The sequence below is a fragment of the Patagioenas fasciata genome, chromosome 3 (assembly GCF_037038585.1).
Source record: "Patagioenas fasciata isolate bPatFas1 chromosome 3, bPatFas1.hap1, whole genome shotgun sequence".
NCBI classification, from domain to species: domain Eukaryota; kingdom Metazoa; phylum Chordata; class Aves; order Columbiformes; family Columbidae; genus Patagioenas; species Patagioenas fasciata.
The window spans coordinates 80,275,521-80,419,699 of NC_092522.1; the positions used below are offsets into that span (position 1 = coordinate 80,275,521).

Consider the following 144,179-nt stretch of genomic DNA (forward strand, 5'->3'; position numbering starts at 1 on the left):
ATAAGACAGGACACAGAAACAATAGGCCACTATTATTATTATTACTACTACTACTACTACTACTATAGCTTCTACTAGTATTACTTTGGTACCTATAGCACAAATAATGAGGCTCAGAACTCAAATCTGAACACAACCAAGTTTAAATTTAATTTGGTCATAGAAATATATGGGAACATAATCCATAGTATTATTATGGCCTTATAAATCCCATTGACAACAAAGTAAGGTTGCATTGATTGTATTTAAGATGGATATGTAAATGAAACAATTGATTTCCAGTCCAGATAACAGAAAAAAGTGAAACAGCTTAATGGTACATTTTATTGCCCTCAATACTATTGATAATAAGGCTAAAGATAGATTTTGGTATCCAAAAAGCACCTGGAAAAACAAGGATTCATGTATATATGTAAAAGCCTATCCATCCAATGATAACACAGCTAATATATCCTGAAAAGGTTACTGTAAGTCTCACTGCAGTAGAATTTTACATGGTCAGATGTACTAAAATACAGCTGTAAGAATTACTGTATAGGACAGACACGCAGCTGCGTTAGTACTGGAATTCACAGAGATACACATAGATCCTTCATCATTGTTTTCACTGATATGATGCACAGTTTTCCGTCTGGAGTGGCTTGATCTCATTTCCTCTGTCCCTAAGAGAATCTATCCAGCAATAAGAGCAGTCCAATGGAGAGCAGAGGGAAAGCAGCATGGGCTTGTTTGCTGTGTCTTACATTCTCTGATGGTAACACAGGACGGATTAAGGTAGCTGAAGCACGTCTCTGTGAATTAAGTTGATCTCTACTATAATTCTGAAAAGGTCCTCATCTTCAGCACAGGCAAGTTCCTGCACCGAAGATGCAGTTTCCAACCCCAGCCTGCTGGCATGTCCAGAAGAAGCCAGCTCAGCCCACAAGGAGCATGTGGTTGTTGGGAAAAATGGCTCCAAGCCACACTCCGAAGATGTGCTGACTCCTAACCCTGCAATGCAGTGGAGAAGAAAATCTCTGCTGGTACAGCAGCTTCCAGGAAAGACTCAAATTGCCCTGCTAGGGAAGGGAATCACGGCTAATGGAATTGCAGGGGGAAGCACATTGGAGCGTGCCTGCCGATGTGGAGTGCCCCATAAAAATATCATACTCTTGTTAGATTTTTACTTCATTCCGTGATGAACCATGAGCTACCATGCTATCTGCTCCTTCAGTAGGAGTGGCAGACAAAAAACTCAAACAAACAACAAAAAAATCCCAAAACTTTTTTACCTATTTGTAAATATTTAATGACATTTTTCCTTTCTGAAGATATTTGATTTTTTTTTTTCCAAGTAGTTCTGTATCATGGTTAGGCAGTAACTGAATAGGGCCTGCTAAAGTGAAACTGAACTTAAGTAGAATCTTTTTTTTTTTTTATATAAGGAGACAACAGCATATAGCCGAAATATGCTTTCCCACAAATTGAATTAATTCCTGTATTTTGGAATTCAGTGATGCCCAACAGGTCCAATTTAGGACTGGATGCTAGGGCTCAGCACTGTCCAGAGGGGACTCTTTGTGAAGACCTAACAATCTAACGATAGACAAGATGCAACAAAAGATGAGATCCAAAGTTCACTGAAGATTTCATGCTGCAAATTTCTCTGGGGACTTAAAAGCAGAAATATCAATATCAATTTCTCTCTTTCTTCTATGCTGTAGGTTAACAAGCTTAAAGTTCTGTTTTTAGAATCATAGAATCATTTTGGTTGGAAAAGACCTTTATGATCACCAAGTCCAACCATTAACCTGGCACTGTCAAGTCCACCTCTAAACCATGTCCCTAAGAACCTCATCTATGTACACCTGTGTGAAGAAGGTACAGATGAAAAACAGAGTGAAAGAGCTGAGGGGTCTTATTTTTGCTTAGTACTGCATTGCCTTTCTGACAGCAATCTGCATTCCTCCAAATCCTGAATATAATATAATTTTTATCTCTGAAGAAGGCTTTCCTCATAGCAAAATGAATGCCATGAACTCCACAGTTTTAATTATTTTGATGGTATTGTCTTTTTGAAAAGAAACATGGTCTATCCCTACTCTCCCCTGAGAATGCTCACAGCAATGAACTTCCTGTAAAATCCAGGGACAGTGTTTCTCTCACAGGACTAAAAATTGATTTGATTCCATTCAGTGCGGAAGACCAATTTGACCAACTGCTCTTAGGCAGTTGAACATGACATCTTTAGATATCTGAGTGCAATGGATAGATATATTAGTGACTGCTTATCTCAGCACTGAAGAGAACTCTGCTGACTGCATTCAATGAGCAAATGACTTAAAATCTGCAAGTGGTGAGCTGGGAATCTTAGTCTTTCCTTGGGATGACATTTTTTTCCTTGAGACCAAGGAAGTTAACAAAAGTTAGAAGTATAATTGATGATACATATCATGGTGTAACTAATTTTGGCTAATTTTATTATTTCCAGCTATTTTTATTCACTTAAAGGTTTTCAGTTCAAGACCCAGTCTTACTACAGTGATCTTATGGACACCTTAGAAGGTGTTTCATCCCTGTGTAATACCTATTTCTAAACTAGACAGAATTAATTACCACCTGGAGATGCCTAATTCTCTATCGCAGTCAATAAAGTCGCAGACAGTAGCAATACCACTGGAATTTTCCCAGGACTTACTAACGGCTCATAGGGTTGAGCTAAGTTTTTTTGGATTATAAAGTCTACTATAAAGTAGTCTACTAAAAAGAAAGACCCTTAGCCATTTATGCAGTCCTCAAACCAGCTGGGTGGACTTGGAGTTTAAGTCAACTTCTGAAAGAGACATTGAAATTTGTGATTGCTGGCACTGACCACTGAGATCATATTCTCACTCTACCTGGTTTGCTTTTGGGCCTCCACTGGATTTTCCTTCCTTGATTTTTCATACATTCATTAGCCACAGGAGCTGTTAGATTTCAAGAGATGCTCTTCCTCGTAGACTTCTTCCCACTACAGTGGAAACAATAAGGCTTCAAAGCTGCAAATGCCCATCAACATGTCCTATCTGTTTGGGAACATCTTGGCAAGTAGAATGAATTTATGCAAGAAAATCTGAAATAGGGTCCAAAACTCAGAAGAAAAATCAGCAATCTTTCCTGATGAATCAGGGAAAAGAGTCTTGTTTTTCCTATCCCAATGAAGCCCAAGCTGTTTAGCTGGATAGCAGACCTCATGAGACAGTGAAAGACCCTGTACTTAGGTTGAGGAAGACCTTGTATTTAAGGTTGGGAGACTGTGTAGATATTATTGCTAGGGAAAGGATTCAGGTAGGGGTTATCCTCCTTCCCTTCTTTCCTGCGTAGTTTGTTACAAGATGGAAAGTAACAACCATTGATTCAATCCATTCTGTGCTCCAAGAAGAACTAAGAATAATCTTAAAAGCACTATAAGTTCAAGCAACTCCAGCTGAAGTAGGAGCAAGTCTACCTGCTCTCTAGTAGCATTTCTGCCCCGCTGACTGCAGATCACAGTGCACTCAGTGTTTGACTGTAAAACATTCTCTATTTAAAACAAAATTTAGTAAGGATTTTATATCACTGCTGTAACAATCCTTTAATCTTTGAACACACGTCCCTGAGTATAGTTTGTGTTTAGCACTGGACTGGATGATAAATACATAAGATTTATAACACTTTGCAAATGATTGCATACCCTTAATGCTTTTGTTGTGTTTCAGCCCTTTATTTTGATGCTCTTAAAAGATGCCACAAAATATGTCCTGTGGCAGTGGCATACCCTTAAAATATCACTGCACTCACAGAGCATCTCAAAAGACATTAATTTATTATAGAACGGGCATACATTCTCGAGTTTCCTTGCTTTTCTCCTCCTTACTATGATGTGCAAAGGCAAACAATGGCTGTTGTTCACACATGTTGTTGTTCTGCTATGAGGTGTAACAAGAATCATACACATACAAAAGGAAAGGGACCTCAAGAGGTCATTTAATTCATCTTCTACCTAGTAACATCATTTAGAAGTTGGAGTAATCTCTAGTCTTAGCTCCTGAACAACCTTAGTTCCTCAACATTTGGAATAAAAGAAAAGAACTCTGGATATGCTCATGGATTTCCACTGTTTAATAGCACACTAATACTGTTTGTATCTATTAGCAGCATCAGCAACCTTTAGTGAAGCTGAATATGAAGTATTGTCAACTTGCCTAGAGGAGTAAATCGAGGGGAGAATTGCATTGTACTGGTTTTTTTTTCTACTTCAATAGAACACACCTACTAACTTTTCTGAGGAACACTTAAGTATGGAGACATTCTGTAGTTGCTCCTTTTCCTCTCTTAATATAAATGAAATAAGAAATAAAGACAACTATAGAATGTTTTGGACCAGAAGAGGTAGACTGTGACACAGGATGGATTTCAAAACCATGAGTAATGTTGTGACGCCTCATTTGTATCCTGTTGCTTGTACCATTATCTGCCAGAAGAAATGTGATAAACTCAAGCTGAGCTAACGTTCTTGTTGAAAGGGCTCCTCTTCTCCATAAAGTATTTGCAGCAAAATAAACCACATTTTCACATCTTATTTAATTTTTGTGCTCTCAAAAGCACATATAAGACTCATTTTTCATCTTACACCCAAGCCTCCACATGACAAATATTTTATTAATAATTGTTCTTTGCTTCTCATGTCTTACTCTATTTATTATTGCTATTGTTAAAATGCTGTTTCAATTTTTTTTTATTTTTTTGGTTTTTCAGATTACACCTCCTAAATCTTCATTTTCCTATGATTCTTCTAAAGTGCTAGCAAATCAATCACACTTTTCATCCTTGCTATGTGCTTCCTTCCTCTTCATTTTCAGCACTTCTCAGGTTTAAAGCTCCAAGAGTCTGGCTGGTGAGAACTCACCTTCCCCCGGCCTGGGTTTTCTCTGCCCAACACCGCAGCCTGGCTGCAGTTTCAGGGCAGGGGCTGCAGCGGAGCTGCCCCATCCCGTCCGGGTGTCGTTGCCGGGCGCCATCACCTCTCGTAGCTCTGAGGAGATCTGGCGAGATCACTTAGGAGAGGCTTTATTTATTTTTTTTCTTCAAAAACTGTAACAAGCAGTTGCTTAAATATCTGTACTCCACAAGTTTTGAAAATGTAAGCTCCCCCCTCCATCCTGTTCGTTTTGCCTTGCTAAGACAAAAGTAACCTGAGGTAGCCCCCGCCACCTCCGTCTCCAGAGGAGGAGTTTAGGACCTGCGCGCCGCTCGCGGCCCAGCCTTCCGCGCACGCGCGCAGCCGCCCTGGTCTCTGAGCCTGTGCGGCGGGTCGGGGCCGGAGGAGGCTCCGCACCGGCACCGCCGCCATGGGCTGAGGGCAGCGGCGGCGGCCGAGGAGGTGTCAGCGGCTCCAGGCTGGGCGCCCCGAGGATGGAGAGAGCCATGGAGCAGCTTAACCGGCTGACGAGGTCCCTCCGTCGCGCCCGTACCGTGGAGCTGCCGGACGGTAAGGAGAGAGGCGGCGGGTTCCGCCAGGGCCGCGGCGGCCTCTCCGGCCCGGCGGGAGTGAACTGAGCCGGGGGCCACTGCCTGGCCTCGCCCGGTGGGGCGGCTCGGGAGAATGGCAGCCTGCTCCCTCCCTCCGCTTCCGAGGGGAGTTTTAAAAATTTTTAACGGCGATAACAACAACAACAGCAGCGGTGTCTCGGTGTCCTGCCTGTCCCCGATGCCGGTCCCGGGGTGCCCCTGCTCGCTGCCGTTGCTGCCGCCCCTGGGCCCGGGCGAGCGGGTGATCAGGGGTGCCGGACCCGCTTTTTATCCGATTTTAAATCTTTCGCTGGTGCTTCGTCGATGACACGCTCGTGATGCCAAATATTTGACTTCTTTATTATTATTTTTTTAAGGTGCTCTGTGTCACTGTCACTAGTCACAGCCTAGTTTTTTTGGTTCTAAACTGCTTCTTGTGGGTGCTAACCACCCAATGTCGGGATGGACGTGAAGATACAGCTGCAGACTCTCATAGCAGGTAGTTTAGTGTTCCAGCCAGGTCCAACATTTGGGAAGACCACCTCTGCAAAAGATTTTGGATATGCAAAAGTTTCTGTTCCTGTGAGTCCCGAACTTTCACATGCCATTGTACTTTCTTCAGGGTTTATTTTTGCAGACAAGTCTTTGGCTGTATGTCTGCCAGCTTTCATCTCCGGTGGTGGAGGAAAATGAGTAATATTCTGTTTTTGCTATGTGTTCCCTGTTGGGACTTCCTGGCTGCTGCATGTGGACTTCCCCCTACGCTGAGCTGCTACACCCTTTCCTTGTTGTCACCCGTCAACATTTTTAGTGTCTCCCAGAGCAGTTGCTCATAAATGTCACAAAGTGACAGAGAAGTTTCAGGCAGAGTTTGCTGCTTCTAGTAAGCTCTTAAATGGCAGTAGTGAAAACTGACATAATACTGTTAATGTAAGCTCAGACTTACAGAAATAATGTAGTAGCACCTGTTTGAGTAATTGAAGATAGTAATATGAATAATACTTAGCACAACCTATGACAGTTGGTGCTGCTTCAAATTTACTCCAGGCAAATTAATTCTGAATTTGAGTTCAGCCGTTTTTTTCCTGGTTTTGGCATTATTATCTTCAGAGGTAACTATGTCTGTGGTAGTGCAAGTTCGAGCCCTGTGACCTCCAGAACAAGTACTTCTCTTGCATATGTTCTCTTAAGAATGACTGAAATAAGGGGATAAATGATCTTCAGGCACTGCAGTCTCAGTTTACATTCCAAGAAAACCTCCGTTCAATGGCCATCTAACTTTGGGTACATATTATCTCATTACATGTCTTCTTTCTTGGTCTTGGTGTTCCCTAGGTTCGTGCAGGCCTGTCCAGACTCTTCTTGAGAAGCAGGTTTGGGTTGTAGTGCTCCAAACAGATACTGACAGGATCGACTTAGAAAAATACCACCATTAGTCTAGTATGGCATGCGGTTTAGTGGTTTCTTGTGTGCTGGCCTCTTGAACTATGTTTTTTTTTCTCCCCCCTACACATTTGAATAGCTTTAATTTGAAAGATATATAGTTTATCTCTCTATCCTTAAACTAAGAGTCGTAGTACTCTCTTAGGAAATGAAGATGGATATTTGAACTTCCTTATACTGAAGAAGGCACTTCTTGAAGATTGTGATCTCTGCCAGATTCAAGTCACTATATCTTATGAAATAAAATAATGAGTGTATCTTGTCAGGGCAGGATTCTAGATGATGAATTTTAAGTGATTTTTTTTTTTTTTTTTTAAGCAAGTACCTGAGTCCAGTGCCAGTGAATACCCTGGGCTGACCTTGCCAATAGGAAAAAGTATTTTTTCATCACTCTTCTGAAGTATCTTTTGGCAGGTGTTTTCTGGGCACCTAAAAGCTTGACACAATTTTCTAGTTTCTACTGTTAAGGCTTAGTGCCTGAAAACTAGGTCTTTCAGCCCAAAGCTGTAGGCTCAGGCCCTTTGTCTCTGACTCTACATTTTGCATACTTCTTATGTTTAGATATTCATGACTTGAAATGCAGGCAAGTTAGATAACAAATAAATTCTGTAAATGAATGAAGTATATAATGCTTTTACTCTGCCTCATGTCATGTACTTTTACCTTACGTCAATATGAGTTTGTTTATGAACAGAGATCATATTTACCAAAAATAGGCACAAAAGCTCCTTAGTCCCATACTCTTTTAATTTTTTCTGTACAGATAAACTTGGGGAAAATCTGGATATACTCTGAAATGTAGATTCTGTTAATAGGATAGCAAAGGGTTTAGTATTATAACTATACCGTAAACACCTTTTATGGCCCAGCTACACTCATGTTTAACTATTGTCTTTTTCTAGAATACTATACTTGCAATATAGTTAACTGAAATGCTTAACATTGATTCTAATTAAATTTAAATGTGCTGGTATACTTTAAGGTGTTTTTTTGTGGTTTTTTTTTTTTTTTTTGGGTCTTTTTAGTAAAGCATGATTTGGGAAGGGTGTCATGCTCAGATTTAGTTGGCATTCTCAAGTTCTGATTTTTGTTTCAGTTGTAGGGCTTTATCGTCCTGTCAAGAGATCTGTGGAGCAGAACTCAAGCACAAAGTTTTTTTGCATTTATATATACTAGGAGCCGATCATGGATACATTTTTTAAAAGTGATCAAATCTTTTCCACAATTGATATCTTTATGTAGCATATAAGTTTTACGAGAACAGTCCCATATTTCCATATCCTGGAACCATATACCTGAGTTCTCAGAAAGTGTAGTCCCTACTGTTATAAGCTGCCATCTGTGGAGAATGTACTCCCAACAATGGGCAGCTTGCTTTAAGCTAGAAAATAAAATCATTATACATCAATAATAAAAAATAATCATTATTGTACATTAAAGGCTTTAATCTATAATAATTATTAAAGTTTTGTCAAATTAATCCTTTTAAAATAATATTTTACTCCAGAAAGTCTGTAAGTGACCAAACAGGCATGTCATACCCAGACAGTGTGCTGGTATGTGCAGCAGAAGTACTGACAGAGAGTATGTAGCTGAATGTCACTGTTCCCACCACTGGTTTGGATCTTTGTGTTCTGGCCTTATTTTTCTGACCTTCAAATGTTCAATATGAAACTGATCATAAATTAAAATGGAATTTATTGCATTCAGGTAGTCAAATTTAGAGATGAAAATGAATGGTTATGGAATAAGGTAGTTTAAAGAAGTCACTTTTGGAAACTCATAGGTATCAGGACTCTGGAAGTTACTTTGGAACACAGGACATTTCCTTCTTATTAAAATAAGCTACGTACGTTTGTTTTTTGGTTAATACACATTTCTTAAACACTTTGACTTACCTAACGGAATTGTGAATTTAAATAAATTGATACTCCATTGAAAATTCTGTGATTATTACTTTGTAAAAGAAAAAAGCTACATTGAAATTTCATGTATTGCAATCCTGTTTATCACCTTTTCTGTCTAAGTATGGTGGCTTTTTCTTTATAATCGAACTTTAGTTAAGTATAACTTGTGTAAAAAGAATGCTCAATTGAACAATGGACACTTTAAAAGCTAAATAAGTGTTGCTAGATGAATTTATTTTACATAAAAGATTTCTTTAATGGACTAATTTAATTTCTTCACAGATAATGAAACTGCTGTCTATACACTAATGCCAATGGTTATGGCTGACCAGCATAGGTGAGAGCTGCTTTAAATTATGTGTGTGGGGTGTGTGTGTGTTTTATTTTATTTATTTTTTTTTGTAAGTCCCAAAAACCAGCATGTTTGCTGGAGTTGTAGCTGTTAGAGCACTCTCTGGAGTTCTGCTGCTGAATTGCTGAGATATCTTCAGTAGCTGAAATTAGTCACTGACTCTGCATCCCAGCATATTCTTGCCTTACAAACGTGTTTTATACCATAGACCAGAGCTGGAATTTATTTTGTTCGTGCAGATAGATAAATTTGTCCTAGGATAAGAACAAAAGCATTGTTTTGTAATTGCTTTGTAGCTCTGAGTGTGTAGTTAATGATGATATGATAGAAGCCCTTATTCTCATTAGATGACTTAGGCATGGAATAGGAGTTGGGCAATGAGATTGATACTTCTGGGATTCCTCAGATGAGCAGCTGTTTCTCTCATCCAGTTATCCTCAAAGTGGCTGGGACCTGGGGGCTGTATAGTGCCAGCTGAGTGGTGCTGCCTTCTGCTGAGTTTTGTAGGCAAGCAAGTAGTTACTCTTACTGAAACTGTAACTGTTTATCTAAACAGGATAAACATTTGTTCTGCTACATAATATCTTGCTGAGATTGTGTGCAATGATTTTAAATTATGTGATCAGCTTATTACTGGAGATTGAAATCAGCAGTTCACTTTCAGTTTTGCCTCTTTTTGAAATGTTTTGTATTAATTGACATTTTGTCTTTACTTGTTCATTAGGGCTTGAAGGGTTCTATTCACATTTCTTATGCTATTGGCATATCGTGTGTCCTCCTACTTCATCACAATGATATTACATGCCAGTCTTCCTTCTGAACTTTGCCTATGTTTGGGAAAGCTGCTGGATATCTAGTTAGGGTGTCTGTGTTGAGATAAGAAAGAAAAAGGGGATTTATAGTTTTTTCAAACCGAACTTGTTTTCTATATTTGTAAATAAGTGATTTGCCATCTGGTCTAATTCTTACTAGTTTATGTTTGAAACAGTTGCCTGGTGTCACAGTTTATTTTTTATGTACAAATAAGAAGTGAAAAAGTACTGTTAATATGCAGTTGCTTGAAAGCTGTTGGATCTCTTGTTTAGAAATTAGTTGGAGGGAAAAGAAATAGTGATCAAGTAAGAAACAGAGTACTTGTGTACAAGTTATGGTATATGCTTAGCTTGGATCTTGTGAGCTGTTTTTTAATTGAAGTTATATTTCTTTTTGAAGGTCTGTCTCAGAACTGCTATCAAATTCAAAATTTGATGTGAATTATGCGTTTGGACGTGTGAAGAGAAGTTTGCTTCATATTGCAGCAAAGTAAGACTTACTTGAGTCCAGTCCAGAAGTTAACAATGAAAGTATTACCACAAATCTAAGGCACCAATGTAAGCTGGAAAACTCTGTAGTATCAGTTAACATTCTGTTTTTACACTTCCTTTTTGTATTTTGTTTGTTGTTTTAGCAGTGTGCCTCTCTTATTGAGAGGACAGGTTTTAGACATGATACTAAATGGCTTTCCAAATTCTAGTGAAGGAAGTCTTGGTTGATACTTCTTTTCCTTTCTGTGAAACCTCGAACTGTGAAGATATGTAGCTGTTATGTGTATACGGTATAGCTGAGTTACTCTTGCCTTTGTAGATTTAGAGAAACCTTGTTGGCAGGTGCTACTTTTTAAAAAAAATGTTCTAAAGCAGTGGGAAGCACTTGGATGTTTGTTGAGAAGCATCTGTTCCCAAGTACTTCAGGTGACCACAACTGAAGGGGATATAAGTTGGCCACTTACTCCTAATAAATTTTTGTATCCTAGGTAAAGGACTCAAGTGCAAATTTCAAATCTGTGACCTAGATTATTTATTATTTTTATAGCTCTCCAATGGGCACAAATCTGTATGGTCAAGAAACAGCCAGACTAACACCACCTCAACAGAAATGAACCAGATAGTTTGAAGTTTAGTTTCATGAGAAGCTGTTTCAAAAACTAATGAATGAATGCTCTATATTTGGGTCTCATTTTAAAGAAGTATGTTACCAAACATTCTGTCTCAGAATTACATGCTGCTTATATGAAATTTACTTAAGAAAGTACTTTAAAAAATGCAAGCAAATTTTTAGTATACATTTTAGAAGTATCTTTGAAAAGCTGTATTTATTGATCATAAAACCCAAGAAATTGTGACACTCTTGGTTTCTGGATTCTCTTTTATCTTGGATAGTTGTTGTGTCATCAAGAGCTCATCAGGATGCTGGTTTTGCAACTTATTTACATCTAGTCTTCAGTTGCTTTGGCTTGTTGTGTAGCAGTTCTGTCATTGGGAAGTAACAATGGGTAAGCTGGTTGTGATGGATACAAAAGTACTATATTTATCCTCCCAATCAGCTCTCTCTCTTGAACAATTCAGGAGTAAGTTAAACATATGCGAAGTTTCGGTGTTCTTGGTGACATTGATTATCCTGAAAAACTGCTATTTTATGAAAAGTAAAAGGGACTTACAGATTCAAAACAAATAGCAAAGAAATAGTTGTATGAGTTTTAGAATTTTTCTTTTATTTAAACTTTTAAACGTAACTTCCATACACTGAAGTGTTAACAAAAAGAAGAGTGGTATTGGAATTTTTATTCTATGGAAAATTCAGTCCTGTGAATAGATAAAAGATCACATAGAAGGCTGGTATCTATTCATTAGTACAAGTTATTAATATGGTCAGACAGTTCTCACTGCATTTAACTGTCTTTCCTTTCACTTTGTGTAACTTGAACCATGAAGGTGTAAAACCAGTTTTGTGTTAAGATTTTCTGCTGATTGTAATCTGTACATAGTATTGCTGTTGTCTTTATGTCAATGTAGATTTGCTTTGTAAATATCTTTGTTACAGTTTTTCCCTTCCTTATTTTGTTCTTAGCTGTGGATCAGTCGAATGCCTTGTTCTATTGTTAAAAAAAGGAGCTAATCCAAACTATCAGGACATTTCAGGATGCACACCTCTCCATTTAGCAGCAAGGAACGGGTAAGAAAAAAGTTTTTAAAACTCTTAAAAAGGTTTTGTACGTAATGCACTTGAGCTGACATATTCTGTGATATTTTTTGCATAGTTCAAAGATAATACTTTGGCTTTTGCTTTTGAAAATAGGAATAGCACACTTACAGGGAACATGGAGGTTGAAACCCATACTTTGAATAAACAGAAAATAATTTTATATAAGTAAGAAGTTATGTCTGAAGTGCCAGTTTCAGTGCCAGTTATTTTAGTGTTTTCTGTTAACCAGGAGCTTAATGGTTCTTACAATAGTGATCAAACAACGACTGCATTCACCTTCTAGTTAGCTGAGTAAAAAGATTTTGAAGAGGACACTAGAGGGTTTGGAAGGGTTCAGAGATTTCAGATAGTGTCTCCAAGAAAATTTTTAGTACAAGGAAAGGAATATAAAGTTTGCCTGCATAATATCAGGGGTGGGGGCAAAACAGGGACCAAGCACCTTTTTAAGATCTTTTAAGATCTTATTTCTTGAACTGTAGTATGTGGAAACACACAGCTGATAATTGTAATGTTATCTTTTTATTTTTAGACCATGTATATGTTGTAGTAACTGAATTATGTTATGGCTGATGCTTCAAATGGAGTGTTTAGTGGCTTTTAGGTATGTGGGAGGAGTATTTGTAGGAGAAGGGGGAGAAAGAAACAGTCAAGTGGTACATGATGAAATGCAGAAATACACACAGGAGACAGCTATGTGGAAAGAAGGCATGAATAGGGTCTGAGAGGTACCAAATAAAAAGAAAATGTAATAATAAAGGTAAAGAATAAATATAAGAATAAGGGTAAAGCACTTATATCATTAGAGAACATTAAAAGACCAAACAAAAAGTGAAGCAGGAAAAACACCCCTACTTTCATTAAGATTTACATACAGTTACAGTGAGTCTCATTAAATAATGATTTAGTGATGTACTGTAAACGTGTTCACTGAAGTGTACAAATGATGATGAACTTCATGGATTTCCATTAGCTGAACTCTGGCTTCTTGTCTTGAGAGTGTAGTTCACACTGAGCTGAGCTGTTGGAGTGGTGGTTAAGTACTTCTACGCTTTCCACAAAAAACATTCAACTACACAACTATGTTTTTAGCCCCATGCTGTCATATGCTACATTTGCACTATATGAGTCTCTGATGCCATTGATGACCACTTTTTCACATGCTCCTTATAAAGTAAAACTACCTGCTATGGTTTGTACAATGGTGAATTAGAGTGAGTGGAGCTCTAAGAAGATACTTGGTATTCATAAATTATTTTCCATGACTAAGCTTTAATGTATTCTTTTGTTTATAGCCAGAAGAAATGTATGAGCAGGCTGCTGGAATACAGTGCAGATGTCAACATTTGTAATAATGAAGGCTTGACTGCAGTAAGTGCTCATGGTGCTCTTAAAATGAATGAAGAATTTGAAGATTATAATCTTGTAAGCTTCTGCTATGTAAACAAAACCACTTTGTCCGGTGCCCTTAAGAATTAGAATATGTAATCAAAGTACCTAAGCACATGATAGCGTTGTTCAAAGCTTCTCTTTGTGAAAATGTTGTCAATGTTACAGTCAGGTTTAAAATAGTATTTATGAAATATTTATATAATTGCTAAAAGAAACATATACATCATTTTGTGCTTAGATTCATTGGTTGGCTGTCAATGGACGAACAGAATTGCTTCATGATCTTGTTCAGCATGTCAATAATGTAGATGTTGAAGATGCAATGGGACAGACAGCCCTTCATGTAGCTTGTCAAAACGGACACAAGACAGTAAGTTTCTAAATTTTATTAACACATTGGATTTGTGAAGAATTGGGTAATGCCTCAGTATTGTTGTGTGTATTTTTTTATAAACTTCAGGCTACTCATGCGCGTGATAATGGTTAGAAGTGTGAAGAACTTGTATTTTTTGTCTGAGTATTGACTGCACACGGTTCCGTAGGAACAACTGATTTATTCTTGTGGAGATGACTGATCTCAGTGTTTATGGGAGTTTGAGTGATTTACTGAATACTTTTCAGCTGTTCTGTAATACTGTTATTGCCTTGTTGATTGCAGGTTTTGATGGAATTTTAAACATTTGAATATGTTCTCGCTTTTTAGAGTGTATTTGATTTGTAATTGTACCAGCTATTACGTGCTTTTGAAATCTGAAATGATTTTAATTTACTGTGGATAAAAAATGAACACAGGGTTGGTCAGTTAGGCATTTAACATTAGAAGTAAACAAGTTCACACAGATGACTCTTCTGTTGATCTGTGTGAATAATTTTTAGGCCTGGCCTTGCATTGGGGCTGACTATTTACTCATAGAGTCTGGATGCTTTACTTGAACTCCATTACAGCCATGTGGAGTAATGATTTTGAATTACACAGATTGTCTCCAGGACTATTTATTGTTCAAAAAAAAAATCATTCTACCCAGATCATTTCTGTTGTCATTTCTGAGAAACTGTTTTCTATAGACTTATCTCCTTTATGTGGCTGGAATATTAGAAAAGTTGTTTGAGAGTCTGCTCGATATTTTAATGTTTTAGAATTTGCTTGCTTATTTCTTCCATTCTAGTGTGTGTTTAAAGCTTCAGCTGCTGATAACACTGTTTATGGCTGTCACTAACTTGAGATTTAGTTCTCTAAAACATTTTGTTTTCCTTTCTAAACAACTTGTAGTTCCAAGGGTCTTTGGGATTAGCTGAAGTTCAATAAAAGGCATTGTTGTTTAAACGGGAAGTTGAAAAGGAAGCCTTATGAGCTCTGACAGCCATGATTTTCCATATAATGTTTAGGAATTTTGGGTTTGAGATTCATTATTGAAATTTAAATCCTAAGTGTAATTAGACATACGTGACACTAAATAGTTGCGAGCCAATAGACTCTTGTGTTGCTCTTTTTCTAATGCTGGTATTTTCTTCTTCTGTTCTAGACGGTGCAGTGTTTGCTAGACAGCGGTGCGGATATAAACAGGCCAAATGTGTCAGGGGCAACTCCGCTCTATTTTGCTTGCAGGTATACATTTTAAACTTTTAAATACTGTGCTAAAAATATATATATTTTTTTTTCTGGTCTCTTCTGCAATAACAATGGCTAGAAAGCACAAAATTTAGGAAGCATTAAAGCTGACTAGTGTTTAATTTCGCCTCATGTTTGAATGTAGTTTGGTGTCTCATCTAAATGCTTATCTTAGTGCTGCAGGCTTATATACCTCTACCTAACACACATGTTAAACACATAACTGTGCGTGCTCTAGTGTGAGTCATAAATCAACGACTGCTGAACTTTTCTTTGAAAAAATGAGATCTACCAACTTAGATTATTTTGAGTAAACTAAAAATTCATCCTTTTTACAAGGCAGGTTTGAGTATTCTTTAATGAACACCATGCTGTTACAGTGTACATGGAATGTGCATATATGTCTTAGAACTACAATGTTGAATTGAAATTATGTCGTTGTTTTGATCAGTTCTGTTTTCTTCACAGTGTAGTTTTATTTCAAAACTAATCACATGTGATAAATGACCTTTTTTCTAATTGGAGCATTTCTCCTATTTGTTGGAATATTTACAATTTTATAATCTCTGTGCTTGGTTACAAGTTAAATAGTTCACCTATGATTAAATATTAATATAAACAAAAGGAGAAATGGATTGACCTGGGGGCCTCCCAGGAGTTACATTGTGGGAGCCCTGGTCTCTGGAGCTGGTGTGTGCTGACTCTTAGCAGTTGAGAAGAAGGGGAGTGAAGAATAAATAGCCATTAGGTAATTGAATGCCTCAGTGCTGGACTTAGGGACTGGTATTAGCATCCACTTTAAAAGAAGTAAGCAACTTGCCTCTGCTTGGATATTTTCCATGAAAAGGGAATGTTTTACAAGTCCAGTAGTGATGTTCATTTAGAAATTAACAACTGGAGCAGCTGACAGGGTAGAGTGAACAGGGTGCACAGCAGAAGTCAATGTCTTGTCAGAGGTGCCAATGGGTGGTGCTACCACCCAGGAGAAAAATTATAGGTCCCTGATGACAGAGGAGAGCAGAATGTGGTAGCAGTGGCTGGTGTTGGATGGAGAAGGGATATCTGTGCTCAAAGTCTGACTCTGAAACCCATGTTTTTTTCAAGATGTTGGGTTGTGCACTTATTCCAGAGAATTACAGTGAAGAAGTGCTATTTTTCTTTTTTTTTTTTCCCACCAGAAAATGCAGGTCATAAATATTTGAGTCTAGGCTAAGATGAATCATATCTGAATGATCATAGTGACTCTGGCTTCATAAATGGGCCATACCTAATTTTGTTATGTGTTTCTGCAGTGGGCTTGAAAGGTAGTAGACTATAAGTGGCACTATCTTCCATTCTGTGTTTCTGCTTAGTTTCATGTTTTCTCCTAGGTTATGTTGGTTTTCTTTATTACTCATAGTAGAGCATAACTGTTGCATTAACTCTTTTTATTTTTTTTTTATTTTATTTTTTTTTTAAATAGCCATGGTCAGAGAGACACTGCACAAATTCTTCTGATGAGAGGAGCCAAATATTTACCAGACAAAAATGGAATTACTCCACTGGATCTCTGTGTGCAGGTATTGAATTAGCAACAGTCTTTTTGATTAGTGTTTATATTTTTAAGGTCTATGAGAAATGGTAGTCCTTTGGTGAAACAGATATGCAAAAATAATGTTTTTGCAATTAAATTGATTCTACAGGCAGGTTCCCAATTTGTACCCTTCGCAAAAGTCTTCAACATCTTTAAAGACTTTGCAAGATTGGAGCTTATGAGAAACAAAAAGTTTGCAGAACTCCGTTTGCCTAGAAAGTTTGGGAATCCATGGTATGATGATAATAGACTCTGTTTAGGTGCTTAGCTCTTAACAAGTAAGAAGTAAAGATATACCGAAAGGTCTGATTTTTTTTAAATTTTTTAAAAATTTTTTTTAATCTCAACTAGTATATTTTCTTTTGAAGAGATATTACAAACAAAGCTTGTATGGTACTGACTCTGTTACTTTTCAGAGGTATTCCAAATACTGTATCTGGAAGAGGAACAAAAGTCATACTGTACAAAACACAGTCTGTCTTGTTTGGTACCAAATATTGTCTGTACTGTCTTTTCTTGATTTCTGAACACTTAGACTTTTTTCTGTAGGATCAAATTAAGGTCAGTGTGTAAATAACACATAATGAATGGAAGCTTTTGAACTTTTGTTAGTAATTAAGAGACTATAAAACTCTGAAGAGGAGATTAAAAAAAAACATCACTGCACTTAGTGGATGTCACATTACCTTGGTGCATGTCATTAGTTTGGCGGGGTAAATCTGAAATGTTCAGATCTTTTGCTGTACAAGCAGTTTATTTTAATCTGAAGTTATTTAATTTCTGAAGACTCCTCATGCAGATAAAATGTGCAGTTGAAGTAGCTATGTGTGTGTAGTAGAGCCTGCTATCTCCAGTACCTATGGGATATTTTTGGAAGGTTTATTTCATAGACTGTCTGTGAAAGGTCTTCCTCAAGTTAGGTTACGTAGAGAGTTTCTTTTTGGGTATGAGAAATCCTAATAAGTCCTCAGCTCCAGTCACTCAGAAGTGCGAGGTCACTATGCTGTCTCACTACTCACTGAACTGTGAAGGTCAGTTAGGTCGTGGGTGTGTTTGTTTTGTTTGTGTGGGTGGTTTTTTTTTTTTTGGTTTCAGAATGATGTACCATTACCATAAACCCACATAAACTCTAGTCAATTTTGAGGATTTCTGCAGCTGTAGACCTGTAAGACAGTATACCTGTGTGCTTGATGATACTATTCTGAGTTTTTATGACTAGTGTTTTGAATGTTTGCTTTAGTCTCTAGTTTTACTGTCCCTAGGGCACCACTTTATACATCAAAATTCTGTCAGCTTTTTTAGGTGTGAGTAGTGACACCTGGTGTTCGGTGTTTTGTAGTGATGATCTTACTGTGTTTGAGATCATCTAGTTTACAAATACATGATCCTGAAGTAAAAAGGGAAAAAAAACCCACAAATATTTTCTTTCCTTTTGCATCAAAGGTTTTATGCTTTGCTTGCAGGTTTGCTTTTCAGAGTATATATATATATATATATATATATATTTTTTTTTTGTTAGAAGGCTGAAATTATAGGTTCATATACTCCTTGCCAACATGGTATTACCTTGATTTTGAAGATCTGACTTTCAAATAACTCTTGTCGATTCTGGGTGGTTTTAAATTTAATACTTAATTTCTTGGCACCAGGAACAATTGAATGAATCTGTTTAATGAATCTGTTATCACTGAAACAAGTTATACACTGTCACACAAAGAGGAGGAACCTCTGAATTTGCAGCATTTAATACATTACATGGTCATCTTTCCAATGCAGAATTTGATCTGTATTCAGTTGTTAGGTACCTGCTTAAAAATGCAACTGTGTTAAGTAAGAATTGATGCCAATAAGCCACAAATTCAAGTTCTGTTCTTTCCAAAAAACATTTTTCTCAGAAGACTGTGAAATTAGTTGATCTAAGGCATAAGTGTCATATTGATTTTTAAAGTTAAATAACACTTTAGTGGGGTTATCCTTTTTCTTCCTTTAACAAATCAGATTTGTACCTTATGAACCTTTAGGAAAACATTTGTTTTAAAGGACTGGATTCTGGTTGTAATTAAGTTGACATGTCATCCATCAGCAATGGGAAGAAAAGCTAAATATTGCACTGGTTTTAATCTCTGGTAAATTGTTAGGTGACATGTTGTTCAAATGTAACTTTAGCTTTCTAAGTAGGAAACTGCTTCAAAAAACAGAAGAAAGGGAGTGGATATACATGAGCTGATGTAATGAAAGACTTTGATTCCATCTTTTCCCAGAAGTTTTGTGATATCTAACTTTGATACACTAATGAATTTCGGTTTATTTTAGGATTGCGTTTCTCCATTCAGCATTAAAAATATTATAATCCTCAGTAGGTTTTAGTGCCTATAACAGTATAAAACCCAATTCTAATGTTTCTTTTGATTAAAGTAGTTTTTGAACTATTGCTTTTTAGGGTGGGTATGGAGAGACTTGTGAAGTCTTAATACAATACCATCCTCGACTTTTCCAGACAATAATTCAAATGACGCAGAATGAAGATCTACGGGAAAACATGGTAAATACAGTATTACTAGCTACTGATCTGTCTATGTTCTGGAGATCTGATTGCTTAATATGAGTGTCCTGATCAGAAGACACCACCAGCAGTTGACTATCGATGCCACAGTAGATGACCACTGTGTACTTTCCCCCCGCCATGGAAAATTTACAGTCTTCATATAGTCTTAAACGCAGTAATTTGGACTTAAATATAGGATCTACATTAATTTAGTGTTCTAATTTTGCATATTTGCCAAAGGAGTCTAGACAGTGTAAGAACTGAAAGAGCAGAGTAGTTGCAAGCTTTAATACGGAGGTGCTGGTAGACCATTCCATGTATGCACTTTGTGTAATGGGGCCTGTTTTCCTTCGTTTAGTGGTTTTCTGCAGATACCCATCCTATGGTGTGGCTCGAGGTTTGATTCATCTAGAATGAACTTGAATATTCAGAGTATGAGCGTTCATCTGGGTGAAGTTGATTATACAATTAAAAAAGCCTCAATTTCATTTGGTTATTGTTGCTGTAGAAGAAACTGTTCTTTTCCTTTTTCGGTGCTGCTTCTATACCTTGTTTATTTTATTATTGGGGGGTAGTGCAATCTAAATCAAAGAAAAAGCAAGGAAAAGAAGTTTTGTTTTGTGGTTGCATAGGGGGAAGGAAGCATGGGATGCTTTTTTTCCTCCTTCCAGATTTTGCTAGCTGTGGGTTATTAATATATTGTTTGCTTGAAAGTAAGTGCAAACAGTTTTACAGGCTGTAATTTTTTTAGAAGAAGAAAAAATAGGTTTAGTAAGATATTGACTTCCACTCCACTGAGCTTGGTTTGCTAGATTTTTGAAATTTTTACTGTTCTCTGTAATCCCATTACTCCCACTACAAGATGGAAGATTTATAAGTCTGCATAGAAATTGTGTTTAAATTTCTGAGACAGGGTTGAGTTTGAGAATTCTCACCTCTCTGTCATCTTACTTTGTAAGAGTGTATATTAGAAGCATGGGGAGATGGTGTAGATGTTTGCAAGTAAAAGAGAAAGTTAAAGGACTAAAACTGTGAAACACAAAACACATTCTACAGAAAGGTAAATGACAAGGCATACTATCATATTGTAAGAGCAAAGACAATAAGAAAAATTAATGTTTTGTTTGTCTGAGTAACGGTGGGTGGTGTGTGCAAAACCAAGATCTGAATGAGAGGGTATGCAAAATATATTAGATAATACATGGGATAGTTATACTTCATTGCCAGAATGAAGGCACATTTTAAGCATGGTTTTTCTATGGCCAAGTCTGACCTGTTCTGTCCAAAGTCCTTGATAGTGAGTATTTCATATTATCTGAAAATGATGACATGGAGAGGCTGGATGTATGTTAGAAGTCAGGACTCCAATTTTAAATGTTCTTGATAAACTGGAAAGATTAATGATGGATTGTAGGGAGAAGGATGTTGCCTTAGACATTTGTAACTAGAGATTCAACTGAACCCTGAGGAAAAATTTTCACATGGTCAAGGACAGTGAAGTATTAGAAGAGATCACTTAGAAGCTGCAGGGCTTCCAGAGGAGAAAACATCTAAAAACCAGATAGGAAAATTGGACAAGCCAGTTTGGATTGCAGATAAAAGTGCTCCTGTCTTGCTTGGAGCAGAGTTTTTGTGGGATTGCTTTTCATTCCACCTTTCTATGGTTCTATGAGAAGGGTTACCAAACTTCCTGAAAGTGAGAGAGAAGGGAGTAAATGAGGATACAGCAGGTATGCATGAAGAGCAATTGCACTGAAGAGTTGATTTATCTGCAAAAAAATGTCTAGGCTACAAAACAGCGTAGAACCAAAGGAACTGAAGACACGGGAGTGTCTTTAAGAGCCAAGTGATGCTATTAGCAAAAAAAAAAAGGCAGTTTTGAGAAGAGAGTAGTCATAATCATTATTGATGAGCAGGGTATGACTTCTTATCCAAGGAAGGACATTCAGTATCTTGAGCAAAAATGAAGGTGGCAAGAGCAGACTCCAGGATCCAGGGTTCATTTACACTGTGTCTTAAACTAACTGAGGAGTGAACTGGGGAGACAGGTAAATTATGAATTATGAAACTCAAAATATGCTCTTAGCTTTCAGAAGTTGAAAGTGTATCCCACTCGTTTTTTCAGATGACAGTAAGTTGTTCTTATGAATTATTAATACATGGTTAAGCATTTGGTCTTCAATAGCATTCTATAATATTACATAAAATGTAGTACACACATTGGCACTAAAATGTATATCTTTTCAGTAATCTTTGCAAATCATAATGAAATGTTAATTGAGGTCAGATTAGATGTTGGACAGTATAGACCTACATTAATATTGCTAGATGCTAATGCTTGGGTGATAATGTTCTAAATTAAATGTTGATCTGACTCTCCATGACACTATGCAATTTCTTTTGTTTTAATGTATCAGTTGCGACAAGTTCTGGAACACTTGTCTCAGCAGAGCGAAAGCCAGTATCTTAAAATCCTAACAAGTCTTGCTGAAGTTGCTACAACAAATGGTCACAAACTGCTTAGGTAAGTATGAGAGAATCATTAATAGGTTGATAAGCTATCTGGTAGTTACTGCTGCTTAATAGTTTTAATAACTGTCTGATGCTGGGCACATGCTGGAGTAGATGGATCTCATCTGATTCTGTATGACTGTGCCTGTTTAGATAGATCACTGTATTCATGAGGACTTCAGGAGAGAAAGTTGGTGTCCGTGTATAGCTGCTGGCACCTAGAAGCTTGAATTGCAGAGAAGTATATTTTTTGTTCAGTTAGTTTGGGTATGTGAGCTCTGGGAAGAGAAGCTTTTTAGCCACCTATCAATCATTCCTTTTTGTTTCATGCTCTCTTTTTTTCTTCCCTTCCACATCTTTCCTTTTCTGCATGCTTTCTTAGTATTTTCGAGGAGAGTTTTGTTACTTCAGGCACTTTTGTCATATTTGCTGGCTCTGATTGCCTTCCATGGCTACTAATGTATGAAACAAAAAAATTAATCTAGCAGTGTGCTGTCTCAGCAGTCCAAGAAGCAGTTACTCAGGGAAACAAATAAAATAGGCTAACATGTTTTCCTAGTATTCTTTCCTAGTTGTTGTAGCGTCTGTTTGAAGCAGTTTGTGCAAAAAGCCTCATCTGTAATCTGCTGGAACACCAATAACTTTTTACTGTTTTCAAAAGCTAGCAAAATTTACTCTGACCTCTATGCTTTACTAGAAGCTAAGAAAATCTTTACTGAAAGAGGTCAAGAGCTTGGAAGCATGAGTGCAAGTTCCTTACTAACATGTTCTGAATGGTTTAAGAGAGGTTTAAGAGTGTTCTGTAGCCAGAGAGGCCTGTCAGCACAGGTTGTAGAGGAATGAGACTTGGAATGCGTCTTTTCAACTGGGGCCGGGGCCTAGGGAATCCATCAGTTAGATGGACATTAAATAATATATTCTTAGTTTTGGTGCTTTATTTTTTCTTCCCCATCAGCCATGTTAAATTTGGATGGAGCTTGTAGATGGCAGGTCAGAACTCCTAAACAATGCTAGGAAATTCGTGACACCATTAATCACAGTCTTGTTCTGATGGGTGTTCGCCTCGATGAATGAGCATAAAAGACTTAAACCCCTCAAACATTTGGGGTTAAAGTGCATAGACGTATTAACGGCATTTTGTTGCTGCAAAGATAACTTTTTGAAGAACTTTAGCTGTTGTTGGGCTTCAGTGTAATCAGCTTAACTTGTAACACGTTCCTTTTGTCTACAGACATCATTAGAGCCAATACGTCTCCCACAAATAAACTGTGAAGAAATATAAAACCGTTCTGCAGGGAAGAGTTACTTGCTTTATGTGAAGACATTATTAGAAGTTGCGATAGCTGCCTGATATGAGACAGTATTTGTTTCTATTTCAGTATCTTCAGAGATAAATTAAACTGATTGTGTGTTCAGATTTGATTTCTTACTATGACTGTTCCTCTGTATTGAGCAATGCTCCCTCAGTATGGCTCTAGAAACAGTATCATGTGCTGTACTGTCTCTGAATTTGAACTGGTATGTACTCCTGTCCTGCTGCATATGAACTGACTAGCAGAGGCCGAAGACAAGTTGGAAGCTTTGTGTCGTATTGGATGAGCAGGCATTCCAGAGGTGCCTGTACTTAGGGTGTCCTGTGCACTCCTACTGGCCCGCTTCTCTTTGGTACCTTGTAATATGTCACAAGGGAAACTGAATTGTTTTCTTTTTCTGTTACAAGATAAGTTTCACAAAAACCGTATCTCTGTTCTCTCCAATTCTGTTCCCTCTCAGAGGCCTCAGTCTTTACTTCAATTATGTATTTCTCAGTTGCTTTATTATTAACATAACAAGGATGAAGGTAGTATTTGATGAATACAGACCTTTGAACTTGGGGCTCTTTCTGCTCTCTCCTCCTTCCAACGAATAGTACGTGAAATGCACTCTGTACGTGAAAATGTCAAATAATGATACTCTTGCATGGCTGAACTAGTATCATCACATAATTTCCTGGGTGCTAACCTGTGGCCTGTTGCTGTTGGGTTTGTTGTTTAGTTCAGAAGTGTCTAAAGTTGCTTTTTGTAATATTTCTAGCAGGTAGCCGGGGTGCCACCAAGGTTCTGCCTGAGGACTTCTGCCTTGAATACCAGGAAGGAACCTGTTTAAATAGCATTATCTCCTTCACCTCTTTCTAAGAAATAATTGTAGTGTGACATGATTTGGTCTTGCTGGTGCAAATTTGGCCTAGCTGAATGTTTACAAACATGCTAGTGAAAGCTTCAGTAAACTATTAAAAGCACTTTAAGGTTTTCCTATGTATGTGGGTCCTCTTCTTGGAGACCAGGAGATTTAAACAGAAATTTCACCAGGGAACACTGCTGCTGAGGGATGATAAACCTCAGTCATAATGGTGTTTTTTTCAATACTTATCTTCTTGAATTAGCTTTTTGGATTCATAGATACTTCTGGTACATAAGCAAAATTCTTACAAATGCTAATTTGTGGCTGTGACCAGTGCTTCTGTTAATATAATTACAGCTTGCTAAACAGGGGATTTTCTTTACCTTGTTATAAACTTAACATTCTTACTGTTGCACTGTCTGCTCTTTGTGTTCCTTTCTTAGCTTGATTTACTGAAAACTATGCTGTTGAAAGTCTAGATTGTGAAAAGAAAGTTGTACTTTGTATATAAGTTTGGTAAAATTCTTAGTGTGTGGCTTTCTAATATTAACACCTCACTGGCAGTCATTAAAATTGCTGAAAACAAATAGGTCTTTTGCTTTTACCCATGTCATAGTGAGAGTGAAGTCATGAAAAAGGTACTGTGATGTTACAACTAGCTGTATTTCACATTTGTGAATTAACAGATTATTAATTGCAATCAGAGGTTTATAGCATCCTCTAAGGTGTCAGTTTTCTGCTGTATACTGATCTTACAGTTAGAAAGCATGCTTTTAAGATGCAAATACTTTAAGGATAGAATTGAATATGTGCTCACTTATATAGTGTTTATAAATGAGTAGAGTTCAGCAGAAGCTTTAATTGCTTTCAGTTTTTGTTATGTGTTCAAGACAGAAGATCTCTCATACTTGGGGTTTAAGAAGGGAAAACCAAGTTGAGTTTGGAGAATGTTCTGCTTCTGCATGAACTCCTGAGTATCTCATATTCTACATTATATTGGTATTGAGTTCAATGTTGGCTGGTTCATTTAAGATGACACAAACCTTTTAATATATTTATTGGATAAATAAGTAACATAGTAGTGCTTTTATGTAATATTTTAGATTATGTTTCTCTTGAGTAGAAATAGTGCCATCTTTACCATCCTCATCCCTTGTCTGATTGAGGGGGATAATGGGAATTTAGGATCATAGTTAGATGAGGATGGGCTGTGGCAGCATATCTAATTTGTCAGTACACATTTACCATTGGATGCTCTCTTTTCTGGTTTGAAAAATACTTTCATCTGGAAAGTCCAGTTGGTTTCATATGTTGAGATCCTTACTGTAGTAAGTTGAATTTCTTACAGCAGTTCATAAGAAGGGTACATGTGCGTAAAAACAAATGAAGTACTTTGCAAGATATAGATTTTGCTGTTCTTATTTTGCTTCTAGTTAAAATTACGAGTACACATTAGTAAAGTTATAGTGCTTACATTTGACTTTTGCAGGTGCAGGAAATGAAAGTTAAAATTCACTAGGGTTTAAAGGCTAGGTTTTTTTTTTCAGCATGTGTGTCAGACCCTACCATTAGACTGCTTACTCCTTAATATATGAAATTGTTTCATCTAGGAAAAGAAACTTAAATATTCCATTTTTTCCCCCAGCTTGTCAAGTAATTATGAAGCTCAAATGAAGAGTCTCTTAAGGATCGTGAGGATATTTTGCCATGTCTTTCGCATTGGCCCATCCTCTCCCAGTAATGGAAATGACATGGGCTACAATGGAAATAAAACTCCAAGAAGTCAGGTGTTCAAGGTCAGAAAAGTATATGATGTTGTTAGGAAGATAGACGTTAAAGAGATGAATTTCACAAAGCATGCATTCATTAATCAGACATCTCATGAACAGGAAGTAAGTTTGGTTGATGTCCCTATCCCTTCTTAAGTTAAGCTTACCTCTTTGGTTCTCCTTCATTATATTTTTTCCACTGGATTCATTTAACCACTGACGTACATCTCATCTTATGATTTCTGTTTTTTTTCATATTTAATACATTGTTTGTTAGATGTTGAAGGTTGAGTTACCCAGCTGATTTTAGTAAACGTTGTTTTTATTTCTATTATTAAGAGTGTAGTAATCTCAAGATGTGGTGATATTAATATAATAGTTTGTATTAATATAATTTCAAAATTATATTTGGAGATGCATTGGGAGTTCTGATCATTCCGTTTTATCCAGCTTCACGAGGTAAATGGAAATAATTGAATTCTTACTGTCCGTTGTTTTCACTGTGACCGTGAAGTTTTTTCCCAAGTTTTTCTTTATTTCATTATTACATGCTTTGAAACATACCAGCTCTTACTACTACCCTCACAGGATTATTGATTTATAGCTGTTTTCAAACACTTGATTTAGGTGCTTGCCACTTAGATGTTTAATTTCTGAAGGCTTTTTTTATACTTGTTGGTTGAAGAAACCCTCTGTAGAAAATCATAGCTTGCCTTTCTGTAAAGCAGTCCTGGTTTCCTGCATGACACTCAATCTGCATTGGGTATATAACTGACATACTGTTCAGAGCATCTAAATAACAAGAACTGAAAGGTCATCTCTTTTTACCCTTTTCTTCCTCCATACATGGCACAATTCATATCACCAAACTTAGATGCTAGTGATTACATGAGAATTTTCCTTAACCTTTGCATTTCTTCCAGGGTGTTGTGAAAATGATATTTTGAAATTACTGCACTTATGTGATGATATGTATTTATCAGGTTACTGGTAATGACTTTTAAGACAGCTATATTGATAAGGTCATGAAAGATGATACTGTAATTCCAGCTATATGCAGTTAAGTAACTCAGTTTTTATTTAAATTTCTTCTCTTAGAAAGAAGGAAAGCATTAGACTATTTAGAAAACAAGCACAAATATTTGTTTTTCTGATAGCAGAATAGTTTTAATAAGGAATTGACTTATATAATGAAAATAGAACTAGTGCTTGAGTATGAAAAATACTGTGTGCAAAAAGTAAGGCGTTGTACACTGTGCAGTGTAGTGATTGTCGTTTAGAGTTGTTCATCAAAATATGTTGAGCTAGACTGGCACATTGTGAGTTGACCAGATTTCCATTTTCAAAAAAACAAAGCCCTACCCAAATGAAGAGAATAATTGTATCAAAGACAGCATTTTCCAACAGTTTTAATGAAAATTGGTTTAAATATACCAGATTAAATAACAAGCAGATGCTAAATGTGCTTAGTACAGGAACTATCTGCAGTGAGATATTCTGTTACTTTTCTGTGTAGGTATTCTGCTACCTTTTTTTCTTCAAAAAGGGGAAAAAAGATTTCAGTTGTGATTTACAAAGGAAATTGTATTTCAGCAAAATCACTTCTCTGCCCAAACTATTTTGTATGCCGAAAAAATTGTTTCTCAATTTAGTATGGAGTTAAGTCTTGTGCAGTAGACTTACATTATACAACTGGCACAGTTATCCCAGGATATATCAGTAATTCTTAATTCCGTAAAAACAACATTTATGTTTTTAATAAATGAGCAAAATATATGCTACTGTTGCACTAACTAAGAAAATTAAAAAAAATCAGGCTTATTTTAATATTATTATTGCTGTTATTTTATTTATTTATTTTGGAAGTATTAAAACTGAGGCAGACCTGCTTTAGTGCCACTGTTCTCTCTATGATTTTTTTTTTTTTAAGGTTGATTTAAATTTCAAACTCAAAAATACAAAACTGCTGATGAAAACTTACTCTTGTTTGGGAATGCGGCACACAGGTCTGGCAATGCTCAGGTAGTGTCCAGTTGTGGTTGGATTAGCCTGTTCTTCCCTGAATTTACAGTAACTGAGTAGTGGGAGATTAGACATTGCACTGACTCCACTGGGTGACTCCTGTTCTCTCTTACTCCAGCCTTCCCTTTCCTTTTTCTCTTTTGTCTTTTTCTTGAAAACCTGGTTGTGATGGTCCCTTTTACCTTTTGTGACGAGGGAAAAAAATCCCACTATATCTCTTGATTATTACAATGGTATGGAGGCTACTCGAAGACCTGGCAGTTGTTATGTCTTCTTTGACACCAGTAATTGCATGTGGGACATGCATGTCAGTGACAAAGAACTCCTTTACTGGTTTTTGCTTTATTTAAGATTTCTTGAATATAGGTTGTGTAACTGTTTAGTACAGAGCATTAAGGAAACCACAGCGATTGCTGCTCCAGAACAGGAGTTAAATCCATATTCAAAAAGTCAACATGGAACTTAAAGATGTACTTCATAACTCCTTTTCAAAAGCTGATGCCAAAACATACTTTAGCCAGTATAAGAAACGAAGAAAAACTTTTGTCTTTTAATGCTGATTGAACATATTTTCAAGAGTTGTCACTGTAATCTAGCTTGGAAATGAGTGAATGTGTGTATGTATCTTAACCTGAGGCTACTGAGGAATGTTAGTGCTTCACAAGGACAGGAATATCACAGGACTATCTTTGCTTTATGGAAGTTCCCTCTATGCAACTTGGTCAATTCAGGCCTATCCAGATGCTCTAAAGTGGAAACACTTGCTAATTAAGGCACATTATTGTACTGATATTGGAAGAAACAAAATAGTCATTGACTTTTGACACCCAATCTTGAAATAAGCTACTACTAGCTCAAATGAGATCCTACCAGTGAGAAACTTTACGAATAGTAATTTTAACCAGGTTTACCTGTATTACTTCTTCATGTATTGCTTTTCCAGTTGCTGTTCAGTATGATCACATTTTAGGGGAACTTGCCGCAAAATCTCCTTGTCTGGTTGAACAAAGTTTGGAAACCCATGGCATTTTCCCCTTATATATTTTATATATACATATATTATGCTATTCTCTTCTAGAATTGAATTGACTTCTCTACAGTGACACAGTCACTTCATGGACTAGTCACATCTGGCTCCCTGTGTCTTAAAAGACTCTGTTACCTGGCAAAATATTTTGCTCCAGTGTTGCAGTTTCAATATGGGTTTGATTTCTAGTGTCTTGCTTTCTAGATGGGTAAAAAGGAAGGCGTTGCAAAACTAAATCCTTGCATTTGAGGGACGAGGGGTGCAGCTGTAAAAGCTTGGTACTTGATCCGACTCAGTTCTATAATTCCAAAGAAACTTTTCTGAAATGAGATAGGAAAACTGAAGGTTGATTGGAGGTCTGTGTTTAATATATCGTTCATGGTAAGAATCGACAGAAGGATGACAACTTGTAGTTTTGAAAAAGTGTTGGTAATGATTTATGTCCGTATTACACTTCAAAAGGTCTGATTATGTATGCTAACATAAAATGTGGACAGTCATGGATATGGAGGTTGTGGCCAATATTTAGAGAAGTACTTTATATCCTGCAGTTAGACTAGAAAAAAAGAATGTGAAATGTTGAAGTTGCTATGCTTGACTACACTTTTGAATGCATTTGTGATCAAAATCTGTGAAAAGCTAGCTTTGGAAAAAACGAATCAGCTGTAAGAGTTCTGAAAGGCATGCTAAGTCTGTGGGAAATAAAAGATAAAACACAAGATATCAGTGGAAAAACGGTGTCTGACAAACTAGGCATTGCAAAGTTTGGGAGAAGAAAACTACGTATTAGTATTTTAGTAAATACCTAGTTTCTTGTAAGTTACATGTTAAGAACACAGATGCGTTTTAATTCTTCCATATATTTAATTAATCATTTTTTCCATTAGAAAGCTATTCTGCATTTTTGTTTTGTGCTGAAGATCTGCCAGGCAGGCCCTGGGAAGAAGCTGGCTTGATCCTGCATGGGAGACATTTTGTAGAAAATGGTACCTCCACTGGAGGTATTGACATCGCCATCTGGAGAAATGTTTGGTCACCAGGAGTACAAGGATTGAATAATGCATGTCATACAACATATTAAGTAAAGCCTACCATTTTTAGAGATCAGACTGGCTTTCCCCAAAATTTCTCTTGGGAAGCATAACAATAAATTCTTAATAATATACTTCAAACCCAGAATTTTTTAATACACAGCTTTTATGAGAAGTAATTTATTGTATATTAAATGCATGCTGTTATTAGGTGTACTGACTACAGGTAGTGTAGACTTCTGGTACAGTGTGCTGTGAATAGCTCTTAATTTTCAAAGGCAAGTTTAGAAGATAACATGATTTTCAATATCTGCTAAGACTTTGAATGTTTTAAATGGTGAAAATTGTTGATGCAACAGTAATATATGGAAAAACTAATGTATTTAGAAGTTAACTCTTACTTCTGGAATGCTATGAAACACTTGAGTCAGAAGTGCTTTCCTGTAGGATACAAACCGCTGTGCGCACTGGACAGGTACCAGTACAGGTTAGACGTGGACCTGCTGGAAAGCAGCATTGCAGAGAAGGACTTGGGGGTTCTGGTTGAGAACAGGTTGACCATGAATCAGCAATGTGCCCTTGTGGCCAAGAAGGCCAATGGTCTCCTGGGGTGCATTAAGAAAAGTGTGTCCCCCTCTATTCTGCCCTGGTGAGACCGTATCTGGAGTGCTGTGTCCAGTTCTGGGCTCCCCAGTTGAAGAAGGACAAGGAATTATTGGAGGGAGTCCAGCCGCAGGCTATGAAGATGATTATGAACCTAGAGCATCTTTCTTGTGAGGAGAGACTGAGAGAGCTGGGTCTGTTCAGCCTGGAGAAGAGAAAGCTGAGAGGCATCTCATAAATGTTTGTAAATTTCTCAAGGGTGGATGTCAAGAGGATGGGACCAGACTCCTTTCAGTGGTGCCCAACAATAGAATGAGGGGCAGCGGGCACAGACTGAAGCACAGGAGGTTCCATCTGAATACAAGGAAAAACTTATTTACTTTGAGGGTGCCAGAGCACTGGAACAGGCTGCCCGAAGAGGTTGTGGAGTCTCTGTCTCTGGAGACATTCGGGGCCCACCTGGACACATTCCTGTGTGATCTGCTCTGGGTGAACCTGCTTTAGCAGGTGGATTGGACTAGATGATCTCCAGAGGTTCCTTCCAACCCCAACCATTCTGTGATTCTGTGGTTCTGTATGCTTGTGAAATGTCCTGTAAGCACCATTAAGGGACAGTCAGCCCTCAAGTTTTTTTTAAATATTCATGAGAAATACACAGGTTTCTCAGCCCTTTCTCTCCTCTGTAGTAGGCCTGCACTTCAGACCAAATGTGTAATGTTGGAATTGTACCAGTTTTCGATTATGTTGCTTTTAAGCTGCTGGTAGTGAATAAAGAGTGACTTCGTTACAATAAAATAAAATGTATGTCTTCAAAAATTGATATGTGATTCTGCTGATACTTTGTTTTGTTTCATAAAGCTAGGTATTAGTGACCCTTATTTTGAGACATCTGGGGTACTATCAAAATGAGCCGTATGAGCTCACACTGTGCATAAAGCACATCTTCCTAGGTATGTGCATGCATCTGAATCTCAGCAGTGTTGTCTGGGTTTTGCTTCATCCACCCAGTAGAAGTTTCTTTGACCAGGGCCTTAAAAAAGAACTGACATTCTTATTCTGGAGATTCAACCTGTGTATTATTTGACTACAGTAGTCAGGCAGTGACATAACAACCATGTGGCCAAACTCTGTTAAATAGTTCAGTGCTTCACTCTTTCTAAATTATTTTATCTTTATTCCATCTGCTGCTTGATTATTTTCCTTATATATGAAATTTTCTCTTTGTGCTCTTTAGATACAAGTACAGAATTTGAGTATTTGTCTCACGACTTCTAAAGGATCATTTAAAGCTTTTAAATATGCGTGATATTTATTTGCCTTAAGAGGATCATCACATCATTAATATTATCTGATGTCAACATGTTCATTTTTTATCTGTTTTTTGCATGTGTTTATTGCAGCCACTGGAACTGCTGTGGCATTCTCTAGATGAATGGCTCGTTCTTATAGCCACAGAGCTGATGAAAAACAAAAGAGACTCTGCCAACATTACTTCTATTTTATTGAAACAAAAAGGACCAGATCACCAGGATGCTACTCCTCTGACTTCCTTTGCCACTGCAGGAACTGAGGGCAGAACAGAACTATCCACTGATGCTGGCGAGTCTAAAACATACGATGTTGCTGGGAAGCAGGAAGCTTGTGCTGATTGCCAGGATGTTATCTCCATGACAGCAAACAGGCTAAGTGCTGTCATTCAAGCCTTTTATATGTGCTGCTCCTGTCAGATGCCTCAGGGGTAAGGAAAGGATCCTGTTCGTTACCTACACTGTTACCATTTTAACATCGTATGTTCTTTCTTGGAAGAATGTTTGTGCTGACCAGATGATATTAGTGAAAGGCAAGGGTATGCTTTTTTAATGCTTTCACTAGTTCAATTATTTGAATGCTTTTTTTCCCCAGCTTTAATGGCACCAAACAGCACAGCGAATTTTTATAGTACTGCTGCCTATGGCCATAGCTGCATTGTGACAGATTTCATATTGAATGTCTAAAGGCTCTTTGTAATCACATGTAATACTTGCTGGTGATGTAACTTTAACCTTTTGAAACTTAGCAGTTATTGCTGTTGGTTCTTAATGTGAAATTATCCCTGAGTTTAATGTGATTATCCAAAAAGAACCATAAGCTCAGAAAAAAAAAAAAAAGTGAATTATCTTTTTTGTATGAAAATGCCAGCTGAGGCAAAACTTCTTCGGCTATACTGCAGAAGTTTATAACAAGGAGAGCTGAATCTCACCATAACACTCACTTGGAATCCTGTCCCTGGCTGTCACAAACATGGTTTAATGTGGGACAGGTGCTACAACTTAGGTCAATGTAATACCATCAGTGTCTGTTTAAAAAAGAAAAAAAGTGTGTCCACTGTACCTGCGGTCTTAGTCTGTCCAAGACTGTTATGGATTATATTTGTGAACTTGCAAGGAAAGGATCCTTTGACCCTCTTGAGGGTTAGGTAAGTATGGTGATATTACAAGCTCACTGAGGAGTCTGGAAGTGAGGTTGCCAGTACATGACAACTCTTGGTTCTTCCCAGCCACTGGAAGGGTTTTTCTTTCTCTACCAAACCTAGTGGAATAAAAGTTTTCGAGTTGATGAATACCATTTATCTGGGGCACACTCCTCTGTGGACACTCTGGAAGATGATCTGGGGATCAGCACATTCCACAAGCACTTCAGTACTTTCGTGTTCCCTTGAAATCTCCATCAAACCTTACTAAGATAAAATGCCAGAAAAGTATTATTTACAGCAGACAGATGAAAGGTAGAAAAGATTATAGAATTATAGAATCGTGGAATGTCCTGAGTTGGAAGGGACCCACAAGGATCATCAAGTCCAACTCCTGTCCGTGCATATGACAACCCCACAGTTCACACCATGTGTCTGAGGGCATTGTCCAGTCTCTTCTTGAATTACTGTCAGGCTTGGGGCCATGACTATGTGATTAAGTAAATTTCCCCCTGCCCCGGCCTTTATCTTTTTATACCAGGATTCAATTGCAGAGGTGACTGTCGCCATGTGTCCAGGTGACTTAGTGATGGGTCTTGCCCAATGAGCCTGTCTGTCCCTCTGCATAATCTACACTTCAGGTTAGGGAGAGGCCCCATGGATGCTACTTAAGTTTAATTGGGATTTGTTATCATTTGTTACTACTCTTCTCTTTAGTGACCAATGATGGAACCTGAGGGGATGACAGGAACATGTGCCAGGGGAGGTTTAGGTTGGACATTAGGAAAAGGTTCTTCACCCAGTGGGTGGTAGAGCACTGGAACAGGCTCCCCAGGCAGGTGTCATGGCCCCAAGCCTGACAGTGTTCAAGAAGAGACTGGACAACACTCTCAGACACATGGTGTGAACTGTGGGGTTGTCATATGCAGGGACAGGAGTTGGACTTGGTGATCCTTGTGGGTCCCTTCCAACTCAGGACATTGTATGATTCTGTGATCATAAAAATTAGGAGACTATGAACTGTTTCAGTGACAACTGAGAGAACTCCCTGGGATACAGGTAAGTAAAGCAGAGCACACCTGAGTTCTGTGTTGCTTTAGGGCTTTTCAGAACTGCGTAGAGAAGTACAGGCATCTGAGACTTACTCTGTTTTACTGAAGTTTTCACGTTAATAGGAGTAAATGGCACAATGGTGTACTTCAGTACTGCTGCCATCTTCAAATAACATTTGAAATTATAACAAATTACATTTTCAGACAAAATAAATTAAAATAGCTTTAATTTTAGATTTGAGTATCTTTATATTTAATGGAGGAGAGTAAAGAAAGCTTGTTGTTTTCTGTTGTTCCTAATATTCATAAAATAAAGGTGGCATTTCATGCCTAAATAGAAAATGAGCTAGTTGACATACGAAATACTGATGTTATTTTCTTTTACTTGCCATGATAGCTTTTCTTTTGCAAATGCTGTTATTGAATTTAGGTGTTCTTTATTAATATACTGAAACACAGTGTTCCAAGTTTTCATCATGAAAACTGACAAGTGTGTTCAAAGTTTTGTTCCTCTTCTCTGTATATTGCATCTTACAAGCTTCTGTGGCAATCTACAGGGATAGAAAGTTCATTTCCTTTCAGGGAGCTCTCTTTTAGTAGTTTAATACTTCCAGACCGTCAGTCAGAGCAGAAGTGTGTTTAAAATGTTTATATTTGGTTTTTGGAAGATCTTATTTTCTTGTAAGGTTATTTCCTTCTGATCGTTTTCCTCACCACAGTTTACAAGGTGCATGGTGGGAGTTTTATTCAATGAACAAAAATATAGAGCAATGTGCATATCATGTACATTGTGCATATAATATCAGTCCTTCCAAATATGTACTTCCGTTGTTGTATTGAAAGCTAGGAGGATTCAACAGAAAAATGTGTATTTTTATTATTTTGAGCTCTTCTTTGTTCATATTGTTTATAACAATGATTAGGTTGCTTGACCACCTTGATTATTGGCATTTTTGCCCTTCTGTTATTTTATTATGAAATCTGAATGCTGCTGAGTATTTAATTTCATGATAGACTAGTTAAAAACATCAGTTTCTATTTGCATAGTATTTTATTAAAAAAATAAAATGTGACAATTTCTGTAATTCAAATTATTTTCAGTTTCATTAACCAAAAGCATGTTATGATTTTCTTTGAACAGGATGACATCACCTCGTTTTATAGAATTTGTCTGTAAACATGATGATGTCCTTAAGTGTTTTGTTAACCGGTAAGCTTCAGGAATTTTTTTTCCCCAAAATAATTCAAACTCATGTATTTTTCTTCTTACTGTGTTGTATTTTTAGGGTATTGTGACATACATACCATATGCATTTCAATGGTCCTGCAGAATTTGAGGGAGTGTATATTAATGATTAAGAGCTCAGGCTTAAATGAGTTCTTCTGTGTATGTAGGTGATTCTTTTGTAAGATCCTGTGGGATTTTATGAACAAAATATTTTTCACAGAGCAACAGGATAATTTTCTTAACAGATTCTTTCTTCATCTTTGTTCACAATAAAGCCTTCCCATTTGAGGCAGATGATTTTCATTCTTCCTCCAATGTATTATACTTAGCGACTTCTTAAAGGAGTCTGAACCATCTTTGTACGCGTAGCCTTTTCCCAGTTCTTCTGGAACTGCCCAGTTTACAACCTCGCTTCTGTCTGGAGAGCTGCATGTAATCCTTCATGTTCAGAGCATGAGGTAGTATAAGTCTTTTGGAAAACATTACAAAATAGAAGAGACTATTGAAGCTTTTCTGCACGACTAATTGCATTTTTCTCTTTATGTAGACTTCTTGTATCATGAAGCATTATTTTTAGATCTCTAACTAATGGGCTTCTAACCTGTTTTTCTTTCAGAAATCCCAAAATAATATTTGATCACTTTCATTTTCTTCTTGAGTGTCCTGAACTAATGTCCAGGTTTATGCACATCATAAAAGCTCAAGTAAGTGTCAGGAGATGCAAAGTTACAACTTCTATGAATATAAAGAGCATGTTCTGTTTAAAAATAATAATATTTAAAAAAAATCCAAGAACAAAGTGTGACCTCCAGTGTTTCTGAATCTGTGATGTTAAAAGATTAAACAGATATTGCAGACAGATTTCTGTACTTCTAAAGTCTTAAATTTTATGTGTAAGTCCATTTGAGGTGACCTATGTTACAAGACTTATAAGTCCAACTTTCAGTTAAACAGACATAACTTTCTATTATTGAATCTATTTGTGCACATCTGATAGATTAAGCTTTACAATGCTGTGCTTTTTCCTTAATTGGCTTACATTTTGAGACAAACCAGAGGATAAATACAGCACTTTTAATTGATTTGGCCATAGCTGATTACAAGGTTTTTGTTTGTTTGTTTTTGTTCTTTGTGTGTTTTTTTTTTTAAATTTGTTTTGTTTGTTTTGTTTTTTAGTAAAATCCTGATGTCTTCCATACCCTAAACTCACTTTTCAGTTTCACTGAAAAGTTATTCTATAATTGTTATTCTAGGGAAGCTACTGTAGTTAAGTGGGAAAATTAGCGAGCAAACCCCTGTATGGAAATCTGCTGCTTTATGTAACACTGTAGTGTTAAGCATCTGCCACATTTTCATCACTGACCATTAAAAAAATTCTGATTGTCTACATGCAGCTCAGAGACAGAACTGTGTATTTGTTTTTTTACAAATGAGGATCATCTTTGGGCGATAAGTTCTCCTGGAACTCCTTCATTTAGCACACACTGTTATACTTTTTCTTTGTTCTCTAATAGAAAGGTTCCTTACATTAAAATATTTTGGTCAAAGAAATAAATTACTGAAAACAAAGGTGAAAGTCTTCTAAGCAACCACTTCCCACCCCCAGAATGTTGTAGAGTGTGTTCCAAAAGCTTTCTTTCTCTTGTTGTAAACAGTACTGTATCTTTATTTTTAGATACACATTGGTTTTGGTAATCTCATTTCATTTTTAGGACATGGTGTAGGTGTATTGTTTAATCATTCTTTGGTTGAAATGTGTGTTTTTGAAATTCATTACCGATGAATAGTGAAGAGACCCTCAGAACTGATACCCTATTTGTTAGATCAAATACAGGTACGTGCTGTGAATCGTGATAGATGAGAGAGGCTGTACTTGTGTCATATCTGTCTCAGAACTGCAAAATGTCAGTCTAAATACGGAGTCAAGCCAGGGCCTTCTCACCTTGAAATTGCTCTGGAAGGTTTCTGGTTCCTTTGGACTGTTTCTTATTGCAAATGATCTTTAGTGCAAATATGAGTAGTTTGTATTGTGCTTCTCCGCTCAGCTGTGGTTGATTATCAGTAGTGTGGAAGAAGCCAGGGACTGACTTCTTGTCTAGATTCCTTCCTCCCCTGTCCTGGAAGGACTTTTGTTGTTTTTTTCTCCTGTGTGATGAGATCCAATAGCTATTTCTGCGTAACTGGTGGTCCAACCTTTCTGCATACCAGACTTCAGCAAACACTCAAGGTCACGTCTAGTTCTTTCCTCTTCCCAAAATAACATATATCCTGTTGAGGTTGCACTGAGTAACTCTCTGCCCATCTCAAAAGTGAGTTGAGAAGTATGCATAACCATTTTCCAGTCATGCTCATGAGAGACAAATTATTCACTTGAATGCATGTATATAATATGGTTTACCTCTTGTTTTGCAGCCATTTAAAGATCGCTGTGAATGGTTCTATGAACATCTGCATGCTGGGCAGCCAGATTCGGACATGGTGCACAGGCCTGTAAATGAAAATGACATCCTTTTGGTTCACAGAGGTATTGTGTTACAAATGGAATTAGTATATCATTGAAATATATTGAATTATAACAAATTAATTGTTGCTTCGTATTTAGATTCTATTTTTAGGAGTAGCTGTGAAGTTGTGTCTAAAGCAAATTGTGCAAAACTAAAGCAAGGGATTGCTGTGAGATTTCATGGAGAAGAAGGCATGGTGAGTAAAACGGCATGGTTTTCCTTTATGGTATTTATATATGAATATTAATTCTCTTTCACAAATATTGTTTTGAACTAAATCCTAATATAAAATAACTTTTATACTTTATTAAAAAATGTGTGGTTATCCAGCGTAACTTTGTGCAGTGAAAGTTCTGTGTACTAATGTGTTTTATTCTTTTGACATCCAGGGACAGGGTGTGGTGCGTGAGTGGTTTGATATCTTATCCAGTGAAATAGTTAACCCAGATTATGCCTTATTTACCCAGTCAGCTGATGGTACGTTTCTGCCATTTTTTTTTCCTAATTTTAGGGTGTTGTCTTTTATAAAAGCATTTTTATAATTCAAGAAAAAAGTAACTGGTTTCAGAATATAAGGTTGTTACTCTTTAAAGGTAATACTGATGGAACTGATCTCATGTACAGACAAGTGATTTTTGTACATTTTTATAAATGATGAAATACAGATGAAATATTTTCTTAATTTGAAGTTTCCTTGATTTTTTGTCTGCTCTTTTATAAGAGGAACGTGAGTTGTTAGTTTTGATGAGTCCATAGTATTTCTGCCTGGTAGTTGAAGGACTTAACGCTTTGAGAGCAGTATAGAAAGTGTTTTCCTTTCTTCTGCATCTGCAAGAGAACTGTGGAGGTATTCCTTTATTTTGTTTTAGAAATCCAGAATTTCAGTCACTTAATTTTGTGGTAAAACCAGATGCTGATCTCCACAGGTCTACCTTGTATTTGACTTTTGGATGCTTCATATAAAGCAAATCTTTATCAGTAAAAGATTTTACATCATCGTCAGTGATAAATGTTTTGCTTTCTACTTACAAAGTCTTGGGAAGTGGCAAGGAATTCAGGCAACAGTAGAGACATAGAAGAGTTCCTGAAAGTTAAAAGGAAACGTTCAGGAATGTCTGTTTGAGGTGGTCTTTTCCAAGGAGACCAAGACTGGACTGTCTTCATCTGGCTGGAACCAGGTGGAGGGAAGTAGATGGATACTGATATTTCTGCTGAGCATGATCGCAAGTTGATAGAATCATGACCCATTATAGTGAGCAAAAAATGCATACAACAATATAGCAAGATGGAGGACCAAATTTAGCAGATCATGATTACCCATATGTTGATGATAATTATTTCAGAGTGGTACCTCGGAGAGTGGCTAAGCGGTTTCATTGTAATGATAATAGGATGTCGTTACATTCTGATACATTTCTTTCTAACATCTTTTTGGTGTAAGCAAAAAACCTCAGTCAATCTTCCAGAACCCCGAAATAAAACTCTTTCAGTGGCCTCAGATGTTAGTGTATTTGATAAATACGAACTTCATTTAAAAAACCCAAACAAGTAAGCCACAAAACATGAAAATATTTTTATTTTATAGGAACTACTTTCCAGCCCAACAGCAACTCTTCTGTAAATCCAGATCATTTGAACTACTTCCGTTTTGCAGGCCAGATCCTGGGGCTAGCTCTGAATCACAGGCATTTGGTGAACATCTACTTCACAAGGTCATTCTACAAACACATTCTTGGTATGTTTTTGATTAAAATCCTGTTTATTAGCCATAACAGTTGTCTGAACAGTAAACCTTTTCCTTTTGTACTTGTGTGTGTGTGTTAAAAATGAAAAGTCTTGGAAATGAATGTCTCGCTCATCTTTTATGTACAACAGCATCACAACATAATACGGTAATAATGACTATTCCAGCTTGATCCTCTCTTAGGAACTGTTATAGCTGCAAAATATAGAAATATATTAGCAAAACTGTGGGAATTTTGTACAGTTAGCAACTTTTAATAAAATAGCTAATCTTTCAATTTATATTTGAATATGAATCTAAAATTAAAAACAAGGAAGGCATCATTAATCTGTCTAAAGCATAATCATATAATTTAGTTGCCTTTATTGTTGCTGACTAGGAATGCCTGAAAGGCTGACTAGTGCAGCCAATTGTTTTTATGGTGTATGCAATTCTTTGCGTCACAGTTGTGAAATTAATCTGTCCTGCCATGTAGTGTCATTCTTGAGAAATGAAAATAATCATTCCCTAGTTAACTCAGGACAGACTTACAAAGTTGATAACGTTTAGAAACTCTGGCAAAAATTTGTTAGACGTTCTTTATTATGCCTGCAGTTCTTCAGTCATGTAATGTTTTAACAAGGTGAACCCATTCTGTTGCGAAACTCCTTGTCTACCCACTCCAACAAATACTGCTTATTTCCTGAAACAGTGTTTGAGAACCAGTGCCTGTTCATCCTGTCTCCTTCCTGAGGAAAGTTAAATTCATACACTTACGGTAGCGTTCAATGGTAGCATTGGTCAGAAGTATTTATAAAAATGTAACTTTTTGATAGAGGAGGACCACTGTTAACTGGTGGTATCTGTGGTCTAGGACTCTTCTTTGAGAACTTTTGTGCCTCTTGATTTTGTTGAACATGCTGCCCCTGTTTTACATTGTCATGAAAAGATTTTCCTTTTGCATGAAGATGTGCTGGAAGGGTAAATTCCCTTTGCGTTCCTGTTACTCCTCTAAGTACATAAATTCCTTTGCAGCTGCATGCACAATTTCCTTGGTGTTTAAGCACTATTCTTTAATATTATTTGAAAGTATAAGATTGCTTGGTTTTGGAAGTTTTACTTTTCCTCCAGAACCACTCCTTACTTTAAGACCTAGCAAGATTTTCAAGGGATTGTTTGCATGTCATTCTGTTTCTGTGTAGTCAATTCCGTCTACCTGCCTATCTTCCTGTCTGTCTTCCTGTGTTGTTTTCTGAGTCCAGGACAAATCAACTCTGAACTTCAGATTTGCTGTTTCTCTTCCTTGCAAGTGTAAGGAAACACTGTTGCAGTTTGGTGCAGCCGCAGTCCTCTTTGTCAAGATCTTGACAACAGGTTGCATTTTACTTTTCTCCCTCAGTACTGCTTTCTGCTGCGGGAGAGTGATTGTGCACTGGACAGGAGGCAATGGATCAGCCGATCTGAAGCAGCACCATGTTGGCAGTGCTTCATTGAGCTTCCCTAATCATTGATCTTTACAGAGGAAAGTAGTTCGAAAGTAGACATATCTTTCTTTGTGTGGCACAATTTAACACTGACTTAAGGGTTGGCCTCTGACATCAAGAAATTCTCCTGTGTGAGCAGAAGAATGACACTCACAGGCTAATCAACATTGATGTATTCACAAATTATAAAAGCATATTTCTCTGCTGTTCAGTGACACCTGAAGAATAGTCAATTTTTGCTCTTGTCACATCTTTTGCAAATGACTACTAATGAATTTGGGTTCTTTTCTAGTTCGAGTTGTGATTATATACTGGATTTGTTGGTTTCTGAAATGACAAGATGACCTATTGTTTACTTTTTTGTTTGTTTTCCTTCTTTTCATTTTGCTAGAGTTACTATTGCAAACCAAACAGTAATGAGTAGTCTCTGTTACCAAGATCTCACCAGTCCCTCTTAGTAAGGTCTTGTCATTCTGTTGAACAGACATCCTGGAACTCTCTAGAGGTTTGTGCACATTCAGCTTCTTTAAGTTCAAAAGGTTCACAGGTTTTATCACTACTTGTTATTTGTCAGAGACAGAGTAGTTACTTTTTTGTCTCAATCACAGTGGTTTATTTAAACCCTTCCAAAACTTTTTCCATCAGCTTTGTGCACCTCCTCTCGTCTTGCTTAAGGAACCCAAGTTGCACAGCAGCAGAATGCTCCTGAGGAGTTTTTGGTTTATTTTTGTTTCAGGTTTAGCTATGGGTTATGCTAACTGTTGTTCTTGCCAGATACCAGTTACCAGGTTACAGACACAGAGACTCCCTTCAGCTACTAATCAGGCCTGAAGTAATGGAGTAAGAAATCCTTTGAAGCCTGAGACCGTTTCCATTCCTTTGGTTTCTCACCTTGCACTGAGATTCTCGTTTTTTGTAGCTTTTCCTGTTGGTGGTGCTGAATCTACCAGTTGCATGGTAAGACTGCCTGTATCTGAGGAACAGTGTGAATCCCTTTCATATGAACTATTCTCTTTAGTCGACAGACATGATGTGGCAGTGCCTTAATTAGAAGCTGAAACCTGTGTGAACAAATGTGGCTACTTTTCTGAGACTTGGGTAGGTGCATCACCTTTTTTCACTGTGTTGAACTGAGATCTTTCTGTGACAGTGTCTGGTACACAAGGAAAGATCACCAAGTTAAGTGATTACCCAGCTAACACACAACTAATCTACTTTGTGAGATGTTAGACGTATAGCTTGCGTGATTTTTTTTGTGTGCTGTGAAATCAAACATTATTCCATAGGTCTTCATGTTTATTAGGGCTGCACTCTATTACAGATGTAGAACTGAGGCAGAAATATAGTCAGAAATTAATAAGGCCTCTTAGTTTTTTTTTAAACTGCCTGTGTGCCTTCTGCTTTAACAGGAGAGGAGAACATAGTTTCTCTAGTGCTTTTGTCCAATTACTTTTTATTTTTTTTAAGGAGCCAATTGCTTTCCTGTTTTGAAATGGAAACTTCTACCTCCAACCCACAAAGGCACATAGCATATAAATTCCTAACTAGCTATCTGCTGTTGGACTTAAGTTCCCTCTTTCACAGTATGATAGAAAATACTTCCTGAAATGGCATGAACAAAAGCAAAAATTAATTTCTGGGTCAGTGTATTTTGAGCTGGAGGCCTTAGATCTTTGAATACTTACTGAACTTGTCTTAGAGCTTACCTATAGCATCTCTTTGAAGTTCTGTATCACACAGAAATACCTGTTTATCACAATTATGCTAAGATAGATTTCTCTTCCTCTTCAAACTACAGGTGCCTTAGGAGTATAGCAAGAGAAAGATAAATAGTATTTCATGGGATTCAAATTCCGTTCTGATAAGTCTGATGGAATTTCTTTCTAACTGCCTGGCTTGAGTCTGTTGCTTGCTGAAATATCTCTCAAGCAAATGAGTGAGCTTAGTGCTTTGGTCTCACAACATGCTGGCTCTGAGTATAGTTTCATTGTAATGCTTGGTTCAGTTCCTTCTGTAAAAGTCTGATTCCTACTCTTCAGTATCCTTTCCCACATATTTTGCTTATATCCCTCAGAGACATCATTATTTCCGCATTTCATATATGAAATGCTCACATGCTTAGTAGTTGGCAAAAGTGAAAGTCGTCTAGAAACTACTAGGCAGTGGTTAGATTATTTTTTTTGAGATATATGACCATGAAAATTCATTAGTAAATCATCTATCCCACTCTTAAACTGGAGCATTGCTTAATTGTATTATAAAAAATATGCCTTAGAGCTTGTTTACACACCATTTCAACACTAGTCAGTCAGCTTTTCCAAGGAAATACTAGAACAGCTTTTGCACTGACATGTTTACACCAGCTGCTAGCCTTTGAGCTCTGTGTAACTAGCTGGGGTGCTGCTTCTGCAGTCCACAGCTTGCTATGACTTCTCCACTTCTCCTCATGGGCATCCTTGTGACATTGCACAATGCGCAGAACACGGGGAAGAAACGAGAGTGCTTCCCAACAACTTGCTTTTTTTCTAAACCTATTACTACTCTCACCCCCTGCCCTTTTTCCCCAGATATTTATCTGACTTGGTAGAGTTCAAGTATCTATTGTGACAGAGCTAAAGTAATTGGAGTTTGTTTTATTTTGTACTGAAGAGGGTCATTTTCTTGTGCAAACTCAAGGTCGCCTTGTTCTGGGCATGTTTGTTCAAATTTGTTTGAGTGCCATGTCTGTGAAGGGGCTGCAAATAGGTAGTTTTTATACTTGGATAAAAATCAGACTTCTAGCAACTCTCCACTTAATGCTTCTAAATGACTTGCAAGTTCAGTTTGGAAATTTGAAGTTCCTATAAGCAATATATTATAAATATATAATAATATAAAGTTCCTATAAATAACTAATAAATAATAATAAATAATTCAATAATTCAAGTTATTATGTGTATCATATTCTGATATATGACCGTATAGTAGGTCTCATAGGAAAGCATGATTAAAAAGAAGAAAACTGAAGAGCAAAAGAATTTTCTAAGTACAGAAAGAAAGGTTATTCTCCTCCCCCAGTTCTAAATGATTTTCTGGGAGAAAAAGATATTACATAGATAAATATGATATTTTGGTTTCTAAATGCTATGTAGAAATCTTTAAGATTTTTTAGGAAACCAATTTAAATTGTGTTCTATAGGATTACATGCTTTTACTGAAATCCATTAGCAAAGTAAAATTGTGCAAATTGTTGTTGCTCAAGTGGTATACCATTTACTTCAATGGGAAGAAAAACGTAAGGAGGAAACTTGATGCTTTAATACTTTTAAAATGAATTAAGTACAGTAGTGTTGTAGTTAGTAATGGTGAATCCCTTTTTGCCTTTTCCTATTACTGCATTATTCTGGTTTCTCTCTAGAGGGCAATCTTCTACCAGATATTAAGTTAAAACCCTTTTTGCTTTATCCTATTTATTTTAGGCGTTCCGTCTCTTTGTTTTTGTTTTCTAGGTATACCTGTAAATTATCAGGATGTAGCATCTATTGATCCAGAGTATGCAAAGAACTTGCAATGGATTTTAGATAATGATATCAGTGATCTGGGTTTAGAGCTGACCTTCTCTGTTGAGACTGATGTGTTTGGGGCAATGGAGGAAGTGCCGTTGAAGCCGGGGGGTGCAAGTATTCTCGTTACACAGGAAAACAAGGTGAGTATACAAGTTTATTCAGAAGTTGATAGTATATGAAAACCAGTTGGACTGACTTTATAAATAAGTAGAAACATAAAAGGTATAGGTGTTTTGAAGGAAATATACAAAATAAAAAAGTTGTCAACACTCTTCCCCCTTTTTCTAGCTTAGCATGTTATAGAAAGAGTAGTATTTAAAATTTCTGTAAGTGTTCAGGTTTGAGGTTCTTCTTTCTGACAGAACTTTTTGGAAGGAAAATAGGATAAACTTTAAAGGAAGGATTTATTTTAACAGTTACAAATATTCCTAAAGTTAAGTCATGGGTGTGTGTATCAGGAAGGTAAAACAATAGTAATTGCTGAAAGTAAAATCGTAGGTATGTTTCAACATGTGCTGCCTGATAGGGCACTTGGTGACCCTGAATTGCTCTACAGTAACATACACATAACTGGCAGAGTAAAAGGCTGAAGGAAGCTTTTTTTCCAGCCATTTGCAAGTCAATGTGTATGGCAATAATCTACCTCTTCAATTTACATTAATACTAACAGTTTGGAAAGTCCCCGAGTTCTCTGCAGCATTAGCTCAAAAATGAATATGGAAAAACACAGCCAGATTTTGAAAATCATCTAGAAATTTAGATAGACATCAGTCTAATTGAATTCTGCAGTTACCCTCAGATAGTTTGGAGTAACTGCAGGAGTGTCCTGGGTAGACCTGCAATTTTTTGTATAATTGACCCTTTTTGTCCTTACTCTGCTTTGTGTTTTGGTTTTCATTTGTGCTGAGCTAACCCACTTTGTGTACGCTGTATTCACTCAGCGCTGCATCATGTAGACAGCTGTTGTATTGGTAAATAGCCACTTGGTGTCAGCATTTGTTCTAACAAAATTTTAGTTTGTCTTGGAGGAATTGGCACTAATTCTTGTATGTTTAATCCTCATTTTCATGAAGGCAGAGTGTCATTCCAATAACAGGAATACATATTATTAGCCTGATTCTACACTGTTGCCTACAATATAGTCATTCATGACAAAATACAGATGGTAAAACAAGTCTAATTGTGATGGCAATGATGATGAATTTCTTTATTACCTATCAGAGAAAAGAAAGATGTTGATTCTTGTTTCTGGGCAGTCCTAGCTTCTCAGTGTATAAAATAGATGTACTTGACACAAATTGTGGTTTCAAAACAGTATTTAAAAACAGTTATCAGTTAACACGAAGTTAGAAATTTGCCCGTGTGAGGATAGCCTCAGTCATTAGTAGCTTACTTTGTTCTGTTAGCTTCTGACTTGGGGCACAGACTAAAATGGGCAATGAAAAGTGTGCAGAGCAGATGGATCCATTCTAGCACATCAGCCTTCCTCAGCTGCAGCATGAGGGGATGACAGTTTGTGTAGCTTTTATGTGAAAGGTGATAAGAAACGAATGACTGTTGTGGTAGCTTTGAAACTGTTAATTGATTTCTGAATTTGAAGATGCAAAATGTGAAGTCAACAAGCATCTGTAGGATGGCACTGTTTCCTTTTCACTGATTTTGGCAGTGGTGAACCAAATTGCTGAAAATTGTAGATCTGTGTTTTAGTGGCATTTGGGGATTTTTCCTAATTTCTTTAGTGTGGTGTGGTTTTGCAGTATGTTTTAGCTTTGCCGTTCTAACAGGTTAAACAGGAAAGTGTCTACTTTATAAAACACCTTTTTTCCTGCAAGAGAGATCTATCTTTTACCTTTACCAGAGGACTAAAAGATCGCCGTTTAAAACTCATTGTATTTGCTGTACCTCTGGGAAAAGAAAATTCAGCTTCTAAAGGAATTTGGTGTGTATGCGCACCAGCAGATTATCTGTTTAAAGGATAGCATTTTTTTAAAAAAATTGAGTGATTCTTTATTCCTTAAAAAACAAACAACACAAACCAAAAAAAAAACCACACCCCAAAACCAAATGAACAAACCCACAAAAAACCCCCTATGCCAAAACTAAAACAAGACCCACAGAAACCACCCAAACAATGCATCTCCCTCTTATTGAAAACCAAAATAAAAGAGAGTAAGTGCCCCATTGAGGAGCGGCAGTAGTATCTCTTTGTAAAAATTCATTTTCTTTGAACAGGGGAATTTAATTTTTTTACATCAACTGTGTAGTAGGTGAATGGTTGTGAGACCGTATGATGCAAATGTTCCAGTCTTCCAGTTGAAGCCTCCATGTAGCTCCAACTGAAGCATCAGCTATAGTAGTGGTTTCAGCTGCCTTTTGTCATGGTAATGGGGTGACTTCAAAGGAAAAAGTCAGGCTTTGCCCAGTGTCTGCCCTATGCATTTCTTTGTTCTTTGCTCTGTATATCTTTGTAGCTTTCTATTACTTTTCAGGAAGAAAATGAAATTAGAGCTCGTAGAAGTTTGGCCATAAGCTATTTTTAAAATGGTGCACGTCTTCACAGTCCAGTGGCTTTCTCTGCCCTCCCAGGACTTGTCTGTGAGCTGTGCTGTTTGGCAGTAAAAAATTACGTATTTTTTTCAAACAGCTTTGGAATGGAGCTGCTCTCTGAATCTGAACATCATAATGAATATTGATCCTTGTCTCACAGTATATGGGTTGTGAAATCAGGGAAGCATGATCTCTGCTTGATTTACCTCAAAGGAAAATAAAAAAACAACGCCTCATCCAAACTAGATTTTCTCATCATATTTGTGATGCTCATCTCATGTGTGTTCAATCAAATGTCCCCTCTTAAAAGAAGGCTTGATTACACCTTTTATTCTAGGAATGCGTATGTAAATATTTCTGTTTTGTAATGTACTCCTAAGGCTTCTGAGAGGGAATAAAATGTAAATGAAGTGAACAGAGGGAAAAACAAATTGACTTTTTTGTTGTTGTTTAGTGGTGTATATTATGAGAGTTGGGTACGCCAGATCTTTCAGTGGGCTGATTGTCAGGATGCTTGGCTGTTCCAGGCTATTTAAGACATTTCTTGTTGCATCTAAAGCACAACAACTGTTTTCTGTCATAATGAAAGTGTTCAATGTAAATATTTTTGAAATGCAGAAAATAAGTTTTTGTCCTATTTTTTCTAGTGGATTAAAAAAAAAAAAAAAAGTTGTGATTTTTTTTTTTTCTATAACCCTGTTTTCTGAATAGCCCAATTTACGTAACAGCAACTAAAGAAATGTAAAAAAAGTATTTCTGATCATTGAAGAGCAGTGTTAACACTGTTTGTAGTCCTGATACTGCTAAAGTTTCTGCTTTCTTCCTATAGCTCCTAAGATGTATTCACAGAGGGTGCTTTTGTCTAGTGCAATTAATCTCCTTTGGCTTCCCCTCTAATTCTTTAGACAAGGGAGGTGTCCTCGGTGCCACTGACAGTAGAAGCAACCTAGGGAGGTTCCTAGATTGAAACTCGATTTTTGGGAACAGCTCTGCAGTTGAAGATATGATTGTATAACGTCCCTCTTCTTCAGAGCACTTTACAAATTAATTGTCTTCTCACTCTAATAAAATGGTGGTAATGCATTTAAAAATACCTTCTAATGCAAAGCAAATGAGAACCCCTCTATACTTCTGTCAATGTCAGGAATTGCCTTTGAAAAATATTCTTCTGTTTTGAAATGTTTCATACTTCATTCTGTTTTTCTGAAAGGGAGGAAAGAAAGAATGCTTGGTTGCTTTTGTGTAGGTTCAGAACCTAAAAATTTAGGTTAATGTTTTTTAAAATTAAAAATCAGGGTGGTATTTTTGTAAGATTATTGTCTTGAAGGAAGGTGATTGTTGGGATTATTAGTTTCGTGTTTTATTAAAAATCATTATTAGGGAGGTGAAGCATTACTTTGAAACTGAATACCTTACATAATCTAGGAATAAATTTTGTTCTCAAGTAGAAGTCTCTTTTCCTGAGTAAAGAAACTTTATTGGACTTGCATAGTTTTGTCAGGGTAAATGAGACATTTTTATACAGCTGTAATGTAGGCAATATCTCATCCTAAAAACCTTCCTTCATTACTTGCCTCCTAGGCTTTTGTCTTTTCAACAAAAGCAAAGTTCTGGTGGATTCCTTTTTTAACTGGCATTTTTTAAAGGTGACAAAGCCCCCAAATCTCTAAAGCAGGCAAACTATGGTATCAGCCATTTACATGGTTATGGTAGAGGTGCTTTTCTGTGGTGTTATTTGTTTTCTTTTCCTTTTTTTTTTTCCTTTTTAAAAACTGAGAATATTTTCAAAACTTTTTAAAGAAAGTTGTAATTGTTATTATGACAACAAAGCTTGCAGGAGTAAGTAAGTTTTGTCAATTTGCTTAATAGAATATTTTATTTACAGACAATACCTTGTTTGTGTGTTCAGACGATCGCAATGGTGGTTGTATTAGATGCAGGCATGGCAAACTAAGTGTTATTCCCTTCTTTCTTTTACTCCAAGTCCCTGTTTTTTGACTGATTTGTCTTAGGATTAAAACACTAATGTTTGGGAATTGTCTTTGGAAGGAAGGAAAGGGGAAGACCAGATGGGGCTCTAAACTCAGAGGGGTTTTGAATAATTTTGGGTTGCATAGGGACTCTTTAATATCTTAGAGTAGATGAGATTTGTAATGTATTGAGGACTGCATGTTTGCATGAGCACTATGTATTTTTGCTATTGCTTATTTTTATGTTGTTTTCGTTGCAGGCTGAGTATGTCCAGCTTGTCACAGAGCTTAGAATGACAAGAGCCATTCAGCCTCAGATAAATGCCTTTTTACAAGGCTTCCATATGTTCATTCCACCATCTTTGATCCAGCTTTTTGATGAATATGAACTGGTAAGCACAAATGCCTATACCTTTTAAAAACACTTTGTTCGGCATACTTAATTAATAGTGTGATGACACAGAAGTAAAGCTCAGTACGAACAAATTAATGATTTTATATCTTTCACTTTGGTTTTGCTTCTTGGGCATCTGTCAGTGAGGATCTCAATATGTGTATTGTTGCTTATCCTACTTGCTTAGAATGATATTTTGGAACGTGATAACTTCGTGTACCGGTGATAAATGCCTTAAACTGTAATTTCAAAATGGGATCAGCATGTTGTGGCCTCTAAGCGTTGTAATGTTTTCCTTCAGGAGTGCAGAAGTTCTTTAAAAGTAAGGAGATGCTGTCTGTTGTCTTTACTTTTTCTGAGTCACAAAATCAAATTCCAGTATGTTTTGTGGTGGTTTGATCTTCTGTAACTGAGACATCTCAAGTTTTGCTTCCAGTCATGCCAAAGCTTAGAGCTTTTTTTCTCTTAGGTTCTTTAGCAATAATTTCTATCTCTGGATACCATGTGCTTAAATTTAAACTGATCGTATGAAGTTACATTAATTCAAGGATCTTCTTTTATTAAAATTTAGTTGTAGGTTCCATAAGGTTGCAGCTAAACAGAAAAAAAAAAACTGCATTTTTTTTTTTTTATTTCTTAAAGCATTGCTTTTTAAAATAGCATAAACACTTGAAATTAGTGGTCACAATCTGTGTACTTCTTCTGAAGGAGCTTTTGCTGTCTGGTATGCCAGAAATTGATGTGAATGATTGGTTAAACAATACAGAATACACCAGTGGCTATGAGAGAGGAGACCAAGTTATACAGGTAAAATTACTTTTATTTTTAATAATGTAGACTGCTGTATTTTAATTAAAAAAAAAAAAGATATTTTGTTGTTGTTGTCATTTTCTCTGTGTGTTTATGGAGGCTTATTTTGGCTGAAATTTGTGGAGGTTTTTTGTACTATGTTCCTATATTAAAATTTCCATCATTTGAGTAAGCAACACAAATATTCCATTTATTGTTTTACCATTTTATTTTCAAGTACTGCAAGTATTTAACAGAAAATACAAACTAACGTATTTTTCATTTAGTGGTTCTGGGACGTTGTGGAAGAGCTAACTCAGGAAGAGAGAATATTGCTGTTACAGTTTGTTACTGGCAGGTGAGAAACTCTTCTGTAGCGTCAAATACATTGTCTGAATACTCTGAAATACATCAAGAGACTTCAGATTACCATACAAGATCACCTAACTAGAAACTGTTTTGCATACTTCAGTGTTCCATATGTTGATCAAAGTAGACAAAGTGTGTATTAATACTTTTGCTGCTTGTATTGCCAGCAAAATGATTGATTGATTCGTTATTATACTTGACTACTTTGCAAGAGGCCTTTGTATAGTTAAGTTGCTGTCCCAGGCAATTTTTAACAAGGCAGTAGTGAATTTAACTGCTCTTTATGTTCTTCTTCCTGCTGCATATTTATGTGGCTCCTGGCTTCTCCAGTAATCAATATAGGCTTTAATATACGAGATAACAGGGTATCACTTCAGTCAGTGTAAACAGAACATCCTTCTCCTAAAGCTGAGTTGAATTTAACATTAGTGCAGTGTGTCAAGATCAAGTGAAGATGTAACCTTATGCAAGACTGTGTTTGCTTTATATAGGATTTCTGTCCTAAATTCTAGTTGTTCTTCAGGGAAAGCCACTTTTATTTTTTTTTTATGATTTTGGGGGCAATGGGGAAAGGTTTTGAGCAAAAAATGCCCCTGTGAACTGGGTAAGTTTCTGAGTTTGTGTACACAGACATTTTGCAAAGTGAATCCATATATATGTGGCAACTGACCTGTGTAATTCATGTATTTTTCTGGCGGCAAGTAGAGATGGCACCATCTTCTAATTTGATACTCCCTTCATAGTCTAGGATTTGTAGAGTAGTTGACCTTTTGTTTTTAAGTTTTGTGGTTAAACAATGGTAAAATACAAATGAAGATTATCAAACCTTGTCTTTTATACCAAGGAATTTCACAGTCATGGGTGTATCGTGAAATGGCAGAGTTCTAAATTCTAATAGTTTCTCTTGATTTGTTATGAATGTCATTATTTTTAGGGATCACAGACAATTTAAGAAGCTGTTTCTGTGCACATCAATCTTTTTGTCCTTGGCAGAAATGATTCCTGGAGTTCTAGCTACACAACTGTTGCATGCCAGCTGCTGGTCTGTCATTTTTAGTGGACTAGTCTGTTTCTAAATCTAGGTGGCAAATAAGGGTCTTTAGAATGTAAGGTCATGTTTCAAATGCTTCTTAAAACATTCCAAATGGTACTCATATGGCATTCACTATTTTGATGGCATTTGGGCTAATCTACTGGATTCTAAGGGATGCTTTCTATCAAGTAAACAATTATGTTGTCCGATGAATACGTGCTTGAGCACTATTCATTTTGCTCACAAATCACTGACTTGTTCTCACCCATTTCTTGTTAGTAGGAAGCAAATTTTTGGTATCTCTTTTAGGAACTCTGGGCTGAAATTTAAAAACAAATTGCTTTGTATTTTTTCTGGATCAGCTAGTAGGAACCCATTGTGTTTTTTCTTCAGTTATTGAAATGCAACAGGTATATTTTTCCATAAAAATTGAACTTGTGAAAGTTACCTCTAATATTGGTATGCAGTTGGCATTTTTGCACACAAATCCCCAGACATTCCTAGTTTCTGGGCATGGAAGATTTAGATGCTGAGTTGTCCGAGTTGTCTAACACCAGTTAGTCTAGTACAGGCCAGTATCTTAAGTAAGTTCATACACTAAATATATACCTGATTTCAAACCGTGATCTCTTTCTGGGATTGCGTTTTCTTAGTGAAGAATTTGTTTCTGTATGTGCTGGTTGGCAGGCTCATTCAAATTTTTCATTGTTATTTCCATTTCCCTTTAATCTCTTCTGCATATTCGCTTACTTCATTTGTGTGTGTGTGTGAAGTGGTACTGTTCTTTCTTTCCAGTCCAAGACTACAAAATTGATTTAGTGAAATTATATTTAGTGAGTTATATTTATGATTATGTTATCAGTGTTTTGCTGACGTCTGTAAATATTTTCAAACTTTGACTTTTGTCTTCTTCCCCCATTCTTCCCTCTTTTTGTCTTCAGTGTAATGAAGTCTTGCTTTGGTAATTTCAGTGGAGATACCATTGCGTTCATCATTAATGCCGATTTTGAGACATCTTTTAACAGTAAAGTAGTTGTCATGAGCAATGTTTGAATAGCAGATTCTGTGTGTTTGGAGGTCTTGGCACATTCAAGAAAAAGCCTGAATATTCTTGTGCCTCATGTTGGGGGGCTGAAAATTAGTTTATGTACCACCTACTTTTTCTCTGCTGACAGCTGTTGGAGGTCATATTGCCAATGCTACAGGCTTTTACTTTTTTCCCTCTCTTGATCTGTTTGGTGTTTGTAATAGTATTTGGCTAAATTATGGTTAATTATCCATTGGCAACTTTTGATCAGGTTTTTAGTTAATGGAGGGAAATGTTGACAGTTTATGATAAATTCTACTTTATTGGTATTTTGCAGGTGTCAGGATTGCTATTTAACTTCTTAGAAGACTGTTGACCATTAAGTTATGTGCTATTTTAAGGGAAATTCAACATATTTGATAAATGTGTTAAATCTATATGACTGCTTTTAAAAAGAAAAAAAAAAAAGAAAACTGTCTTAAAGTATCACTTCTACTATGTTTCCGTTTTAAATAAATGTATGCAAAATCTGTAAGTGGGAGATTAGGTAGAAAAGCTAGGATTCAGATGTAAGCTTAAACATTTTAATAGTGTTGAAGTTTCCAAAGCTGTGAAATTGTATTGTTGCTCTTGCTGAGGGCTATTTGCACATGCAGTAAGAGAGGTAAGATCTTGAGGTATTTGCACATATTTGAAAGGCTCTCTTTACTATGTTGGCAGTGTTTTGCTTGGAAAGAAAACTCATTCTTGGAGGCATAAGTTGGCAGCTGTTACTTTCATACTATATAATTTTGACCTGTTGTATGAAAAACATGATAATAAGTTAAATTGTAAAAACTTCTGTCTAATAGTGGGCTAAATGATAAATTTTCAGCAGTTAGGTCTGTGGTTTATTGCTGATTTGAATGCGGAATTCTCTTGTTTCATCAAAGGAGAAAGACAAGTCACTGCAGGGGAGGCACCACTGTATTAGAAATGTGAGCAAAACCCATGATATAAAAGAGTACCGCTGTAAAATCTTTACAACTGTTCCAAACCGTGGCTGTGAGCACAATTCTGTTTGTATGTCAGAAATAGCGTGCTGCAAATAATCAGTCCTCCCCCCATAGTGATTGCCTTATATACCAGTGCCCAGAACTATATGCCCAGCATTGCTGTTATTAAGCTAGATGATACAGATTTATGTGTTGGATACTATAGCTAGCTCTTAGAAGTATGCTTAAAAAGTATTACTGCGAGCTCTTTCCTAGCTCCTTAATATGTGGCAGTAGCAACCCTTGCTCTCTTGCATTTTTGTGAAGTAGTTTTACTGTGAATGGAAATATTACTTCATTTGTCTTTTCAATTCTTACTCCTGGTTTTTACAGTCAATGCGGTTTTGTGACTATGGAAGTATTGTTTTTAATATAAGTACCTGTAATCCAAAATTCTAACAGCTGTTAGATATTCTATGGAATGCTTATTTTGTTTTAACAGATTCTTTCTTTGCTAGCTACAGAATTACAGAATAGTTCAGGTTGGAAGGGACCTCTGGCAATTGTCTGGTACTGCCGCATACTCAGAGCAGGGTCGACTAGAGCTGGATGCTCGAGATCTTTTCCAGTCAGGTTTTGACTGTCTCCAGTGGCACTGACCCGTCAGCTTCTCTGGGCAACTTGTTCCAGTGTTTGAACACCTCACAGTAAAAAAGGGTTTTTTTCCCTCATGTTTAAATGGAATTTCCTGGATTTCAGTTTGTGCCTGTTGCTTCCTGCCCTATCACTGGGCACCACTGGGTGCTCCATCTTGAGACTTGTGCTCTGTCTTATTTATTCCTCCCTTCAGGTATTGATGTCCATTGATCAGATTCCCCTGAGCCTTCTCTTCTCCAGGCTGAACAGTCCCAGCTCACTCTCCTCTTGTGTTGGGTGCTCCAGGCCCTTCCCATCTTTGTGGCCCTTTGGTCAGCTTGCTGCAGGATGTCCCTGTCCCTCCTGTAGTGGAGAGCTTGGAGCTGCACTCCAGGTGTTCCTCACTGAGTACAGGGAAAGGATCACCTCCCTCAGCCTGCTGGTGACATTATTCCTGGTGTAGCCCAACAGGCTGCTGGATACAAGGGTGCATTACTCATTCACAGTCAACTTCTTTTAGTCCTCATCCTTTCATTATAGTGGTGTGGGTTGATGGGGTTTTTTGTGTGTGTGTGTGAGGGCTGTGCTAACGTTACCTTGTAATGCATACCATCTGAACTTGATGTTATACAAATATCTGAATTTTATTCTGTTTGTTAGTTTAAAATTATAGGAAGGGCCTATGAAGACTCCATGGCTATTGTCCATTTACACCCTGAGTAATCCTTAGATAATATATTGGTAAAAAGAAAAAATAATGAGTAATATGACTAAGTGAGAATGCATTCCTGAAGATGCTAGTGAATTTTTTTTTTTTCCAATGAGTTCTGGTTTTACCACAGGTTGTCACTGGGTGATAATGTGACTGATGTAATGCTTTTATTAGTTACTTGAAATATATGGTCTAAAGCAGTAAATGAAAAGGCATGTCAAGGGCACTGGTCAGTTGTCCCACAGGTAGTAATTGGAGAATAAACTGTTTTATGATGCAGTATTTCTTACTGTGAAGTTACATAACCATTGATGTTTGCCTGCACTTAAGTAATGATCTGTTATAAAAACTGGTTGTACAAGTGGTTCCTCTTTGCAAACAGAATTTTCCTAAATATCATTCAGACAATTTGATGCTTAGTGTAAACAGACAAATGCGTTATTCAATATTGTAATTAAAAACATTTAGACAAAGAGAACTTTGATATAGGTAAGAAAGGGGCAAGCTTGATGAAATTATTAGTAACAAGTCACATGTAGCAATAAGAGATATTTGCAGTGTAAGTATTATATTTTTTGGCTTATAACATTCTTGTAATGGTCTAATTTCTGTGAATTTTCTCAGTTCCAGGGTGCCTCATGGTGGCTTTGCCCACATAATGGGTGGCAGTGGATTGCAAAATTTTACAATTGCTGCTGTGCCATATACTGCAAATCTTTTACCAACATCAAGCACATGGTATGTTAACTAGTCTCATTGAGACACCTTAAAAATTGAGCTTTTCCATGTCAGTCTCAGTCAAAAGTATAGTTATTTTAAACAGTTTAACTAAAAGGCCAAGAAAAGTTGAGACGGTTTGTTGAATTTTCCCTATCCAGCATAGAATTGATGTGGTTTAACCAAGATGATGTTGGATTATGTTTGCTCATTGTTTACTACTTCATTTTGCTTAATTAAAGGCAGTGGGATCGATAAGGGAATATTCAAGTTAAATTGTTGTAATACAGTTTACTGAAGTGAAAAAACCCCTTTATGTCCTGCAATATATTTGAATGCTCGATAGTACTGTAATGCGGCACATGTTTGTTTTCTTTCATAAATGTGACATCTTCAGGGTTTTCAATCAGAAAACTTTACTCTTGGGTTTCTTGCTGAACCGTGATGTGGTTTTCTTCTTTTCTTTTCAGTATCAATATGCTCAAGTTACCTGAATACCCAAGTAAAGAAATCCTCAAGGACAGGCTTCTTGTGGCATTGCACTGTGGAAGCTATGGTTACACAATGGCATAATGAGGTCTGGAAAACTCATCTGACCGCTGATGTGCAATTCCATGTGGCAGAAGTAATTTTGGAAACTGTCAGTAGAAAAGCAGACAAGATGCTGCAGCCCATGGGCAGGGCTGGGCTTCAGAATTCGTGCAGGATCATCAGCCTTTCCTCCATTCAATGTTGTCAAAGTAGCTTTGATACTGTCATGACGAACCTCTCAGTATCCTGTACTTTCATTTTTTAAAAATGACAGATCTGTATGGAAATCAGTTTACATGCTTTTCATTATTACTTCAGTCTGGATCAAAAAGTTTGTCAGAATCTCTTTCCATGGTTTACTTTTTTATTTTTTCAACTATATGTTTGAATGTCATTTGTGTTTTAGTTTACTTTGCACTCAGTTGGCATACTACTAATGGACAGACTTGTACTTTATGCCTTGTTGCATGTGAAAGTGCCATTTATTTTTGCAGAGAACACTATAGAAAGTTCAATTTGGATATTGTACAGTAAGACAGATCTGATGTATTTTCCATTTCTTTGCATAGTAACAGAAACAAAATTTTATAACTTTTTAGTATTTTAATGTATATGGTATGTAAAGATTAGACTGTTATCACTGGAAAAAATAACAGATGAAGTTAATATCTAATTTATATTAGAATTTACACTATATTCTACTAAATATTTAAAGTATTTGTGACTTTATAGTCAACTTGCAGTTTAGAATTTGTAAATATTATTTAAGATCTATATCCACATGTTTGAATGCCTTTATTCTTCCCTTGACATAATGGTATGTTCAGAAGGTATTATTAAATTTTAATATTTTTACCAGAATCTGAATATGACATGTTTGTGTGTCTTTGTGGGTGGTTTATTCTTTTTTTTCCCCAGGATTTTATTCATCTTCCTATAACTTAAATTGTCACGAAGTAGCATTTGAAAAGGCATTGCAAAAGGGTAGGGATGAACGTAAGCAAATGCATAAGGAAGGAACTTGAGCTTATTGAGGCTAATGGGCAAGACAATAATAATTAGAATCTCATGCCAAAATTTATATAAAATTAGAATTTATTACTCAAATAATACATAAAAAGACACAGCAGTGGCTCATCAGCATTTGTTTTTGATGATAAGTAGCTACACGTGTTGGGGTAGGTGATGCATTTGCGTAAGTGCTTTTTTAGGAACTAGCCGGTAGGTCTGCATCATTGTTTTGATTCAGGCCTGGAGTGGGTTTTTGGTTTTGTTTGGGGTATTTTCTAATTAATCTGGTCACCCCTACTTTTCATGCTTTTGCTTTAGAGAATGCAAACTGGATTCTCGCCAGGTGAAACTAAACAGAAAAACATGATCCAGAAGTGTCCGAGATGCTAATGGATGAACATCTGATCATGTTTGCAAGACCTGACTGACCTGAAGACGTGATCTGAAGAGTTAGTAAATGAGTTCAGACATAGGGAACCGCCCAAACACATAACTTTTGAGATTCAGATCCTCAGTACAAACTGTTTGCTACTGATATATTCACGTTTTCCTACGCCAAGTGCTAATACATATGTAACCTGTGTTCACCAGCTGATCTGTCTCGGCTGCTTGGTGCTTTTTTTTTTTATTTTTTCCAGATTATACTTATTTTAATCTAAAGCATACATAACCTCTCCGGAGGGCAAGAGAGAAATTTGTGGACCATCTGATTCAGTGGTGCCACAATAGTTTTTCTTTAAGCGACGCTTTACGCATAGACATATTAGCTTTATTCCCTTTCAGTTCTGTATGTACTCATAAATGTTGGTTTAAATTCTTATGCCGTATTTGTGGCTGCAATTTAAGGAGAAAACTGCTTTTAGTCAGCCAAAAGAGCAGACTCTTCCAGCAGAGCAATCCGGTGAGAGCTGGTTAGACTGATTCAGTCAGTGGAGAGATGCTGCTCGTCTCTGGCACGCTCTAGGAAGCTTAGACTATTTAGACAGGTCAGATGTTTGAAGCTGTGGGGGGGTTTAGTGTTAAATCTCAGTTATCTTGGATCTTTCAGTTAGTGAAAATACTTTGCTTTTCTGCACAGTTGGGTGGTGCTTGGTTCCCTGGCTGTAGAGGTTATTTCTTTGTGTGCCTCTGCAAGGTAGATTGATAGCAGGACAGTGTTTTGAGCAAGACAAGGTATTTGTTGGGTATTTGTGTTTTCTTTATGTAAACTGGAATTTTTATCCAAGGGTTTTACTGTAAATACTGTTGTTTGTTAACTGTGAAATCTCTGTGTTTGGTTTTTTGTTTTGTTTGTGGTTTGTTTTGTTTGTGGTTTTTTTTTGTTTGTTTTGTCTTTTGTTTTGTTTTCTTTTTTCCTTGCACATGTTCTCCTTCATGGTAATATGCAGTGGTTTGCAGGAAATTGAAACCTTGCGTACTCCTGCGTACTGTCCAAAACCTGTTATACCATGATGCTGAGTGGAGGGGGGAAAAAAGAATCAAATTATTTTTCTTTTGCATTTATACTTTTGTATTATGCTGTAGGTGACATAGGTACCAACAAGCTGAATTTCCTCGCAATCAATATTCCTGAAATGCTTGGCAACTGGTTTTGAAATGTAACAGTGCGGAGTTTTAATGTTCTCACTGCTTCCCTATGAGAGATCTCCCTGGTACAGCCTCACGAATGGCTCAGGAGCAGATCAATTCTTTCTCCCCTGTACTGATGTTAGTCATGTCCGATAAGAAGTATCTTGTAGTATTTCTTGTAATATTTGTACCAAATACTCCCTTGATAGGTCAGGATGAAATTTTGTTAAAATACTCCTGTAATAAAAAAGCACGATGAAAAGACAGAAAATGAGAATAGAGCTCTTGATACTGGGCTCTTGATATAAAAGCAACCTTGTTATTGCTTGTTTTGAACAGATTTTTTGCCTGCTGAAATGCTAAGCAATGCTGTCTGCTGCAGTTGACCATGTGAAAACAGCAGGATTTAATTATTGCATTGAAAGAGTGTTTTTGGACACTTGTGCCCCATTAGCAACAGGGTATGAAAAGCCTGTTGAGAAACTATAACTTAATATAGCTTTATAGTTTAGAATGATTAATTAGTTTGTATTTGTTCTCTCCCACTGTGCCAGAACAAGGCAGGGTGAGTGTTCTGTCTCGGAAAGAACAGAACAGATGTCTTGTCAGATCATAGATCAGGAGCGCTCATTAACTTTTATTATCTTTATGAAATGTTAGATAGCAAAGCCTACTTTTTGATGCTTGAAAATGTTGTGCATCTAATGTTGCAAAACCATTAAAACCATAAACTGTGAAATGTAGCTTAATGACTTCTACTGTATGTTCCGTAGTCAATAAGATTGAAAATGAAATGAGAGGGAGAAGGTGGTTAGCCTGAATTTTCCGGAGACTTGGAGACTTCCACATGTACAGCAGGAAAAATACTGGGACCACTTCCGCTTTGGAAGCGTGTGAACTCTTTATTTGGCAGTATAAACCCAAATTTGTAGTTTTAGTTTATTTGGACTGTTTTTAAGTCTAATGAGCTGATGCAGCTTGGTAAGTACAGCTTAGTAGTGCCTCAGAAAAGCCTCACTCTTCCCCTTGCAGACCTGAACAGGGGTGGAAGCTGTTCATGACATCCACCTGGATCTATGGGGTGTAGAGAGAGCGAGGGGGAGAAGATTGTTCAGACTGCTTCTCTAAACATTTTGAATAAATAAAAAAACCCCTTATTTGTCCCCCCATGATACTCAAGCAAGTGATACTCCAGAGGTGTTCCTCCGAGTCTTGACGTGTAGGGGATTTTTTCAGTAGGAGTTCTTATGAGGTTGCACAGGAATTGAGTGTAGGAATTGAACCAAGTGATTGTCATTCCATTTGTACACGTACTGGGTTGATCTTTCACTTTGAAGGGAAGTGGTTTTTTGCAGTTCTGCCCCCTGTACACCAGAGGCCCTTTGATGTTCAGGCAGTGGAAGTCTTTTGCTTTCATTCCTCCCAGTGCCCTCTGCCAGCCAGGTGTTTGTGGCTGAAAAGCAGAATCCAGAGCTCCCTCAACGATCAAGATGTAATTTTTTAAAATTGGTTTAATCTAAAGAATACAGCTGCTGAACACTTCCAACAGGATTAACTACTTTTGTAATGACATTATTTTACTACTTTGTGTGAGTTAATCTTGTTATTATTTAGATACAGTTGCTTAGTTCTGGATTCTTGGTCCGGTAAAGACCCTGGGTTTGGTTATGTTTGGCTGTTATTTAGAGTAACCTTGAATTCCGTGTAGTGTACCATTGCTGATTATGTGTCAGGAAATCCTGACAAAAGGTAAATTTCTCAATTGATACATTTTTCATTTTTCTTCTAAAATTAAAAAAAAAAAACCAAACAAAACCATCATAATCAGAAGTCTCACTAAGAGCACCCAGTCACCTTTTTAACAACCTTGTAAATAACCTTATAATAAAATATTCTGTTAAATAAATGTTTCAAGCAATTTTTAAAACACTAAAGGATGCTGAAAAAGTATTCTAGCATATCCCACTTTCTAACACAACTTTTGTGTTGATAATTTTTAAAAGTCCTGTGAATTCATGAAGGAAATACTCTTTTTTAGGCACCTTTATAATGAAGGAAGACAGCTAGTGAATTAAGGAATGCCTTTTCTTAATAGTGTGGTCCTGTTTCAACACCGCCACAGTCTCCAGAGTGGAGACAATCTTTACCTTAAGTGATTTATAATGTGTAAAAACAAGGATGTTTTCCTGTGATTCTCTTATCCCTTCCTAAGTTGCCATTTTGTGTCTGTATTTTGGCTTTTGGCAAGCGGTTGTCACCTGGGGGCAAAGGCAAAAGAGGAGGAGTGCTTCCTAGCCTGGTCAGGGTGGAAGCTGAGGAGAAAGGTGAGATCAAATACAGTAATGCTGGTGGTTTAAGAAAGGAGTTTCCATGAGATCAGATGTTTGCCAAACTCTGGCAGGCCGCAATGGAAAGCAGGACTTCCAGGTTTGTTTTCTCTCATTTTTTCCCTCATGTTACATACTTTTTATGTGCCTTAAAGAGAAGTTGTTGGTTCATGTTTGAGGTCAGCCTCAAGTGTCTTGATTAATCAATAGAGATGTGAGGAGAAAAAGATGACGGGATGGCTTCTAGAAGAAATCTGAGATAATGCACAAAAATGGCTGTTTGCCTGGGGACCTTCAAAATAGTCAATCCCAACTTCTGATAGAAGGTTGTTTTCTAGAAGCCTCTCTTTCTACAGAAAGTCTGTCTGGAGTGGGTACTTTAGGAAGCCAAATAGCTGCAGTATTAAATTGAACATATTGCTTTATTGACTGCCACTCCGCTATTGCAGGTAGTTAGTAACCAGTTCCCTTTGCAGAAGTCAGGAAACAAAGAAGGCACTATCTCTATGGGACTTTTCCTTGCATGTTAGAAAGAATGCTTGAAGAAAACCAGCTGATTAATTAGCAGACTGATAAATATGAACTGTGGTAAGAGGAAGTAGATGACCCTGTCCTAATTCTTACCAGGCAGGCATAGTGATCTATGTTTGGCAGTTTTTATCTCTGCCACAGTCTTTTGGAAAGTGATGCAGATGTTGAAGAATAGAGATCAAGAAGGTTTTTTCCCAAGACAGCTTTTCAGATTTTTAAGGCTGGTTTCTTTGCAGTTTCCATGCTATATTGCATATAACATATAACAATAAATATTTAAGTAAATATAAAGCAACAATGCATAGGTTTTCCTCTATTAACGCTACGAACTGGATGATTTTTGTATAGATTAAATAAAGTCTGCTTTCAATTTTAGCCTTGTAATTAAGGGTTTTGGATGTATGTTTGTGTTTTCCTTACCTTCATTTTGAAATAGTGGTGGGTTTTCAATCAAGCTGTTGAAGATAGGTGCAAATCAGTAGTTTCTATACACAGCTGTTCTTAGTAAGAATTTTTAGCATGTCCATAGAAGACTATTTTTCCAGGTAAGAAATAAAATTGGTCAACTACTAAACTGATGCTAAGAACCAAAGCTTTAAATCGATGAGATTAAACTTCCTCAGGGATTCTTGAGTTGGAAAATAAGTGCTTTTCGAGTCAGAACATCTGTTTATACCCAGACAGACTATAGATAATCATACAGCTGATAGACTAGAGACTGTGATATATGTTTAATAGACACGCTTGTCAATTCAACATCTTTTCACTCTCTAAGGACAAGAACAGACTTAATGTAATTCCACGGGACTAGCTGTAGCTTAGAGGCAATAGGAAACAAACCATGTAAGGAAACCTAGGATAAGGTGACTGGCTTACTCTTGTACTTAGTTTCATTTGAAAATAGCTCTGTGCAGTTATGTAGATTGAAAGATTTGTAGTTTTGCATATAAAGCAGTATTTCTAGTTGCAACTGTAAAAATCTGCACGTAATCCAAGCTAATAGAATAAATTAATGCAATTTGAATTAAACTAGAATAGGTTTCCTATGCACCTTTTGTTTGGGTTTAAAAAAATGGCATTATTGCATGTCTGTCCATATGTGGTATATAATTTAGTTGGAGTACATTATTTTTAAGATGCTCAGTATGTTTTAAATGTTACAGATGGGCTGAAAAAAACAATGAGAAGGGCTGCAAATATCCATGGAACTATTTCTTCTGAACTCAGTGTCTTCCATCCACTTTGGTCTCCTCATGTAGTTGACTAATGTACACTGCTAAATTTTCTCTTAGAACAGAACCCTTCCAATTTCTCACCCAGATTTTTCTGGGTTATTTGATAGGAATAGTAAATAATATCCCTGAATGCGTGTTAATTTTTTTACTTGAGGAAAAAAAAGTTTCCATGTTAAAAAAACCCAAACAAACAACAACAACAACAAAAACCCAAAACTCACCAAACACTTGCCCCAAAAGAACCATCCTCACTAACAAAGAGGGTCTGGTTGAAGCAGTAAAGGTCGAGGGCTGCCTAGGTTGCAGTGACCACAAGATGGTGGAGTTCAGCATCTCGTGTGGCAGGAACAGAATAGCAAGTAGAATTGCAACCCTGGACTTTGGCAGGGCTAATTTCGGCCTTTTCAAGCAATTGCTGGGGGAAATCCCATGGGCAAGACTGCTTGAAGGAAAAGGGGCCCAAGAGAGCTGGATTGCATTCAGAGATTGCTTCTTCCATGCTCAGGATCAGAGCATCCCCACACGTAGGAAGTCGAGGAAGGGAGCCAGAAGGCCTGCGTGGTTGAATAGGGATCTGTTGGGTATGCTCAAGCAGAAGAGGCGAGTTTACAGGTCATGGAAGCAGGGACTGGCCACTTGGGAGGAATATAAGGCTGCTGTTAGAGGATGCAGGAGGGCAGCTAGGGTAGCCAAGGCCTCCTTAGAATTACAGCTGGCGAGAGGGGTCAAGGACAGCAAGAAGAACTTTTTCAAATACATAGCAGATAAAACTAATACCAGAGGCAATGTAGGCCCACTGATGAATGAGGTGGGTGCCCTGGTGGCAGAAGACACAGAGAAGGCAGAATTGCTGAATGCCTTCTTTGTCTCTGTCTACTCCGCTGGAGGCTGTCCTGGGGAACCCTGTACCCCTGAGACCCCGGATGAAGCCAGGTTAATGGAGGAGTTTGCTTTAGTCGATGAGGACTGGGTTAGGGAACAATTAAATAGTCTGGACGTCCATAAATCCATGGGTCCAGATGGGATGCATCCGCGGGTGCTGAGGGAGCTGGCTGAAGTCATTGCTAGACCGCTATCCATCATTTTTGCCAAGTCTTGGGAAACGGGAGAGGTGCCCGAGGATTGGAGGAAAGCAAATGTCACTCCAGTCTTTAAAAAGGGCAAGAAGGAGGACCCGGGTAATTATAGACCGGTCAGCCTCACCTCTGTCCCTGGGAAAGTAATGGAACAGCTTATCCTTGGTGCCATCTCAAGGCACATCAGGGATAAGAGGGTCATTAGGGGCAGTCAGCATGGCTTTACCAAGGGTAAGTTATGCTTGACCAACCTCATAGCCTTTTATGAGAATGTAACAAGGTGGATGGATGATGGCAGAGCGGTGGATGTGGTCTACCTTGACTTCAGTAAAGCCTTTGACACAGTCCCTCACAGCATCCTCACAGCTAAATTGAGGAGGTGTGGTCTAGACAATAGAGTAGTGAGGTGGGTTGCAAACTGGCTTAAAGAGAGAAGCCAGAGAGTGGTGGTCAATGGTGCGGAGTCCAGTTGGAGGCCAGTATCTAGTGGAGTGCCTCAGGGGTCAGTACTGGGGCCAATATTATTCAATATATTCATTAATGATTTAGACGAGGGAATTGAGTGTACCATCAGCACGTTTGCTGATGACACTAAGCTGGGAGGAGTGGCTGACATGCCAGAAGGCTGTGCTGCCATCCAGCGGGACCTGGACAGGCTGGAGAGTTGGGCGGGGGATAACCTGATGGAATTTAACAAGGGAAAGTGTAGAGTCCTGCATCTGGGCAGGAACAATCCCAAGTTCCAGTATAGGTTGGGGCATGACCTATTAGAGAGCAGTGTAGGGGAAAGGGACCTGGGGGTCCTGGTGGACAACAGGATGACCATGAGCCAGCACTGTTCCCTTGTGGCCAGGAAGGCCAATGGCATCCTTGGGTGTATTACAAGGGGGGTGGTCAGTAGATCGAGAGAGGTCCTCCTTCCCCTCTACTCCGCCCTGGTGAGACCCCATCTGGAATATTGTGTCCAGTTCTGGGCCCCTCAGTTCAAGAAGGACAGGGAACTGCTGGAGAGGGTCCAGCGTAGGGCAACAAAGATGATTAAGGGAGTGGAGCATCTCCCTTATGAAGAAAGGCTGAGGGAGCTGGGGCTCTTTAGTTTGGAGAAGAGGAGACTGAGGGGTGACCTTATTAATGTTTATAAATATATAAAGGGTGAGTGCCACGAGGATGGAGTCAGGCTCTTCTCAGTGGCAAACAATGATAGGACAAGGGGCAATGGGATCAAGCTGGAACACAAGAGGTTCCACTTAAATTTGAGAAAGAACTTCTTCTCAGTGAGGGTAACAGAGCACTGGAACAGGCTACCCAGGGAGGTTGTGGAGTCTCCTTCCCTGGAGACATTCAAAGCCCGCCTGGACACATTCCTGTGCGACCTCACCTAGGCGTTCCTGCTCCAGCAGGGGGATTGGACTAGATGATCTTTTGAGGTCCCTTCCAATCCCAAACATACTGTGATACTGTGATACTGTGAAAACAATGCAACCAAACCAAACCAACCAACCAACAAAACAAAGTCATGTCAATATGATTAGAAACTGATTCATGCCGAAAGGTGTAGAAACTCGGGAGTGCAAACGCTGTGGGGACGTGTGTCCCTGAGCCTGCTGTTTGCAGTTGTATATACTTGCTGCATTAAGTGCTTGTGACATTCTGTGTCAAGAGTTCAACTATTGAGTTTCATACAGAGCCGAGTGATTCATCGGGATGATTAGGATTCTCTTGGGGTAACTTCACGGTACTGATTGCCTCTGACAGATCAGTTTGCTTAGATTAAAAAGCAATTGTTACTGTCTAGTCGTATTTATAACCTCTGGTAAAAGGAAACTGAACCCCAGTACTGTCCAGTATATAAAAACACCTTGGTCTACAAATTATGTGAATCTGGAAAGAAAACCGAATACTTGAAGAGTGATACTAGTTTACATACGTATGGGCAAAGATTTCGCAGGTATCTCCTACACAGCTTGTCTGTGCTAATAAGTTTATTCTGATGTTTTTAGGTGAGTCTATGTATAAGTGTTGTTTTAAATTAACTCTTCTAATTGCTTTTGTTGTGGAAATAAAGTGATGCAGCTATTGATTGGTATTTGGACTCCTGTGGATGTTATGGCAAAATGGCTTTTATGTGTATGTATGTCAGCTAAAGGAAGGGATTATGCTATAAGGAATCTAGATGCCATAATAGATTACACCTGGTGAGCTGATCCAGAAGGAACTACTGTGCTTTACCCCTGAGTTCTGGCACATATTAGTGACACTCTAGCTGCAAGACCTAAGCAAGAGAAAAGAGAAAACAAATGTTTGAAGCACACTTCTGAAAATGAGGTGAGTGGTGTCCTGAGTGTAAATCTGGAATAACAGGAAAGTTTTTAACAACAGACAAATATGTCATTGAGCTGATGAGTCAGAAAAGTGTCTGGGCCTTCTGGACATGTGATCCTTTTTCCCACCCCACCGAGTTTGAAGGTCACAGCCTGTTGCCACAGAGGCTGGGAAGACAGGTTGAGTTCAGCACGTCTAGATGAGGGTTGGTGGAGATGGTGAATGTTCTCTTTCATCATTGATGCTAGCTCAGGGTGGCTCTTCTGCTCGCTCATAATTTTGATAATTTTTTTTTTTCCCCATGTGCCTTAATGTAGCTTTTCTTGGTAGTATTTGCTAAAGCAAGTTAACCTTCTGCTGAAAGGCCACCACTTCAGACTGTGTATGAACAGGGTCTTCCTTCTGTGCAGACAAGATGCTGCCCATTAAGCAGAACAGCATGCATAACTTGGCTAAAATGAGGCTCTAATTTAAGAAAACTCCCAATGTAAACAGAACACGTGGGAATTAATTATAATATCTGTGCTTTTGGTCCTTAGCTTGTTGACATAATTTTCCAAATGTGCCTTATTTATGATGCCTGTATGTCTTGGAGATAGTGTGTGTGTAGTTTTAAAACAAAAATACATTTTAAATGTAAATATTACCTTCCTTCCTGGCAAAGGCCTGTTCTCCTGACTTTGTTGTGAAGAAATTCACACATAAAGGTGGAAAATCCAGTTGGATTAAATTCAAATAGGTGTTGCTTGCTTTATTTAGGTTCAACGTTCTGTGGAAGTGTTTTTGTTTTAGCATAATTAGAATCTCCATCTCCAGTCTTGACTGGATTGTGGCAATTTCAGAATTATCTTTGAAAGACCAGACAAACACACTCTCAGTCTGTTATTCATTACACTTTTTCTGTGTATTTGGTGACAATTTCCTGTGTTTCCACCGATAGTTCTACCAGAGAAACGGACTGAAATAATGGAGAACTTAGAGTAGCTGTGATAACCTTTAATGTAAAGCTATGCTTTCTTTAAGTTGCATTAACAATTTGATTAACAGGGTTCAAGAGGCTAGTGTGTTAGTTACATCTCGTAACTAGATGTACTTGATTTTTGTGTGTGTGTTTGTAAAAGCCTGAAGAAAATGTTTTCCTTCATGTCTTTCACACAAAAACACCTTTGGCCACATCTTGCACTGCTGGACTGTAGGGTTTATCTCTGCTCTTGTGCCTGTCTTGTCTCCAGTATCAAGCTTTTTTGTTACTTAGTCTTGACTGGTTTCATGTGAGTTCACCAGGGGCTTTTGCTGTGTTGTACATCTTTGTGTTTAACAGCCAGCAATGTTCAGCGGACAGGCAGATTAGACAGAGGCTGCTGAGACTCATGTTTGATGTCTGCCTCTGCCACTGACCTCCTTTGTAACCTTAGTAAAATACTTCATGTCTCTCTACGTAGGTCCCTGCTATTATAGTTAGTCTGTACACTTCTGAAGGAAGGAGATACCCTTTGTGTATCTATGCGACGCCACACAGAACAGATGAGTTCAGTAGGGACATCGGGAAGCGTCCAGATGTAGTGTCTGTATTTTTACCCAGGGTTTAATTCTGGTGACTACTCTTTGGAGACAGCCTTTGAGGGGGGACTTGGAAGCCTACTTGCTCTTCCTCTACCTTGCCATCCTGCTGAGCAGCTGGAGCAAACCAGGGCGGATGGCTGTCATGAGCATGTAGTTAGGGCTCTACCTTGAAAGTGCTGTTCAGTGCTCACTAGTCACAAATTTTGAAAATGGTAATAAAGTCAAACAGAAGGATACAAGATCAACCAAACGGTCTCCAAGGTGTGCTTCTGCTTCAGTGTCTTGTCCTCCCCTGTCACCTTGACTATATGCTTTGTAAAGTGTGGGACAACAGTTTCATTCCTATGATCTGTCTGGAAAGCAACCAGGTTCAAGATCTAGTGAACTGGTAGGGATGCTCCACAAGAGTGTGACTCGGGTGCTTTAACTTGACCTAGAGGTGTGAGCTTCTCAAGAGCCTTCATCACTTTGTTGCTGGAGACTTTTATGTCCAGAAACTGATGGCCTCAATGGAGAGGTGCATTTGAAAAAGGTGAGAAATCCCCATGGTTTAAAGCTGATTCCGTAACTTTCAGATAAGTTGCTAGTTGTTGCTTTCCAACTTCTGACAAAGTTGGAAAGTTGCTTTTAAGCAGCAGGGGTTATCTTACGGGAAATCTTACTTTCTCTTCACAGCAGAAGTGAAATTCGTTTTCAGAGGCCTTGATGTCAGCGTTGTGCTCCTCTTGTTTGGGTCTTTTTCTATATCCATTCAACATCACCTGGCAACTTCTGCACCAAGACTAACCACCTAAAGATGAACTCACAGTCCATCTTTTGTCTTTTTTTTCTATATGTACAAGCTCTCAGTAGTACAAGAATTCTGCATTTTTTCCCTGTTATATAGAGACTTTGACTCTAAATCTAAAAAGCGCCAGTCTCTTTGTCCAGGGTGCTATCCTGCAGCTCTATAGAGATGCCGCTTTTAAAAAACGTACCTCATTTTTCTGTGACTGTGGATTATGAGATCTTTAAATTTCATGCCATCCTTCCCTTTAGACAAATCAAACTTCACAGCATCAGGAATGCTTCTGAGCACGTCTTTATGAAGGCAAGGTTAGAAAGCAGTAAACAAGCAAAGAATCTGCAAGGTCTGAAGGTCTTTAATTTTGAAAGTGATATATAGCCAAGTGGTGATATATGCCAAACATCAGCTTCTACTGGCCATAAAAAAAGGAGTGCCAAACATAAATCTATCTAAAATATTTCAATTGCTTTTTCTGCCTTAGGATAACTATCTGCCCTGATGCTGGACCGTAAAGCTGTGCTAGTTCAGTATGTCTGAACCTGCTTAAGTAAGGGAACTTAATTATTTGAGATTTTTATGACATTTGCATTTCCCTGGATGTAATGCAAAGACCAACACCATCAGAACCAAGAAATCATACACTAAAAATATTTCATAATGAAAGATACGATCTATGTCTGTAGGTGGTATAACCTCTCTATCTTTGATTAGAGCACATGAAATTCAGATTATGGTCTCAGAGTACCAGACCTCAAAGCGTACAGGGCTACTTGCAGAACACCCACTTTTGCTGACGCTTGTGTTTTCTCTTTGACTGCAGGAGAGTTGAGATATTGGTGGCACCCAGCTTTATAAGTGACATCACCTCAATGGTCATTAAATTAAATATTTTAAGACATAATTTCTTCAGGGATTTCTAGCTGTTGTGTTTTTTTTTTTTTTGTCATATAAAGTTACATTAGAAGGTAAACATCTGGTTTTGTGTTGTTGCACTCTTCATGCAAAGAATGACTGAGTATCATCAAGCAGTGGGAATGCATTTAAGGGTAATTATCTTGAATTATTTGCTGCTAAGTCTCCCTTGCCAGTGGTAGAATGCTCTGATTTCTATCTTTGCAGGATACCAGGCCTTAAATCTGTCAAAGGCCCAACTAAATATTGGCCATCCTTTACATCAGGCTTGTGTAACTTAGCGGGTAAAGGGAAGTCTCTATTCAGAAATCCTTGCTGAGCTTCCAAAGGTACTTGGCTTTTAACTTTTGGGAAAAGACATCATTTGTATCGACAGCTTGTTTAAGAAAATGGTCTCTGCTTGTAAATTGGTATAAGAAATCACTGGAATGGAAGGATCATACAATATTCCTCTAATGAGTGGAATTATATGATAGTTAGTCTAACCTCTAATGAATTTACTGTTTGTATGTTAGTCCTCTTTTAAGAGACTGCTTTCTATAAGAGGTGTGGGTTTAACCTTTGAATATCTGGCTTTGTCATTTCTTTCCAGTTTTGATTATTGGCCTTTCTTTTTATTGCCAATATTCTATATTTATGTTCTGAGCAGAGACTTATCTAAATATTTACTGAATTCAGGTAATATAAACAAGGACACTTATCTTAAAGGACACTTGAATAAGGACACTTGCCTTTTACTCTCTTTAGATTCTCTTCCTCCATGTAGAAGAGTACCTTGAAATATGAGAGTTAACATCTGCCCTACACTACATATTTTTACAGGTACTCTTGAGGAGTTCTTAAAATCCTGAATTTTAGAGGAACATGTGGTTCTGCTTATGTTGTCCTAAGACCATATTTCCTCTTTATTGCTGGATCTTGGTTATGGTAGGAAAAGGCTGATCAGCAGTCTCCAGGAAAAACATCAGTGTTTTGGGAAAACTTTTCTTCTGCTGCTTATCAGAGGAGTACCTGGTGCAAACTGGGGAAGAAATCTCTGCAGAGATGTGGTGTGCACAGGTTGCTGAATGGGGCAGTATGCACCATCGATTTGCTTTTGAGCTGAGACTGCAAACGCCTCTCAAAAGTGCGCAGTAAAACAGCTTTACTTGAAAGAGGATAAAATTAATGTCATGAGGGAGCAGACTGATGGGCAAACAAAGGGACTATAAAAACTGTTGAGGCCCCTTTCAGTTGCATCAACAAGAACAGGTTCCTTTGATTACTAATCTTTTGCAGAAACTGCAGTCCCATTGCTGCAATGCTGACCTGAGGCTTGCCAGTGTTCGGATGTGTCCCCCCTTTCTCCTCAGCCTCTGGCTGTGTCTGCCGTTTTCTCATTCTCTGTTGCTCTTTCTTTTCTCTCTCTCTTTCCCCATTCTCTCTCTTCTCCCTTATTTTCATACTGGATGGGAGAATGATCCTTCTCTTTGTCAGGAAGGAAGCTGGCTGAAAATGAGCTCTGTTTTGTGGAAACACAGAAGTTATTTTTTTGCTCTGCCTCAAATCTTATTTAGTCCTGCCACGAAAAGTAGCCATTAGTCTGAGTTGCAGTCTTCACCATAGCCTCCTCATCTCACTGCTATTAGTTGTTTTGTGTGTGTATGAACTGCTCTATTTCCAAATACATCATACACATGCCCATATTAGCCTTGGGAAATGTGTATAATAAATTTTACTTTTGGATAAAACTTCCACAACTATTTCATGTTTTCATGATCATCTCTAATTATGAGGATAGATACTTTGAAGGCTGGGACAGATTAGAAAATGCAGCAATGAAGATCACAGTGATGGCAGAGGGAATTCTCCAAGACCACTTTCACAGGAGAAAAAGCAGGAATATTTAAGGCAAGTCAGTCTTGCTATGCTCTTTATTGTATTCAGTCATTACATTGTATTTCTCAGTTGAACTTAAAAGTTAACTCCCCAAAGTAAACGTTTTGTGGTGAGGGTTCCACCTTTCACTTTATGAGCAAAGTCTAATTACTATAGAAAGGGTGTACATTTACAGCTATAGAGGTTGCATCTTTTTTATTTTTAATTGAAATGTAAATTACATCTGAGTGGAATGGAATCCATCTAACTCATCCAAAGCCTGATAAATTAAGATGATTCCTTCCTTTTGTACAATCTGAATTTGGGTTTTTCTGCAAAGCTGATGTGAATTGAGTGGTGGTGCCCAGGCACGTAGCTTTGAATGCTCTACCTAATGCAAATCCAAATATATCAATACATGAGTTCTCCATATTTACTGCCTGCAACCATGCAGGTGCTATCTCTAATCTAAGCCCCTGACCAGAGTTGTTTGTTGTACTTAGTGAGATGGCAATGCTCAGTAGTAGATAAGATTCAAAGAAGTCTGTGAAACAAGTCTATCTAAACATTACTGAGACTGCAGTATTCTTCCTGAAGAGCAAAGGCTGTAAAATTTGTCAGTGCTGCAGTAGATTCTGCTGCTTCTCACCCCTAACCACCCTGCAGCTCCACTGCTGCCCATAAAATTAAGTTGTTTTGTTGCCTGTGGTTATTCATTTTAACTATAACATACTAAATTTAATGCAGAGACATTTACTTACTGTAAATTTGTCTCCAGTGAAACAAAGGGGCACTAACTTTGCAGACTTGTGTAAAGAGTATCTATTTGCATTAAAAATAGTAGAGGTCAGTACTTCTTGAAGAGTAAGTATATACGCTAATAATAAAGAAGTGTTTTACTAGTGCCTGGAGATTATTTGACTATAAAGTTTCATTTTTTTTTTAAGCTAAGTGCTATAAAAAAGTAAATAAAAAGTTAACCATCTATTGCCTCACTTTCATTTAAAATCTTGTATTTAATTTCTTCTATGTAACCATTTTTTAATTATTATTTTGCTTTGACATTGAGGCTTGGAAGAAAGTGGCTGTAATTTATAATTTTTGTTTATTCAAATGTATTGTCTGTGTCATAGGTTTTACACTTCCTATTAGAAGTCTGGAAAATATTTCTTACTACTCTGAAGGAGAACAAAATTCAATTTAGAAATATAATTTCCTACCACTAAGACACTTGATAACATGAGAGAGATTAATGGAGCCTTATGACAGAAACTTGATTTAAAGTAGGAGATTAATGCTGTTTTATCAGCCCATACCATGAGTGAATTAGCTCAAGAAATCTGGTGGAAGTTGCTGAGTTGTCTGTTAGAAAAAGGTATCTGGACATTTATTTCATCATTGCTGAGTACTTGTTATGGGCTTGTCTATCTGACAACAGAGGAGAAAACTTCACACCAGGCTGGCTTGTTTTACAGTAGCATGTTTCTTATTATTCCTTGTTATCCCGCAGGAAGCTGGAATGCTCTGGAGGTCAGCTGCTGGCTCAGGAGGATTATTCCCAGTAAATCAAGCTCAAATTAACAAACAGAATTACACTGAAGTTCTGATTTGATTGATATCGAGGACGAAAAAATGCTGAAGTGGTGTTTTTAATTGGAAACGGTCTGTCCCAATGCCTGTTGTAAATCATATTTTTATCAGCAAAAGAAGCCTCTAATTTCCTTTCTGGAATATAGGAGCGTTTATCTTAGGAGCACATTAAAGTGGTTCAGAAGTTGGGCCTGACAGGCCCATAGATCTACAAATGTACATGGCTAACAGAGGAAACTGGGAGCTAACGCACTGGGGCCGCAGCCGGCTACTGGTCCAGGTTGGCATTCCAGCTCTGCTTCTGATATAAATTACATCAGCATCAAAAGGAAAAGAAAAATATCTGTGGTCATCAATCCGCTTCTCTTGTCATTTGGCAGATGTGCTCTGTATCTGAAGATCCAGCCACCAAATTAACTGGTAGTTCTTAGGATCCTGTGTGCTTTATTCATTGTAAGGAGAAATGGCACCGTGTGCAGGCATAAATATATTGTATGTGTCTGTGTGTATGCACAAGATACGCATGTGTACATACAAATGCTTTTTCCTCCAGTGACTTTCAGTTCTCTTGGGAAAATGTCTGAAGCTGCTGCACTTGTAAGTTTAATTAGTTCAAAATCAAGTCTGCATGATTTTGTAGCTTTTAGAATTGTAGCATCCGGATTTTTATTTCTCAATCTTTCTTTTAAATTTTTTTGCTCTGTTGTCTATATAAACAAATTTACAGAGTCAGCCTTGTAACATGTGTATTGAATGACTGTGAAAATAATACATTTTTACACTAAGCTCATATTTGTTGCCTGCAATACGGTAATATGTAAAGGTACATTGTCAAATGCTGCACTGCAGAGGTATACACAAACAGTGGCATTTGATATGCACTATGTATTCCGTGACAAGTCGTTAAAGAGTACCTTCATCACGTATCTCAAAGAGCATCCTGCTTCTTTAGTACAGATGAGAATTAACAGTAAAGTGCCTGGGAAAGCATGTACATTTTGCTGAGGTGAATAGCTGCATTTCATTAAACTGAAAGAGCATGCCTGCAGTGTGCAGACAGAAGCCTGCATTTGTGGGCAGAAGATTAGCATTTACCTGCAAACAATTTAAAAACTATTTGTGGGATTTGAACAGGACATGGGAGTCACTTTGGGGAAGAAGGAAGGGGAAAGACCTCTCTGCTTCCAGGCCCCTTCGGCTGGAGCGACTGGACCTTGCTCCATGTCCAGAGTGTGGGTGTGAAGTTCTACCTATCATAGTGGGGTACCAGATCAATCTTAAAATCTGAAGCTTAAAGGGTCAGGATAGCAAGCTGTTTTAAAGTGTCTGACTCAGGTAGCAAAAGAAGAAAACAAAAAAAGGATTGCTGAGCATGAACAAATAATCAGAGACTTGAACAAAAAAGGTCAGCTACCCACCAAAACTTTATGTTCGTCTGTTCTTATGTTAGGATTTTTCTGAACATTCTCATACACTTCAATATAGGCTTGAACTACCTTCATCAGTTCAGTTGAAGAAAGCCTCAGACTCTGAAGATTGCTGAATTTATTAATGCAAGGGAAAGGAATTTTTTTTTTTTTTTTCTGGCACCTTAGCAGCTACACTGACTGTGATACTGTTGGGGACACCTCTGACTTCCTCTTTTGTTTGCTGTGTAGGCAGAACCAAGAAAATACATGCTTTATGCTGATGTCAATCATTCAGGTCTATAGGTATGCACTCTGGTGACCTTTTGTATAAGAAGCCATAAGGTATGTTTTCGAGAAACTAGTTATTTTGCTTTATTAAAATATGCTTTCCACAAAGACTTCTAGCAAAGAGCACTGAAGAACTGGAGTGTCCATATTTTTCTTTACAATATGCTTTAGCAGTCAACTGTCACAGTATTTTAAAAACTTGTAACTCAAGTATAATGTTTTTATGTGGCTTCAGCTGCCATTGGAGCTTGGCTTTTTCTGTTCCATTGAATTAAATATACCTTCTGTAAGGTGTACTTTTCCATATCCATGGCTCTTGGGCAGCATAGCCAAAATCTTCCTTGCCTCTAATTTGAATTCTGTTCTCAGTATTGGGAAATACTTATCACTATTGTGGAGGAGTATTAATACTCAAGAATACTCAATTGTATGTCCCTTCTGCCTTCCTATCTGTACTAGAACAGTCCCTTCAGACTGTATTTCACCCTCTCCAGTTTATCTGCTTTTATTTGTTTTGTTTTATTTTCAGACTATGGATGTAAGAGTCATAGCTAGTGTTGACTACTGACCTTATGAAACCCTTATATAGGCCAAAAGAAAGCTTTTAACTTACTATTCCAGTACTGAAGGAGTTTGGTTGTTTATTTTCTGTAAAGGCAGACTTAATCAAGTGTTTGTGCAGGTACATATGCAGCGTGGGAAACAAACAGATGGAATTTGAAGTCCATGTGCAGTTGGAGATCTATGATACAATTTGGATTACAGAAATGTGTTGGGGTAGTTTTTGTGACTGGAGTAGACCTGGATCTAGGAAGACCAACAAGAAGGGCAACAAAAGGAAGACCAGGGAAACTGTGAGGCCATGACAGGGTATGGGACCTAGGGACAAAGGACATGAAAAAGGCTGAGATACTCCATACCTTTTTTTTACTTCATGTTTTACTGGTGAGGGTTGTCCTGATGCCTCCCAGGTCTCTGGGTCTCATGGTAGAGACAGAGTGATAGTTGACTTACAGGAAAGGCAAACTGCTTTAGTGAGCACTTGGAAACCAACAGGCCAAACGTAACACTGTGGAACCACATAAGCTACATTCAAGCGTGCTAAGTGTTGGCTGATGCAATTGTAAGACCTCTCTTGAGGTCTTTTTATCTTGAAAAAATCATGGCAGTTGGGGAAGAGAAAAAAAGGTAAATGTCATGGCCAGTTTCAAGAATAGCAAGGAGGAGCATCCAGGGAACTATCAACCTATCAGCCTAACCTCCGTCTCCAGGAAGATTATGGATCACATCTTCCTGGAAGCCATGTCCAAGCACAGGAAGGTGACTGAGAATAGCCAGCACAGATGTGCCATGGGGAGATTGTGCCTGACCAGATTAACCACTTTCTGTGGTAAGCAGATGAAGGAAGTGCAATGGGTGATATTTGTGTTTTAGTGATGTTTTCTCAGGTGCGCAGGGAAAGAATAAGAAGCAACAGTGACTAGCTGCAACAAGGGAAATTCCAAATAGATATTAGGATTCTTTTCCACTACAAGGGTGGTCAAACAGTGTAACACGCTGCCCAGAGAGGTTGTGATGTCTCTGTTCGTGGAAGCATTTAGAGCTAGACTGGACATGGCCATAAGCAACCTGATCTAGTGGACCTGCTTTGAAAAGGAGGCCAGATCACCTGACATTTTGAGGTTCTTTCTAGACCTAGGGTTTGAGAAAGACAAACATAAGTCTCTGCTTTGCCTAACTGAAGTATGCATTGATCTTCCACTTTTCAAGTGACTGTCATAGCCAATGGGTGGCATCTTCTTAATAAGAAACATTGGAAAGACCTTGCTTTGTCTTAATACTAACAAGTTCTGCAGGAGGGAGAAATGTGAGTTCTTGGGGGTTATCTTTTCCTATGCCCTATTTAACCTAAAAATAATTTACACCAAACAGATAAAACTACATAGAATCATTACATAAGTTATTCTTTGCTAACATATTTTTGCACAATAGTGCAAACCAACATATTTCGGGGAGATATTCTTTTACAGCCTTTCATTTCAGACATCTTTGACACTAACCAGAAAAGCAATTTTCACACACAGACAACAACAAACAAATAAGACCTGCTTTGTGATTAAAGATTCTGTGATTTTGCTATTCATGTTGCAAACTGTGTTAAAGTATCTCTGATAGAAAAATGATCTTCAAGTTTAAATGTAGTAAGAAAACATCACTTTGTTTAAGCCATTCTGCTTTTATTTTCCTCGGAGAATATATTTTCAATAAGAGGTTTAAGTTTGCTGGTCCCTGAAGTCATGTTGACATGTTCCTGTGATCATCTGACAGAACAAATTCTATTTTTCCCCTCAGTCAGCTGCAAATGTATTCAGATGGAGGAAAAAGGTGTGGTGACAGTTGCCACCCTCTTCCCCCCATGTTCTTTCTACCCCAAGCCAAGCTATTCTTCTGGCAAGAGTTGTCTTTTCTAGTGCCAGTCTTTCCCTAAGAGGAGGTCCTTGAGCAGGAGTGAGTGGGTGACTGCCTTGCTGCATCTGACATGGCATCAGGCAGACAGCTGCTATGCCTATAGGTCTGGCAGCCGGGAAAACCATCACTTTGTTACTCCTACTGCTGAAATAGACTTAGTTTCTCAAAGTCTAGAGAGATGTGTCAAGCTCCAAGTTGTTGAAATTTTACTCACTGAATGTTTTGCAGACGATCTCAAGTGTGTTTCTGCAACCTCTCTCCCAGTATCCACCTGACATTTGGAAGGGATGTGCAACATCTCTGGAAGAGAAGGGGAAGAAAACCTTCTCCTGCCTTCCTGGACAACAGAACAGGCTTGCTTGACCAGGAACCAGAGACGCTTGCCCTGCACACTCAGCCAGTTGTCAGAGCTATTGTGCTGATTGCAGTCAAAAACTAAATAGGGGTAAGTGGATGGAAGAACTTCAGGACTATGTAAAGTTATTATGTATTTGCAGGTATTAATTTAAGTAGTTGAGATAGGGATGAGGTTTTTACCCCTTTTACACTCACTTTAATTTAATCTGAAAACCAAATGACAGGTGTCAAGGTCTTTTTGAGTTTGTGATACATCCATGAGGTCAGCAGACAGTTCCCTTGAACAGGGGCTACCTACACAAAGCTGAGTACTTGAGGGCTCAGAAGCTTCTGAAATAGGATACCTCAATATGGAGTTGTTCACTCAAATGGGGATATTCAGCATTGGGAGTGAAGCTTTTAATTTTGAGGGCAAAGTAATTTCCTTAAGGGTCATGAAGCTGCTCTGAACCTTTAGACAAAAAGTTCAAGGATCAAAAATTGCTTCTTCCTATTGTAAAAAAGGTGCTGTAGTTCAGCACAAGTAGAAGGTTTACATGAGTTGTATTTGAACTATTCTTTTTGTCATTTTGTACTTAGATCCCTGAGCCATCTATACGAGTAAGAAAGTTATTGCTAGAGAGATTGGAAACTGGTAGTTGATAAATAGTGCTACATCACTCTGCACAGAACAGTTGATGAATGTTACCATTGTATGTGAAATGTTTCTTTTTTCTTTTTTCTTAAATATTTTTCTTTTTTCCTTTTTTTTTTTTCTCTTTTTTTTTTTTTCTCTTTAATAGCAATGTTTTAAACTACATTGTTGTGCACAGGCGACTGCTAAGTAAACCAGAACTGACATATGATAAATGTAAAGCTGTGGTTACAGCTCCAGAAATCGATGAATTGCGTGTTTCACATGTAGAAGGGCATTCATGCTGTTTCTGCTTGTGGAGTGATAAATGTAATCCAATCTATGAGCAGTAAAACATGTGTGTAACTTGCTAATGCAAGTGCATACCTCCAAGAGGAAAGAAAAGTATGTGAGAAATTATACTGTTCTGCTATGAAACTACCTGTAAAGTACATTTTCCTTGCAAATTTTAGAAATAATTAAAGGAGAACCATGTTAGAGTATAAGTCAATAACCTAGAGCATGTTTCTCTAGTTGTCCTAGTTTTGGCTGGGATAGGGTTATTTTTCTTCCTAGTAGTTGGTATAGTGCTGTGTTTTGGATTTAGTGTGAGAATAATGTTGGTAATACACGGATGTTTCAGTTGTTGCCAAGTAGTCAAGGACTTTTCAGGTTCTCATACTGGCCTGCCAACAAGAAGGCAGGGAGTGCACAAAAGGTAGCGAGGGGACTCAGCTGGGACAGCTGACCCAAACTGACCAAAGGGATATTCCATACCACATGACATCATGCTCAGTATATAAGGTAGGGGAGGAAGAAGGGGGGATGTTCAGAGTTATGATGTTTGTCTTCCCAAGTAACCATTGCATGTGATGGAGCCCGACTTTCTGGGAGATGGCTGAACACCTGCCTGCTCATGGGAAGCAGTGAATGAATCCCTTGTTTTGCTTTGCGTGTGTGTGTGGCTTTTGCTTTAACTATTAAACTGTCTTTATCTCATCCCACTTTTACTCTTCTGATTCTCTCCTCCATCTCACCAATAGGGAGTGAGTCAGGGGCTGGGTGGTGTTTAGTTGCCAGCTGGGGTCAAATGATAATTCTAATAAATGTGGTTCAGTACTTGTGAATGTTGTTACTCCATCTCAGGCACAGGAGCACCCAGCAAAAAGTCACTTTGAGAAACTAAAACGGTAAAGATAATAAGGCCATAAATGAAGGCCATCATTTATGGCACTAAGAATGCAAGAACGGACCTCTAGGAACCAACCCCTACAACTCAGCAAGTTAGAAAGCATGTTTTAAATGATACTTTGTAGCAAGTGGTTAAAATATACTTCAGGGGCTAGAAATGAAGGAGACACAATTTAGTTCTTGCTGGGCACCCCTATTTTGACATTTGCCCAGTGGACCGCCACTCATGACTGGTTTCTGATAAAGAACATAGAGCAGCTTCCTGCCAAAAGCTACTTCATTTTGTTTCTAATTCTCTTCTGGATTAATATTTAATCAGATTTTTTTTTTTTTCTCAGAGCAATTCAGGGAAACTCAGACAGTGTTGCAGTTCACTGAGCTTGTGACAGGATGTTGTAGTGTTTCTGTAAGATTTGATGAGATATTTTTTAATGTTAGGATGCTGTTAAACAAGCCAGCCCTAGCTGTCAGCTCTGCCACATCAAGACCTTATCAGAGGGTTGTTGTCAGTAGGCCAACAGACCATGCTATTATTGAATGGGCATGCAGAAGCTGATAAATTGCTTATGTTGTTCTAACACATGGAGGATTTAATAGCGGAAATGTCTTAAAATGCATAGAAGTGCTCTAGGAAAAGTCTAACCCCTCTGTCCCATGAGAAGGAACTTGAGATGATTGTTTCAGCAATTGTTTTTCTTGCAAGTTAGGATAATGACATAAGATATATCCATCTTATGGATATGTCGTCCAGGCAGAGAGAATGAAGAGGGGGTGTCACTCTCTATGTCAATGACCAGCTGGAGTGTATGGAGCTCTGCCTGAGGATGGATGAGGAGACATCTGATTGCTTATGTGTCAAGATTAAAGGGAGGGTAGGGACAGGTGACATTATAGTAGGGGGTCTCCTACAGGCCACCTGACCAGGAGGACTGAGCAGAAGCAGCCCCACATTCTCCAACCCTGTTTCTCATTGAGGACTTCAACCACCCCAATATCTGTTTGAGGAACAACACAGCAGGGCATAAGCAATCCAGCAGCTTTCTGGAAGGTGTTGATAACTTCCTTCTCCAAGTGACAGAGGAGGCAACGAGGAGAGGTGCTCTTCTCTCACCTACGTGGAGGGTCTGTAGGGGAATGTGAAGCTCAAGGGCAGCCTTGGCTGCAGTGACCATGAAATGGTGGAGTTCAAGATCGTTAGGGCAGTGAGGAGGATGCACAACAAGCTTACTACCCTGGACTTCAGGAGGGCAGACTTTGGCCTCTTCATGGATCTGCTTGGTAGAGTACCATGGGATAAAGCCATGGAAGGAAGAGAGGCCCAGGAAAGCTGGTTAGTATTCCAGGATCACCTCCTCCAAGCTCGGGAGCAATGCATCCCAACAAAGAGGAAGTCAGGTAAAAATGTCAGGAGGTCTTCATGGATGAACAAGGACCTCCTGGACAAACTCAAACACAAAAAGAAAGCCTGCAGAAGGTGGAAGCAAGGACAGGTAGCCTGGGAGCAACACAGAAAAATTGTCTGAGCAGCTAGGGATCAGTTTAGGAAAGCTAAAGCCCTGGTAGAATTAAATCTGGCCAGGGACATCAAGGGCAACAAGGAAAGCTTCTATAGGTACATTTGTGACAAAAGAAAGACTAGGGAAAATGCGAACCCCTTCCAGAAAGAAACAGAATACCTGATTACCTGGGGCTGAGGTACTCAACACCATTTTTGCCTCAGTCTTCACCAGCAAGTGACACTGTTTTGACAAACTGAAAGGCAAATGTAAGACAAAACAGACCATGCAACTGAGTGGAAAAACTGCAGTAGTGTGGTTTGGTGGGTTTTTTTTGTGTGTTTTTTTTGTTTTGTTTTGTTTTTTTAATTTACCTTCTCTTTATTTTGATTTAACACACTCCACCTTAATGCTTTATATAGGAAATATTCCACTGTCCTTTGGCACTGAACATAGTGTACTGCTGATCTCAACAGAATGCAATGCTGCTTTGATGCTCAGCATCAAAGAATACTATGTATGCAAATAAGGTAGAGAAGATTATTGCAAATAATGATACCTTGTACTGTAGAAGTGCTTGAAGTTCCAGATGGAATAGGAGGGTGGGGATCAGAAGAAAGAGCTGCCCAACCGTACTGCTTACTAATGGTGCAAAGCAAAAGCATTATCCGTATAACTCCAAAGGTGTAGGAACTGTCAGGTGATAATTAAATACAGTGTACCTAGCTGGCAGTATATTTGTGAGCTTTTTGAAAGGGAGACAGGATTGGATGCAAATGAACAAGCAGAGGCTCATCTGGTTACTGCTGTGGAATAGAAAATTCAGAAATGAGAGATGCATTTGTGATAAACAAGATTGAAATTCCTTGGGCGAGTGCGTGTGTATTTAACCTCTTAGGAAGAATGTATTTGGTTTTTGTCAGGATAAATTGCTAAAACAAATCATGAGATACAGAAGCGAAGAAATATGAGGAAGATCTCTGGATTACGGTGCAAGTAAATTCACAAACCCTAAAACTCTCTCCAAAAATACTGATTAGAAGAAAACAACACCATACTATTATGTCTCTTAATAGCAGCTGAGAGTTTCCAAATAGATATTCTTATCAATAAATGAACTATAAATACCTCCCAAGATTCTAACAGATTGTTTTAATAGGTGTTTTACTGTGAAGTTGATGCCTTTTATATCTTTTTTTTTTTTTAATTATTATTTTTTAAGTATTTTGTAACAGCATGTAACTTTTCAGTACTTGATATCCAGGCATACTCACAGTAAACATCTTCTCTACACTTGTTGTTTTCACAGATGCTTGGATGCTTTTCTTCCATTTGTGTAAAATCAATCCATGCCCTTGGGATAAAGCTGAAGCTCTGCTCTCAGCACATGTATGCCGCAGGGGACATGGCAAAGGACCTGTTTCTGGGTGTGAAAGTGACACTGCACACTATGCTGGCAGCCCGTTTCTACTGGTTTCACGTCTCAGCCAATTTCACAACAGTCACAGGGTGTATCTGATGCCTTTCTAACCCTGGTGTGCTTTAAAGGCAGTTATCTCAAAAACGCAAACCACAATCCAGGTAAGTGTTGTTCTGACGGCAGTTAGAAATTCTTTTGTTTTTAACAGCTCAAAACTGATCACCTTAAAGAAAAACATATATTAAAATATTTTGGAATTGTAAATCAAAGCAGCTTTCTCTCAATTGTTTTTCAAAATCAAACTGTTTCTAATGATGACAGCAAGGTAAGGAAGAAGTAGCAGCTGATTTCCAGCAGAGAGTTGAGTTTCAGTAATGACATTTCAGAGTTTAAAAGAAAAAAAAAAACAACCTTACACCCCAAACCTATACCAGCTCAGTGAAAGAGGTCAGTAACAGTTCCCCCAAACTAGGAGAACTTTAAACTTTTTTTTTTTCTGTGTAGTTTCTTTTTGGAATGACTGAACAATCTCTCATCCCCTGCACAGACACCTTCCCTCTCTCCCTAAGGCAAGTTGAGGTGAGCACACTGAATAAAAAAAACCACTTGTGTAGTTATTCCTACTTATTCTTCTCTGGTACTAGACCCCTTGCTTGCAGTCTTCTTCCTCTAGCACAGCAGTAACTAGACTTCAAGACCATGAAAACTGGCAGCTCTTTTTAGTTTCTGTCTTTTCACAGATGCTCTGTCTTTTCACAGATGCTCTATCTTGTTTTTGAAAAATGCTGATAAGCTACAGAGAGCTTGAAGCAAAATATGGAGGAGCACTTTATGTGGCATTCCCTTCTGAACACCACTGGATATGCTGTTTGAAAACAGGTATTCAGGTGAAGTGTCCAGGTCTCTGTTTATCCCTCAGTTATATTTTGTATGTTCAGATTGGGGAAAATATTCAGTGAATCTGAAAACTCAGTTTGCAGGATTTCAGAAGAAGAAAACTGTAAGTCTTGTTGAAAGGTCCTGGGTCTAATAACCTCTTGCACTTTACCCAGTAAGACATTATTGATGGAGATTGTTTAAAATCCACCTTCTTCCTCCCTGCATGCCCCAAACTCCACGGTGCTGGAGTCAATGTTCTGCCAAGTAGGGGACAGCTGTACAATTTCTGACAGAAAGAGCACGGTTGCCTTTAGTGGCTGAGTTGAAAGTAAGTGGTGTGGGGTTTTTTTTTGGTCAAAATCCACTAGAGAAGATTTTGCCCTCAAGCATTGGTTTGGTTGGGTTTTACTTTTTTTGCTTATTTTTCAGAGAAGTGAAATGAGGTCTTTCCTGAGTGTGAAATTTGTTCTGCTCTAACTGTGTAAGGATAATGGTAGGGGCACAAAATACCCTCCCCTTGCCCAGGACAAACCCATGAATCACACTATGAAGGTGTCTGATGCTGGTACCAATGACTCCCATGGGGCCAGCTTGTGACTTGTGAGCCACTGGTAACGTGTCACTTCAGGATCCCATCACTAGATGCTGTTTGGCTAAACACTGCTGGGGAGCCCTTGGATACAGCTGGGTATTTTGTTGAGTCCCATGCTGCAATAGACCCCTAGATTCTGAGCAGCTGTTGTCTCCCAGCCTTTCTTGTCACCTGGCCCCTCCTTTTGCCTTGTCTTTCTGACAGAAGAAATCTTTTTATGACTCTTCGTCATAGGAGTCTTTGCACTGCTCACGGGGTCAGTAAGGCTGGTCGTCTAATTTGACAGGGAGGAAAAGAAATAATGTTCATATATGATGCTATCATGATGCAGTTGGTGTCTACATAAAGGGTCATGCTGATGATTTATCAAAAGTCACATCTGCAACTGGCATAATTCTATTTTTATAATAGAGTCTGCTCTGGGACTGTAGAAGAACTCTGAGAAAAGGTTTTAAGAGATGAAAGAGCTGAAAAATTCTCAAATGGTACCTAAGGAATAGGTTTCAGGGGCAGGGAGGGGAGATGGAGGCTCCTTAGTTCATATTTAAGGCTAAATGTTCAGTATATCAGTTTTGCAGCATCACTAAAGTGATATGGACCTGTTTCTCTGACCTCTTTCAAGACACCATTTTGCTTTCTGTATCTGAAATCATTCCTGGCTCACCTTCTGAAGACCTTTCTAGCTCAATCTACAAAGCCTTTTGCAACTCACTGTTCCTCAGTGAAAAGCTATTTGGAAAGGCAATGAATCGTGGAGTGGTCTGATAAATCCTTGGCAGAGGAAAGATGTTCCAGTGCTTGGGAGGCTAGCCTGGGATTTGGATGATCAGGTTGACTTTTTCTTTTTTTTTTTTTCTCTGCAGCAGACTTCCTAAAGAAGCTTGAGCATGTTATTTAACCTCACTTTGCAGCTCCTGGAAGTGTTGTGGGTATGGCCTTTGAGGTGATTGCTGATAATAGCATGGAGGTACCAAAAATTAGAGCCTGCTCTATTGTTTTTTCTTCTAATTTTTGCTAAATACACTGGCAATGTTAGCTGATTTCATATCCTTTTCTGAGATATATTAAAACAGACTAAACTTTTCTGGGACAAGGCCTCATCCTGTTTTGACACCCAGATGATGCAGCTGTAGATTGCCCCAAAGTCTAGAACAGTCCTCTGAACATCTCCCTTACTGCTACATTTGTATTTTCTTCTGTTGTGGTTTAACATGGCAGGCAGCTAAACATCACACACAACTGTTTGCTGACTCAGCACCCCTCAGTGGGAAGGGAGAGACAATCAGGAAAAAAAAAGGTAAGCCTCATGGGTTAAAATAAAGACAGTTATATAGGACAGAAAGGGAAATAAAAATGATGATGATGATAATAATAAAAGAATATATAAAATGAGTGATGCTCAGCCCACCCCTGAGCATCAGTGCCCTCGGCCATCTTCTCCCCAAATATACAATGAGTATGATGCCATATGGTATGGAATATTCTTTCGGCCAGGTTGGGTCAGCTGCCCTGGCTGTGCCCCCTTCCAGCTTCTTGTGCACATGGCATGAGAAGCTGAAAAGTCCTTGACTGCTTAGCAACAACTAAAACATCAGTGTGTTATCAACAATATTCTCATTCTAAAGCAAAACCACAGCACTGTACCAGCTACTAGGCAGAAAATTAACTCTATCCCAGCCCAAACCAGGACAACTTTGTATGGCAAGGTTTCTCCAGGGACACAATTGTATTAATCTTTGCAGAGTGATGGAACAGACAAATTGTTTTATTTGTTAATCCCTGATCACTTCAAAGAGCATTTTAATCTATGGAAATGATCATCATCAATGATGCCTGACAACTGTCTCTCTTCAGTGCTATAGATGTGAATTGCACAATCAGATATTATGCATGACATCTTGAAGAGGTCAGTGGTTGTTGACAGCTTTCTGTGTAGCACATGTAATTACAGAAGTACTTTTTGTCTTCCTGTTGATTCATTACTATCATTTTCTGTGCAATTTCAATGTCTTTTTACTCATTCTGATTTCATTTCATGATACAGAAAGGCATTTGCTATTAGCACAGGTAAGAGGAATTTTCATAGCATTTATCTGCTGAAAGTCACCCTGAGAAAACACACACATACGAAAGCAAATGCACCTTCAGATACCATTTAGCATAGGCAGCCAGGCACTCATGGAGTGAAGAGCAGAACCTGTAGGAGATTCACGTGAACCACAAGAGTGCACAAAACAGGCAAAGTCCTTCCTACCCAGTTCCCAAGCAGGTTCTCCTTCCTTTCTTTGCTTCCTGAGAAGCAAAAATTTCTCTCAAGAGACACTTCTCAGCAGAACTGAGAGCTTTGTAACAGCATCTGACTTCTGAGGCTGTTTATTGATGTCCTGAGGTCTCTGTGTCTTGGCCTGTTCATGCTGGCTTCAGGAAGACTCTGACAGAGAGGTGTCATCTTGCTGATGCTATTCTTCTTGCTCTTCTTTAGCTGATGCATTCTACTGCATTCCTGAAAGACAGTGAAACTTGAGGAGAACTGGCCAGATTATCTGGAGGCAGGCAATCTGCTTGTACAAGCTGTGTTTTGGCATCATGAAGTTGAGATCTTGAGGATCTGTCCATTGAAACAATAAGTTGTTAATGTAGGAAACAAGCTGTGTAGGTTGTGTAGAGATACCTTTTAGCTGAGCTGGTGGAAGGGGTTACTTCCTGCGCTGATCGGAATATGGGGACATTTGTGCAAGATTTTGCTCTTATTCACTTCAGGAAAAAAACATCTGTGGTATTATGTGAGCTAATTCATATGGTTTGGCTTCAAACAACATGGGAGTTCTTGATTAGATTTCTCACCTTGCAGGCTGGCAGGGACAGTAGCCTCCTACAAAGGAGAAGGGTGATCAGCAGATATGATGGTTGCCCTTTTTTTTGGCATAGCTGAGTCTGGAGGATGATAACTATTTGAGACTAACCAGAATTATCTCCGATCTGTGTTTTTTAACACAGTGATACTACTGGAGAACAACTCAGGGCATGAAAAGCAGTGGAGCGTTTCCACTGCTGGACAATGTCTGGGCACATTGAATCATGAACCATTCTTGCCCTGTCTCAGCCTCGCACCCGCCTGTGACCCTGACAGGCAGGCAGCTCTGCATTTGTGTCCTTGCCACATAGCAAAGCCAAAAGAAGGCCCTCAGAGAAGATGACTTTACAACGATGCTTGACAACAGCAAGTCAAACTGGGGCTGATCACAGATTTGATGCTCAATTAGAGACCACCCAACAGGACCAGGTTCACAGCAGAACTACTCAGTGCTTTCTTGGTGATATTAATGGGTTATCCCCTTCTTGTCCTGGGAGATTTCAGCACCAGTATCACCAAAGCTGCAGGTGCTAAGCTCTACATCCCTAACGAGAATTGGTCACCCAAGTAATCTCCCTCCTTATGGACACAGTTGGGCATGCTGGGCTCACTGCTCCACCTTGCTCTTAGTGTTGAAGGCAGAGCACTGAACTGAGGATCCTGGATGTTTTCTTCATTAAGAGAGCAGACTCAAGCTTTCTTGAAAAACCCATTTGCTATTTTTCAAATTAAACCCTTATTAATACATGCTGGAATAACATTTGGTTTAGGTGCTGCAGCTTCATACTGGTGATATATAACTCAGACTGGTTTGCTTTTACCCTTCTGAGCTCCCAACAACCTCCACTCTCCAGGGTGGAAATGAATCAACACATTTATGACTTTAACTGTTGCATGGGGGAACTGTTCATCTGTGAGATTCATCCACCTTTGATCACTGAAGCACAGTAACTCTGAGTATAATTATGAAAGAAAATGAGACTAGAACAGCTATTTTGTAGCTTACCCAAGTTAATTAAATGAAAGGTATAATTAATTGTGTGTCCTTTTCTGTAATTTGGTAAGCTCTTGAAAAGCTGTCTTGCTGAGACCTGATTTTTACCACTTTACTTGTCTGATGAAGATGGCCATTTTTATGAAAGTGCTTGGAGAAATAGATTAGTACCTAATAGCACCAAAACACTTGAAATCTTCTGGTTCAGATGTCAATCTTATTAGCAGTTTGAGCGCAAGTAGCTCAAAAGCTGTTTATTTACAGACTGACAAATAGTAGCTTGCTTTGTTCCTTTTCTCTCCCCTAAAATGAGATACTCTTTACTCAAAATCAGCTCTATTTATTCATATAAATACTAAAGAACACTTTCTATCTTCAGAGTACTATAGACATTCTTTTAAGCATTGACTGCTGTTATTGCTATTCCTTTAAGCTTAAATGGTATTGAATGAAAATAAACTCTTAATGATAATACCCTCCTCACAGGCCTTAATGGTTTTTAAATTGGGTTTTGGCAAATATGAGACTAGGCAAGGATGCAAGCCTGATTTTTATCCAAACACCATTTAAATCAATGAAGTCATCAGGTCGTTTAAATGCATCATACCACAGCACGGCGACTAACATTTAGTGGAATGTTTTCAGAATATTACAAAGCCTATAAAATATGGATTAAATGTACCTGAGAAACAGCCAGTTTCCTGACAAACAGGAGATGGAAACTCTTTTGTTTGTTTGTTTGTTTTAAAATTTACTCTACTGATCTGAATTGCTGCAAGCTGTACAAAATGCCATCTGACTTCCAAGCAGTAACATCCATTAGAACAGGCAGTCCAACAAGTTCCTTCAAAAATTACTTTTCCACATGATTTTTTTTTCTTTGAAGGTTGGTGGATTTTGTTAGATAAATGAGAAAAGCGGTAAAGGACTCCAGTGGCTAACACGCCCTTCTCCTCCATACCAGTGGACGATGGTGTGCACCCTCCTATTCATGAAGCTGTCTAACCCTGAATGATCTGTAAACTGTTGCAACTTGTCAATGAGTGATTTTTATTAATTTTCTGAGTTTTGTCATTTGTAATGACTTTAAATTTATTTTCATCTTTCTCAATATCTTGCAGTTCTAATGAATAAGCTATCTTCTCATGCCTAAGGCTCAAATCAAAGTACGTTTTTAACTACCAGGAGCTGGTATTGTGTGGTCTTTTTTTCTCCTGCAGATGTATGACTCTTGTGTGAAAAGACACATACCTTACCTGTGTGAAGCTGAAGATGTTTTGAATAATCTTAAAAATAAATGAAAACAAAACCAATTAACTCGTTCAAGTCCCACATTGTCCCGTTCCAACAGATGGATGAGGGATGAGTTAACTCTGAATGCGTCATGCGCCCTGACTCAACAGATGATACCATGTGTGAGTTAACTCTAGGTTAATTCTGCGTGGCTATGCAAAGTGAATGATGGACAATCACTCCAGGGGTCCAGTTCAGTTATGAATTTTACTTAAAGTATGTGTTGGAATACTAGTTACAGCGAATAGTGTCTTGGCAAAAGTGTAACAGCAAAAAGTCCTTCTACAAGCAGTGTATTGGCAATCATTAGTAGCTATAATACAAAATTTAACAAGAATCCAACAGCAGAGCTTAAGATGATGTTACTCTTACATGTTCAAAAGGAAAAGAGAGAAAGAGAGTGGTAGAGAGAGAAGGAAAACTGAGGTGTAAGAGAGAGAGAGAGTAATGTATCACCACTCACAGGAGGAAAGACAAAGAAATAGGGATATAGAAAAAATGAGAGAAGGAAAGAGCAAAGTGAAAGGAAGGAAGAAAGAAAAGGGTGAGGGATCCAGCCACGCTTACAGCTCTGCAGCATGGATAACAAGACTTGTATGATGATGTGTGGCCTCCGGTGTCCCATGGCGAGGATGCTGGGGTTTGTAGTTCAGGAGTGCAGCGTCCTCCAGTGTCTGGTCCAGTTCCCACGGTGAGGCTGGTGGGTGGAGAGTCCTCAGGGTGGTGGGTTCCCTGCCAGTGCTGTTTTAGGTGAGCTTTTTTTATAGCCCTCTGAGCAGAGGAAATTCAGGGGGGAAGGGATGATTGCAAAAGATCAACAAGTCTTGACAAGTCCCAGGCCATGTTGAAGGGTCTTAGCTTTTTCCCTTTGCGTACCAAGCTGAGCATATCAGAACATGGGGCTATGTGCCCTCCAGCACCTCCCCCACCTCTGGTATTGGCCAACCGGCCTGGGCTGTGGCTCATAGCTCCTCGTTGATATGTAAATCACAGTTCACCCTATACTGAATGTGTCATCTCCTGTGGCTGGATGAACTAGTTTCACTACAATGTTTTGATGATGATCCTTATCAATATACGACACATGTTCTTTTTATTTAAGTTCTGAATTAATGCAAAAATTCAACACATTGCTGGAGAAACAGTCCTAAGGGTAGGTTGGTGACAGGGTAGGAAGATCTGAGGTGGTCTGGGGAAAAGAAGAATACAGAGTCTTGAGCTCACTACTTTTATAGGTAAACCTTAGATCCACCCTTGCTCCTCTCTTCCACCATGTGCATCAGGCAGTCTTTGATACAGAAAACAGTAGTTTCTCACGGTAACCTGCAAATTCAGAAAATTATGTTTGTGTGGATGGTGAGATTTACTGATCCCCTTTTCCTAAGGGCTCTGAAGGAGCCATATTTTGTGGGAAAACATGAAAATCTCATTCCATAAGAATACAGCTGTCCTCTGCAGGAACCAATAACTAGAGGTGACAAAAGTGTATCGCAGAATCTGAGCAAAAAATAGCTGAGTGTATCACACTTGTGTTTTTGTGGGCTCTCAAACTGTAGTGTGAGAGTCTCTAGGTGCTACCTTTGGATCCTTTATTTTGGAACAGGGAATACACTGTGCAATGGTGTTCCCAGGATGCTTTTCTGGTCTGCCAGCAAAGCCAGGGCTTCTGCTGGACCAAGAGAACGAGGGAGGACTGCCACCCAAAAAGGCTGTAAGTAGTGTAATTCCCCACACGCAGTGTGGGAGAGACTGTTTTGGAAAGATGTCTGCCTTATCTTCCTTTCTCACTCTGTTTTTTCAGACTAAGTTAATTATATTTGCATATACAGTCACTGTTTATTCCTGTGACAAGACCATAGGGAGCGGTGGTTTTGGCTGGAAAGGACGCTATTTTTGTGGGGGAAGGAGGGTATGATAATTGGGCAGAGCTGAGATTTCCTTCTTTCTTGCTCCCTGATGTGATGTTAAATCTTGCAGTTGATTGCCCTTGTGTCCTCTGTAAATTTTCTTGACTGTTTCAAGGCTAACTTTGCTAACTTTGTTTGTGCTTTGTTAATACTCGTAGTTACTGCCATTTTGCAACCTTTCTCTACTTTCGCTTGGGCAATTACATTCCGTCTATCGAAGATTCCCATTGCTGGATCAATAGAAGTAGTTTATTCTTCATTTCCTTCTTAATAGCTATTGTATAGTGCTGCAAAATGGCTGTTGTAGCCAGCTGTAATTCAGCAGTGGATGAGCAATCCTGCAGTCTGAAAAGCATCCAAAGATCTTACGGGATGAAAAGTGATATAATAGTTATTGGTAGCTCTATTGCTCCTTTGACATCCCCTTTAAGTATTGGTTGAGACTTGAAGGGTTATCTGGGCATAAATGTTGCTTCAATCAATTATCTGTGCATTTTCCCTATCCCATCTGATGATCACTTCTGTCACAAACCACTGGTATCCCACAGGGTCCCTTGACTGAACTTCAGTCTACAGAATTTTGTGTCTGCTTTCCTGCTGCTTCCCAGGCATCCAATGCCCCTGTACAGAATGGGGCCCTCGAGGTTAGGATTGTTGTTTTCCTTTCTCCCTCAAACAGCTGGCATGTCATTGCTGTTGTCTCTAGACATTGAGCAAGCTGGGGTCCTACCAGCCTGCTGGCAACATCTGATGTGTAAAGTTAAGTGCCTGATGAAAGAGAAAGTGTTAAAGCAACCTAATAATACATCTGTGGTGATATCAGCTTCTGCCTTTTGTCCCTGAAATAGGAGACATTCTCAGGGTCTTGGGTTGTATGTTGGAGTGTTTTGTAGTTAAGAATGTGTAGGTCAAATAACAGAAAAAAAGTGCTTTTATTGTTGTATGGCATTGTGAAACCAAATGTGTGCTTGATTTTCTATTAGCACGGTGCATTGAGCTGGCACCTATATAGTCTCTGTCTCCTTAAAGGTCTTGGCAGTATGAGAGACAGTAATCACATCCTGAGCAGTGAATGCTGCCTGTACCACTGCAGAAAGCTACTGGGTTTCAACACTGGTGTTTAATACCTGACTTTTAATGGTTGCAATAGCTGTTCATTTTTTGCATATTGACAGAGGCTGGGTGCTGTGATTTCAGTATTTTTTAAACACCATCTCAAAAGAAAAAATTGAGGAGATTTTATTATATTGCACAGCCCCTGGTGCAACCCAGTGTAGTGCTAGTAAACAGAATTGACAGAACAGGTAACTTGCAATGGTGATGTTCCAAAGACAAGCATAAAGGAGTGTGTTGTATTGGTTTATCTTTTGTGAAGAATGTTAAAGAAATTAACCTTTACTTAGGAAACAGGCAAATGTCATATTGAGAGGTAAGGAAAGAGTAGGACCAAAATTTAGAAGCCTGAGGCATGCTCTCCACAGTCACTAGAAAAACCTGAATTTGTCTTGTATGCATTTGTGATAATGAACAAAGAATTCTCCAGTCTTTAAATGAGCTACCACACAGAAACCACATTTATAAAGCAATCTTCTTATTGCATCTGCATCACCATAAATCCTTTTGGCACAGCCTTTTTATAACTCCTGTCTACATATGCATCTCATGTACACTAGTTGCTTTTGAGTATGATAGGGAGGTCTATTGAAAACATTAAATAATAAGTTATGCAAGTTTCTCATTCCCTATCAGCTGAAATGATTAACAGACAAAATTCAAACACAGGTTTAATTCACCTATGAAGTACTTGGGCATTGGAATTACAGTTTTAATCTCCAGCAGCTGAGTTATGACTGGCTGTTACAATATATTCAGGGAGGGAAGACTGGACAGGTAAAATCTCCTTATTTTACGGATTGTGAGGATAACTTATGCAGACAGCTAACAGCCTGTTCCTACTAGGTGGGGAGAATTTATTGGAAGGGCTCAGCATCTTGCTTCTCCTGTCACTGGTGGGTTATTTGCCTGTTCCTCACCCTGCAGAGCTGATCCACTTGGGTTCAGCCTTGAGCTGACTACAAAGTACTGCCTTCTGAAGAAATGGGCTTGTGATGTGAGGAAAGAGTTGTGTCTGTATGTGCTTCTGATCAGGAGGGATGCTTAAATGCGTTAGCTTGTTTTTTTGTTATCATAATCTAAAAGAAACAAACTCTGCTATTGTTTGAGCTGGGGGCTAACGTATGAACTAGTTATAACAGAGAGTTGGCAGAATGTGTGTCAATTTGTGTGAGCATGAAGAGAGCCATGGTCTAATACTTGTGAGGCTTGAACCTGCAAACCTTTCTTCTGAGTACTCAGGAAAGTACTCAGCTGGAACGTAAGCTGGCAACTCAGGATCCTGAGGATGATAAGTATTTGCCCAAACTATTGGATGTTCTCAACTAAATGACCATGAACTGAGTGTGAATTAAGTGTATTGTTAAACTTCGTGAGTGAATAACAAGAATTATTTTTTTTCCTTGGGGCACCTAGAGATACAAAAGCCTTGTGACTTGCTCAGATTCCCACATCAGCTCCTGTGAGTTTTATGGGTAAGAAGGCATCTCACTTAACCTCCACTTCCTCCACTGACTACTTGCTCTCTGACAGACATAAGACAGAGGCTCGCAATATAATCAGCTACCAAGTACTTTCACGTACAAGTTGTTCTCCAGCCCCTCCAGACTCCTGAGGAAAAGGATGGGGGTGGAAAACAGAAAGGGCTTCACACTTTGCAAATACCAACACATCATGAAAGTCATTATGTGTGTTAGCAGTTCAAAATGAGTCAGAGTGAACACCCCTTTGAATAGACTTCTTTTGCCATCTTGGAGAAAAAACCAAACTAAGCCATGTTTGGATTCTGGTCATAAAGAGAACAGAAACTCAAACAGATCAAGAACAGTAAAATAAATCTCATTTGGTAGCATATTAACAATTTTTGGTTTGTTCTTCAATATCTCGCAAGCCACTTGAGATTTTCAGATGGAAGACAATATGGAAAAAAGGTATTAATGCACATTCAGTAGTGTGTAAGATTACACGGTTAAATCTTTGAAAAATACCTTTCCTGAAATGCCTACATTTTACAGCGTCTGCTGGCAGAATGGAAGATGCAGCATCCAGATTCCATGTTGGATCTATGCTATTCTGTGTGGGGTTTGCCTACTAATGTGAAAGTCTGGCCACTCTGTACTTATCTCATATTTACTGAAGATTAATATATAATTACCAGTTGTTTTCCCAATTAAATTTAACTTTAGATTGGGTTGGTGATTTTGATAAGACAAATTACAACCTGTCTGTCAGAAAAATGAACAAGATACTAACCAAGAAATCTAAAGCCAGAAGTAAATAAAATATTTGTACCTAATGGAGGAGCTTGAAAGAAGTGTTCTTCATGGTCTTTTAGAAACATTTTCAAGTTGCAATGATTTATTTCTGCTGCTCACAGAAGCTACATGGATAACTAATATTCTCTGATAAAGGCTCTATCCTATTAAGGAGTGAGCTTTGCAGTAAAAGCAAGGAAGAATATAAAAAGTTGCAAAGACAAGGTAAAGCTATTAGCAAATCTCCATTCCAAAGTTGTTTCCTTCTTGCTGTAAACCATTTCTATCAAGGGAGCAATTTCCTATGTGCTGCCATTAGTGGATAATATTTTCTTTCAAATAATGTGCTGTGGATGGTGACTAACCACAAATGGTAATATTCTCTCTTTTAAAAGCCTTCACAGCACACTTTAATGTTCCGCCATGACGCATTAAAACATAAAGTAGACCATTTCCAATATGAAAACTCATTTGTTTAGAAAAATCTTTCTCCTTCTCTCATTACCTCTCTTAAAACAGCTGAATGAGAGTTGTGGTTCCCATTAAGTTTTAGTTGTCCCGGAGTTCAAAGGTACATTCTACAGTCAGCAAACCTTGGAAGAACATTTTATATGGGGCTTAAAAAAATACAATAAAATCTGATGAAGAAGGCAACAGCATGTGTGCATACGCCACAAGATTTGTTACCACTTACATCTTTGGATTGTGCAGACATGCACACAAGATAAACTGGGCTGGATTAACCAGGTGCAGTAGAACAGTGTTCTGTTATCTGTCCCTGACAAATTACAGACTGCTAGCTGGAATTGCCACTTGCAGATAGTAGTCATTTAGAAGTAAACTGTGCCATTTTTTTTTCCTTCCTAAAGGCCTGAAACAATGGCGTGTTTATATAAGTATGTTGAAATATGAAATGCTTTGAGTACATATAGGGGAAAATGAAAACCTGCCTAGCCTTTCATTTCCTATCAAACATTTACTGCATTGCAGGTCTCTCCAGCTCAGTAGCAACATTGGTGTAGCATACTTTATACACACTGTGCTTTATAGTGTTATGATAATGTATTATTTGAGGCCTTCTTTACCTTCTTGAAACCTGTATTCTGCTTTTATAGAACCAATTTTGATTAAAGAGAGTATAGAAGCATTTTTTGATGTTGTAAACTGTGACAATTTATGAGGGAAAGTAAATGCTCTACATTTGTATGTTATTGCAGGATTCACTGCTCTGGAGGAAAAGTTCCTGCACACAACTGAGCTTGCTAAATGGAAAAAGCACGGTGAAAAATACTGAGCTCTCTAACTTAGTTTTAAATGATTCTGTTTTCAAGTGGTTTGATTTTTGTTTTTTGAAAAATGAAACTGCAAAATAAAGACTACTTTAGAGTACTTTTTTTTTTTTTTTTTTTTACTGTAATACCATGACACTTTCTTTTCTAGAACTGTCTTAAACAAAAACCACTTAAATCTCATGTCCTACCATTGAGGCATATATTGGGGGATAATTTTATTCACCATTAAGTAAGAAAAACAAAACTTTCACAGCTGCAGGAGATAGGTAGCAAGAACACTGCATCTAAAAGCCATTTACATGTAAATGTAAAGAGAAAATGTAACCAGAATACAAGGGCAAATGTAGTTCATTTAAAACTGCAGTGTAAGTTATTGGTTTCATGGGTTATCAGAAAGCTGCACCTTCATTAATATCCTGTTCCCACATTCCGTGCTTGCTGCAGGACAAATTGGGGAAGTTCCATATTGAATACTCTGAAGTTCATACCAAAATATCTCAGTCAGCAATTACCAGGACTTTGGTTTATGAATCACCTTAAAAATAAAATTGTGATGTCATTTCCATTTTTCCACCACCTTGTGCACTTCTTTTATGTCTCAATAAGCTAAATATTTTCTAGATTAGATAGTAAAATAATGCCAGGGGAAATCTGAAGTGTTCAATTACAGCGTCCTTTAAAAATATGTCAGGTCTTTCAGGCAATGTATCAGAAAGGAACACAATGAAACAGTCATTATTTTACCTCTTCTATTACTCACTTTGCAAGAAACAATTAATAAGGCCATAAACAGTGTCTTCATCCATTTTGATTTGCTACTGAAATACCTTCAGTGATCTGACTTTTGAACTTGTCTAATATAAGTGTGAAGTTCCTGCTTTCTCTTGTTTGGATCACTTCCAAGCATGAGACAAAGTCTATGGTAGCAATATTACAGTACATAACCTTAGTAAAATACTGAATTTTTGGCATGGCTCTTGAAATAGCTGAAAGACTGTTTCAATGCACATGTCACGGTGAAAGAGAAAGAAAAAAAGCAAGGCCAAGAGTATCCAGAAGATGTGAGACTGGGTGTGAGACAGCCTCAGTTTTCCCTTGCATCTCAGCACTTGGGGTGTCTTTCAAATTACACGGAGGCTACATACATGCAAAGGGGCTCCCTCTGTCGTAAGGCAGCAGAAAGACTCGTGGATTAGGTTTTCTGCTTGGAAAGACCAGCAATGTATCTACCAAGGAGCTAATGCAACTTTTGAACGGTTGGCTCACTCTCCTAACAGTGCGTCTGTGGGACCAAGGAGAACCTGGGCTATTGCACAGGGAGAGCAGCAGCAAGACTGGTTTGGAGCAGCAGAGGTGTGATGGCACTGACAATAACCGAAATATGTACGCAACCCCCTGGAGTTCTAGGCTCTGCTAGCTTCTGCCGAGCTAAGGCATGAGATGCAGAGTGCAGCATTGTGTGCTTAGCTGTATAAGAGGGAGACAGTAAATGAGACAAGTGGTCTGTTCTGGTCTTGAACATCTGATTAGCAGGTCTCCCGTGTTATCCACTCTAACATAACAGCAGAATGGTATAAAAGATGCTGCCACTGGTGTTTTCATTTGCTGAATACAGAAAGCACCGTGTGGGTTGTAAAATTACATAAGACCTTTTCAACAGCTAACACTGAAACCCTGATTTTTAGGTTTTTTACCAGCTGCATCTTGTTCCTTTTTGCTGTAAACTAACTCTTCAAGATTTTATACCTACTTGTTTAAACAGTTGGGAGTGGACTCAGGTAATAATGCAAGAAAGTAGAAGTGGACCCTTTCTTGTTTTGTGGCACCTACAGCCCCCTCCGGAGTGTCATGAGTATTGACTTGTAGCAGATTTTTCTTCTCAGCAAAACTGAGTTGGCTTTATTGGGGCTACTCGGAACATTACACTGGGCTCAGACCAGCCACAGAAAACTGCCCAATGTGGCTGTATGGACAGCTTGTTATTAGCTGTATTTCTAAGGGATGAGCCACCAGGTTCTTTACTTGTCAGCAGTTGTTACCTTTTGCATGCAGTGTCACCTTTCTTAGCAGACCCTATTGCTGTTGTCTGTGTATCGTGACATGATATTCCTGCCTTTGGTCATGCCTTGTAACTCCTTGAGTCATAACTACAAACACCAAAATTGTTTCCTTATATCATGTATCACAGGCAAAATTCTCTGTTCCTACTATTTTATCTCCCAGCACCTTTATTGTAGATGGAATTAATTTAGCCTTTGCTATATCTAAAAAAGGACAGATGACCAGAAGATGAGGTTTGAGAAAAAATATTTTGCCTTTCAAATAGATTCCAGGATTAAAATCTGGGATAGTTCATTTTTTGGTTTCAATCATTTCTGTTTTTCAGATACTTTTCCTAGCTCTTTAAAGTGTAAATCTTATAGTTTTTATGTGTCTGTAAATCAAAAACTGCAGAACTCATTTTAGCCTCTTTAAAAAAAAAAAAAAAAATCCCATTTAGACTAAGGACTTTGTATGCCAAGCTACAGCATCATGCACATACGGAGATGAGTTAAAATCTATGAAAAAAGGAGGAGGTTTAAAATAGAAATACTTTTTGGAGTGGAAGTCTGAGAGGGCATCACAACAATAAATCTAGAGAACAGAGATAAAATGAGATCTTATGATGCTTTCATGCAGTTTGGCAAAAAGCAGTTTTGCATCCGAGCTGATTCTGCCCAGGAGAGGCTATTAAATGTGTACTTTTCAAGTGCTTATGTTTCATCATGTCCTTCTTTAGTGGCTTTTTTTTTCTTTTCAGTGTGAAGAAGGTCACAAAGTCAATGATGCAAAGGCAGAGCTGTTCTTCAGAGGAGCTAAAGATGGGATATTTGCCCCTTTCAGCGCTTGCTCCCCCTGCACCTCTGGATTTGCTCTGACATGTGCCATCTCCCCTTGGGGCTGCTGAGGCACAACTGACCCTGAGCTAGGCACATTTTGCAGACATTTGGGTAGTTTGGCGGTGATGCAAAAATTACAACATCTCTCTACCCTTGGTGAGCTCTCTCTAAACACACAGGGACTCAAAGGGATAAAGAAAGCAGATTTGTACTATTGTGTTGGGAATGCCCAGGTAAAGTCCTACAATTGTTTAGGGAGGCTTTGTGCCCTCTGGAAATTCCCAGGTAGCACTTACTACAGGTTTTAGGTTCCATTTTGTCAGCCGAGGAGCGCAAAGTAGTCTTGCTGGAACAAAAAGACCCAGCCTTTAGAGTTCCTGTTTAAGAGTATGGCTGTTTTCAGAGGTCCTAATAAAGACTGGAGTGCTGCGGAGTCCAAAGGAGCTTGGCATCTCCTGTGAGTGAGAGTCTAATTTTGTGGTAAATAGGTTTTTAACCTTTGTGGCAGCCTGAAAACATTCGATTTAAGCTTTCGTACAGTGGACTGACCAAAATAGAAGGATTAGAACAGAATGAGAAGCAATATGCCCTGGAAAGTACAATTATGCGGGAATCCATCTGAAAACAGCTGTCTGCAGGAACAGACCAGAGGAGGCATTTTTAATACATCACCAGGCAATAGGGGAGCAGCACCTGTAGCTCAGCAGTTTGATCCCTGATCACATCAGTGACATGTCACTGTCATTTTAGTTGCTTGTTACTCTTCTGTGTGAAAAGTATTGACTTGACTCGCAAGAGACATAAGGAGCAGCAAGAATTCATTCTTCAGGCGTACTTGCTGGAGGAGATGATGCCCAAATAAAGGGTTGGTTTGTTGTTCAACAGAGCAGGAAAGCTGGGGACCAAAATGTCATTGAAACAGAGTGCCTAGAGCCTTTTACTTTTTAATTTTCATTGCGGGTTTATGTACATCCTAATTAACTTTGGGAAGCAGGAGAACAGTTATCTGAAGTTCAAGCTTTTGAATTTGCTGCTCCTGCTGAGCAGGAGGAAGTTTAGCACTGGGGTTTTTAGAGCCAGAAATTATCCTGGAGATGTAGAAAGTTATCCCTGAAAGCTCAGGGAGTGTGAACGAGGTTCTAGGAGAAGGTCAGGTAGTGTTTCTTTTAATGAAGGATGAAATAGGTGAAAAAGCTGCTGAGAGCCAGTCAACTTGAATTCAACTGCATGAAAATACTGGAGTACAACAACATAGAAATACTTGGTGGAAAAACAAAACAAAGCAAAAAAAAAAAAAAACCCAAACAAATAAAACCCCCATCAAAAAAAAAATCCCAAACACAAAAAACCAAAATGACAAAACCCCTTGAAGTCTGTGAGGCTTCTGAGTCTGTCTTTATGACATTATTAGAAGTACAGTGGATTATGAGCTGGATGAAATTGCTGCAAGTTAGTGCGCAATATATCAGAAAAGTACTCAGACAACATTTCACTGACAGAATGGAAATGTATCTGCAGGGGTCTGCTGTTGCTCAGGCACAAGTCAGTGCTGTCATCAATGTTCTACCTGAGGGATACGAAATATCCTATTAAATTTGAAGTTGAAACAAAATTCAGAGGAGAAAGCAGCCATGTGAAGGACTGGTTAAATCGTGTTGGCAACATGCAGGAACAGTCTAAACACAAAAAAGATAATGACAAAGGCGGGACTCCACGCTCAGTGCAGTTTTTTACTGCTGCCAAAACCAGGGTTAAGGGCAACTGGCTGGGAAACAGTTCTGAAAAAGCCCAAGCCTGTTGTGGAACACAAATTGAATGTTCTTGAGGCAGGGTATGAAATCATAACAAAAAAAATAAGCTAGCAGGAAAACTTTATCCCATATTCTGTTTATCACTAGAAACTAGGTGGTCCTGCTCCAGTGGGGGGATTGGACTAGACGATCTTTTGAGGTGCCTTTCAATTCCTAACATTCTGTGATTCTGTGTGATTCTGTGAAAGGCCTTGGCTAGAATAATAGTCCTCTTTTGGGTGGACCCATGGAATTTCTTGCCACAAAATTATATGGATGCTAAAAGTTTACATGAGTTTAAAAGAAAACCTGACAAGCTAAATGGAAATAATGTCCTGTTCGAATAACAGCATCCTAGGGAAATATTACTATGTGTTTGCTCTGTGCTTAACAAGTCTGAGCTAAATGAATTTTCAGGCTGCCACTCTATGTCCACTCTTATGTTCTGCCATGTTCTTAGAGTCAGCAATGAGGATGAGGTATGTGCATGAAAGAGCATCAGGGTGTACCAGAAGATGCCAATGGCTTCCAGGGATTGCCCAGTCAGTACTGGAGATCCTGTGGTGACAGCTGTCTGGGCAAACTGACTTGATGGAGCTATAGATTCCCTCTGCATATAGATCTTGTATTATCTTCATGACAGACAGTTGGTAAAGCAAGGGCTTCTCACCTTCTCTTCTTCTGTCCAACCTGCTTCTTCCTTGCCACATCGCAGACTTTGCTGATGCCCCCTATGAACATTGCTATACTGCAGTAATATTGCTTTTAACTTTCTTCCTGTACATAATTCTGAGGTCATCTGGTAATCCAGGCAGACATCCAATGTAGAATTTGGATTTATGTTTTAAAAATCTGCCTGACCTGAACAATAGATTACAGTGATTGTGAAGGAGATGCTGTCCTTTCTTGGCTAAGTTCTCATAAATTTTTATATGACAGATTAAAAAATAATAAAAGGAAGAGAAATAATAAAAGAAGACATTAGAGTAACAAAGGAGCAGAGCAATCGAGAAGATTCAGACTCCAGACAAAAGCCAAGGGCAAAAATCCATCTTAGTCTATGAGGTTAGTGCTGCTTTTCTGGTTTTAATCCTTTTGCTTTGGCGCATTTCACTCCTACCCTTTGCAGGGTGTAGAGGCTGAACATTATACTCTGGTGGTTTAATAAAGCCTATCATCTTGTTTATTTCAATCATTTCCTTACCAGGCTGAAAGCTTTAGGGATTTCTTTCAGAATAATTCCCCAGATCTCATTCTTGGTCATTACAGTGCAGCTGATTGCCGCTAAGCAGATAGTTCCTCTTTTTTATTCTTTTCTTTCAGTCTCATAATTCTGTGCTTATCTGTACTGAACTTCATTTGCATTTATTAGCTGTGTTGGTATTTAAAATATCTACTCTAAGACCTTCTTTATCTGTCCGCATTGTTTCTTATTATTTGCTGTTTCTCCCAATTTAACTTAAAATGCAAACTCGAAATCTTTCTTCCAAATGGTTGTCCAAATTCTTTGCATAAAGTGTTGAGTGTGGATGTCTTCCTATTTCCCAGCTACAAAATTCTTTCTGAGAGGTTACTTCTTCCAATTGCACTTCTTCCATGGATATTCTTATAGGTCCATCTGGTTCTCACCTCTTGCTCCTCCTTTCTCCCTGTCTGGGGGATGTGGCTCTCCAGTGGGACACTTGTCAGAGCAGGGCTGCCTCTTGCTCCTACCAACACACCTGCTCATTTCCCTGAAAGTGCTGCCCTCTTCTTCCCTGTGCAGATCACTTCACATTCGGATGAGTGTGCTGTCTCAATGTTCACACTCCAACACTGCTCTGGGGCGATCCACATCTTCTGGAGAAGGAAAAACCACCCTGACAGTGCTGGACTGAGGAATTTCTTATGGTGCCATCACTGCTCCTTACGATTCCTTGGAATCAGAGGTAATTTGGCTGTTGACTGAAGGCACCCCATAGGATTTGAACTTACCTGCCTGAGGTTGGTTACGGTCAAAGCACAGAGCCTGGTTCCAGTTTTTGATTCTGGCGTAGACTCCTTCTGTGCTTTCAGGCAAATAAATCCCTCTGCCATTGTTTGCCCATGTGTGAAATGGAGACTATAGTGCTTATTAGCAGAACTTCTCTGTTGTTGTTGTTGTTGGCCTTCTCTCACATTTTAGGAGATGTGTTGTTCCCAAATAGAGCAGAACTAAGAGGCCACAAGTCCCAGGATGGTCATGGGACATGGTAGGACTGCAACACACACTAGCGTAAACACAGCAGCAGCCACTGACAAGCAGTGATCTACAAATAAGCACAGACTCTCTGAAAGGGGATCTGCTCTAGATTGTGGCTCCAAAATTCAGGTGTTTATGGAGTAATAAAATAGCAGTGCCTGTAGCCATAACTTCAGTGTCTCTCCTCTTTACTCCCATTGGAAATCCCTTATTGTTTAGAGCTTACCACTGCTGATGAATGTGAGAGTCTTCCTGAAAAATGGTGTCAGGGGCCAGAATCACAGAGGGCACAGGGCTTCTGCCTTAATATCGAGATTTTATGGAAGTGCATATGGGTCTGACACTTTGGGCAATGGTTATCACCATTTCCTTTCATCTGAGACAATTAGTTGGAACTGAAACTATACTTTTAGGGTCTGATTGAAAGTCCAGAAAAGTCAAAAGATCATTTCTATTGGCACTACAAGGCTACAGCAGTCTCAGGGGCATAGCACTGAGAAATCAAAAACTGTTCTTCAAGTTTCTTCAACATTTTAAAGCTTGAAGGTATTTTACCACTCTAACTGTTTAAGGCAGAGTATTATAGTGGTAGGGAAGTACAATAATATTCTACAGTCTGTGGAAATTTAAAAAAAATGAAGGAGACTACTGTACCTGATGTTCCCATACAAAGCTCGGAAAATGCAGGAAAACATAAAATACTATTTTCAGTGCTGTTAGCTGTAACATCTATTTCTTGTGGTTCACACTGAAGATACACATTCTCTCCCAAGAAATTAAAACTCTTCTAGTCTTTCCCCCTTTATTTTTAATTGTAAAAGAAAATTATAGTCCATCCAAAATATAGACATGGAAAGTAGGAGAGTTTTAGTTTTGCAAGAGCAGTTACATACAAATTCTGGAAACAGTGCTGGAATTTCCATCACAAAGATTCTGAAAGCTGTTTTCTGAAATGATGAGATGTTTCTTTAATAACAACTCTTTTGAACCTTTATCTCCAGATAGGCAAGGAACAAGTATATGTTTATGTATGCTAAAACATACTATCAGTGTGTCTTAGAGACCAAATTTAGACTCTGCAAACTAAAGGAAGCTATCACGATTTTATACATAAATAGTTTCCTAACATCACTTCTTTTGAACTTTCTCTGGCACCGTGAACACTTTCTTGTAGCTTGCTCATTTTCCAGGATGAAAAGGATTTTACTCTCTCTTTTTTTTTTTTTGGTGGTATGAACTGTTCAGTTTGTTAGAAAGATTCTGTGAGTTGTGGTGCATTAAGAAGACCATCTATTAACTGTTTAGGACTTAAATGGCTGTTAAATGATTTGCTAACATTTCAAGGAACTGTACTTGGAAAAAAAGATGGCAAGCCTTAATTCTGGTAACTGAGAAGTCTTTACAAATCTGTGTAGGTTAGAAGACTAGCTGACCAAGTCTGCTTTCTTTTTTTCACTAAATGCAATCTGAATAGTAAGAATAACTGGCATGATGAAAAAGAACTCCTGCATAATTATTAATATAATGTAAATGACACTTCTTATGAAGTTCTTTTTGCCAAAAACTACTCTTCCTCCATTATAATAAATGTGGTTATTAAGCTATTTGACTACATTTAATTTCTCATGAAGGTGAGTCTATAGTACAACATAACATTATCTGTGAGTGTATTTAGTTTAATATTTTGCACAGCCTTTTTATTCTTTTACTGAGGATGTCCACAACCTACTTAATGTTGTACTTCTGTTTACTTCATTATTATTCCAGTTATAGTTGTGTATTCATGGTTGTCTTAAGCTATCGATGATCTTCATCTTCATGAAGATACAAATTAACTGTCAAGTGAGGTCTTTGGGAAAGACTCTTGTGGAACGCTAACTCTTCATTTTTTGTACTTTTCTCCCTAACATCTAGGTTGAGCCATAGCAGAAAACCTTTTGTACCAGGGTTATCCCACATCCTTCTTTCATCCTCCAGACATGATTGTCCTGCTGCCCTAGACCTGTGCCCGATCTCCTTGGCTGCTAACAAGGCTTGGTCCCATCTGTCTTGTCCTCAGCTGGTGCCCAGCTTGGAGATCCACCAGGCATGCTCTGGTGCTGCAAAAGCCTGGTATTTAAAATCCTTGCTTCCCAATGGGTTTGTCAACAGGGCAGACTAGAGGAAGGATTTGAAAAGAGGTAATTTACTAACATTTTATGAAATGTGTATGAGAGAGGTGTTTGGAGATTGATGGATTCATCCTAGGGTCTTCTCAAGTAGGGTGGGAAGAAGGGAAGGCGTGCATTATTTATCTTCCTTCAATAATTCAGCTCCCAAATACCCATGCTACTTCTGCAGCCAAGATTTCCAAAAGAAAAGGTTAATCTTTTCTGCATCCAACAATGATAACAAGGAAAAACAAGTGTTTGGAAAAAAAATATATTTAAACAAAAAAACATCCTTACAGAAAGTAGAAAGTCCACTAAATAGTGATATCAAGTGTAGAAGAAAATTAGAAATTACAAACTTCAGGACTTGTAACTGTCATTTATGATTTGGTTGTCTTGATACATGTGCCCTCTTCTCTCAGTTCTGCAATTAAATATCAGCAATATATTAATGACAGGTCCTGGCTATGAAAACTGCTTGACAGTTTGCATGAAATACTAATAATTAAGTTTTGGAGACACATGAACCTTTATAAAAGAAGACCTTTTGAATCTAAGTTATGTCATAATTTTTGACAATTGTCCATCTATTGCCTCAATTACAGTTTGGTGCACGTTGCATTTCTTGACATTTTAAGTCAGAATGTTAAAAAAATACATTCCTTTTGTTACTGGAACTTGTTTTATTCTAGATATGTAGAATTAAATCTTTTTTTTTGCTGCTAATGAACTGTGAAAACATCATTGAACTGAGCTTGTAGAGTACTTGAATTTATGTCTGGCAGTTTTTAGGTCTATGAAACTATTTTCGGTATCTCTGGTCTGTTTTAAATGAGCTCACATGAAATCTACAATGGGAGAAGAATGATTATTTCCATATGTAAACTCAAGCAACCCTATAGGATTTGAGTTTGCTTGAGGCTAGATTAACTCAGATGAGAGAGGACTGCAATTCTAGGATTTCAGTAAGACTATTAGAGCTCTGAGTTGCTGCTCATCTTTTCCTGTGAAATTCAGGAGCTACAGGGACCATTATGACTATCTGATTATGCAACTAGGATACTATAGATAGAGACTTACCTGACATTTTATTCTCAAGTCCAAAAACTTCTGGAGCATGAGTGACTCTAGTTAAGTTTTCCTAAACTTTTCAACCATCTATTTCAAAATTTGTACCATAAGAATCTAATTTTAAACTCCAAAAATCATCTCCATGAATGATGACCATCTCATAAGAGGTATTAAAACATCTTATCTGCTTCATGATGATAAGCAGGTTTTTAATTGTAGAAACCTGCAACAAGCTCCAGTGGCAAGAAACAATTGCACCCCTAATTGATTTGTGTATTCAGGGGACACAAGTAGAACAAGTGACAGCAGCAGAGCACGTTTGGAGTCTTTTAATTGCAATCAGCTTCCTTAACAGTCCCACGAGGACAGCTTTTTTGGGGAAATAGAGAAGTGATTGGGTAGGGCTACTCGCCCTGACAGAAATGAAATATGCTGGCTATACACATGTAATGAAACTTGGATCTCATGGGTATTGTGTCAGATAATGGTTTATTTTGGGTCCTTTCATTCACCATCAGTTAGGTAGCAGCAGGTCAGAGATTTTTCTCCCAGGTCATGAAGGTTTAAAGGGTACCCTTTAGTCTTTTTTTAAACTTGAGCTTAATTATTTTAGATCTTCATTGTTTAGGTCTTGAGACAGTAGCAATATTTGCTGGGTTCTTTTCATATGACTAAGGTCTGTGCAAGTGTGGAAACTTCACACAATTGAAAGATAACAGTAAAAACCTAGACCTTTCTGGGTAAGACATCCTCGGACATCTGAGCAGAGGAAGCTTTAAACTCTTCCTCATGGTTACGAGAGATACCAGTTGAAAGAAAACCCCCTTTTATGTCAAAACAGAATGGTGAAGAAAACATTTCATTTTAAAAATAGTTTTGTTCATTGGATATGGCTCATGAATCCTGTTTGGGTGAACTGGGAATCATATAACCACAGCATGAAATGTATCAGATGCGTTTCATAAATTTGCAGTGCATCTTCACAATAGTTCAATAAATGAAAACAAGAGTAATGCACATAAGGCATCCAAGGGTGACTGAGTAGTGAACCTTCAGGCCTTCTACAAGGAGTCAGTGTGTTTCTGGGGGGAAGAGAGTGAACTGGAAGCCTGGACTTGGGATCTGTTCCTCACTTTGCCCTGACGTGGTGGACAAGTTGGAGGCAAGGCAGTTATCCCTGAGATAATCCTATTAATCTGTTTCTGCTCCTGAACAGATCTCAGTAGGGTCCTGCTGTCTGAGCAGTACCCAGAACAACACAGCCCTTGGTGAATCAACAAACTCTGAGCACAAGGAGACAATCAGTGTTTTTTTCTTTTTTCTTTTCCTTCCACATATCTAAGGGAAACCTCCATATTTATTTCCTGTGCTTTTTCCAAGATAACCACTCTGTCTCAACATCCTCAGTATCTGAATTTCCAGTTTTTGAATTGTAAACTTTAAAATCATTAGTCAAGTTGAGGAAGTTTGCCAACTTCTTTACTTCTATAACAACAGGGCACATCGTTCTGCTTAAAAAAACCTATCTGCTCTCTTCCTGTAACCTATTTGTTAATCATGTTTTGGTGACTGACTTTTGGGCACAATCCCAGGAATTTTTAAGACAGTCTTTAATAACCACTAATATGTCTGCATACAAAACCAGATGATTATTATTCATGGGTGAGATTACGCAGAATTAAGCTTTCCAAAACTGCAATGAACATTCAGCTAGACATGAAAGTAAGCTGAATTTCCATTTGGTTTGCTTCTTGCTGAGCCTTCAAATTATAAAATGAAGCAAAGCCAAAAGATTAATACAATGAAAACAAAGATTGGGAAATTAAATGACACGATGCAATTTTCTGCCTCATTGGGCTGGCACCAATAATATGCAAAGGAAAACCTGCTTAGTGTTGGTTAGCTGCTGTATAAATGTGGGACAATCAGTTTCCTTCTCCAGGGAAGATATTCTCTTGAATCATATAGCCATTGACTCTTCCAATTACTAGAGACCCCATGAACAGCTTAAGGTCTATCCTTTTTTTAAATTTTTCTGTTCTGCTTCACCATGTTACTGCTATTAGAGTTTACACAGGTACATGATTTCTTATTATCTCCAATATTTTAGGGACAGATAAGAACACACTGAAAAGAAAGAAGGGGAACCCTGCAGCCTGCTGCCACATCCATAATTAAATATTAATATTTCAGAAAATGTTACTTTAGGGAGCCCATAATGGACCGTCTGTTAATAATATCGTTCAGCATACTTTTAATCTATTACATATTCAGGCTACTGTTGAGGTATTACTGGAAATATGACATTGCTCATAACTGTCTGGGGAGAGGTATCATCCTCTAGTTTTCTTCTTTGTATTATTTAGATATTTAAAATGTCCTCATTATTTTAAAGATTAGGATAATATTTGAATTTCTGTTACATAGCTATGAACTAAAGGCCTGTTTACTTCCAGCAGGTCTAGTTTGCTTTACCATTGAGTCAACAGTACTTGTGACCTTGGGAGGAAGGATTTGTTACCTCTGAATATGTTGGTGTTCTTGCAGTTGAACTTGGAACCCCATTGATGGCTTTGTGGAATCCTGTGGTGTGCCCAAGTTATTTACCCATGGTTGATTTTTCTTATGATGCAATATCTAAAGAATAAATTCTGAACCAGTGTTCAGGAGGGCTCGTATTGGTCTCAGTTTGAATGTTTACATGGTGCATGACCCCAAGTAAGTTTCTTCTGCCTTTGTTTTACCTCCTATTATTGTTCATTTGGTAACTTTAGACTCTAAACCCTTGAGAGTGGGACATGCCTTGTAATTGAATGGTTTGTACAACACCTCTGGGTCCAATCCCGTTCTGCAGCACTGGTTTTACCACTTTTCATGTGTGGAATAAAAGAAACACTTACATTTTTCATGGTCCTTATACCTGCTGGGACAGAATGAGGCATGCATGAATTAACACTATCTTGATATTCTCTAACTACTGAGTGCTTGAATCTTAATGTACTTACTGGTCTTAATGTTCACTTCTGCATTATTTTATATTTCATTTTCTATGAATCCTATATTTATATGTGAGGGGGCAGTTGCCTGGGGACATCAGCAGGTTTTGCAAAGCATATCTGATCAACTACAAGTGGGAAATATATAACCCAAGGAAATGATACAGGTCCGTTTGCAAGAGTGGCAACTTCTTACTCATTGGGTTTGGTAGATTCTTTGTGTGGTGCACCTGACTAAAAGCTGCTATTTATTGCACATGAGGTAGTATTCCATGTTGTAGCAAACATATTTATATATTTTACAATATTCTATATTATAGAAGAACCTGAAATAGACTTATCCTCCTGTTACTGTTGCCTGGATGTGATGTCATAACACTGATGTTTCTTTTTAAAGGTTTTAGCAGCCTGACATGCTATAGTGAAATTTCAGTTTTCTTTTGTCGACCACTCTCTATTGTATTCAGTGATTTGCAGCTCTGGATGTTACACACTTTTCTTGCACTTTTAGCATTAGGCTGATAAAGCTCCACAACTTGGTTTGGGTAGTGTACCAAACTGAGGTATGAATTTCCATCCCTCTTCATTTGTCTTGAGTAATGTCCACTCAGTTACCCAAATGTGTGTTTTCAGCCATTCCATTGGACTGCAGCTAATATTATATAAAGTGCTGTATGTGTGTGCGAAATACTGTCCTTTGCAAATTTTCAGAATTCCTTGAGTATGTATTGCAAGCCATTATTCCAAATTAGCTTGCTGAAAATACTATGCCTGCTGAATATTGCCATGGTCTGACTCATTGCAGTGCTGTATAATGTGTTTCTAAGTTGAGTTACTTTGACAAAATGACTCTAATAATCAAGTATCAGCAGGTAGTGGTTCTGCCTATGTTAATATAAATCACATACCAATTGCTGCCAAGCCTCTATTAGGTGCATCATGAACTATCATTGCTTCCTTGCTGTTTTTTTCTGATACTTTACATAAACAAAACAGTCTATGAGAATTTATGTTATTTGTGAAATCTTTCTGGAAAATTCCTGTGCACTTGTTTGCCTTTTGCATAGTCTTAGCATCCCTCAGAGACTTTCTTCCAAATGTCTGGAGGAAAGATTCTCTGGAATCCCCTGGGATTTTTTTTAAAGCACTTTTGGACTTGTTCATATCCCACATGGAGATCTCGATTTTCTTTTTAATCCAAACATCTCTGATGGTCATGCTGCATGGCTGACATCCAGACCACACTGGCTGTATTTAAAAGAAATCAATGGTATATACACACTGTGCTTCCCTTCCCATCTTCTGTTGGCAGATCATAGGTTTGACTGAATATCTGCCCCTTCTGTTTCATGTGCTGTCGTTCTGCTGTATGAGAGAAGAACTGCTACAGGATTTTCTCTCCCTTTTTTTTTTTTCCTCGACTTTTAATTCATTTTAGTAATTTGAGTATGATTGCTCTCCTTTGTATTTTGGATACTCTTGTCCATCTCCTTCACTACCAGTTGCTCTCTTCTATCCCCTCGGACCTCATGGAAATGCTGACATTTTTCCTAGTCTTTGTGTAAATACTAACAGGGAATCCACAGCCTCAGTGTGGTTCAGTTATTTTGTGGAGGTTGGTGCTTTAAAGTCTTGCAAGTTTTCTCCTTTGAGGATTAGATCAGATAATTTGCCTTCTCCTAATCTTATTGCCTTTTCTAAGATATGAAGTGCTTCTAATGTATAGAATTGCTTTCCTCCTAACACAATAATGGAAGTAACGACCTCTCTGCTTCCCCCAGCAGATGACAACAGCCTGTATCTCTTTGTATTTACTGAACCCAGCCTTTGTGGAATCCTCGCAGGTTAAATCTGGGAAGGTGGCTGTGGTACAATTTTTCCCATTTTAGCTGTGTGTGGGTCCCAAGGGCCTTTGCACATTCAGATTGGCTCAGCATGTGTTTGTTTTTTTTTTATTACTTGCAACAATCAAGCAAAGCCATTCTTAGGATTCCTCCACCTTTGCAATTACACTTAATTATGCCATATGCTGGAGCTACTCTCCCACATTGGCCTTAATGCTACTGACGCGTGTTACTCTGCATGTACCATTGACACTGCATTCAGTGATAGCTTCAGCTCTTCATTGTCTTCGCAGATTTCTCATGCCCTCCAATACGTCAGTAAATCTCTTATTTTCCTTGAGCTGTCCTTACGTGGATTCCGCTGTATATTGGTAAGATTAATGATTTTTGCAGCTTTCAGTCCCCCTGCTATTTTTTTTCCTGTCATGTTTCTCAGAATGAAATCTAGATATTTGATGATTTTCCTTTAACACTGTATTTCCCTGCTATGTGTAGCAAATGCTTCCTCTGTCCTGCTGTTGTCATTCACATTCATGCAGTTCATGGGTCTAGAGGCTGACTTGGCTGTTCTTTCATTTTCTTTCCAGGATACAGTTTACTGATGTATTTCAGGAAGTTTTGAGGGTTGGTTGCACCTTTCCTGGATCTGTTAACATATCTCTTAGCTGTAACTCCTTCTTACCTCTTTCTTTATTCTGTTTCATAGCTTTGTAGCCACTCAGCTTTGAAGGCAAGTGTGGGCCTGCACAGAGCAGTTTTTATGCACTTTGCCCATCCCCAGGCTGCCTTTAGTGTTTTAGATGGGTGTTATTGCCTCTTGAATGGAAAGCCCATCAGCTTTCCACAGAAAGGATAACTGCAACTCACTTCTGTAGACAGAGGCCCCTCTCTTCTTTCCCTTCCTCAAAATAATCCAAGTGAACACCTCTCTTGCAATGGTCACAAGAGTATGTTGTCTTCTACTAGGTCTCCTTTGAGGAGATGCTTCTTTATTACTAGTATTTCATTCAATTAGATCCTGCTGCTGGCTGACAGTTCCTGGTTCTTCTTATTCTGCCAGACCTTGTGTTGCCATATGGAAAATCACCCATTTGTGCAGTGGGCATTGCCGTCACTGCACAGATGCAACGACCTACAACTAACCAAGAAAAACTGCCCTAGGAACAGTGCAAGCATGGGTGCTTTCAGTTCCCCTGCCTTGCATGGATACAATGTTAAATGTTATTCAGATTTCATGAAATCCCTCTGTAAATTTGGATTACATGAGGGTCTGGAGCTACTTATTTCCAAGTAACTGAATGCTTAAAATGCTGAGTTTTTTATTCTGTTGGTTGTCTTAGGGTTTCCTAGATAGTGAAAGACTAAGCTGAAGGGTGTTTGCTCATCTGCCCTAAAGGTAAATACATTTTCCCAGCCTAGAAAATCTTCGCATTGACCTCACGACTCCTTACAACTGGTATTCAACATCCCATTGCATTTCAGAACTGCTGAAATCTGGATTCTCAGGTAAAGAGATAATTTCTTTTTTTGAAGTTTTTAAAGTGGGTGGGTACAGCAAAGGTGGGAGGTTTTTTGTGTTTAAATCTCTGACTTTCTAGCCACTGTATCCCTGATCAGTGGGATTGCAAGCAAATAAAGAATCACTTTTCTCCATAAATTGACACATAATTAAGTGATAAATTTATTTAGTTCCGCCAATTAAAATGGCAGGCCTGAAATTTTATGGGGGGTCAGTGGCAAGTCACTGTGTCTGTTTTATGTCATTAGCTTTCCTGCAGCTTTAATAAGTAACCAGTTTGGCATATGTTTTTCATTAGTGACTACAATAAAGGCTTTATATGGGCACAATTCAAAGTGACCAGTAGAAGTGACTCACAACCAAATTTGTAATGGTGGATAGGGCTCAGCTTTACAAGGTCTAGTCTTGTTAACTTAGTGACTAGAACGTATCTGTTATAAATCGGGCTATTAATATACAGGCTCCCCTGTAGTGCACAGGGAGGCAGCAGTGCCAACAACTGAGAGTCAAGAAAGTTGAGTGAAGAGATGACTAAGTTACTGCAGATACAGTACTGAAATCTTTCTGTTCTCTAGTATGGGTATGCAAGCACCCAGCCCTTGACTGGAAAGGGCTGTTTCTCCTTTTGGATGAACAGTCAGTAATCTCTTTTGGAAGGTAGAGGATCAAATTGTTTCTTAAAAGGATTGATTTGTTCTTGCTTTTCATTGTCATTTCTCTACATCCAAGATCCCAGTGATGAGATCCCATATTTACTTGGAAGCAGAAATGTGGAATTGTGTGTTGGGTCTAAAGTCCCTAATGGCTAGGCTATGGTGTGGGTCTTCCTCTGCTTACTCCTCCGAGTCAGAGAGGATGAGGATTTAAAGTTGATCTCTGATATCTGAGCATGTTTACAGCATGTGGCCTCCCAGGAGGGCTTGAGACTCTCACTGGAGAAGAAATGTTCATCATGTCAGTGGCAGTATAATAGGAAATTGTACAGTCAGCATCTGACAATAGCTTGAAGATTTAAGTTTCGGACCAGGTCACCTGAAACTTCAGTGAGGTTGCCCAGGCGTATCTGTAGATGTAACCTCTTATCTTGCTTTTCCTTTGTGTTAGTGTCCTAGGCAAATGTGTGCCTACTGGCATTTCAGAACCCTAAAGACCCTGTCTTGGTGTGTCACTTTCTTGTACTGTAGCTGGTTTCCTATCGCTCAATTGTGCATGCTCAAATTACATTTTGAGTGGAATAAGAACTGTTTCAGGGTTCTGCAATCAGACTTTATTAAAAGGTTAGAGCAACTCTGATCAAGGGATGGCACCAGCTATCACAACTTTGTCTGAAGCCAACTAGAAACTGCTGTTATTTACTTTTCTGTGTAGCTTTTTAAAAATGTCTTCTTTTTCTCTGTCTCTCTCTCTCAAAATGAACCTACAATTTGATACTTTTCTTCTGAACCATAATTGGCTACTTTCTGCTATTGGCAAATGTCATCCTTACTGATAGAGGCAATCGTTACTCAAAAACACCTAGGTGGTACCTGAAACTCTTACATGAATTCCCTGGCAGCTAATAATTCTACCTCTACTTACTTAAATGGTAACAAAGAACTTTCAGGAAACAGAAATTCTCCATATTATTAGTACTTTCAGTTCCTTGTGGCAAGTGTGGATCAGTTGTTTTCCAAAGTGTAAACTCCTTGTGTCAAAAATACTGGTCAGCTGAGAAGTGTGACTGAAGATTTGTAATGCTGCTTGCATTATATTCTGTAGGATGCTACTAAAAGTAAGTAAATAAATACATGGAACAAGGTGTTTTTATAAAATAAGTTTTGTTTTGTTTTACTGTTGATCCTAACATTTTTTTTTTTCGTCTATAGCAGATGGCCAGTGTTTATTAGCAACCATTTTAGCTACAAATGTTTAGCTTTACATTCAAATGTCTGACATGTTCACAATTTTTGAAAGTTTGCTTTCTAGACCTGAGGGTGGGGAAAAACTTCCAGATGAAGATGTCTTTTTTTTTTGCCTTCTGCCTTGGAATATACGGAATGTGGAAACCTGCAAGGTTTAGGACTGGGTAATAATTTGCCCTGATTAATTGTCAGCTGAAGCATCATTGCATCTACATAGCTGGTGCTGATACCTTGCAGTGAGTGTGAGCATGTTAAAACTGCATATCTTCCGTGGTGTCATTTAACTGCTATGCATTTCTAATTCCCTAGTTGAAATGTCTGATTGTACTTTCTTGAAGTTGAAGCAGACCTCAGTTGTTGTCAGACACTTGTGAAAAGAGAAGTGAAAAACAGGGAGAATTTTCTGATTGCAAAATAGGAGTGTTGAGGAATTTCAAAATTATCTTCATCACAGCTGGAAAGCAATAACGAAATAATTTAGGAGATTGTGTCCATTTTAAATATGGACATGGTTTTATCTTCAAGAGACAAGGCAGGGTCAATTTATTTGCAAAGATATTCTGCAGTTACTCTGGATGTAAATATGCTATAGAGCTTCTGACAAGTGGTGGCGCTAGCTTGTGCATATTGTCACTTTTCATGGGCCAACTATAATAATACTTTTTATTTCCTAACATAGAAACTTGTATCCCTCCCTTTGCCCAAAGCACTTTAAAAAAAAAAAAAAAAAAAAAGCTGAAAACATAATGAACAGGGCAACCTTGTCCTGAATCCTAATGACTTTCTGATGAGGTAAACAATGACTCTTAATTAGAAGCTAAAATTTTTAATTAAGATGATTCTTCAGTAATTATCTCAGTTGTCTGCTTCATTGGATTTTAATGAAAAAGATTGATTAGGTATAAAACCAGTAGCATAATTAAACATTCAGGATCTACGTTGGTTATTGAGGTGAAAGCAATGTGATTAACTTCAAAGTGCATTTTTCAACAAACCGTGTGAGACAGCTTAGCCCACTTCAGGTGCCATGCTGCCCTGTCCCAGCTCCCTCCCTCTTTCCCTGCTTGCCCACGTTTCACAAAGTGAATATGCAGGAATATCATTTTTGGATAATAGTTATGTTGAGTGAGTGACAGATTATAGCGGCACACTTTTAACTAAGGCCATCAGAGTGGTTATGAATTCTGCACATTGAGGGGTTTTAGCAAATGGTCTGGAACTTGTCGTACAAGACTTCAAACCCAAGAGTAGATCTGTTTTTTGTTGTTATGAGAAGTGTGAAATAATTAGTTCAGCAGTTATGGTTTTGCATGTGCTCAGAACATCCTGTATGATCTGTCTGGAGAGAGATGCCTTTCTGTGGTTGACATGACTACAAGGATCGTGCCAATCTCATTTCTGCGTCCATTGCTCTCAATGAGCAGTCCCTCATTTTATGAAGAGTGTCACTGAAAGCATGAGTAAAAGTTTATAAAAATGAAAAATTTGTTCTGACGAATACATGGCTGCTGTGCTTCTGATTGTGATTTTATAGCTTTACTAGACCAGGATAAACTATGTTCAGCATTCTGTTAGCTAATCATGGTTAAATCTTGTAGCTCAATGTTACTGTGAGGCAAACCAGGGATTTTTTTTTCTGAAAGTTGCTACCATTACAGCTAGAAATAAAGACGTCAGTATTGAGAAACCAACCTTAAGAAAAACCTGAATTCAGGTTTTCAAACATTCAGACATAGTTGTAATTTCAATGAGAAAGAAGCAACTATGGGCATACATGGAAGGCAGCTGGTTGCCTGTTTTCCTTTTTGCTTTACAATACAGAGTTCAGGAGGCTTGTCTGGAATTTAGGGAGTTTCCCAAATCCTTTGTTATGTTCCAGTTTACTGGGAGTCATCCAACAGTAATATGCTTCTTGTTTGTTGCCAGGAGGAGGAAAGGTGGTGGAAGTGCCAAAAAGGTCTCTATGTACAGTCATTCCAATGATAGACTGTCTTACACTGATTCACATTCTGGTTCATTTTTCCAGTATGAAGGCAAAAGATGTTTTTCTATGATTGCAACGGTGCATTAGAGAAAAAGACTTTGAACCATAGGATTAATTCTCCTGTTTTTTCACTACATCAGCCCACATCAATTACTGTTAAACTTAATTCTTTTCTCAAGTTCCTCGGCCAGCAGATTGCATTTCACACTTTCCCCATTAATTGTTGGAATATTTCCCTTGGTGTTAGACAGTCTTAGTTAATCATTAGTCACATTATCAAAAGGGGTAATACTTCTCTTTCTGTTGATCGCCCTGACCATCAGAGTTAATGTGAAAGGAGCATGATGAAGGAGCTTGTGTCTTTTGGGTTCTTGCACTTGGTTTTCCATGATATACAGCAATATTCAAAGCCATCTCCCCAGCCACATGGTTCTAACTAGACATGCAATAGCCTGTATAGAAGAAATTCTCCCCTTTCCCCTCCTTTCTCCACCCTTGAAAATGTATTTCTAAGGGATCTGTGTCTGTGTGGTATCCTGAGTAGGGAAGACCTGGAAAAATATCTGGCTATCTTACTCATATGGGAAAAAAAGGGAATTCCTGTGAGGATGTCTTAATCACCAAGTGATCTAACAGATAAATCTAACCTACTTCCATGTTTTTCCTGTTGTAAGGGGACCCTTTGGACCCTTTCACATATGCTGGTAACCACTGCATAAATACTCTCTGCTTCGACAATGTTGGATTTGAACATACTATTTTTACTTCAGGTTTCCTTTTTGTTTGGCAGGTCAATATTTCTGTGTTTACCTGGCAAAACAAAACTGGGAACACAGAAGACATGCAAAAACCTGCATGTTGTCTCTGGAGAACAGTATGCACCAAGTTTCACCAGTGTCCACAGGAAGGGAAATATAACTCAGTAAAGATGTTTCTTTGACAAACGGATCTGCTTATTGAGGGAGACCCCTCAGTAGACCCAGAATCCCTCAGAGCATCTGGAGGTAGCAGATTGTGCAAAGCATTGACGATGGGTAACATTCCCTTCCCATCATGTCTGGAGCAGAGCCAGGCTGATTGTGTTACCTTATCCTATATAATCCAACCAACTTTTACATTCCAGAAATATTTTGCATAATTTTCTCAAAGTGACTATTTTACTTCTTACTTATGGTGACAGTATAACAAATAAGTAGAAGACCAGACTTTTGATGTAACCACTATCTCTTGGAGAGATGAACGGAATAACATGCTGGTCATCTTGAGCCTAAAACCACAAGAATCAAATAAAAGATTAGAAAGAAAACAATCCAGTGTTTGGTAATGTAGCTACTCAACTTTCCTGTTAAAGAGTGTGTTGTGTGCTTAGAAAAGGCTGGGGTATACAGTTTTGTGTATACCAAATTAATCAGGATCCGAAATCTGTTGCTGCCCAGCTTTCTGGAACACATTTGTCATGGTGGTCTTTTGAGATCAATTGAAATGTATCTTTTCGTCCTGCTAACTGACATGATAGATTGGTAATAATCAAACACTATTTGCGCAATGTCAGTCCAGCTTTTCTGTCATGTGTGATTGAATATCCTTTAAATACCATTGTGGCATTGCTCCTGAATTGAAACCTAATGAGAAAACTTTATAAATGGACTGAAGTCATGTTTCCAGTTCCCAGTTGTGCACTCAGTACAAATGTACCTTGTTTTATCTCTGCACTTAGCAAGAATTGTTTAACAGGCTGCTCCTGCAAACTGTCAAGCCAAATACAGAGTGCACGTGCTGTATTTTAATTAATGTTTAATGATTCTTTTCTGATCAGGCTTAAAATCCTCTCTGTGCAAGTGATTATAGGTAATTCTTTAGCTGTAACAAGATCATTTGATAATAAGGCTGATAAAGGAAAGTCATTATTTAAATATCATTAGCTTAATATCAGTAATGAGTATCTCCTTCTTCGGGCTTTGTGCAAATGTGTTAATACAGTGTAAATTTTATATTAATTTTCATGGCATTGGAAGAGAACATAAACATGAGTAGAGTGGAGGTTTCCCAAGGAAGAGGGATTTTCGCCATTTGGTTCCTCTCACTCCAGTTGATGCAAAGAAAGAGGTAGCACATGCATATTCATAACTTACCTGGTCCCTATAACGGTTAATAAGAAGGAATTTTTCATGCTTGATCTGGTCAGATCAGCTCATAAGGCTGTGTTGTATGCTTTGCCATTGGTTTTTGCTCATGGGAAGAAATATTTATTTGTGGAGCTTCTCTGCTCTGAGGCTTGTCTAAGGCTACATTTTGTGTATGCAACAGGGAGAAGCTTCAATCATTTTGATGGACAAAGAACTGTAAGGTTTTTCTCGGAAACCACTCAAGCTAGAATATACTCAAAATTGATTTGTTCTCTAGTGATAACTAAGCTAATTGAAGAAAAAATGTGCTATAATTTTGCAAGACAAACAGAGGAATCACCTTCCATCTTGGGAGATTTGAAGCCAATTCACATGTATTTAAGCTCTTTGTATCAGGATCAATGCCTTGCACTAGTGCTACAGAATCTGATCTTGCAAATCAAATGTAACTGAGAAGTAACTACTTTTCCTCTACAGTAACAAAAATATGAATCTTCAAATAATGAGTAATGACCTGAAACACTGTGATATTTAGGAACATGGAAGTGACAAAATACTGTTGTACTGGTTTTTGCTGGGACAGAGCTAATTTTCTTCATAGCAGCTTGTGTGGTACTACGTCCTGGATTTGTGCAGAAAATAGTATTGGTAACACAAGGGTGTTTTAATTATTGCTGAGCAGTGCTTGCACAGTGTCAAGGCCTTATCTGCTTCTCACACCACACCACCAGCGTGGGGGCTGGTGGTGCACAAGTAGCTGGGAGGGGACACACGTGGGACAGCTGACCCCAACTGACCAAAGGGATATTCTCTGCCTTCTAACATCATGCCCAGCAAGAAAATCTCAAGGGGATGTTTGTCAGGGCTGCCATTGTGTGGGGAGTGGCTGGTCATTGGTTAGCTGGTGGTAACTGATTTTTTTTACATCACTTTTTTTTCTCTCTTTCTCTCTCTCTCTTCCCCCCTTTCTTCTTCTCTCTTTTCCTCTCTTCCTCTCTTTCTCTCTTCTTCTATTCCTCTCTTCCTCTTTTCCTCTCTTCCTCTTTTCCTCTCTTCCTCTTTCTCTTTCTTTTTCTTTCCCTCTCTCCTCGCTCCTCTCGTCTCTGCTTTCCGTATTAAACTGCCTTTATCTCAATCCATACCTTTTTCTCTTTTGAGTCTCTTCCCCGTCCCACTGTGGAGGAGTGCACAAGTGGCTGTGTGGGCCTTAGTTGGCTATTGGAGTTAAACCACAACACCTGTAAAGAAACAATGCCACAAAATACCCTTTGAAGCAAGTAAGAAAAAACATCTAATTACAGCCAACCTGACTGGCCCCACTTTGGCACATAATGCTATTCACTGGTGACCCTGGGTCTAAACAATAGCTTGCTAGACCTGGCTTGTGTTTTTACTGAATACTGAAGTGTGTCTGAGTCAATAACCATAAGGTCAAGTTTCAATTACCAAAGGTAGTGAAGTTTGAAGAAAGGAGGGTAAATAACCCCCTCTTTATTTGCAAAATAAAGAAAAACTGGAGGTGACACAGTGCATACACCTTAGACCAGAAGACCATGCAGTGAAAGTGTGATAGGGAACAGAACGGAGAACGATGGTTGAGGCGGTTTGAATGAGGGTGCAGAGCATCACTCTGAGGTGTGATGTCCACCACATGTACCTGGTGAATGCAGCATCCTTCCTGCCCTGCTGGGCACAATGGCTCGTGCAGAGGTAGCCATGATGCCTTTGCAAGGTGGTCAATTATCTCACTGGTCAGTGGCGCACGGGAGATGGAGAGAAGGTGGCATGTAGTTCTGCTTCCACTGACTTAAAGCAGAGCAGGTGTAATGACCTTCAGTTGTGCTTTTAGCTGTGGAACATAATACTCTAATTTTTAAAAGGCAAACAGTCAGATTCTCTTCCTCCTTTTATCCAGATGTATATTGGCATATGTGTAACCATAGCAACTATGGCTGGAAAAAATGATTTCTACTAGTTTTTAAATTGCCTTCAGAATATGGTTAACAATGAAGCTTAAAAGCAGAAGATACAGCTCATGGAAAGGTAGATGACAAAAAGGAAGGGAAATTTTATTACTAAACTTACTCAAGCAAAAAAACAATTCCTTATATGTGAAGTAGTAGCCTCTCACTAAAAAGGCACTTTTAAAATTCATCAACATTTCAGCTTTACCTCCAGACAAACTGTCATGTTTTTTGACACAATTGATATCTACTTTTGTTTATTCACAGCAACTATTTTTAGATATTATATGAGTTCTTAACTCAGCACATGCTGTGTTAGCACGACCTCAGCTGAGCTTGGCTAAAGTGAATGCTGGCTGTGTGGCATATGGATTTAAAGAAGGACTCCATCAGTTGTATTGTCCATCATTGCCTGTACCTGAACAAGTCTCTGAGTCCACATTTATGAAGCAACTTACAAATGGGATCCTCTGGTTTTGTGTATCTGATCTGGAGCCAAGGGGGATGTTCAAAGTGATGAACACCCACACAAGAAAGTAGATGTGGACAGGCTTCTGCTACACATGAGAAAATAGTAGATGGGTGCTGTTAAGGTTAAGGGTCCCTAATAACCTGCAGTTGCTTGCTTTTGGAAATAGAAAGTGAAGGCACTTTAAATCACTTGGGTGGTTTTGGGAATTCAGGCTGAACTCTACAAAATGCAAGTAATATTCATATAATGCTTCTTGAAAATGAAGTGGTGGTAAACTAAAGTGCTATGGCTTTCTGTGTCAACACCTTGAGAAGATCTTCGTGACAATGAGTAGATGAATTCAACTTTAAAAAGGTTGAATGTATGCATTGTATTCCCGCTACTTATATAGAAGACTACTCTATATATATCTCTCTCTTTTCTTTTTTTTTTTTTAGGACAAATGAATCTTTATCTATCTCCACATAGGACCTTTGCACATAAATAAGAAGAATGTAGCTACTTAAGACCTCCATCTGTTGGAAACTGGGTTTTTAAAATTCTGTCAGTGCAGAGGAATGCCACATGTATGTGCATGCCCTGGAAATGAAGCAGTTTTTAAATGCTTTGTCAGATTGGAGTGAAAGCTCACTGCTTAATCAGGAGCAGCCTCCAGATCTTTAGAAATACAGTTCTGGGGCCTGATGTTGGTAGGAGGAGCAGCACACATCAATCTAAAGATTATTAGGCAGTGAGAGAGGCCTCCTTGCCATGAAACCCACTGTATGAGCTTGGGGATCTTGGGATGCTTGATACAGGCAAATTGAAATCTGGTCACCTCTACTGCATGACTGAGGGGCTGGAGTGCCCTAGAATAGGAAAAAGGTTGTGATAAGGTTACAGCTGTTGACGTTGAAGGGCAGAAAAAAAGGCAGAATTTGTAGGAAAAGATAATATGTTTTATTTAACTGACAACAGTAAGAAGTAAGCAGACAAGAGAAACTCCTTTATTCAAATGTAAATCAGGGTTTCAGAAAATGGAGGCTCAGAAATGAACCATTGGTTCTGCGGCTAGATAGACTATGAGTCTGAAAGGAGATTCAAGGTTTCAGTTAATCTAATCATCTATCCTTGGTGTCAAGACTTGGCAGAAAAGGGTGGATTTGCTGGTAAAGGTGTCCAGGGAAGATGTTTAGATTTTTGCCCTCTCTGGATGAGGAATATTCATGTCAGTGGAAAGAAGGTCATGTTAATCTAAACTTAATCAACCACAATTTTGACAGTTGTTTAAAGTTTTTCAGTGAGATAGAATTATAGTAATAAATCAAAATTTCTTGTAAGGTATTAAAGATATTAATTTTAGCATTTAATGGTGATTGTAGTTGTGAAGTAAAATTAGCCTCGTGAGTAGACTATCCTAAAAATTCTTTTTAATGTGATACAAGTGTTTTAAAGTACAGGGTGTTTCAAATAGATGGACCCAATTTCAAAGATATATTTATTCTGAGTTTGGTCCATCTTTTTGAAACACACTGTAGTATTTCTAATTCTTAAATGGCTAATGATAATGTTATTTCTTTCATAGAGTCATAGAATAGTTTGTGTTGGAAGGGACCTTCAAAGGTCATCTAGTTCAACCCCCTGCCATGAGCAAGGACATCTTCACCTAGATCATGTTGCTCAGATCCCCATCCAGCCTGGCCTTGAATGTCTTCAGGGATGGGGCATTGACACAGTATTCCAAGTGGGATCTCACGAGAGCAGATGGGCATTTCACTGCATTAAGAATTGGAGTGTGCTAACCAAGTCAGTGTTAAGTTTTATTTAGGCTGTGATGTCATCAATACATGTAATAAACATTAACAATACTGAGTGCATGTGGGTAGAATTACTCACAGGGCTACCTGCTTCCATTAATAGTCCATTTGCTGCTGAAGGCTCTATTTCATTTCAGAAGGTCTCAGAGTAAGATGAATTTCAATTGACACAAGCATTTTACAGTTTGCTAGGAAGGCTTGAATTTACCCTAGCTTTTCAAGGTGTTTAGCTGAAGTACTTAACATAAAAGTATAGTCCTTCACAATCTCCTTAAAAGTGGCAGTGTTGTAGAGGAAGCCTTGTGGGTGTCAGCTACCTAATTCCAGCCATCTAAAGCCTGGCTCGTCTTCTGGAGTTATCTATTTTTATCCTTTTGTTAGAGAGTTAAGTGATAGTGCTCCTTCAGTTAGATGCGAAAGTTAGAATAATTGATTTGGTCCTAAAAGTATTTTCTTGCACAGAGACTCAAATATTTCTACTGGATTTCTAGTGAGTCAACTTCTTAGTGCCTTCACCCTTTGTACATTTACTTGAGGTGGTGGTAGGAACATGGGCACAAATTTTTGTAAATGGATTTGGAAAACCTGGAGCCCATTATATTCTCTTACGACTCAAAAAAAAAAAAAAGTAGTGCTGCATTTTGTATATAAAACTGGAATAATTTTGTGAAAGAAATGAAGTGTGCCATCAAAAGATATTTTTACGGTAGCCAGAAGTGCTGTGCCATGACGATGGTATGAAAGCACCTGTTCAAACAAAATTCCGCAATTAGGTTTAAATGGCTCTAAGGTTAATTGTGTAGTGATGATGATAGGAAGCACATTTCATTTTCCTGTAATGATAGTACTATAATACCTTGTACATAAAGGAAACAAGCCTAAAATTAACCTAAGGTAATGAGAGAGAGAAAGACTTTAGGGTTTTTACAGGATGCTCTGCAGATACAGAGCAGAAATCACAAAGAGTAGTTAGATTTTGTGTACGAGAGTCATTTTAATTATAGAAAATCACCCAAATGTGAAACACTAAGTTCCTCACTCTGCCTGTTGTGCCAGTCTTGTCCAAACGCATAGGGTAATAATACAGTTAGTATGAACTGTACTGTTTGGCACCGAGGTAATTCTCAAGGAAATGAAAGAAGCCGCAGAGTAGTGAGGTGCTGGCGTGCTGGAGCTGAACAGCAGTTGTTCTAATTTTGGAGCATAAAATGTTATGGATCTGCAAAGCAACCATTGTGGTCCCAAAGGAAACGGGAAATCTCCTGAGTTAAATGATGTATATCAGGAGTGAGGAGAAGATGCTAAATCTTTGGTGTACTATACCTCATTCATGACACCTGAGCACTTTGGATATCTTTGAAAACAGATCTGGATGCTGAGTTTCAGACATCTGTCATTGACATTTGCCTTTTATCATTCATTCTTTCAGTCTGCATATAGATTAGTTAAAATTTCATTTCATATTTGCCCCCTTTCACATTTTTATTGTCACTCAGGAAGATGTAAGGCAGCACTGGACCTGCAATTGTTCTGTTTCACTTCTGTGCTGACCACAGACCCTCAGGAGCTCCTGGTTCCAGTCTGCCCTTTTGGGCCTTCACTGCCACTCTCCCTGGGCAGCAGGAGACAGCAGCAAGAGAAGATACAGCAGTGACTGAATGCACAGAGCTTGAGTTCCATGGCAAAAGCAGGCAACATGCTGTTTGCTTAGTGGAAAGCTGTTTTTCATTGAGTATTTAAAGAAAAATTATTCTCTGATGGGTAGGAAGAAGTCTATGGTACTGAATGGGACTTTTAACTCTTGTTTCATGCAGGGCCTTACAGGTGCGTAAGTTGTCTAAGAAATGCTCAGTATCTGATACAATATGTCAATAATAAAACATATTAGTTGATTTTTGGAGAGAACCAAAAGTTATCCATATAGATGCAATGAATGAAGAAAAACATGATGACATGATTTCATAAGGTTAAATCCTGTTCATTTACTAGAGTCTTTCTATTAGTGACTATAACAATTTGGAGTGAATCGTTGTCGCTTTCGTCACAGAGAATCTGTGCTGAAATATTTTGATTAACATACCTTGGGAGTGAAAAAAATTCCAGATAGGAAATCAATAGGAAGATTTACTTTTATTGTTCATGTCAGCTATTGTTTAGGAGACATAAAAATGACTGTAGTGTTTATACAACCGCATTTGCTCTCAGACCATTTCCAGTAGTGTCATATTTTCATGAGTGATGCTTACTAATATTTTATTTTTTGTTCTTCAAGAGAACAAATGAGAAGGAGTAAGCATTGATTCATAATTTGGATAACTGAGTGAACAGGCTGAAGTGGCATGAATGTTGTCAGAACTGATTATTCTAAGGGCTCATTCCAAAAAGCTGTAGTCTTGAAGCAAAAAGATCCTAAAGCATCAATTAATCAAATCTATCAAAGGCTCCTGGCTTTCCTCTAAGATGATCCAGGTAGCTGAGGTCTCTAAATGCACTTTATGTTGTGTATTTCCAGCAGTTTGTGCCAGCCAAGCAGCAATTCCAAGGGAATATTCCTGCTTCTGAAATGTCCAGCTGGCTAGTGGCATTGCTAATGCAAATGTGGGAAATGTCATGCCAATGACTTATGGCGTCATTGCTGGTTGAGTGACAAAAAGTGCCAAATTGATGACCTGTCCAAAGAACTGAGGCTGTGTATGTGTTTCTTGTGCTGATCAAGGGCACATGCCAGGAAGAACTTTAGTTCTGCTACTGGCTACATCTCTGGAAATGCTGAATGGTGGAGGCACTTTCCATGCCAGACCTTGATTTGGATGATTGCCAAATCACCTTTATCCTAAGAGGGCCATCAGAGAGAGGATTTTAGGCCAAATAGTCTGTTTCTGGCAGCACATTTGCATGAGGAGCCAATAACTGAACCATAAAAAATAATGGGAAGAATAGCTGCCACTATGTGATTTAAAACTCCTTAAGCAGAACAGAAGGAGATAAAGGAGGCCAAGGAAAGTGTGCTTGGAAGTAAAATGGAAAGGGTGTTGCAGCTGAGGTAGAAAAAGCAGCTTCTGAGGTGAGTGGAGGTATTACTATACTCAAAGATCTAGATACTGTAAGAAGTGACAACAACAAAGACCTTGTGATAATTTTGACTGTAAAGAAGCTGAGTCTGCATGTATTTCTTAAGCATAGTATCTTCAGGTTCCCAAGACTCCCCAGATATCTGTCCAAAAGATCGGTGAGATTTTGTTAATTTGGATTACAAAGCTTCTTATTTTTACATATGATTTGAATAAAGCTCCTCTGTTAGAGAGTCAACTGGCTGTTTCAATGATGGTTTTGCTGGCTTGATTTATCACCTGGCCAACCATACTTGTAGAGCTGCAATTGCTTCTGAATTATATTGTTTCTGAAAGCTGGGTATTAGTTTAAAATGACAACAAGTCTCATAGCTGGATTGCAAGGCTCTATAATAATACGTTTAGAACCACATTTAGTACTGTGTTATTTACTCTTATTATTCATATCCATTGAGAAATTTGGTATACTGAGAGTTGCAGTCGTGTAAGGCTCTTTTTGTGATTGCTTTATAGACTGATTGCATTCTATCAACTGTGAAGCTTCTCAATATTTTTGAGATATATGAATACATAAAAATCCGGAGCCTGAAGTCCAAATGATGGTGAATTTTGAGAGTGAGCAGAGTTTCAAAAGCCCTTCCATGACTTGCCTTGCTAAAGTTTCTTCTTTCCATCAGACATAACTATATAGATAATGAGGACTTGTACTACTTGATCTTTTAGGTTCAAATCACGACATGAGTTGCTATGGAGGTCTATGATGCAGCCTTATTCTCAGGTGGTATTTTCCTTGAGGTTACTTACACTGGATTTTCAAGAATCACCTCCAGTGCATAGTTGCTGATGTGTAGTTAGAAGTTTGATCCCTTGGACAATTAAATGATTGTTTCCAGAAAAATCATTACTTATAATTACACAGCTGCACACAACTTACGTACTGTAACTTCAGAGTAATGATGCTGTCCTGCTTTCTTGTAAAATAACTAAATATAGTGAATGAACACCCCAAACTCCTCATTAGTATTGAAAAAGTCAGCCTACAAGCCTGAGGTCTATTCTCTAGAAAAATCAAGGGTTGGCGAACGAGTGTTCTTGGAGATATTTTGGATACTGCTGCTGGATGAAAGACCAAGTTTATGTCATTAAAACCTCCATAGTCCTTTCTAAAATTTTTCCAAAATTTCTCCTCTTTTTTTTTTTTTTCACCCCTCCCTTTTAAGAATGGGTTAAATAGCTGAATTTCAAGAGGATTTGGCAATGATTTAGTTTGACTGGCCTTGTTCTTTCCTTTTAAAGCAATTGATTCTCATAGCATGCAGCACTTTTTCTGGGATAACTTCAAACTCCAAAACTCTTTGTTTAACATTTTCCATTTCACAGCTGACACAGAACTGCATTGCTTTATTCTGTTCCCTTGGTGACTGTAATCACAGAACAACCATATAATAATTTCTGAAATACTGGCAAACCTTATCTTGGGATGGAGAATTTCTCAATGGGAAAAAATAAACTCTGTGATTTACTCTGTTTAAGAACTCTTTCTAAAACAAACAATTTCTTTCTTTTACCTCCCAGCTGTCAGTGCTTCGAGGAGAGGAAGAGACAGAATACTGATGGAGCAATTTCATATTTATATGGCAGTAATGAAAATAGGAGATACTGTAAGATCATTAAAATCTTGCTCAACTCCTCATAATATAGAGCTCTGAATCATATTGTACCATTCGTATCATAGCCAGAGGTTTGAGGGTTGACTCTGTTAGGAGTTGAAAAACTGGCGGTGATGAGTAACACTCAGACAGACACAAGCCCCGTGTACTTCCAGACTCTTGGGGAAAGTTCATTTTCTCTCTTTAGAAATGGCAGAAGATTTTTCTCTTGCTCACAGTCCAGCCTCTTGCCTGTCCTTTGTTTTACACACCTCGGTTAAGGTTATATAGCTTTAAGGCTATATAGCCAACATTACTAGACTGGCAAATCATAAAACTTCTTGCACGAGTGGCTTGCAGGCTAATGTTCGTGCCAGCTGCCTTCTGTTCAGGCCAAGCAGAGGCCAAGTCACACGCTGCTTTAACAGTAAGTGAAGAGTTGCACTTGCTTGAATCCCCTGCTCTCGCCTTTGGTATAAACTCTATATAGTCAAGGTTTGCTTGTGATCTAACCCGCAGGCAGTTAGTTGGGAGCTGTGGCTGTGGAGGGGTCCCTGGCTGCTGGACCCCACAGACATGTGCTGACTATATTTTAAGAAGGTTTGGCCACCTTATTAGATTTTAGGGTTGAGAAGTAACCCTTTAAGTTGAAGATCCACTGCATTACCCTGGAAAGATAGTGTTTGTGAGGGAGAACACACTATGAGGCCACATCAAACCAAAATCACGCTAGCACTCTGATGAGGAAGAAGGTCAGAGAAAGGGAGGAGTGCTGTCAGAACATCCTAGCCAGAGAGACAAACTGTTGTGTGATACTGGAGTCAGGAGCCGCCTTTTTTTGTTTCCAGGAGCATGATTCTAGGAAGCCTTTACTACAGTGTCTCCTATTCCTATTGGAAACATCTGCTTTGTACGTATTAGCTTAAGGGTATAAATAGGAGTGTATTTCTATAGTGGTTGGGATTCTGTTAGTAGCTTTCATAATTTCATCATTTCTCTTGAACAGGCAAAAACCCTTTTACAAAATTCCTATTACCTGTAACTATGGTGAGAGATCCAAATCTTATGACATGGGTCTTGTCGTATAGTTCTCTTGCTTGCCACCTACAGTCTGCATTTCAGATATATGTTAACGTTTCCATTGTTGGCCTGCCAGAAAAAAAGTAATAAGAGTAAATATCTGTTGGTCCTGATGCCTCAGGTTTTCCAGTACTCCTGTCTCTGCCCTCCAACAAAGTCACTGCCAGGTGGGCAGCAAGTGTTTGTTTTCCACTAAGCTTTTGTTGTTGATTATATTTGCATTACTGAAACTTTGCATTTTTTTTCTTTCAGCAGACTGACCTATTTTTTTGCTTGTGCAGTTTCACACCATAAAAACAATCCTTACTTTTGCAGGATTACAGGTGAATCTAGGGTTCTGAATGGAACATTCAAATAATTACAATTTGATAATTACCGGATTGAAGGTGACCTTCAAACAGAAGGTGCAAAAGTTTAAGTTTTCTAGCATAATGCTTTTTAGAGATTTGAAACCAAGAACTTCTATGGGCAAACAACTTTTGTTCCCTCCATCCTCAAGGAAAAGCTGATTTGATATTTTGTGAGAGCAACACATATTGACAGAGACCACAATCTCCTTTATTAATGACTGCAAGGCCGTAGTGTGAAAATCCGTCTCAGCCGTCAACTCACTGCAAATGTATTCCTGCACGGCAAGCCTGAAATTGTAGTAATTCTGTTTTCTATTATGTTGCAAATTGACCTTCTACAATAAAAAGGCAGCAGAAGAGGAAAGCCTGGATAATACTACAGTTGCTTCTTGGAATTCTCAGGGACTTGATGCTTCCCACCTTTGAACCTTTTGAATTTTGCAGCTAATAAAGAAATAATAAATACTTTGTGCAGCTAAAGTTCAGGGTAGTTTATATCAAAACTAAAAGAGGCCTGTGACAAACTGTAGCTGAATTTTAAATGAATATAAGACTATTATAACCACTGATGTCTTGAATCCTAAGTTCTATATTAAGGTCATGATAATGGCTTAGTGTTATATGAGCCTTTGTAGTCTTAGCGGCACCATCTCTTTAATCTTAACTTCGCCTCAAGCCAAAATAAATCTCAATGTTGTAAACTGTATTGTAACATAACTGCCTTGTTCAGGAATGATCATTTTTTCTAAATGTCACTAATGTCTTGCTGTGGCAAAACAACAAAGGAAATCTTACTCTTTCTCTTGAAATGGCAGATCTGGAACTATTGTAGCTTTTCTGTGTGAACTGAATCTTTATTTTTGAGCATTTTATCCCCAGCGTTTTGAGCTGGTTCAGTTATTTTCATCACTGCATAATACAGGCTAAAAAAGACTAAAGAAAGATGGGTACCATCTTTAGTGGCATCATTTGATTGTGCACAACTTATTTAATCATCTGCCATATACCCAGATATATTTGAATAAATCAAGACTGAACCTCATGAGTGTCTGTCTGAGTGTTTCAAAAGGCAATGCTTTGGTCAGGTGGAAGGAGAGAAAGTAGCAAGTAGGGTGTGGACTTTATTCAGCAAATGTCACAGCTCTCTATTTCTTTTGGCCGAGTCAAGAAGAGGTAAGACAGTGCCTATGCACAACATGTGGTATAGAGGATTTGTCAGAGGAGCCCTTCTGTAGGTGGTGCCTCTTTAATTTTCTTTAGCTTTGTGCTGCTGCAGTTGTTTTCCACATTTTTTTTTTATTATTATTATTTTTTGTACTTTTAGGTTTCTTGCATTGTTGTACATATTCAGCACCTGTTTCTTGTTTTCATGATCTTAAAAATTGGAATAGCATTTGGATATGCAGGCAAACTCCTTCACAGTTAGCTATCAATGAACTTGTAATCTCATGCAGCATGTTTTGATGAAACATAGGGTATGTCCTGGATTACTTTGTACCTCAGCTGATTTCCATGTTACCACCTGTCCCTGAAAAAAGCTGATAATAAAGTGCATGAATTGATAGGTATGATAATTCTTTGCCAAAGTCTAACAAACAGTAGGGAAAGTTTAATAGCCGATGTCGTGTTTGGGACTGTCATAGAGGTATACCATGGGGAGAATGCATCTTAGAAGTCTGTTTTTTTGAATAAATAATAATTTTATATTCGGCCACTCTCATATTCTGGATGCTTTATTGACCAAGTGAAATTACAAGGATAACAACAAAATTACACCCAGCTGTATTGAATTTCTGCCCTTTTTAACCATACAGGCACAAAGAATGTGAACCTGGGCACACACGGCAAAACTGGTAATTTCCTTCTCACGTGGATTGTGTTCCTTTCCCATGGTGAGTGACTGGGAGATGGGTTTATAGCAATTACACATCTGCAGGTATGAGTAGCATTGAAGAAAGGGTACATACGCTTCACCTGGGGTTGGCCCTCAGAAAGCAGGTGCTTGTTTGGCTAGTGAGCATGGTAAGTTTGCCTCCCACATTTGCAGTACTACATAACAATATTAAAGTGAGTGTTTGTCTGGGTGCGTCCCAACCCTATCTCTGCACTATGACATTAGTATGCAAAGGAAATGGCATCCAGAGTTATTTCTGCCTCCTCAGAACCCCAAAATTTCCCTTCCAACACAAACTATTCTATGATTCTGTTTGTTTGTTTGTTTGTTTTTGTGAAAACTTAAGTGCTTTCAGACAAGGATTTGTCACCCTCTCTCTCTCCCTCCCTTCTCTTTCTAACCAATTTATGGCATAAGATCATTTGGTTGTAGAGTACCTTTCAAAAAATTTTGTACCCTGTTAGGACAATAAGATTCCAGCCCTATTTGAGATCTGCTGCAGTTTATGCATTACTAATAATATTGCTCTGAAAAAGCACTGTTAAAGCTTAAAGTTCCTGGTGACTTCGTGTTAGCAAAGTGATGTATGCAGGCTCACCAACTTACCTCTGCAGAGATTCTGATTCATGCTTTAAAGGCAACCAGAAGTCTTACTGCCTTAGACATTTAAACTGTGTAACTTAAACCAGACTAATTTATGATGATGGAGATAAATCTCTGCCCTGGGGAATAGTTCCTGTCAGGACACTGACCCAGATGGGCCACCACCCTAACTGCTTGTGACAGCTACTGTACTCCTATCTATCACGTATTCTTCCCAATCCAATTGTAAAGGGAAGTGTTTCTAAGAGAACCTTGTTTATAGTGTGTCTGGTGGTAGAACTTAATCACTGGTGACATAAACAAATAAGTTGGTAGTAGCTCACAGTGAATAATGCATGTGACAAAATTGGCCACCACTGCTGTGTACAGGCAGCTGTCAGGCAGCTGCCGGCTTCTGTCAGGCAAAGCTGCTGTGTGCTGCTTTGTGAGCCTTAGTTTCTCTTACATTATGACTGGAAAACCTTTTACAGTGGCCATTCAAAATCAAGCTTCCTTACTACTCTCATGTGTTTGTGACTAGTCACAAATTGAGAGGTGATATTTCTGTTTCCTGTTTCGCTTGGTGCAGAGAAGGACCTGAAGTAACAAGAATTGTGAAAGACCTGAAATAACAAGAATTGTGAAGGCTGTGGCTTGCCAGTGTGAACATTTGCAAAAGCAAGTGTAAAATGTGCTTTCTGCCACTGTCTGTGGAAATAAACCATGATTGTTCAAGTATTGAATGAAAGCAAATGTCAAAGGACCATAGAAAGTCCATCTCCCCCTCCTCCCCCGAGCAAAGTAAAATGTTCATACTGATTTTTATTTTATCTCTGTTGTTTATCTCTACCAGTGTACCCAGAGATAACTTCTACCTATATACTTTGTCAGGTTTCTCATTTCATTATAAATACTGGGAGGAAGGTATAATTTGTGTTCCTCTACAATGTGAGGCATCCAGCTAATAAATTAGCTCCTTAATATTTTTAAGTTAGAGAAATCCAACCCAACATAAACCAATAAAAACAAAAATACCAACAGTGATCGGGGGGAAACGGAATTACAATTTGCTATTTTGGGTAAAGATGATGTTGTGCTTCTTATGCTGTGTTTGCTATGTCTCCCCTTTGGAGGGAAGCATTCACACCAGTCACTGTTGACTAACAAAGGCTGGAGACAGTGTTTGGAGTTTGATGGACTTGGCGCATCCAATACTGAATCATGTTGTCCTGTGGCCTGGAAGTAGAGCTGTGTACCATGATTTACTCAGCGAATAAGTATGTATGCAGAATGTAAAAGTTACGGTACCAGTTTGGGCCAAATGTCCAGAATTTGGTCTCTGAGAATGGCCTATGGACAAAGAGGAACAGGGATACATGTGTACATGAAACACCCTATTAATTGTCTCCCATATTCCAACTATTTTCTGTTTAGAGATTTTTCTGAATGTGCTGGGTTTTGTCTCTTTACTAAAACACCTTCTCACATCCCCAATATCCTTTGGGAAGTATTTCCACCCAGTGTAGGAGGTAGCCCTTCCTTTCCTTTGGGCTAGCCCTGATTCTTACCAGCTTCCTCTGAGATAGCCCCTGGTTTTGTACAAGGAGAGACATTGAGCAGCTGATCCCTGCTTGCTTTCCTTACACCAGTCCTGGCTCTGCAGACCTCTGCCATAAACCAGGTTGTCTCTGTACCAGGCTGAAGAATCCTACACTAAGCATCACTTCCTTGTTCCTCACCACAAGGCTGTCTCTCATTGCTCTTGCTGTCTTCAAGCTTTTTCCAATTCAGAGCTTTTCTCAATTCCACAATACCTTCTCTAACATAAAGAGACCAGAACAACTCACAGTACTCAAACTGTGGGCAAGCCATGGATTTATAAGGTGGTCTAGCTTCTCTTTTGTTCTTTATTCTCTTTCTAGATATTTCTAATACTCAACTCACTTTTTGTGCTACTACTGAGCATGTCGGCAGTGTTTTTATGGAACTGTCTGTCGCAGCCTGGAGATCTCACTCCTGAAGGCATCCTAGAATCTTTCATTATATGTGTGAAGTTATGACATATTTTTCCATAGATTCATAGCTTTGTGTTTATCTCTGTCGAATTTCACCTGCTATTTTAGTGTATAGTACATAGTGCTTTGCATAGCCTCATAATCACAGCAAAATCTGTCACCACACTTTCTGATATAATTTATGAATATGTGTAATACCACTGTAAATAGTAATAAGAAGGGCTGCAGTTAACTCTGGACAAGAAAACAAGCAGCAAAACCACTTGAACACCTGCATGATTTGTCTCCCTGTACTAAATCTTTTCTTTGCCATTGAAATCTAAACGCATTTAGTTTGTTTTGTTTTTTAATAGGAGTGAAAAATAAGAAGCAGAAGGTTAGGAAGTAAGAAAGGAGTACTTTACCTGATGCCTGCAGGATGAGAGCAGCTAGAAAGCTTGCCAGCTTCACTTAAGGTTAGTAAGATGTTTGGATTCAATCATGGTGGAAGGAAGAAGATGTGAAGTCATGTGATGAAAAACTATTACTGTAGAAATCAAATGAGAATGATACCTTTGAAAGCTTTTAGGCTGAAGAATAAATCTTTCCTCTGGTTATTGTCCCGCTTCTGACCTCCAGGCAGAATTAAGCTGAATATTAGTTCAGTAGTATTGGATTTTGGGGAAAGAGAAATATCAGAACTTAATATAACATGGTATAGCCTAGACAAAACTTTCCTGTAACACTTTGTTGAGTGGACAATGATTGTCACCATTTTAGAGCCAGGGAATTGCACAGACTTTTTCAAACTGATGTCATGTTTTCAGAAACAGGACTTAACTAACCCTACAGATGGAATTTAACTGAAAGCTGAAACAAAGGTAGCAGGGGGATAAGGGTAAGGTAAGGGCGAAACGCAATGGGGAAGGAGGACAAAGGGGTTTTGCTCGATGGTTGCGCTCCATGAACTGAGGGGCACCCACCTGGGCTATTGTGCATGAGATTGGGAATGAGTCCTGTTGTGTCTCCTGAGAAACAGCCCATTCCTGATGCACACAGGGGTGCAACTTACATTTTCTATATGCAAGTCCAAAATGGGTGGGAGAAGGGGAGAATAATGACATTCCCAGCCCCTAGATTAGCAGTTTTTCTATATTTACTGACATCATAGGTGAGTGCAGGACTCCAGCTGAGCTTTCTGTAGTTGGTCCCTCAGGCAGAGAATGAGAGAGGTGAGATTTGTCTATCAAGCCCCATGGGAACCTATGCCTCAAGGTGGCTGGTAAATCAACCTTAATCACAGAAAACTTGTTAATTAAATTTTTCACCATAGACTTCTTTGCCTGGATTGTAATGTACAATAAAACACATAAATTTCACTGCATTTGAAAGTTCAATTTATAATTCAGTATAATGAACGACCACCTAAATAAAAAAACTCAATAGTTGATGATCAAACATGAATTAATTGAAATAATCCAAAGCCTTTTCAAAGTCATGAGTTTTACTGCCTGCTTTGAAAGAAAACCTGAATTTGAATATTTGATGTTTTGTCGTATAGCATTTATGTTTCAAATACAATCTCTGTCTAGATCTCTGTCTGTCTTACCTTTTACCAAATTGATGATATTGCTTTTGTAGATTTAGATCAAGTTTCTGGCCTCTTATTCTTCAGACTAAGAGGTCACTTAATTATTTTCACAGTGGTCTCTATACCTCAGTGCCTATAACCAAGGCAGGGAGATGAAGACAAAGGACTCACTTTGCCAAATGTAAATCTCAAGGGTGATGAGAGTGAGCAGCCCTATGGGAGGAGGAGCCCCTGCCAGGGCTCACCTCTGTTCTTTCTGAGGCTTAATATTATGAAATCAATGATTAATTTTCAGAGTTATCACTACTGATCAGGCATGTTGCTCTCCTCCTCAGAGGCTGCAGGTGGAAAAGAAATGCCCTCTTTCCTTGGAGCTAGTGAGTACTGCCTGCAAAGTGAAAAGAAACCAAAATGATTCTATGATTCTATGCATGGCAGCCTCAGCCCATGCGTTCTGCTATGGGAAATGAACACTAAGCTGCCAGCACAGATTGCATATTAAGGAGTTTAGCTACCCAAGCGGCAAACGACAGTGCTAGTAATAAACCCAGGTAAGATTAATGGCAGAAGGCTGGGAAAATTTTCTGTGAAACTGAAGCACTTCGGTGGTACTAATCATTGTAATTCATTACAGGATAGTTCTAGCAACACAACAAACACTGTTGCCAAGTTTGCTAATTCCCTGAGCTTGTTTACCCACTTGTTTAAGAAGATTGCATGCTTAGTGCTGTTTATTGATGTTCCTCTCTATCATTTTCTAGGGTTGGTTTTGATTTTCACATGTTCTCCAGAGCAAGCGGATATGTTACGTCTTCACAGCTCTTGACATGGCAAAACTTGCTTAGGAGATAGAGTTAAGAATTTTAGAAATATAACAGAAACTCTGCTGCCTCATGAACAAAGGAGCAACGCTGTAACACTGGAAATTCCTTTTTAGCAATTGAGCAGAGGCAATTATGCACTGCTTGTCTTGCAAAGGTACAGATTTTTATTTACACAAAAGTTCTAATTTTTTTTTTTTTTCCTAACAAGTGTTTCTTTAGCTAATGAGTTTGTACTAGGTCCATATACACTGGAAAATTCACTTGAGTGCTGAAAGATAAATGATTGCCTTACAATAAATAAGTAGCATATTTATATATATTTTTTTTTTTAAATTTTCTTCTTATTTCAAGTTTTTATACCTGAAATTATAGGAGATATATGAAATAAACTGTATTAAAAATTAAGTTGTGTCTAATTCCTCTAGCTTCTACACATACGAAATTTTTTGGATAACATCGATGTTTCTGTATTATCGCTTCCTCTCCAATTATCTTTTAATTTCTCAATATCATATTGCCATCCATATTTTCTGGTAACAGAAAAGAAATACCTGTAGAAATAGATCAAAATGTGCTAGGAGCATGCTTGTCTGCTTATAATCATATAGCATCCAGAAGGCCTAACCAGAGTTTGGTAAGCAATATTTTTTAAATTTTGTATTGACTTATCAGACTTCAATAATCTGATTTCAAGTCAATCAGAAATAAACAAAACCAAAATTAGGTTATTTCAAAAAAGCCTTTGATCCTGTTTGATCTGAAATTAGCTATTTCATGTATAACTCAATCAATTTATGATGATAAAAAATACTTAAGGAATGAAATTTTGAAACATGAACATTTTGAATAAAATCACCTCTTAGAATACATGAAAGTAAATATTTGAATTTAATTATTCTCTATGAATAATTCAAACATTTGGGTCACTGACTCTTCCCTTTTCTTCCACCAGGAAGTGATTTATGATCCTAAATTCAAGTTGCCTTCCATGTTTTCAGTGTAGAAGCTGCTTTAATTTTGTCAGCTGTTGCTCCATGCTCCTGCCTTCAGGCTGAGCTCCTTCAGTTTTGTTAACACAATCATTTCTAAATTGATTCACTGTCATGTTCTGAGCAGAAAGAAAACTAAAAAGTCTTCCAGTGCTCTTTTTTTGATCATTTTTAATTTGGCTCTGGAAATAATACTGTTTACAAAAGATCCCCAGGAGTAGCTGCTCTGCCACGGTTATGAACTGTTTAATGGTGGTTTGGAGTGGTTGGAAAAGAGATGGGATACAAGAAGTGGGAGGACAGTCAGGTGCTTTTAAAACTAATTTGTTCCCAAGGAAAACACAACGTGACTACCTAAATAAATGATTCTGTCACTGAAGAAGGTGATAGAGAGGAAAACGGGATTATTATCTTTGCTTTAAACCTGGAGTTCTAAGCTGAAGTAATGTAAAATAGTCCTGTAAGCACATGAGTGACTTTGGCATGCAGCTCACGTCAAATGTGTGGGTAATCCTATTGCTGAGTCAGGTTTTAAATCACACAAGAGTTCTGGTAGTCTCTTTGCTTTCAAACGGTATATTTAGTATAACTTATCAGAATTTTAATAAGAAAAGTTGTCATACACTGCATGAGTGTCTCTTGGGCTCTGCAAAAGAATGAAATATTTTTACCTGGTGTATCTGAAATTAATTATTTAAAAATTAATAATAATTTGAAAGTTACTTTATTTTTGTTTTTCTGATAGCCCCTTTGAAAATATTTGATCACCTTAACATATTTTCTAGTGAAGGAGATCTTTGTTGCAGACCTTCATCATCCCTTCCTGCTCACTATTTTCTAGCAACCACAGGAAAGGCATTGAGACCTGCATGAGGTCAACAGTCTGAACCAGCTGACTTTAGCTCACCTCTTTCTTTCTCTGTTAGACAAGCCAAGGGAGAAGCAACTCTCAGTTCTACAAGAGTCTTGCTCAGTCCAGCCTGCTCTGAGTAAAAGGTTGAAGCAGGTGGCTTGTGGAGGTCCCTCTAACTTCCATGCGTCTGCAACTCTCCCTATGTTTACATGAAACATCCTAGTTTTCCTAGTCCTACTGGATTTCTTTTTGTCTTTGAAAAATGTGTGTGGAAAAACAAGTGGATTTTGAGAAAGAAAAGATGGATGCCAATAAAAGGGGAAAAGAGTGATGTAGTAAATACCCAAGGCTTTTTTAATATAACCCAAATGTGAGTAACAGATATAGCTGGCTTATATTTCTGTGGTCCTTTGATATTCAGTGAGAGGTTGACTCAGACTAAATTAGCTCTTGCTCTGAATTGCCTTCTGCAGGAGTCTGTCCCTCTACACTGACTTTAAAGGAAGCCTCAAAACTAGCTGGATAAAGTATTATAAATGATGTGAAAATTAACCTGAGAGGATGCTGTTTTCCATTATGCATTGCCTGTAAACTCGAAGAGAAGGACTTTGTGTATACTTGTTTAGTAACTAGCACAATGGGAGAGGATTCACAAGAGAACCACTTGTCTGCTATCATAGTAAATTAATAATAAAGAAGGAATTATATCACAGTATGTTTGGGATTGGAAGGGACCTTGAAAGATCATCTAGTCCAATAATTATACATTTGAAGCAAGTCATTTTGGCTAACAAGAACTATAACTGGTATTTCTTTTAAGAAGAAAAGAGTGGGATCAGTGAAGAGCAGTGTCATTGCAAATGGTCCAGGTAAAGCTCTGTGTACAGTTCTGAAGGGAAAGATGAAGAAAAATACAAAGGGTCACAACTGAGCCACTGAAAAAGAAAATAAAGCTTAGAGCAGCAGTTAGAATAACCAGAACTGCCCTCCTTTCTTCAATTTCTGATCATGTCAATAAATTTGATGTCAAACCTTTAGTGCTGAGATGCTGGAAGAATGGGGGAAAGCAGAGAAAATATTACAAAATTTCATCAATGTATCTGAGCTACCGTCTTGCCCTTAAATTGAATTCCAATACAGCATGCTGTTCAAATGACCCCTTCATAAAGAGACTGGCAAAAACTGCAGTAAGTGGAGACCTGTGCTGGCCTCTGCTTTCTCTGGGTAATATATACCCTGGAGAAAGGAAATAACTCACAGCATAATCAAGTTAAATCTGTAATTTCTAGGGCTTTTCATGCTGTCCTTTCAGATAATGTAAGGTCAGTAGATAAATCTAAAAAAGTAAAATGTCATAAGAAGCATCAACCTTGTCTTCTATAAAAAGGGATCTTGACATAATCCACAACAAAGATATATAAGATCATGTCCTTGCTAATAATGTTACCGTGTTTTAAGATCAAAATGTTCCATAGGAGTTTAACTTGGATGACAATGCACTCAACTATGGTAAGAACTTGAACTCTTCCTGTTCTTCCCCACCCTGTGCGTTCAGCAGACACAGGTCAGGTAGTAATGTCAGCGTCTGCTGCTTTGACTGAAAGTTTATTTTTCCCAGCATTTTCCCTGATTACTTTGTTTACTGGCAAATAAGGTTTCTATCCTGATTTCTACTGCTGTTCATATCTTGGTTGAGCTACTGGACAATGATGCTGATGTAGGTCTCCCACTTATAACGGTGTAACTGAGTTTCTCCTCTCCTGCATTTTTGACAGGCAGTCATTCTTCACTTTGTGTTGTTTTTTTTTTTTTTGAAAAATGTGCTGTGAACAGAAATATCTGTAAAAGGAAATCAGAAAGGTAAGAGTAATTCCTATTGTAAGATAAAATGACCAATGAAAATTGTTACAAGGACAGCCACAAATCTTTACAAAGCAAGGCTACTGTTGGAGGCTGGATTGCTTTGCTGAAAGATGTCCAATCCTCTAGAACTCTTTTCCACCTCATTCCATAATATTTTTGGCAACAAACTTTTTTTTGGGGTGATTTTTCTTTCTATGTTTGTTTTTGTTAGGCAGGCATTAACCGAGAAACCTGGACCTGTATGTGTATTACAGAACCTGAGATATGAATTCTGGCTTTCTCAAAGCCACATCTTGCAAAGGAACTAAGAAACTTACATGCCTAATAACAGCATGAGTGTAAATATGTGTACATATATCTATATAGATATAGGGTTAGGATGAAAATAAGTCCCCAAATTTTATCATAATTTTAAACAGCTGCCGTGTTCATTAATTTCAAGATGTAATATCTCTACTTTTCTGTTTTGGTTCAAAATTAGAGACAAGTCCCATTTTGTTCAAAGGTCCACAGATTTGGTTTCTAGTCTTCGAGTTAGATATGGAGAACACCAGGATAAGTCTGTTCCACTTCACTGGTGCTCACAGGCTGTATGAATAAGCTTGTAAAATATTGATTCGGCATGTCATCTAGGTTATACCATGTAGGGCTCTATACCATGTGTGCTTATAATGGACTTTAATTTGACACAGAAAGGCACATTTTTCAGTTCTTAACACTTGTGCAGAATAGGTTGCCCTGTACTCCACTTACAGAATATGTATGATCTCACGCATCAAACTGGGTTGATTCCTTTCTGAATATAACAGGCCTCATATTAAGACTACGATGCTTTTCCAGGCTTGCAGAGAGCACAAGCTTTAAAAGTGCATGTGAAAGTTTGGAAAGGGCTGTGATAAAAATCAGAACCTTTGAAGTTCATCAATTGCTATTTAGAATAACAGGAATAAGGACTATTCTTCCTTTTTAATTAGTGTTGGCTGGTGGATGAAGCACTAAGAGATAAACTGTTGAAGTTTAAGAGTACACACACAGACGACTGAGTCAGTATTGTTACATGAATGCATGAATGAATCACAATGGAAACTGTATAATGAAAAGATTTTTCCTCTCATTTATTTGTAATATGCCATAATGTAAGCTTGTGGGGTATGCGAAGACTTTTCATATATAATTATACTGTCGAGAGCCCCCCAAAAATAAAAATTATAAATTCTGAAGGCCACAGAAGGACAGATAAATGAATGGCAAATTCCACTGAGTGTTTTATCAGCTTCCTGCCATTCTTAGAACAGTGCCAGATAAAAACCCCAGAGCTTAAAGGTCTTGTGAAAGGCTGTGCATATACTTGTAAAATGTGTATTAATTATAGAAAGCACATTACAGTCTCCTCAAACTTCTTTTAGTTTTCTCCAAATGCACAAACATCTCTAGTAGTTTCCTACCTGACCAAGATGGCTCCATTTAAGATTGAAGTTACTGAACTGTCTTCAGGAAATTAACTGGCTAATGAGCCTTATTATTTGCAAATAGACTTTTAGCTTCTCTCCTGCTGTTTTTTATATATCTTTCTATTTATTATAGACAGAGCAGGTGACAAGATGAGCCCTTCACTTTGTTCAATACATACCGCTAGAAGATACTGATCTGAACAGCTTAGACCTCATCACAGGCATTTGGGCTAAATCTTTTCAAGAGGGAAAGATGTGCAGCTGAGATGCAGAGATTAGGAAGAGAGAAAGAAAACAAACAGGGTATGAATTTAGGGGAAAATGGGCAAGGATGTGGAACAAGTGGTATCAGAAGGTACCAGAAGATCAGTCAGAAATGAGAGATTTGTGCAGAATGGGGATGGCAATTGGGAAAAATTGAATGTAACCATGACAAGAAACATTCTTGCAGACACCAGAACTGAAGAGTATTCAGTTAAAGTCTGTCTGTCCCCAAGGCAAGCCTATTCCTTCTCTTTTAATTCATTATGAACAGTTTGCAGTAGCTTCCTGGACTGGAGGAATTACTGATTAACACCTATTTATTTATTTATTTATTTATTTATTTACTTAAACCAAGTTTTTGTTGCTATGGACAAAAGTAACTTGCATCTCTCCAAAATTTAACATGCTCATTGGGTCATCTGCTGGAGGACTGGCTGTTTTTTTAATTGTTTAGGAGTCAATATCAGCTAAAGATTCACATAGTTACCTTAATTTGCATCCACAGCACATTGCTAGTCCTAAAATACTTTGAGAATATAAAGAAAATTTGTTTTTCTTTTGGTGATTCTTATGTGGAGGAACTTTGTTTCTTCTTGATACTTGTTTTAAATGGTTTTATCAGGCTCATGAACTACTGTGCGCATATATATATCCTCTCTTTCTTCAAAGGAGTGATAAGAAGAGAATCAATTCCCCCTTTCTGCAGTAGTAACATGAAAGTGATCGAAAGCGGCTTCTTTCCATCACAGTTAATGACAGCTTACATTGCATATACATTTCATTTTTGTCTTACATGGTTGAGCAGTTCCTTTCCTACGTTGACATGAGATGTATGTTACTTTTGCCTTAATATTAAGCTACAAGTTAGGCTTCTCCTTTGCATTGACCAGCCTCTGCTTCTCCATCATCACAGAGCTCTCCTGTCCTTGTTTCTGCAGCACTTGCAGCTGCTCTGTTGGTGCCCCAACATATTCAGGGTTGTCCTGTCTCTGTTACTGCACTTCAGGGATTGTGAAGTGGATGTCAAAAGCCCACAGCATGAAAGATCCACCCCTTCCCACATCACCACTGGATCAAAGGTTTCCCATATTGTGTAGGGAGCTCTCTGAGCAGATAGTCACACCCGCAGTACAATTGCTCTAGGAAGTCCTCAGGGGTCTGGGATGACAACCTGTGCTGCTTTTTTTTTTTCTTTTACCCAGAAGTTATTAACATTTCTCTGCAGTTGCACATTGTAAATCAAAATGGGGTTTGTTACGTCTTCACTATTTTTCTTCTCGCTTATTTTGCTATCAGCTTCACCTAAGAAGTATGACAGAGACTGAAGTCTTCAGCTGGCTTCCTTTGTGTGGGCTAATTTAGTTCCCTTCTTCAGCTTGTGGTCTGGCATATAGTGGGTCATACAAACAGGACAGTGAATCACAGTCCAGGAAGTCAGTTGACAGCTCCAGCTGAGCATGTGGGGTTTTTGCCAGCATGTGGGCACTTAGCTGAATCAGGACCTGGGGTAGGAGCCTCAGATCTCAGCAGGAGGAACAGCTCTGCCTCTGTGCTTGGCTTTTAGCTGTTTTTTTAGTAGAAGTTAACTTGCTTGTAAGTTAATATTCACACTTTAAAAAATCAGATATTAGGGCTTGGATAGCTCTGCTAATGTGTTTTGTAAACACTATTTGCACCTTGCAAATCTTAGTGGGAGTTCAGCTTTCACTGTGAACAATAAAATGTTTGGCTAGCTTGCTCATGAATTTTTCTGCTTTGCCAGAGGCACTTCAAACCAAAACAATGCCCCAGAAAAATGCTCAGAAACTAGTTTTTGTTGTTGTTGTTCCTCTTGCTTAGTGCTGCTTTCCAGTGGCTCACTGCCTTCTCCATGGAGAGTGGAGAATAAAAAGGGCACATAGCATGTTTCTTGTCCTTAGCTGAACTCCAAAATTCTCTTTTTTGATCACCAACAGCTGAAGCAGGTAGATGAGCTCTTGGCTAAATTTTGTTATCGCTGAGTGTAAGCTGTAGAGATGCTGTCATCTGTGTCACACTTTGGGTGTTTGTGGCTTGCTTAGAGGAAATTTCTGGTGTCATACTGAAACCGTGTAGTTTGTTTCAATTAGGTTTAGATTTGTTCCAGAAACACTTGATTTGTGGCAAGCTTTTCCTTGCATAAGTGTCTGCTGAGATTTCAGAGAGCACAAAAAAGTTCTAATTTCTCATGAGGAGCCTTAGATATTTTGTTTAGCAGATACTAGGCAAGTATGTGTTTTAGAGTAGTATGGAGAAGTGTGACAAATCGGGACTTCTCCATTCATTTCAGGTACCCATTCTTCTTTGGTCATAGGTAAGGGCCAGGTGGAAAACATCTCCTTTGCTTGAGCATATGAGTCTTTCTGCTTTACTCTCCTTTGGAAATGCTAAGTATTGACATGTGGATAAGAGCAGATTGTATGTCTGAGTGGGTGCAGCTGTAAGCACCAGTGTGAGCTGGGCAAAGAGGTGACTTTAGGCTTCACCGTGTTTTGCTCTTGTAGCTAGTGCTAGGGAAATGGGATCTGGATTTTGAGAAGCTCCTTTGTTTTCCTGAATATTATTTTTAGCTAATTCAGATGACTAAGTTAGAATAATTTTGTGTTAAGGCAACACTGCATGCCATGGATAAGCAGTGGGAGTATCTGCTTGAAAGGTGCTGATCTGCCCTACTCTGCTGAGTTCTCCTGCCTGTAACAGTTTTGATAAACAGTCTATAAAAACTGTTCCATTATACTAGAAGTAGAGTTGAGGAAGCCAAGGATATCTCTGGCTTGCACCAAGGCTCTGTTGAGTGTTTCTCCAAGGCTATGAGATGTTTCCATCTCATCTTTGAAAAATCCCTAGGGGCTAATTTACTAGCAAATGCTTCCAGCAAATTGGTTATTTCTTTTTGAGCTCATACACTGTCAGGTGAAGTTTCAGATATTTCATGCTTTCCTCCTCCACTGAACTATTTTAATAACTGAAAAGCTATTCTTTGGGATGGCTTAATGCAGGTTGTCTGGTGTGTGCCATGGAAAGCTGAGGCAGCTGGTGCTGAGGTTGCTGGGTACTGCTGGAAACGAGGATGTGTGGCCTCCTTCCACAGAGCAGCTGGGGGGCTGCTTTTGCATAAGCTCGTATGACAGGCTCTGCAGGCAGAATTTATTGTGCTGAAGTTAGAGTCCCTTCTCTAATGAGAAATCCTAGAGTTCAACTAAAATTCACAGATTTTGAAATACAGTTTTGAGCTGGCCTTGGTAAAATGCAATTTCTGCATTTAGTATTTTATGCTAACTTGAAAGTGTGTGCACATATACTTTCATTCCTTTAGTTGCCCTAAAAGCATGGCATGGATTGCATTTAAACAAGATTTTCTAGTCTATATAACAGTCTAGTCTAGTAAATAACATAGTCCATATAACACGTATTTCCATTGAATTAACAAAGCAATATTGAAATAAAATTAACATTTGATTCACACAGATTTGGTAAGGAGAAAGACTCTGAATAAAATTTTACTATAAAATTGTATGGTAGTTGATATTTCACTGTGTTAACAATAGAAAAAGGTTATTATGAAACTTCACATTTATGTAGATTCTCAAATTCAGCCTGACTGGTTGCGGATGGATAACCCAGTAAAAGCTGAAAA

The 144,179-nt window shown here is 38.3% G+C and overlaps 1 protein-coding gene across 5 annotated transcripts; it reads left to right on the forward strand.

The window, feature by feature from the left end:
* The first annotated feature begins 5,289 nt into the window (after positions 1-5,289).
* Positions 5,290-57,015, forward strand: HACE1 (HECT domain and ankyrin repeat containing E3 ubiquitin protein ligase 1). 5 transcript variants are annotated; one of them, XM_071806693.1, is made up of 24 exons: positions 5,290-5,488; positions 9,141-9,195; positions 10,423-10,512; positions 12,097-12,201; positions 13,524-13,653; positions 13,859-13,990; positions 15,144-15,226; positions 16,692-16,788; positions 19,243-19,344; positions 21,765-21,871; positions 25,664-25,910; positions 31,871-32,208; positions 35,113-35,181; positions 35,816-35,903; positions 37,612-37,723; positions 37,802-37,899; positions 38,093-38,180; positions 39,289-39,438; positions 44,399-44,595; positions 49,233-49,364; positions 50,075-50,173; positions 50,443-50,513; positions 55,531-55,644; positions 56,094-57,015. In XM_071806693.1, the coding sequence occupies exons 1-24, from the start codon at positions 5,413-5,415 to the stop codon at positions 56,194-56,196; spliced, it is 2,883 nt and encodes a 960-aa protein (XP_071662794.1). In that variant the 5' UTR covers positions 5,290-5,412; the 3' UTR covers positions 56,197-57,015. The 5 variants fall into 5 exon arrangements, with proteins under 5 accessions (XP_071662794.1, XP_071662795.1, XP_065690559.2 ...); XM_071806694.1 differs by having other exon boundaries at positions 25,664-25,814; XM_065834487.2 differs by having other exon boundaries at positions 13,524-13,599.
* The last annotated feature ends 87,164 nt before the right edge of the window (positions 57,016-144,179 follow it).

What these genes read in the sequence shown, in the direction of transcription:
- HACE1 (XM_071806693.1), top strand. Translation starts at nt 5,413, where the DNA reads ATGGAGAGAGCCATGGAGCAGCTTAACCGGCTGACGAGGTCCCTCCGT. An exon ending in TACCGTGGAGCTGCCGGACG is followed by an intron (nt 5,489 to 9,140) that starts GTAAGGAGAGAG and finishes ATTTCTTCACAG; the next exon opens with ATAATGAAACTGCTGTCTAT. An exon ending in TTGCTTCATATTGCAGCAAA is followed by an intron (nt 10,513 to 12,096) that starts GTAAGACTTACT and finishes TTTTGTTCTTAG; the next exon opens with CTGTGGATCAGTCGAATGCC.